The sequence below is a fragment of the Bos indicus x Bos taurus genome, chromosome 6 (genome assembly GCF_003369695.1).
Source record: "Bos indicus x Bos taurus breed Angus x Brahman F1 hybrid chromosome 6, Bos_hybrid_MaternalHap_v2.0, whole genome shotgun sequence".
Taxonomy (NCBI): domain Eukaryota; kingdom Metazoa; phylum Chordata; class Mammalia; order Artiodactyla; family Bovidae; genus Bos; species Bos indicus x Bos taurus.
Window position 1 is genome coordinate 21,545,063 of NC_040081.1, and position 144,179 is coordinate 21,689,241.

Genomic DNA, 144,179 nt, shown 5'->3' on the forward strand with positions numbered 1-144,179 from the left:
TTCTCCAGGCCAGAACACTAGAGTGGGTAGTCTTTCCCTACTCCAGGGGATCTTCCTAACCCAGGTCTCCCACATTGCAGGTGGATTCTTTACCAGCTGAGCTCAAGGGAAGCCCAAGAAAACTGGAGTGGGTAGCCTATCCTTTCTTCTCCAGAATCTTCCTGACCCAGGAATTGAACCAAGGTCTCCTGCATTGCGGGTAGATTCTTTACTAATTGCGCTATCAGGAAAGCTCAACTAACTACTCCCCCTCAAATTCAGCAGTTCTTAAATTTAGAAAAATACGTACTTTAATGGTTTTGAAAGATTAATTTTTTTCTTAATTATGTCACCTGTATCTCTTGAATCAGTACAGGAAATCCCAATATCTGCAGATAATCAACAGATGTCTAACTTACCACCCTATACTTACTTGATAGAACACTTTCTCTCCTTACACAAAAATAAACAAATTCTAATGTTACTACAACTATTTTGTAATTCATTTGTATGAAAATGTTCTTTATTTCTTTGGAAAATTGTCTCCAAATTACTTGAGTTAAAATGCAGGTGGCAAAATTATCATCACTATATAAATCTATGGAATTACATTAAATATGCATTTAATTTCCTAAGACTCCAATAGATATACTTGGAAAATAAAGAATATAAAAGTGGGAATGAGAGGTAGGGAGAAAAGAAAGAAAGGAGAGAAATAATTTGCATTATTTATATAATACACTTCTCATTTCATTCATTTAGCATAATCCCAGGGGAAAGAGGAACGGGAGACATGAATCTTCTGTTCAGTCATTCTCAACTCTCTGTATAAAGGTTTTGGACAAATAAGTGTGATTCTAGTGTTTAAATGTGTATTTTATACTATTGGACTCTAAATACAATCTAATACTTTATCATGTGCTAAACTGAAGAAGCAGCAATATATTCCAGCCTGAAGACCATCTATATCAACCCTTAGCAAATATGGTGTGTGTACATATTATACTATATAAGTGATACAGAGGATTCTCAAGGGTGACTTCAATAACATGACTTTCTCTTCAAACTGTAAGAGCTAATCCTCATGTAACCTGTGATTATGCTGTACATGTGGATGGTTAAAAACATTGGTAATGAGGATATCAATCACTTCTGAGTCATCACTATGGCTCATATCCATATGCTCTCGTCCACGGCCCCAGTCTTTAAATCATAGCTACTCCAAAAATGAGAGTTATGCTTCCAAAGTATTTTCTTATGTTGCAAAGATCTCACTGTTCTTTTTACCTAAGCTATATGGGTCATTGTTTTTTATATAAAAGTAGCAGAAAATGAAGTAACTCTATGCATGATTCATTCATTATGTTCATATTCTGTGGAAATTCACTCCACATAATATGAACATAGAACTGAATCATAATACAAAATGACAAAAATAAACAAAATAAGAAAAATTAAGGTTCTCTTTTATGAAAATAGTACATTTTCAAGGAAAGTTAATTATAATATAAAATTAACATAGTTCTTTGATTCATGTATCATAAACTATTAGTGTCTCTTTTCCACAAGTGATTCATTTGTAGATTCCAGGAAACCAACTGGACTTCCAAACTTAATTTCTTACATTCCCAATCAGTATAGTGGAATTGTACACTTTTTCTTTATTGAGATTTTACAAAACTTTCTCAGTTGACTTAATATGCAAAGCCAAAGTTTTCTCAAACTTATTGCTTGAAATGTAAACTATATATATCTGTATTGCATTTCTTTGCCTGAAATTTGACAGGGTAAATATACAAAAGAATTGATGATGTTAACCAGTAACAGTGATAAATTGAATCAGTCATTTTAGTCACATATTACTTATTTTTATTAATATGCTATTAGAGGATATTTCAGTATTTGATATATAATCAAATGTTTCAATGTTTCTAATGAACTCACTCAGATAGAAGAAAATTCTCATTTTCAATATATTTTATATGAAAAGGGGACAAAAACTAAAATTTTGTGAATATGATATTTTGTTACAAGGAATGAATGTGGTATTTGAATACCCTGTGTGTGTGCATATAAACTGAATGAATTCATAAAACTATGCTATTTGATTAAGCACACATGAATATATATCTTGAGACAATTATGAACTTATTATAAAAATACAATCTAATATGATCTTCTATAAATATAGTAATAATGGCAGACAGTATTAACCTCAAGGTCTCTGGGATAAGGGGAAAAGGCCAGTGTATCATTTCTTATGTAAAATGTCACAGTGTATCTTCCTGAATAAAGCAATTATTTCTTCCTAACATCATTTACTACACAAATTAACTTCTAAAATTGCCATTTTCAATGCAAAATAAATTTCACCTATAAACAACAAACCCAATAAAATAAAACTTTATTTCTGAAAGGTCACATTTTTAGAAGTCAAATGTGCTCTTAAATAATTCAATGTCCAATTTAAGGTTGTTACTTTCATATTATATATAGAAAGAACTGGCCTGTTCAGCATTGTTATTCCATTCACATACACTTGTTATAGGTTCTAAGCTAGCCTGCTGAACAAAGTCCATACTTGGCTCTTGAATGTTTCATAGTTTAGTTGGGAAGACATCCAGGTAAATCAGTAATTACAGGATCCTGTGAAAAAAGGCAAGCTAATGACATAAACAAGGATAATATGGTGGACTGCCTCCATCATAGGAAGCCTCTTCAAAATAATCAAAATGAAATCTAAAGAATAGGGGATAAAGTACAGAAAGGGAAGAAATATTCCAGGGGAGAGACAAGGACTGGGAAAACAAGATGTGTAAAAGAGTAAGATATGTTGGAAGAATTACCAGTACTTTTCGATAGTTAAAGAGAAGAGCCATACAAGGGAGAATTAAAAGGTGAAGTTGAAGAAGCAAACGGGACCCCAATAATAAAGAGTCTTGTTGCTTTCCACTGAAAGATTTTTTAGCAGGGAAATGATTGACCTAATTTATGTTTAGAAAGTGAAAGTGAAGTCACTCAGTCATGTCCGACTCTGCGACTCCATGGACTATAGCCCACCAGGTTCCTCCACCCATGGAATTTTCTAGGCAAGAGTACTGGAGTAGGCTGCCATTTCCTTCTCCAGGGGATCTTCCCAACCCAGGGATCAAACCCCCATCTCCCACATTGCAGGCAGACGCTTTACCGTCTGAGCCACCAGATTTAGAAAGGTCTCTCTAAACCATTGTAAAAAATAGTTGACAGGAAGAGGGTTAACTAAAATCAGCAGTGATCCATTCACTAGAGTTATCCATTATGAGTCTGTCACAGAATCCACAGAAGAAATAATAAGATTGAAAGTAGGAATCCACCAGTGGATACTTTCAGTCTTTCAATCTCTATTATTCCATGGATGTAAGAACTCCTAAGAATGCTGAATCTATTAAACCGAAGTCAGTAAGTGATTGGGAGTGGAATCAGGGGAGAAAGAGAAATGCAAAGAAATCTAGAATAATTTCCCAGTTTGTACTTTGAAAAATTAAATTCAGCCATATTTGTTTCCTCATCAACATGGGAAAAATGGAGCGAATGGGTTTAAGACCTTAAGGGTGAGTTCGATTTGGGTACTGAAGAGTCTGAAGTGATCGTAGAACATCTGAAGGGACATGTCCAGTAGGTAGCTGAGTATGCAAGCGTGGAAAAGTAGGTTTGGTAGACACCATGACTAATGGCAGCAAAGACTTGTATTTGCATAAGGTAGATATCTCAGAGAGTATACAGAGAAACACAAGCAAAGGATCAAGACAGTAATCCTTGAAAACACCAAAAATAAATGGCAGTCAGAGGAAGTAAAGCCTTTACATATTGTTTGGATGTAGGGAGGGAGGAGAAAGCCGCAGATAGTTGTTCCACAGCCTCATAGAGGGAGAGGAAGTTAAGAATGAAGAAATTAATAATGATGCTTTAGGTTACATTGTGAGAAAGTGGGGTGCAGCTGTAAAAAATATTTTAAAATGTGAAATTGGCTTTGAAATTGGGTGATAGAGGCTGGAATAATTTTGAGGGATGTGTGTGTGTGTGTGTGTGTGTGTGTTAGTTGTTCAGTCGTGTCTGCAACTTCATGAACTATAGCCCAGCAGGCTCCTCTGTCCATGGAATTCTCTAAGCAAGAATACTGGAGTGGGTTGCCATTCTCTTCTTCAGGAAATTTTGAGGTATATGGTAGTAAAAACCTCGATTGCTTTGAAGAGACTGTTAGAAATATGGTTGAAGAGACTTCTTGACGGTCCAGTAGTTACCACTTCACCTTCCAATATAGGGGGTATTTCAATCCCTGGTCTGGAAGCTAAGATCCCACATGCCTCTTGGCCAAAAAACATAAACACAAAAATAGGAGCAACATTGTAACAAATTCAGTAAAGACTTCAAAAATGGTAAAAAAAAAAAAAAAAAGGAAAAGAAAAGAAATATGATTGTACAAGGCGATTCTGATGAGATCTCAGAAGAAAATAAGGAATAAGTTCCTGGAAACTGGAAGAAATTTTCCAGTTTGTTATGTTTGTTATAAACTTGGCTGACTGGAGATTTGCTTTTGAGTGGAGAGTATAACTTGTAACCGACAAACTTGGATGTTTATCTGAGGAGATTTCCAAGCAAAGCATGGAAGTTCAGCCTTGGTTTCTACTTGCTACTTGTAATAAAATGCAAGTGTTACCTTGGAGAAAGCCCTGCTAAGTCACAAGGAGCTAGAAAACTTGAGAAAGTTTATAAAATTCTTAGCCTGTCCATATGGTAAAAAATGAGAATACTGTGCTTTGGAGAAAACACCAAGAGTGCGGCTGGACAAACTTTTGGAAAGACTAGGCGTGTGATGGATACAAACAGTCATCTTAGCAGAAACACTGCCATCTTGGACTGAAGCAGAGAGAGACAGGATGACATGAAGAAGGGCATTTGGACTTTTGGAATTCTGTTGGTAGGAAACAAGAAATAAGCTAGTAGAGATACTAGACTGTAAATGTGTGTTGTCTTTCCAAAAAAGGAAAGAAACATTGTTTAACCATCCTGCTGGTTGAGTGGTCAACAAAATGGCACCTCCTCATTTCTAGAGGATAGGGCTACCCCTGTCCTTGGGCCCGCAGGATGGGAAAACCTCAAGCTAAAATGGCAGGACTACCACTAAGAGCCCAAGGCAGGAACAAATAGGGCTTTGGTTGACCCAGAAGCAAGGACTGATGGAATCTGCAGACCCAGAGGACAGAGCATCAAGCAACAGAAAGTAATTTTCATGCCTTATATCTAATGGATTTTGCCTTGCTTGACTCTGAATTTTCTTTAAAACTGTGATTCCTTAATTCCTTCCATTATCTCCCTTTTCGGAGGGGAATGGCTATTTCATGCCTGCCTCACCATTGTGTTTTTTAAATAATTATTAATTTGGGGGTGTATTGGTCTTCACTGCTGCACGAGTCTCTTTTAGTTGTGGTAACCAGGGACTACTCTGTCATTGTGGTGCAGGCTTCTCTCGTTCTCTCTTGTTGCAGAGCACAGGCTCTAGGCACACGGACTTCAGTAGTTGTGGCATATGGGCTCAGTAGTTGTGGTCTTGGGCTCTACAGCACAGACTCAGTTGTGGCACAGTGACAGCTGATTCGTAGCTTGTGGATTCTTCCCAGACCAGAGATCAAACCTATCTCATTGGCAGGCAGACTCTTTACCACTGAGCTACTATGAAAGCCCCCAGCACTGTATCTTAAAAACAGATAACTTGCTTTCTAGTTTCAAAGATCCATAAATGGAGAGGAATTTTGCTGCATGACAGACTATACACAGAATCTTATGCATTTCTGATAATGATAAGATTTGGAGCTTTTTGAGTTAATATTTCATAGGATTTTGGACTTGACCTTGGAATAGGTAAAACTTTGGGGCATGTTGAGTTAAAATGAATATATTTATACAGGTGAAGACATTGTTTGGAAATAGGGGCTTTGCAGATGTAAGCAAGTTAAGATGATGTATGCTGGCTTGGGGTTGCCTTTAAGCCAATAACTAATGTCTTTATAAGAAAAGGATCATTTGGACACAGAACAACATACAGGGATGTGATGTAAAGACACACAAGTTTACCATGTGATGACAGGCAGAGATTGGAGTAATACATCTACAAGCCCAGAAACACTGAAGATTGACAACAACCAACAGATACCAGGAGAGAGTACATGGAACACAGTCTCCCTCAGAGCTTCAGGAAGGAAAAAACGACCTTGTTCATGTACTGATTTCAGATTTCTAACCTCTCAAACTGTGAGAAAATAAGTGCTGTTGTAGGCCATTCTGTTTGTGGTAATGTGTTATGACAACCCTAAGAAATTAATGCAAATGTCAAATGCTAATGCTACAGAGAGATCAAGAAAGTTCAGGATGGAAAGTGAAAAATTGTTTAATATGCAATTTGCTAAGAGTCGGACACACCTGAGTGACTGAACTGAACTGAACTGAACTGAATTGATAGGACTAAACACTGACACAACAGTATTAAGTATTTTCATACCTAAAGATATTGTGAGTGATGAAGTGGAAATATTAAATTTAGACATTTTGTTTAAAAATTTTATCTAGAAACAAAAGAAGAGAGAGAACAGTGGTAACCAAAATGGAATGTAATCAGGAAAAGGGCTATTTCATATAGATTCTTAAATATGCCTCAGTCTTAAAGAAAAGTAAGTGTTTAAGAGAGAGAGAGGATAGGAATTGTTGAAAGAATGCATAGCACAAATGAAAGAAGATAAACCACTTTCACAGAGACAATAAATTCCTAAGAGATGGATGGAATGCACAGAAATGTGAAATTCTTCTGTCAGATACTTTGGAAACAACATAATTTGTTAAACACAAAGAGGAAGATGGAGAAGAAAGAGAACTGAAGAATGGCTGGGAACCGATCATAGACCCATCATAGAAAGGGTGTCTGGTAGACAGCAAATATTGCTGAGTAGCTGTCTGCACAATTAAGTGGAGATGATCTACTATTGATTAATTGGTGGGTTGCCAGCAATACTGAGCCCTCTGATTTTAGGAGCCCAGAACTCAGAGGGTAGAAATGACCTCAGTGTAACTGCCAAGCAGGTACAATGAAATAATAAAGGGAAACCAATAAAGCGAGAGTCAAAGAGTAGACTTACCAGGAAATGATACTGATGAAAAATAATATCTCAACATAATGGGGAATAATGAACATATTGAAACTAAAAGTGCTGGAGAACTGTCAAACAGATTATTGCCAGAGACAGAAATCTAGAAGTTTGACAACCTTTCCTTTCTGAAAATAACTCCTTCACTAGCCAGCAACGGTGCCTGAAATTCTATCCTGAAATGTTTATTTTGGGGAGGCCTGTTAAAAATAAAACTAGAAGCATGAAATATGCCATATTGTTTCCTTGAGTTGTAAGAGAGGAAAAAAATAATACATGGCCAGGATCCATTCTATTAATATAAATTGTTAGCAAATTAATGAGGCACATCACCAGTAACTATTATAAATAAAAATATGGAGAGTAAATAAAATTTGGAAAAATGTAATCTATTATGCACAGTAAAATGGGCAAACATTTCTTGGTTCTTAGGAACAAACTATAAACACTCACATAAACGATCATAATTTGTATTACATTTATTCCATCAAACCAAGATTTACACACTAAATCTAAAACCTATTAATGTCTCCCTCGGTACCATGCTTGGCCTACTTCCCAGGATCCTCAGATATTTCCATAGGCACATACTCAAACATACTTCCCGATTCTAGCTGTGGGAGCATTGGATACCTCTCTAAGTCACCTTCTAGTGTGTTAGAAGGTGCATCTTGGCCTCTTGGCCTCTTTCCTTGGTAGTTCAAGGCTAAGACTTTTGGAGTTCTTAAGAGAAAGAGGATGAGGAAGAATTAGGAAATCAGCAGAGTGGGCTTAGATAAAAGCAGGATTCAGATTCTGGAGCTATGATGGCCAGATTATTCAACAAATTCTCTTAGTTGGAAAACTTCCTCCTTAACCATTATCTCCTAAGCCTTCCTATTTTTCAAGGCATAAGCTTCTGCTAAGTCTATCTTCATTTTAGCACTTCACTTTATCCTCACAAAGAAAAGTTTTAAACAAAGTTAAAGGAATCCAGTGGGTACAGCATCCACTTCCTTGGTGACATAGCTCCACTGCTCTCTGTGCCTTCCCATTCTATTACTCATGATTCTCACCTCAATGTCAAAAATACTACTAGACTGCAGGTTCTGTGAAGACAGGGTTCGTATCTAGTCGTTTCACTGCTATATCCCTAGTATCTGGTATAGCTTCTGGAAAGAAGCAAAGAGAATGCACTGGTCATAACAAACACCCTCTTCCAACAACACAAGAGAAGACTCTACACATGGACATCACCAGATGGTCAACACCAAAATCAGATTGATTTTATTCCTTGCAGCCAAAGATGGAGAAGCTCTACACAGTCAGCAAAAACAAGACCAGGAGCTGACTATGGCTCAGACCATGAACTCCTTATTGCCAAATTCAGACTGTAATTGGAGAAAGTAGGGAAAACCACTAGACCATTCAGGTATGACCTAAATCAAATCCCTTATGATTATACAGTGGAAGTGAGAAATAGATTTAAGGGTCTAGATCTGATACATAGAGTGCCTGATGAACTATGGATGGGGTTCATGACATTGTATAGGAGACAGGGATCAAGACCATCCCCATGGAAAAGAAATGCAAAAAAGCAAAATGGCTATCTGAGGAGGCCTTACAAATAGCTGTGAAAAGAAGAGAAGCGAAAAACAGAGGAGAAAAGGAAAGATACAAGCATCTGAATGCAGAGTTCCAAAGAATACCAAGAAGAAAGCCTTCCTCAGCGATCAATGCAAAGGAATAGAGGAAAACAACAGAATAGGAAAGACTAGAGATCTCTTCAAGAAAAGTAGAGATACCAAGGGAACATTTCATGCAAAGATGGGCTCGATAAAGGACAGACATAGTATGGACCTAACAGAAGCAGAAGATATTAAGAAGAGGTGGCAACAATACACAGAAGAACTGTATAAAAAAGATCTTCACGACCCAGATAATCATGATGGTGTGATCACTGACCTAGAGCCAGACATCCTGGAATGTGAAGTCAAGTGGGCCTTAGAAAGCATCACTATGAACAAAGCTAGTGGAGGTGATGGAATTCCACGTGAGCTATTTCAAATCCTGAAAGATGATGCTGTGAAAGTGCTGCACTCAATATGCCAGCAAATTTGGAAAACTCAGCAGTGACCACAGGACTGGAAAAGGTCAGTTTTCATTCCAATCCCAAAGAAAGGCAATGCCAAAGAATGCTCAAACTACTGCACAATTGCACTCATCTCACACGCTAGTAAAGTAATGCTCAAAATTCTCCAAGCCAGGCTTCAGCAATACGTGAACCGTGAACTTCCACATGTTCAAGCTGGTTCAAGCTGGAAAAGGCAGAGGAACCAGAGATCAAATTGCCAACATCCGCTGGATCATGGAAAAAGCAAGAGAGTTCCAGAAAAACATCTATTTCTGCTTTATTGACTATGCCAAAGCCTTTGACTGTGTGGATCACAAGCAACTGTGGAAAATTCTGAAAGAGATGGGAATCCCAGACCACCTGACCTGCCTCTTGAGAAACCTATATGCAGGTCAGGAAGCAACAGTTAGAACTGGACATGGAACAACAGACTGGTTCCAAATAGGAAAAGGAGTACGTCAAGGCTGTATATTGTCACCCTGCTTATTTAACTTATATGCAGAGTACATCATGAGAAATGCCAGGTTGGAAGAAGCACAAGCTGGAATCAAGATTGCCGGGAGAAATATCAATAACCTCATACCTGCAGATGACACCACCCTTATGGCAGAAAGTGAAGAGGAACTAAAGAGCCTCTTGATGACAGTGAAAGAGGAGAGTGAAAAAGTTGGCTTAAAGCTCAACATTCAGAAAACTAAGATCATGGCATCTGGGCCCATCACTTCATGGGAAATAGATGGGGAAACAGTGGAAACAGTGTCAGACTTTATTTTGGGGGCTCCAAAATCATTGCAGATGGTGACTGCAGCCATGAAATTAAAAGATGCTTACTCCTTGGAAATAAAGTTATGACCAACCTAGATAGCATATTGAAAAGCAGAGATATTACTTTGCCAACAAAGGTCCATCTAGTCAAGGCTATGGTTTTTCCAGAGGTCATGTATGGATGTGAGAGTTGGACTGTGAAGAAAGCTGAGCACTTAAGAATTGATGCTTTTGAACTGTGGTGTTAGAGAAGACTCTTGAGAGTCCTTAGGACTGCAAGGAGATCCAACCAGTCCATTCTAAAGGAAATCGGTCCTGGGTGTTCTTTGGAAGGAATGATGCTAAAGCTGAAACTCCAGTACTTTGGCCACCTCATGTGAAGAGTTGACTCATTGGAAAAGACTCTGATGCTGGGAGAGATTGGAGGCAGGAGGAGAAGGGGACAACAGAGGATGAGATAGCTGGATGGCATCACTGACTCGATGGACTTGAGTCTGAGTGAACTCCGGGAGTTGGTGATGCACAGGGAGGCCTGGCGTGCTGCGATTCATGGGGTCGCAAAGAGTCGGACACTACTGAGCGACTGAACTGAACTAGAAAGAAGTACACTCAATACACATTAAAGGAATGACTGAAGCAATGCATGAACAATAACTACTCTACTAGGACACATGGAAAGTCTTTCCATGTAAGGCAGATCTAAAAGGAAAGCTATGATTGGATCCCTATCTTCTTCTGAAAGAAAACAACTTTTTTTGTTTGTTTTTATTTTATTTTTTTAACTTTACAATATTGTATTGGTTTTGCCATATATCAACTTTTTAAATGCCTGTTATTGTATCTTCTCCTAATTCCATTGTCAATCATTTTCTGTCATATCACTTCTACTTCTGTGTAAGTACAATGAGGACAAAATTACAGACTTATGATGATCTGTATGGACAAGTAACTGTAGAAGGAAATGGTAACCCACTCCAGTATTATTGCCTGGGAAAGCCCATGGACAAAGAAGCCTGGCAGGATACAGTCCATGGGGTTACAAAGAGTTGGACACGACTGAAGCAACTAACACAAAAAAGTAAAACAGTAGTGTAAACTGAATAGATTTTTACACGAATAAGTAACTTTTATCCATATTTTGTGGAGAAGGCAATGGCAGCCCACTCCAGTACTCTTGCCTGGAAAATCCCATGGGTGGCAGAATCTGGTAGGCTGCAGTTCTTGGGGTCGCTAAGAGTCGGACACGGCTGAGTGACTTCACTTTCACTTTTCATTTCATGCATTGGAGAAGGAAATGGCAACCCACTCCAGTGTTCTTGCCTGGAGAATCCCAGGGATGGGGGAGGCTGGTTGGCTTCCATCTATGGTATCACACAGAGTCGGACACGACTGAAGCAACTTAGCAGCAGCAGCAGCATGCATATTTTGATCAAATATTTAAAGTTATAATTACCAAACCACAACGTGGTCCATTTCATAATCTTGATAAATGGTGTGTGTCATATGAAAGAACTTAAAAAAAAATTCTTCCTTCATTTCATTAGGGAAGGAAGACTTTCATTTTAACTTAAGTAATTTCAAGATGGTAAATTGACAGAAGTAATTTGCCTTTCAAAAGAAAACAATTTAATTTAGAATTAATTAGCAGGAAGTGTGGAATCTGTTAACTTATGATTTATCACATGTTTTTCAGGTCTTTCTGGGAAAAAATAGAAAATAATAACCTTTGATAATTATCATTTTCAGCATGCATTTATTTTGAAGCAGTGCTGTGTCCATAGAATTATTATTAGGGTGCCTCAAATTTATTTCTATACACTAACTTTTTGTCATAAAAACTAAAAAAAAGAGAATATTATTCATCACTCTAAGTCCATATATGCAATAATTAGGGTTTTTAAGGAATAGATACTTACACCAAAGAATAGTGTTCACAAATCACAAGCTACGTTCTCTTGAAGCAAATCAAACTTGCTCTCCAATACATCTTACCTGAAAATGTTTTATGTAATGCATATTGTAACAAGAGAGAAGGGCACTAACATTTATTGAGGTCTCTCTCCTGCTTGGTATTGTTGAAAAGCTGTTATCATCCCCCTGTTTACCCTGAAATGTAGATTTAAAAAAATAATCTTCACTTTCAAGTAAAGAAATCGAGGCACAAAGAGTTCAAGTGGGGGAAAAAAGAGCTCAAGTAGGGGGAAAAAGATTTCAAGTGTTTTGGGGAGATTGCTAAAATACGTGTAGCCCTAAATCCCTTCCACAAGAGACTAATATAAAAGAGAGTCTTGGCTCTCCTGATAAATGGCTGGTGAGATCCACCTAAGCACAGACTCCAGCTCACACTCCACAGAACACTCCAGCTCACCTGCTGACAGCCAAAGCTCATTTGTCTCATTCTCATCAGTGTATCCACATGATCAGACCCTAAAAGCCAAGGCTCCAAATGTTCAAAACACTATAGCCCTGTGTACTTATGTAGATTGTTCATAGGATACATTCATTGCTGAGAAATGGTGAAATTTAAGTCTTGTCCTTGTGTTTCAAGAAGACCTACATCTCAATATTTCTGATTTACCCTCAGTATGTTATGGCATTCCAAGCTGAGAGAATCCTCTGGGCCAAAGTCTCTCTCTGTCTGGGGGTTAGGAGAGAGGAGGGGACAAATTTCTGGTGACTGAGATTACAGGAAGAGAGGGAATGGGTGGATTTGGGAAGTGGGAAAAGCAACGGGATCTGAGAAGGGAAAACAGAAACACACAAGCAGAAATTTGAGTGAAATTCCAAAAGCCAGTGAACAAACGAGCGGTTCTCACAGTCCTCAGCTAACTGCACCCACAGGCGATCTTGCCAGAAAATCTTCTGGGACTTTGCCTATGCCTTAGGGGTGAATGGTTTAATTGGTTTAGAAAATAAGAGTCCACAATACAGCTGAAAGCAGGGACTTAAGCAAAATATCTTGAAGTTAAAAGACGAAAAACAATCTTGTCAAGATTTTAATTACATATAAGAAAGTGCAGCCCTTCCTTGAGCCTGTCAACCCGCCAAGCTCCAGCGAGTAGCGAATGAATGAAACCCAGAGGGCGGGGGTGGAGGAAAGGAGCGCAGTCGTCTTCCAAAAAGGGGTTGTCAGCTCCGCGGCCCCCACAACGTCACCGAAGCAGAGCCCTGTAAGAGACTATAAAGATCGCAGCGGCTCCTGAACCTCAGCGCTTCAGCTGGTGCCCCGGGAACTCCAGCAGGAGTGATTCCCGGAGGGTCTCCGCTGGCGCCAGTCCCTAACATCACTTTTTTCAGACTGTCTCATCCTTCTTGCCCGATAGATGCTCAAAGTCGCTTTTGGAGAAAGCGCCTCCTTTCTCCCCATCACCTACAGGGTCAAAGCATCCCTTAACTAGCAAGGGCTGTGGTACCTTCTCCACCTCGATTCGGGGCGGGGCTGAGGTCCGCTCAGCAGCGAAGCGACTGGGAGGCGGAGAAGAACTTCGCGGGAGACGGGCCGGGCTGACGGTGGGTGAGCGAGGGGACTCAGGTTGCACACCCATCGCTATGGCCTCTCTCCCAGTAGCCGCGAACTGGACGAACGGGGGAACGGCCGGCGCGGACATCGGGAACCTGAGTGCGCTCGAGCCTGGGGCAGCCGCGGGAAAGGCTGAGACTGAGTGGCTGCAACTGCTCGTCCAAGCCGGCAATCTTTCCGCTTCCTTCTCCCCGCTGGGTCTGGCTGCGGCCTCCCCTGCGCCTTCGCAGTCCCGGTCTAATATCACCAACCAGTTCGTGCAGCCGTCCTGGCGCATCGCGCTCTGGTCCCTCGCCTACGGCGTGGTGGTGGCCGTGGCCGTCTTCGGGAATCTCATCGTCATCTGGATCATCCTGGCCCACAAGCGCATGAGGACCGTCACCAACTACTTCCTCGTGAACTTGGCTTTCTCCGACGCCTCCATGGCCGCCTTCAACACCTTGGTCAACTTCATCTATGCGCTGCACAGCGAGTGGTACTTCGGCGCCAACTACTGTCGCTTCCAGAACTTCTTTCCTATCACAGCGGTGTTCGCCAGCATCTACTCTATGACAGCCATTTCGGTGGACAGGTGAGGAGAACACTGGGAGGAAGGAGGAGGAGGAGACAGACAGAGAAGCTGGGCAGTGGGATAAGGTTAAAAAGAAATGGATCTGATGAAAGGAAAGGGACTGGGTGAAAGTTCTTAAAGCAGGTCACTAACCTTGGTGGCTCAGAAAATAAACAATCTGCCTGCAATGCAGGAGACCCAGGTTCAATTCTTGGGTTGGGAAGATCCCCAGGAGAAGGAAATGGGAACCCATTTCAATATTCTTGCCTGGAAAATTCCATGGACAGAGGAGCCTGGAGGGCTACAGTCCTTGGGGTCACAGAGTCAGACACGATTGAGTGACTAACACTGATGATGATGAACCCATTTACAAATGGGTCCATCAATGGCTGAACTTGTTCTGTTTCTATGGCCTCCCCACTCCCACCCTAAACCCCTAATCCCCATTGAGGTCATCTAGAGAGAATGAAGAAGGTGAATGAAAGAGATGGGAAAACCTGTCATTCCAAGTAGGACAAACTCAACTAAAAACACTTAACACTGGTACATTTTCTCAAATGGCTTCAAACAATTGCCACAAAAATTATGTGACCTTTAACTTGTACTTTGGAGGCTTCCTCCTCTCCGTTAGTCACTGTTCTGTCAGAAAAATGAATGCTACCTGCCTCCTCTCTCTGGTTTGCTGATTCTTAGTGCCATCCATCCTGTGCCCGATCCTTGCCCCAAGGCCAGCACCGGTTTGGTCTCCCAGTTATGGAGGATCCAACAGAGGCAGTAAGCTCCCTCCAAATGATTGCTAGCAGCCAGCAGTTTCTCCAGTTCTCCAGGTTAGTTTTCACTTCCAGTAATCTGTGGAGACCCTGTGCCTGGAAGATGGTATCTGACTCTTTCAGATGATAGGCAAGAAAAAGCCCAAAGACTAAGTGGTTAGGAAATGAGGCATGCCACTTGATAACTGTTTAAAGATAATCTTTTAGAATGTTCCCCCATCTACTTTGGGAATCCCGAGATTCTTAAGCAATTATAAGAAGCTGGAGAGACATTCAACATTTGTTCTCATAAACCAGTTTATGAAATTTCAGTGTGTGTTTGCTTCCTCATATTGAATATTATGGACAATGCAGACTGTGTTAAGACAATGGTAAATATCTACCTGTTACTAGTGAAAGTGAAAGGCACTTAATCAGGTTGGACTCTTAGAGACCCCATGGACTATACAGGCTATGGAATTCTCTGGGCCAGAATGCTGGAGTGGGTAGCCTTTCCCTTCTCCAGGGGATCTTCCCAACCCAGGGATTGAACCCAGGTCTCCCAAGTTGCAGGCAGATTCTTTACCAGCTGACCCACAAGGGAAGCCCAAGAATACTGGAGTGGGTAGCCTATCCCCTCTCCAGTGGATCTTCCCCACCCAGGAATTGAACCGGGGTCTCCTGCATTGCAAGCAGATTCTTTACCAACTGAGCTATCAGGGAAGCCCTGTTACTGATGGTTACACTTTAATTCAATAGTATGCTAAAAATGAACCACATTAGTGGCTTTTAGTCTCCATTTTGTGATTGGCAGTTTGCATGGGGTTGATGGGGGTAGGGGAGGTGAAGTGACTTTAATTTCAAGTATTAATGTTCTCATCCATGAAAAGGAAAGAATACTTTTTTCTATATTAACAAACTTGTTTGAAAATAAAATGTAGCTTAATATTAATTCTTACTACAGTAATTCACCATTATGAAAAAAAATAAGAAAAAAAAATGACTTTTTTCCATCAGTCCATCCTCTGTCTTTATTGTTTTGAAATTGAAGGTATTGAAGGCATAAAGCTTTAGAAACAATTTTCAAATGCCAGGCCCATGGGGTTAAATTGAAGGAGCAGTGGTTAGTTACCACTGACTAGGATATGTAAGCACAAAACCACATTTTTTTAAAGCCTCTGACACTGCCAGTCTTCTTTTCCCCTCTATGTCTAGTTTTCAAGTATCTCACTCCTTCATTTTTGTAGGCACAAAGGTGAGTACAAAGAAGAAACAAAGTCAGTTCCAAGTTGGAAAACAAGTGAAAGCACCTCTAATCTTGCTCCACTGATCTAGAAAGGAATGTTTTTTTGGTTTGGAATCTGTCTTTAGTTTTGTTATGGTTTGATTTATTCTTTGCTCTAATCTGGAGGAGGTATGCATTAGCATATCAGGTTGTAAGATTCTCACAATGTTCTTAAAATGTTAATGATACATTATGAAATTTGATGAAAATTTAGTGTGTGAAGGCTGTGAGGGAAAAAAAAATTTAGTGTTTCAAGTATGTGAGGGGGAAAAAAGGTCATTTTCCCAGTTACTTTCTGCCAATATTTATGTAAAATCTGAAATAACACTGGAGTTATTCTAATTGATAATGTAATGCTATTTCATCACATTCACTGGTTTGAAATCAATGAATGTTTTACTACTTACACCTTACTATTTCCTTACTAGAAAACATTATTCAATTACCAAAACTACTCAAAATTAAGGATCATACAATTTGCAATAAAGTCTGAGGCATATTCAGTGCAATATGCCTGAAGAAATTTTAGTTTCCAATATAATTAATGCTTTATTGAAATAACCATAAAATTACATAAGCCCTAATTGGGTCTTAATTGGTAAAGGATTACATCATTTAAATTGTGATAGTAACACTTGGCTTATTGAATTGTGAGTGTTTTCTATTCCCATTTTTTTCTTAGATTATATTCCATTATAGGTTATTACAGGATATTGAGTATAATTTCCCATGTGCTTTGTTGTGCTAATTTTCTTCAGTCATGTTCGACTCTTTGGGAACCTATGGACTGTAGCCCACCAGGCTCCTCTGTCCATGGGATTCTCCAGGCAAGAAAACTAGAGTGGGTTGCCATGCTCTCCTCCAGGGGATCTTCCCAACCCAGGGATCAAACCCATGTCTCTTATGTCTCATGCACTGGCAGGTGGGTTCTTTACCACTAGTGCTACCTGGGAAGCCCTTCTATTCCCATTTAACATAAATTGAATTGCATCTTCCCAGCCTAAATGAAAAATGTATTGAACTCACTGTGTCCCTCTCCATGTGTGTGCGCTCAGTTGTGTCTGACTCTTTGTGACCCCATGGACTGTATAGCCTGAAAGCTCCTCTGTCCATGGGATTTTCCAGGCAAGAATACTGGAGTGGGCTTCCAATTCCTACTCCAGGGGATCTTCCCGACCCAGGCATCCAACCTGCATCTCTGTGTCTCCTGCATTGGCAGATGGATTCTTTACCACTAGCGCCACCTGGGAAGCCCTTGTGTCCGTCTGCCTAAAATCAAAAAGATCTTCTGAGGTTTAAAACTACTTCAGCTTTGAGGCAGGCACTTATAGCTTTGCTTCAGCTGTAGCAAAATGCTTACAACCTCCTCTGAGAAATCTTAGACCTGAAAAGGATTGCAGATCCTCCCTAATAAACATTTGTATTTTACACATGGAAAACCTCAAACCAACAGTCCCACATTTTAAATAAAAACACTGTGTTTTCCTTTAAATGTTTTGCACTCATTCTGCACTGGAAGAATTGCTTGACTTCTAACTTCACATTTTTAATGTAATTAATAATTCTACTAAAGATTTGAATGTGAGTTCACAGGTTCTGATCTTATCCTGAAACATCCTATGTATTTGCTTTGTTAGAAATTCTTGCAAATCTTATATATGTTCTATAGACCAAAACATCATCTTTAAGTTCTACACAGTTCCTTCTTGCCTATAAGGCTACCTCACCATCCTTACACACACACACACACACACACACACAGTGGAATTAGTGCCAATGAAGAGTCACTGTTTCTCTCAACTATCCTTCCCAAATTTGGCATTTTGAAATGTAACATTTGAACACAACTTTTATCTGAAAGATGTTTGGCTCTCACAGGATCACGCAGTAGCGCTTCAAACCACTGCAGTCCACTCCAGGACCCCTACTGTTCTTAACCTCTACACTTTCTTATGACTCCTAACTAGTTGTGATAACTATAGGTTAATATTAAAATTTAGCACTTGTCTATGCTATCTATTTCACATGTATATATAAAACATCTCATATATTTACATGTTTTAATTGAGAATGCTAGAATTTTAAGATGTTAGAAAATTATTAATAGAACAGTTATTATCTTTTTAAGTATATGGTATACCACTTGATATATAGGGATATTAGAAAATATTTTCTTCCATTTTCTAAGCACATTTTCAAGTTAAGTTAGAAACTCTAGAAAAGTGTATTAGTATATGTGGTTTAGTCCCTAAGTCGTATCTGACTCTTGTGACCCCATGGACTGTAGCCCACCAGGCTCCTCTGTCCATGGGATTCTGCAGGCAAGAATACTGGAGTGGGTTGCCATTTCCTTCTCCAGGGGATCTTCCTGACCCAGGGATTGAACCTGGGTCTCCTGCTTTGCAGGCAGATTCTTTACCAACTGAGCTATGAGGGAAGCCCTTATTAATATATAGTAAAAGACAACAAAAGTCCGTCTAGTCAAGGCTATGGTTTTTCCAGTGGTCATGTATGGATATGAGAGTTGGACTATGAAGAAAGCTGAGTGCCGAAGAATTGATGCTCTTGAACTGTGGTGTTGGAGAAGACTCCTGAGAGTCCCTTGGACTGCAAGGAGATCCAATCAGTCCATTCTAAAGGAGATCAGCCCTGGTTGTTCTTTGGGAGGAATGATGCTAAAGCTGAAACTCCAGTACTTTGGCCACATCATGTGAAGAGTTGACTCACTGGAAAAGACTCTGATGCTGGGAAGGATTGGGGGCAGGAGGAGAAGGGGACAACAGAGGATGAGATGCCTAGATGGCATCACCGACTCGATGGACATGAGTTTGAATGAACTCCGGGAGTTGGTGATGGACAGGGAGGCTTGGCGTGCTGCGATTCATGGGGTCGCAAAGAGTTGGACATGACTGAGCGACTGAACTGAACTGAAAGGACAATTTCAGAGCATAGAGTCCAGTATCAATTGAAATATTTAAAGACTTTTTTAAGTGACAGTCACTGTTTTTTTACCTGGTAACCTTAAGGATGTAATTTAATGTGTTTTATTTAATAGTCCCAAAGCCTTAACAAACACAGCAAAAAATTCTTTATATTTTTCAAACCCAGGGACACCTGACATAATTATTAAAATAAATATTTAATCTAACTGAAATAATTTCTGTTTTATCCAAATAAATTAAAATTTTACCTTGTATGCTATACTTTTTAAAATTTGCTTTTCATAGAGCTGTTATGCAAAGTATTCATAGAACCTTGATTTCTTTTGAAATTTATTGTGGACAGATAAAAATATATAATCATAAATCATGAGGCCTCAATCTGATAACAAATTATCTAAATGTACTGCAGTAAATTTTACCATTGCTTTAAATATTATGGCTATAAATACTTCAGTAAATTTTTTTAAATGCCTTTATCAGTCTTGTGCCTGACCAACGTCTTCATTCTTCTCTACCTGGTGTCATGCTCAGTAGTTCAGTCGTGTCCGACTCTTCGATCTCATGGATTGTAGCCCTCCAGGCTCCTCTGTCCACAGGATTCTCCAGGCAAGAATGTTGGAGTGGCTTGCCCTTTCCTCCTTCAGGTTATCTTCCCCACCCAGGGACTGAACCCACATCTCCTGCGTCTCCTGCACTGGCAGGTGGGTTCTTTCCCATTCTGTACCACTGAGCCACCGGGCAAGCCCAGGCATATCCCAAAGCAAACTCAGTGAATGAAGCTGTAAAACCTCTATCTGATCACAATTTCCAGATGGTCTGATTTGTTGAATTGAAAAAACTGCCAGAAAGGATAAAATGCATTTCCTCCAAAAGTATCTTTTTACCTGAACTTTGGATATAGCTTAAGAATCAAATAATTCAGAGTTGTAACATATGGTAAAAGCTCTGTAAATCATTCTCATTCCAGTCCCCAATTTCTGATCCTAATCCGTCCTCTATACCAATCTTTTATTTAAATGTATTTTCCCCTGATTAATTATAACGAGTATACAGGCATAGTGAAAAAATTAAACATATATATTAGAAAGTTAAATTTATCCATAATTTTCCTACACCCCAAATATAGCCAATCTATGATCTTGACATTCACATTTTAACTCTCATTTGTCGTGATATATTTATCTCACATGTATGTATTTTATATATATATATATGTGTGTGTGTGTGTGTGTGTATACAACTCTTGAATAGTACATTATCAGTTCAGTTCAGTTCAGTTCAGTTGCTCAGTCGTGTCCGACTCTTTGCAACACCCCTGTCCATCACCAACTCCCGGAGTTCACTCAGACTCACGTCCATCGAGTCAGTGATGCCATCCAGCCATCTCATCCTCTGTCATCCCCTTCTCCTCCTGCCCCCAATCCCTCCCAACATCAGAGTCTTTTCCAGTGAGTCAACTCTTCACATGAGGTGGCCAAAGTACTGGAGTTTCAGCTTTAGCATCATTCCTTCCAAAGAAATCCCAGGGCTGATCTCCTTCAGAATGGACTGGTTGGATCTCCTTGCAGCCCAAGGGACTCTCAAGAGTCTTCTCCAACACCACAGTTCAGAAGCATCAATTCTTTGGTGCTCAGCTTTCTTCACAGTCCAACTCTCACATCCATACATGACCACAGGAAAAACCAAAGCCTTGACTAGACGGACCTTTGTTGACAAAGTACTGTCTCTGCTTTTGAATATGCTATCTAGGTTGGTCATAACTTTTCTTCCAAGAAGTAAGCATCTTTTAATTTCATGGCTGCAGTCACCATCTGCAGTGATTTTGGAGCCCCAAAAAATAAAGTCTGACACTGTTTCCACTGTTTCCCCATCTATTTCCCATGAAGTGATGGGACCGAATGCCATGATCTTCGTTTTCTGAATGTTGAGCTTTAAGCCAATTTTTTCACTCTCCACTTTCACTTTCATCAAGAGGCTTTTGAGTTCCTCTTCACTTTCTGCCATAAGGGTGGTGTCATCTGCATATCTGAGGTTATTGAGATTTCTCCTGGCAATCTTGATTCCAGCTTGTGTTTCTTCCAGCCCAGCGTTTCTCATGATGTACTCTGCATATAAGTTAAATAAGCAGGGTGACAATATACAGCCTTGACGCACTCCTTTTCCTATTTGAAACCAGTCTGTTGTTCCATGTCCAGTTCTAACTGTTGCTTCCTGACCTGCGTACAAATTTTTCAAGAGGCAGGTCAGGTGGTCTGGTATTCCCATCTCTTTCAGAATTTTCCACAGTTTATTGTGATCCACACAGTCAAAGGGTTTGGCATAGTCCATAAAGCAGAAATAGATGTTTTTCTGGAACTCTCTTGCTTTCTCAGTGATCCAACGGATGTTGGCAATTTGATCTCTGGTTCCTCTGCCTTTTCTAAAACCAGCTTGAACATCTGGAAGTTCAAATTGCCAACATCCGCTGGATCATAGTACATTATACATATGCATAAATAAAGATACATTTTTAATTACTAAACTTAACTAAAATAGCATCACATTATTGTGTCATTTTAAATTTACCATTCACAGAGTTATCAAAATATATTTATTCTGTGCTTAGCCCTTACTGTGTCCTTACGTCTGTCATACCAGCTGGCACATGGTAAGCACACAATCCAGACTACTGAATAAAATAATCATAAAAGTAATCAAATAAAAATTAAAGTGATGAGATACAACCTTTTTCCATTAAAATTTACACATATTGCTATATTGTACTAAATATGACATTTTTACACATGCTTTTAGATTGAACCATATGTAACTGCCAATTTTTATAGCTTAAAATGTCATTATTTTATATGATTTAATCTAGTAGTTGGATATGTATTGTCAAATTGCAGGGGTGCAATTTTCCAACAGGTTCAAAAACATTTTTCAAATCAAAATTCATGTTAAAGCATTTAAAAATCAAATTTTACCTAGCAAATTAGAAATTACATTTGAATATAACATCAATTTTATCAAGTCTCTGAAGTGAAGTGAAGTTGCTCAGTCGTGTCCGACTCTTTGCGACCCCATGGACTGTAGCCCACCAGGCTCCTCCATTCATGGAATTTTCTAGGCAAGAGTACTGAAGTAGGTTGCCATTTCCTTCTCCAGGGGATCTTCCCCACCCAGGGATTGAATCCGGGTCTCCTGCATTGTGGGCAGATGCTTTACCATCTGAGCCACCAAGGAATCCCAATCAAGTCTCTAGGCACATATATATAAATGTGCTAACATTAACCTACCCAACATTTTTTAGTCCGTAACCTTTACTTATAAACCATTTCTTGCTAGTTATTTCAAAGACAACTAGTCTCCAGTATTTCAAAGAATCCCTAGAAAGGTCTGATAACAGTTTATCCGTAGTCTTCTTTAGCATTTCCATTCTCCGTACTCCGCTCTGGCCAGAGACAGAGAAAGAGACAAAAAAGGAAAAGCAATGTCAACACTTTGGTACAGAGCATAACAGTGTGTCGGGAATAAGCCATGCCCTTTCCCGGTGGCTGTTTTGGGCATATTGCAGCCAAACCTGCAAAAGTCTTAAGTTACAAACTACCCTCTGCCTGATATTTTTGTGATGTCTATTTGTGTTCCATATAGAATTCAGAGAAATTATCTTGTCCCTAAGCTTCGCTCCATTAACAATTTCTTAATGACCAGTGTTCCTTCATCTACTTGCAACTCTCTCTCCCTGGGGCTCAGCTCTAAAGCATATGTCCAGGATGAGGGATTGTCCTACTTCCCTATGCTTCATTGCTCTGAGAATAAACCATTCTAATTAAGGCTCGCTCACTGGTACATTAAATAAATGCTGCAAAACATACAACTGGGATTTGCAGCCCCACCACTTCAGGTCATACAGTCAGAATCTGAAAGGCATTTTAGACTTAACAGGATCTGAGGAATTGTTAGACAATAAATTTAACAGTCTGATATAATTCTATATGTACAATAAGGTAGATGTAGATTTGATTTGCTCTGAATGGTGAGATTTGGGGTAATTTTATTTTCTTTTATACTTTTCCTTTTCTAATTATCTACAACAAAATGTGCTTCTTTTACATGAAACAAAATACAGTAAAAAATTAAATAATAATTAAAGCCCTGGAGATGTATGTTGCTGATGGTTGCACAACAATGCGAATGTATCATTGAACTGTACACCTAGATATAGTTACCTAGTAAATTTTATGTTTGGTATATTTGACCACAATAAAATTTTTAAAATATTAAATAAGTAAACAATGTTTAAAAACCCAATAATGACTCTGAAAAAGTCAAGCCAAAGAGTTTGGACTCAAGAAGATAGTGACTTGATTAAACTTTGTATAGATATTTTATTGATAAATGTTTTATGGCAACATTTTTAACGTACTTTCTAGGCTAACTTAGAAATCATGAAGACACTCTTGCAAGAGAGTACTGTTAATATTACAATGGATTAATTTGTAAATTGAAATTTTTTTCTCAGGAGTTATGTAAAGATATCACATCTGTGTGGAGTAATTTAGAAGACTACCTAAAGGCACAGGGATAAATTAGCTTAGTATTTCTACTATTCAGTCTGGTATATGACAAAGGTTTTTAAATATTTGCTCAAGTCCTCAATTTTGAGCTCGTATGAATTATCATCTATGAATTTCTTTACCTTCAAATCTGCCCAAGTGTCAAAGATTATTTATATTTTCCATACCTATAAGTAAGGAAAATATGTATCTGATTATATCACTAAGCAACAAAGGGCTCAGTTCTGTTCTGGAGCTGCTTTATTACTTGTTAGAGGGAATCAACTGTGTATATTTCTTCTCAATTCTGCTGTCAGCAATGTTACTTTGGTAGCCTGAAATCATAGTAGGAATATTTGCATCACAGAAATCTGCAAATGCTAGAAATCATGAATTTTGCTTTGTTCTGTTCATTTTTTCTTTAGAGAGCCTGTGGTTAAACATTTACCAGCACACAAATCACTATTCTTGTAGTCATTCACTCAGAAGGTATTTCTTAAGAACCTTGTAAGTATTAACACTGTGTAGAAAGAGGGCACACTGGGATAAACAAGAAGGACATGTCCCCTATTCTAATGAAACTGTGATTAACATCTCCACTTGAACCCCTTGGCTGTATTCCATAGTCCTAAATCCAACAATCTATTGGACTTCATCATTTGAATGTTTAATAATCATCTCAGAAGTCACGTGCTTCAAACTGAGTTCCCTACATTCCTCCAAAACTTACTCACCCTACAGTCTTGAGGTCAGAACTCTTGGAAGTATTCTCAGGTCATCTCTTCTTTCATACTCTGTGTCTAATCAATTAGCAAATCTAACCACTTTTACTTTAAATATATATATGGAATCTAATCACTCCTTAAGATGTCTACTGTTTCCTCCCTGCTGCTGCTGCTGCTGCTAAGTCGCTTCAGTCGTGTCCGACTCTGTGCGACCCCATAGACAGCAGCCAACCAGGCTCGGCCGTTCCTGGGATTCTCCAGGCAAGAACACTGGAGTGGGATGCCATTTCCTTCTCCAATGCATGAAAGTGAAAAGTGAAAGTGAAATCACTCAGTCGTGTCCGACCCCCCTCGACCCATGGACCTCAGCCCACCAGGCTCCCCCCATCCATGGGATTTTCCAGGCAAGAGTACTGGAGTGGGGTGCCATTGTCCAAGTCAATCCTGTTTCTCACCTAAGAGTTTTCTCAGAGGATGAGATGGTTGGATGGCATCGCCAACTTGATGGACATGAGTTTGAGCAAGCTCTGGAAATTGGTGATAAACAGGGAAGCCTGGCCTGCTGCAGTCCACAGGATCGCAAAGAATTGGACACGACTAAGCGACTGAATTGAACTGAACAGTTTTTTCTATCCCTGCTCTTGTTTCCCTTTCTCAATGCAACTATCAAAGTGATCCTGTAATGAGTCAGATCATTTATCCCCTCTGCAAGTCCTCCAGTGGCTCCTCAGTTCTCTCAGGGTAGAAATCAAAGTCTTACAATGGTCTATAAGATTTTATAATAAGCAGTCCTTTGTTTCTCTCTGATCTTATCTCCTACTACTCACCATGTCACAGCTCTGCTCAACCATCTCTAGACTTCTCTGTTACATCAATATGCTAAGCATATTTCCGCCTCAGAATCTTATACTCTGTGTGAAACACTTCCTCCAGACAGCCACATTGTTCATTACCTGTACTACTTTGGACCTTGAGCACTCTTGTTTTAATTGCTTTAAATTTTTCTTTGTCACATGTATCTGTATCACCTCCTAAAATACTATATAATCAGCTCATCTCTATGAAGTAAATGAATAATAGGGTCTATGGTAAGTATGAGAACACATAGCAGGGGAAAGCACTAGAAGGCGATGGCACCCCACTCCAGTACTCTTGCCTGGAGAATCCCATGGACGGAGGAGCCTGGTAGGCTGCAGTCCATGGGGTCGATAGGAGTCGGACACGACTGAGCGACTTCACTTTCACTTTTCACTTTCATGCATTGGAGAAGGAAATGGAAACCCACTCCAGTGTTCTTGCCTGGAGAATTTCAGGGACGGCGGAGCCTGGTGGGCTGCGTCTGGTGGGGTCGCACAGAGTCAGACACGACTGAAGCGACTTAGCAGCAGCAGCAGCAGAGCAGAAAAACACAGAAATGTAGAAGCACTTTTTTTCACATGGTGATCACCTTTATTTGCGAAACACTGATTTTTTTTTTAATTGGGGTATAATTGCTTTACAATGTACAACATAGTGAATTAGCTATATGTATACATATATTGGCTGCTTCTTCTTCCTTCCTTCCACCCCAACCCCATCCTGGCCATCATCAAAAAATCTACAAACAATAAATGCTGGAGAAGGTGTAGAGAAAATGAAACCCTCTTGCACTGTTGGTGGGAATGTAAATTGATACTGTCACTGTGGAGAACAGTATGGAGGTTCCTTAAAAAAATAAAAATAGAACTATCATATGGCCCAGCAATCCCAGTACCGGGAATATATCTAGATACATTTTTAAAGTTATTTTACAAAAGTATAGAAAATTTCTCCTAGTAAATTTGCTATGAGTAGTTACTATTTAAATAAAAATGAAACATTTAAAATAACTATACAGCTTAATATGTAACTATCATATTAAACTGAATTATCTATAAAGAAAAAGATTAGATTTTCAAATGAGCAAAGGGAACAATTCTGAAGAAATTAAAATACAAATGGAGTGTTTATTCTGCATAAGTACTCTTAATCACAATTCAGAATTCTTAGATGAATAAACTTAACTGAATTTAAAAGATGTCACAGTACCATATATCAGAGTACCGTAGTTATTTTTTGTTTTGTTTTGTTTTGTTTTTTTAATTTAATTTTATTTTTAAACTTTACAATATTGTATTAGTTTTGCCAAATACCGAAATGAATCTGCCACAGGTATACCTGCGTTCCCCATCCTGAACCCTCCTCCCTCCTCCCTCCCCTACCCTCCCTCTGGGTCGTCCCAGTGCACCAGCCCCAAGCATCCAGTACCGAGCATCGAACCTGGACTGGCGACTCGTTTCATACATGATATTATACATGTTTCAATGCTATTCTCCCAAATCTCCCCACCCTCTCCATCTCCCACAGAGTCCATAAGACTGATCTATGCATCGGTGTCTCTTTTGCAGTCTCGTACACAGGGTTATTGTTACCATCTTTCTAAATTCCATATATATGCATTAGTATACTGTATTGGTGTTTTTCTTTCTGGCTTACTTCACTCTGTATAATAGGTTCCAGTTTCATCCATCTCATTAGAACTGATTCTAATGTATTCTTTTTAATGGCTGAGTAATACTCCATTGTGTATATGTACCACTGCTTTCTTATCCATTCATCTGCTGATGGGCATCTAGGTTGCTTCCATGTCCTGGCTATTATAAACAGTGCTGCAATGAACATTGGGGTACACGTGTCTCTTTCAATTCTGGTTTCCTCAGTGTGTATGCCCAGCAGTGGGATTGCTGGATCATAAGGCAGTTCTATTTCCAGTTTTTTAAGGAATCTCCACACTGTTCTCCATAGTGGCTGTACTAGTTTGCATTCCCACCAACAGTGTAAGAGAGTTCCTTTTTCTCCACACCCTCTCCAGCGTTTATTGCTTGTAGACTTTTGGATCGCAGCCATTCTGACTGGTGTGAAATGGTACCTCATAGTGGTTTTGATTTGCATTTCTCTGATAATGAGTGATGTTGAGCATCTTTTCATGTGTTTGTTAGCCATCTGTATGTCTTCTTTGGAGAAATGTCTATTTAGTTCTTTGGCCCATTTTTTGATTGGGTCATTTATTTTTCTGGAGTTGAGCTGTAGGAGTTGCTTGTATATTTTTGGGATTAGTTGTTTGTCCGTTGCTTCATTTGCTATTATTTTCTCCCATTCTGAAGACTGCCTTTTCACCTTGCTAATAGTTTCCTTTGTTGTGCAGAAGCTTTTAAGTTTAATTAGGTCCCATTTGTTTATTTTTGCTTTTATTTCCAATATTCTGGGAGGTGGGTCATAGAGGATCCTGCTGTGATGTATGTCGGAGAGTGTTTTGCCTATGTTCTCCTCTAGGAGTTTTATAGTTTCTGGTCTTACGTTGAGATCTTTAATCCATTTTGAGTTTATTTTTGTGTAAGGTGTTAGAAAGTGTTCTAGTTTCATTCTTTTACAAGTGGTTGACCAGTTTTCCCAGCACCACTTGTTAAAGAGATTGTCTTTAATCCATTGTATATTCTTGCCTCCTTTGTCAAAGATAAGGTGTCCATAGGTGCGTGGATTTATCTCTGGGCTTTCTATTTTGTTCCATTGATCAATATTTCTGTCTTTGTGCCAGTACCATACTGTCTTGATAACTGTGGCTTTGTAATAGAGCCTGAAGTCAGGTAGGTTGATTCCTCCAGTTCCATTCTTCTTTCTCAAGATAGCTTTGGCTATTCGAGGTTTTTTTGTATTTCCATACAAATTGTGAAATTATTTGTTCTAGCTCTGTGAAGAATACTGTTGGTAGCTTGATAGGGATTGCATTGAATCTATAAATTGCTTTGGGTAGTATACTCATTTTCACTATATTGATTCTTCCAATCCATGAACATGGTATATTTCTCCATCTATTAGTGTCCTCTTTGATTTCTTTCACCAGTGTTTTATAGTTTTCTATATATAGGTCTTTAGTTTCTTTAGGTAGATATATTCCTAAGTATTTTATTCTTTCTGTTGTAATGGTGAATGGAATTGTTTCCTTAATTTCTCTTTCTGTTTTCTCATTATTAGTGTATAGGAATGCAAGGGATTTCTGTGTGTTGATTTTATATCCTGCAACTTTACTATAATCATTGACTAGTTCTAATAATTTTCTGGTGGAGTCTTTAGGGTTTTCTATGTAAAGGATCATGTCATCTGCAAACAGTGAGAGTTTTACTTCTTCTTTTCCAATTTGGATTCCTTTTATTTCTTTTTCTGCTCTGATTGCTGTGGCCAAAACTTCCAAAACTATGTTGAATAGTAATGGTGAAAGTGGGCACCCTTGTCTTGTTCCTGACTTTAGAGGAAATGCTTCCAGTTTTTCACCATTGAGGATAATGTTTGCTGTGGGTTTGTCATATATAGCTTTTATTATGTTGAGGTATGTTCCTTCTATTCCTGCTTTCTGGAGAGTTCTTATCATAAATGGATGTTGAATTTTGTCAAAGACTTTCTCTGCATCTATTGAGATAATCATATGGTTTTTGTTTTTCAATTTGTTAATGAGTTAATGTGTTAATGTGTTAACAATGTGTAAACACAATGTTAATGTCTATAACATTGATTGATTTGCAGATATTGAAGAATCCTTACATCCCTGGGATAAAGCCCACTTGGTCATGGTGTATGATCTTTTTAATGTGTTGTTGGATTCTGATTGCTAGAATTTTGTTAAGGCTTTTTGCATCTATGTTCATCAGTGATATTGGCCTGTAGTTTTCTTTTTTTGTGGGATCTTTGTCAGGTTTTGGTATTAGGGTGATGGCGGCTTCATAGAATGAGTTTGGAAGTTTACCTTCCTCTGCAATTTTCTGGAAGAGTTTGAGCAGGATAGGTGTTAGCTCTTCTCTAAATTTTTGGTAGAATTCAGCTGTGAAGCCGTCTGGACCTGGGCTTTTGTTTGCTGGAAGATTTTTGATTACAGTTTCAATTTCCATGCTTGTGATGGGTCTGTTAAGATTTTCTATTTCTTCCTGGTCCAGTTTTGGAAAGTTGTACTTTTCTAAGAATTTGTCCATTTCTTCCACGTTGTCCATTTTATTGGCATATAATTGTTGATAGTAGTCTCTTATGATCCTTTGTATTTCTGTGTTGTCTGTTGTGATCTCTCCATTTTCATTTCTAATTTTATTGATTTAATTTTTCTCCCTTTGTTTCTTGATGAGTCTGGCTAATGGTTTGTCAATTTTATTTCTCCTTTCAAAGAACCAGCTTTTGGCTTTGTTGATTTTTGCTATGTTCTCTTTTGTTTCTTTTGCATTTATTTCTGCCCTAATTTTTAAGATTTCTTTCCTTCTACTAACCCTGGGGTTCTTCATTTCTTCCTTTTCTAGTTGCTTTACGTGTAGGGTTAGGTTATTTATTTGACTTTTTTCTTGTTTCTTTAGAAATGCCTGTATTGCTATGTACTTTCCCCTTAGGACTGCTTTTAAAGTGTCCCACAGGTTTTGAGTTGTTGTGTTTTCATTTTCATTAGTTTCTATGCAAATTTTGATTTCTTTTTTGATTTCTTCTGTGATTTGTTGGTTATTCAGCAGCGTGTTGTTCAGCCTCCATATGTTGGAATTTTTAATAGTTTTTCTTCTGTAATTGAGATCTAATCTTACTGCATTGTGGTCAGAAAAGATGCTTGGAATGATTTCTATTTTTTTGAATTTACCAAGGCTAGATTTATGGCCCAGGATGTGATCTATCCTGGAGAAGGTTCCATGTGCGCTTGAGAAAAAGGTGTAATTCATTGTTTTGGGATGAAATGTCCTATAGATATCAATTAGGTCTAACTGGTCTATTGTATCATTTAACGTTTGTGTTTCCTTGTTAATTTTCTGTTTAGTTGATCTATCCATAGGTGTGAGTGGGGTATTAAAGTCTCCCACTATTATTGTGTTATTGTTAATTTCTCCTTTCATACTTGTTAGCATTTGTCTTACATACTGCGGTGCTCCTGTGTTGGGTGCATATATATTTATAATTGTTATATCTTCTTCTTGGATTGATCCTTTGATCATTAGGTAGTGACCATCTTTGTCTCTTTTCACAGCCTTTGTTTTAAAGTCTATTTTATCTGATATAAGTATTGCTACTCCTGCTTTCTTTTGGTCCCTATTTGCATGGAAAATCTTTTTCCAGCCCCTCACTTTCAGTCTGTATGTGTCCCCTGTTTTGAGGTGGGTCTCTTGTAGACAACATATGTAGGGGTCTTGTTTTTGTATCCATTCAGCCAGTCTTTGTCTTTTGGTTGGGGCATTCAACCCATTTACATTTAAGGTAATTACTGATAAGTATGATCCCGTTGCCATTTACTTTATTGTTTTGGGTTCGAGTTTATACACTGTTTTTGTGTTTCCTGTCTAGAGAATATCCTTTAGTATTTGTTGGAGAGCTGGTTTAGTGGTGCTGAATTCTCTCAGCTTTTGCTTGTCTGAGAAGCTTTTGATTTCTCCTTCATATTTGAATGAGATCCTTGCTGGGTACAATAATCTGGGCTGTAGGTTATTTTCTTTCATCACTTTAAGTATGTCTTGCCATTCCCTCCTGGCTTGAAGAGTTTCTATTGAAAGATCAGCTGTTATCCTAATGGGAATTCCCTTGTGTGTTATTTGTTGTTTTTCCCTTGCTGCTTTTAATATTTGTTCTTTGTGTTTGATCTTTGTTAATTTGATTAATATGTGTCTTGGGGTGTTTCGCCTTGGGTTTATCCTGTTTGGGACTCTCTGGGTTTCTTGGACTTGGATGATTATTTCCTTCCCCATTTTAGGGAAGTTTTCAACTATTATCTCCTCAAGTATTTTCTCATGGTCTTTCTTTTTGTCTTCTTCTTCTGGGACCCCTATGATTCGAATGTTGTAGCGTTTAATATTGTCCTGGAGGTCTCTGAGATTGTCCTCATTTCTTTTAATTCGTTTTTCTTTTTTCCTCTCTGATTCATTTATTTCTACCATTCTATCTTCTAATTCACTAATCCTATCTTCTGCCTCTGTTATTCTACTATTTGTTGCCTCCAGAGTGTTTTTAATTTCATTTATTGCATTATTCATTATATATTGACTCTCTTTTATTTCTTCTAGGTCCTTGTTAAACCTTTCTTGCATCTTCTCGATCTTAGTCTCCAAGCTATTTATCTGTGATTCCATTTTGATTTCAAGATTTTAGATCAATTTCACTATCATTATTTGGAATTCTTTATCAGGTAGATTCCCTATCTCTTCCTCTTTAGTTTGGTTTGGTGGGCTTTTATCCTGTTCCTTTATCTGCTGGGTATTCCTCTGTCTCTTCATCTTGTTTAAATTGCTGAGTTTGGGGTGTCCTTTCTGTATTCTGGCAGTTTGTGGAGTTCTCTTTATTGTGGCATTTCCTCGCTCTGTGTGGGTTTGTACAGGTGGCTTGTCAAGGTTTCTTGGTTAGGGAAGCTTGTGTCAGGGTTCTGGTGAGTGGAGCTGTATTTCTTCTCTCTTTTTTTCCCTCTGCTTCGTCTAGTTTCACTTCCTCCTAAGGAACTGCATGTGGAGGCGTTGCGCTGGACACTTCAGACCAGGGTTCCAAGTGGAAATGTCTGCACCCAACTCGGACAGCTCAGTTCAAGATGGTGGCGGACCTGGGCAGAGGCACTGGCCCAGGACCTGGAAGGATCTAAGCAGCACTCCCATAGAGCACTGCCAGTACCGTAGTTTTAAATCTTCAAACTAAAGGGATATATGAAGGCTATTTTCTCCATTAAGTTAACTACATGGTATAAAATAAATTCAAAACTTTTAAACGTCCTTCTTGTTTCATTAGCTTAAAATGTTTTACTCCAAAAATATAAATATTTTCAATATCTCTTCAACAAAAATTAACATAATCTAAATTTCATGTTGAGGGCTCTGATATTTCAGAAACAAAACTGTATAATAATATGTTTAAAATAATAGATTACTAATTTTTTCTACCTAAGAAATTACTGACAATCCCCATTGACTAGTCACAAAACCATTGCAGAGACTATCTTTAATGAAAATGAATGAAACAGGTCTCCTTAGAAACATATAAAAGGATACCATTTTAAAGTTTTAGCAGCTCAAAAATAGGACACATATGCCAAAGAACACACACATATGCAACAAATTCTATGCGTGCACAATTCTATACATGAACTTGCTTTACATGAATTTCAATTAACGAAGATTATTTAGTTATATATCTATACATTTATTTGTAATATAGTAATATAACAGACATAATAGTTTTATATATATATATATATATATATATATATATATATAAAAGAATACCAGTCCCCTCAAGAGCAAGCTCAAGTTTTTGTTACCATGTCATATCAACTGTATTTGCATAAAGTAAAGCTGTTAGCTTTTCAGTCCATGAATTGTTCCACAAATAACATATGCACTTCATAATCAGTGGTCAATCATATTCCTATTTTTCAAAATCTGTTACTGACTGGTCCCTGATTATCTGTTAGTTGCTTCCTGCACACACAGCAAAGCACATAGTTGCATTGCCTCGATGTCCTTCAGTGATAACCTCAAATGACATCTTAGAAAAATGGCTAATCAAAAGAAAGACTTGCCAACAAAGAAGAAGGTGTAGTGAAGAAATAAAAAGTATTAACACCAAAAGTGAAATTCAAGTTCAATATAGGTGAAGATAAAGAAGAATAGCTGCATATGTGAATGTTGACAGTCACTTAACAAGAGACTCAAAGTATGCAGCCAGGGGAAATTAGTAAAGGTGAATTTATCAACATAAATGAGGAAAATGATACTGACAAATGAGGAAGATGTCTGAGAGGAGGAGACACTGGCCAAAATCGTCATGTTAAAAAACAAAACAAAACCTCTCAGAGATATTTCAACGTTTTCCAAGTTCAAGAATAAAATGTTGAAGTCAATTCAAACTCACAAAGGTACAAAAAAAAAATATGCTGGCTCTGTATATGTTATACGAAAGAATAAGTAAACAATATTCAGATTCAGGACTTTTTTTTTCTAAGGGTTTATTTTAGAGAAAGTTTTGTTTAACAGCAAAAATGAAGAGAAGGTACAGAGACTTCCTATATATCTTCTGCCCATCCCCCTTATGCACAGCCTCCCTGTTATCAACATCTCCCACTAGACTGGTACATTTGTTAGCACTGATGAACCTATACGGACTCATCATAATCACCCAAACCCTGTCGTTTACATTAGGCTTTACTTTTGGTATTATACATTCAATGCATTTAGGCAAATGTATAATGACGTGTATCTACCATTATGGTCTCCTCCAGAGTATTTTCAGGACCCTGAAAATTCTCTGTCCTTTACCTATTCAACCCTATTTCCCTGAATCCCTAGCAAATACTGATCTTCTTCTTGTGTCCATAGTTTCATCTTTTCCGTAATCATACAGTTGGAATCAGTGTGTAGCCTCTTTCAGATTGCGTCTTTCACTTACCAATTATGGATTAAATGTTGTTAATGCTTTTTCATGGCTTGATATAGAATTCTTTTTAACAGTGAATGATATTTCATTATCTGATGCACCATAGTTTGTTTATTCATTCATCTAATGAAAGACATCTTCGGTGCTTCCAAGTTTTTGGCAATTATGAATGAAACTGTGATAAACATCCATGTGCAGGGTTTTTTGTGGGGGGTGACACTGCTGTGGGGGGAGCTGTTGTGGGACATAAGTCTTCAACTCCATTTAGTAAATATCATGGAGCACAATTGTTGGATTTTATGGTAAGAGTATGTTTGGCTTTTTAAGAAGCAACCAAACTATCTTCCAAGATGGCTGTACCATTTTGCATTCCCACTAGCAATGTATGAGAGTTTCTGTTGCTTCACATCCTTTCCAGCATCTGGTGGTGTGGGTTTTCGCCATTCTAACTGATGTCTACTGGTATCTCATTGTTGTTCTCATTTGTATTACCTGATGATGTATGATGCGGAGCATATTTTTGTATGCTTATTTGCCATCTGTATATCTTCTTTGCTGAGGTGTCTGTTAAGGTTTTCAGAACCTTATATATAAGTTAGCTCAGAGATTCTTTCTTCAGCCATGCTCAGCCTACTAATTTTGTTTCTTTCTTTCTTAGGATTTCTGTCTCTCCACTTGCATTGCCCAGTAATTCTTACATGCTATCTACTTTATTATTAGAGCCCTTAGGATATTAATCCAATTGTTTTAAATTCCCAGTATGATAATTCCAACATCCCTTCTATGACTGGTTCTGAAGATTGCTTGATCTCTTCAGTTTTTCTGTGTGTCTTTTGGCATGCCTTGTACATTTTTTTTTTTTTTGATAGCTACTGTCCTCACACTATTTATTGAAAAAAATACTATTTATCCCATTAAATTGCCTTGGATGTATATGTGCCAAGAGTCAATTGAACACAAATGTGTTTATTTCTAGACTCTTGATATTTTTGATTTATTGATCTACATGACTATTTTTATGCCAGTACTACACTATCTTGATTACTGTAGCCCTCTAGTAAGTTTTGAAGTACAGAAAGTATAAGTACTTCAACTTTTTATTTTTCAAAATTTTTGACTATTCTAAAAGAACTGTACTTCCAAATTACTTTTAGGGTAAATTTTTAAAATTCTGGAATTAGAGTAAGAATTTTTATAAGGATTGTCTTAAGCCTTTCAATGAATTTGGAAAGCATTATCAGTTCAACAATATTGAGTCTTCCAATCCATGGACATGGACTTCTACTTATGAGGTCTTCTTTAATTCCTTTCAGCAATGATTTACAGTTTTCAATATACAGGTATCAATTATTTTTTTTACATTTCTTCCTATATTTATTAAATTTTACTAAATGTTACTTTTTTGTGCTACTGAATACAATTTTTTGAAGTTCATTTTCAGATTGTTCATAACTAGTATCAGTTCAGTTCAGTCGCTCAGCCGTGTCTGACTCTTTGCGACCCAAAAGACTATACCACACCAGGCTTCCCTGTCCATCACCAACTCCTGGAGCTTGCTCAAACACATGTCGATCAAGTCAGTGATGCCATCCAACCACCTCATCCTCTGTCATCCCCTTCTCCTCCCACCTTCAATCTTTCCCAGCATCAGGATGTTTTCAAATGAGTCAGTTCTTCGCATCAGGTGGCCAAAGTATTGGAGCTTCAGCTTCAGCATCAATCCTTCCAATGAATATTCAGGACTGATTTCCTTTAGGATGGATTGGATAGATCTCCTTGCAGTCCAATGGACTCTCAAGAGTCTTCTCCAACACCACAGTTCAAAAGCATCAATTCTTTGGCATTCAGCTTTCTTTATAGTCCAACTCTAACATTCATTCATGACTATTGGAAAAATCATGGTTTTGACTAGACGGACCTTTGTTGGCAAAGTAACGTCTCTGCTTTTTAATATGCTGTCTAGGTTGGTCATAACTTTTCTTCCAAGGAGCAAGTGTCTTTTAATTTCATGGCTGCAGTCACCATCTGCAGTGATTTTTGGAGCCCAAGAAGATAGTCTGTCACTGTTTCTACTGTTTCCCCATCTTATACCATGAAGAGATGGGACCAGATGCCATGATCTTCGTTTTTTGCATATTGAGTTTTAAGCCAGCTTTTTCACTCTCCTCTTTCACTTTCATCAAAAGGCTCTTTAGTTCCTCTTCAGTTTCTGCCACAAGGGTGGTGTCATCTGCATATCTGAGGTTATTGATATTTCTCCCAGCAATCTTGATTCCAGCCTGTGCTTCATCCAGCCCAGCATTTTGCATGATGTACTCTGCATAGAAGTTGAATAAACAGGGTGACGATATACAGCCCTGACATACTCCTTTCCCAATTTGGAACCAGTCCATTGTTCCATGTCCAGTTCTAACTGTTGCTTCTTGACCTGCATACAGATTTCTCAAGAGGCAAGGAAGGTGGTTTGGTATTCCCATCTCTTGAAGAATTTTCCAGTTTGTTGTGATCCACATAGTCAAAGGCTTTGGCATAGTCAATAAAGCAGAAGTAGATGTTTTTCTGGAACTCTCTTGCTTTTTCAGTGATCCAATGGATGTTGGCGATTTGATCCTTGGTTTTGCTGCCTTTTTTAAATCCAGCTTGAACATCTGAAAGTTCTTGGTTCAAGTACTATTGAAGCCTGGCTTGGAGAATTTTGAGAATTACTTTGCTAGTGTGTGAGATGAGTGCAATTGTACAGTAGTTTGAGCATTCTTTGGCATTGCCTTTCTTTGGGATTGGAATGAAAACTGACCTTTTCCAGTCCTGTGGCCACTGCTGAGTTTTCCAAATTTGCTGGCATATTGAGTGCAGCACTTTCACAGCATCATCTTTTAGGATTTGAAATAGCTCAGCTGGAATTCCATCACCTCCACTAGCTTTGCTCATAGTGATACTTCCTAAGGCCCACTTGACTTCAGACTCCAGGATGTCTGGCTCTAAGTGAGTGATCACACCCTCGTGGTTATCTGGGTCATTACGAATTTTTTTTTTTTTTGTATAGTTCTTCTGTGTATTCTTGCCTCCTCTTCTTAATATCTTCTGCTTCTGTTAGGTCCATACCATTTTTGTCCTTTATTATGCCCATTTTTCCATGAAAGATTCCCTTGATGTCCCTAATTTTCTTGAAGAGAGCTCTAGTTTTTCCCATTCTATTGTTTTCCTCTCTTTCTTTGCATAGATCACCGAGAAAGGCTTTCTTACCTCTCGTTGGTATTCTTTGGAACTCTGCATTCAGATGGGTATGTCTTTCCTTTTCTCCTTTGTCTCTTTTTAGCTTCTCTTCTTTTTTCAGCTATTTGTAAGGCTCCTCAGACAACCATTTTGCCTTTTTGTACTTCTTTTTCTTGGGATGGTCTTGATCACTGCCTCCTGTACAATGTCATGAACCTCTCTCCTAAGTTCTTCAGGCACCTGGTCTATCAAATCTAATCCTTTGAATCTATTTCTCACATCCACTGTATAATTGTAAGGGATTTGATTTAGGTCATACCTGAATGGGCCTGTGGCTTTCACTACTTTCTTCAATTTAAGTCTGCATTTGGCAATAAGGAGTTCATGATCTGAGCCACAGTCAGCTCCTGGTCTTGTTTTTGCTGACTGTATAGAGCTTCTCCATCTTTGGCTGCAAAGAATGTAATCAGTCTGATTTCGGTGTTGACCATCTGGTGATATCCATGTGTAGAGTCGTCTCTTGTGTTGTTGGAAGAGGGTGTTTGCTATGACCAGCGTGTTCTCTTGCAAAACTCTATTAGTCTTTGCCCTGCTTCATTTTGTACTCCAAGGCCAAACTTGCCTGTTACTCCAGGTATCTCTTGACTTCCTACTTTTGCATTCCAGTCCCCTATGATGGAAAGGACATCTTTGGTGCTAGTTCTAGGAAGTTTGTAGGTCATCATAGAACTGTTCAACTTCAGTTTCTTCAGGATTAGTGGTTGGGGAACAGAGTTAGATTACTGTGATACTGAATGGCTTGCCTTGGAAATGAACACATATCATTCTGTCATTTTTGAGATTGCACCCAAGTACTGCATTTAGGACTCTTTTTTTTGACTATGAGGGCTACTCCATTTCTTCTAAGCGATTCTTGCCCATAGTAATAGATGTAATTGTATTTCTATATACTAGTTATGTCTTGCACATATCTACTACTAGTGTGGGCAAGACATAACCAGTATATAGAAATACAGTTGATTTAACCTGTATCCTGTGACCATGCTAAATTTATTTATTAATTTTAATGGGTTTTGAGTTTTGTGGATTCCTTAGGATTTTCAATTGGAGTAGGCAATGGAAATATGGAAGATCATTTCATCTGCTAAGAAAAGCAGTATTACTTCTGCTAGTATTACTCCTGTCAGTAATAAACACAGTATTCCTGTTGAATCTGGATGCCTTTTCTTTCTTTCTTTGTAGCTGTTATTGTTGCTACTGTTTGCTATTATTTTCTTAGCTGATTTTTCTTTTTAATTATATATTCATAATACCTTATTAAGTTAATTTGAGTACAAATTTTTCAATGATAGAAAAACAATTTTTAAAATTACCTCCATTCATTCATTAATTTAGTCATATAATAAATATGTTGTTTAATTGCTAAGTTGTGTTAGAGTCTTGTGACCCAATGGACTGTGGCCCACTAGGCTTATTCTGTCCATGGGATTTCCCAGGCAAGAATATTGGAGTGGGTTTCCATTTCCTGCTCCAGGGATCTTCCCAATACAGGTATCAAATCTACATATTCTCCATTGGCAGGTGAGTGCTTGACCACTGAGCCACCAGGGAACCCCCAATAAATATGTTATGGGTGCCAAATATATGCAGTATTATCCCAGATGTTATGAATATATTTATAATCTAAGTATATATCCAAGAATGGGCTTCTCCAGTGGCTCAGAGGGAAAGAATCTGCCCGCAATGCAGTCAACATAGGAGACTTGGGTTCGACCTCTGGGTAAGGAAGATCCCCTGGAGGAGGGCGTGGGAAGCCACTCCAGTAATCCTGCCTGGAGAATCCTATGGACAGAAGAGCCTGGTGGGCTATAGTCCACAGGGTTGCAAGGAGTCGGACATGACTGAAAGGACTGAGCATGAGCATGATATCCAAGAGTATATTATTATTCTAGTTTCTTCAGTTCAGTTCAGTGGCTCAGTCAAGTCCAACTCTTTGCAACAGTTATCTATACTTCTTTTAAGTAAGCATTTACATCATCACAACTCAAATTACCTGAAGATGTATAAGTCCTTATGCTTGATTGACAACACTGTCTCTCTAATGTTAAAGATAACAGAGTGGAATTGCCACTGCTGCTGCTGCCAAGTCGCTTCAGTCGTGTCCGACTCTGTGAGATCCCATAGATGGCAGCCCATCAGGCTTCCCCGTCCCTGGGATTCTCCAGGCAAGAACACTGGAGTGGGTTGCCATTTCCTTCTCCAATGCATGAAAGTGAAAAGTGAAAGTGAAGTCACTCAGTCCTGTCCAACTCTTCACAAACGCATGGATTGCAGCCTACCAGGCTCCTCCGTCCATGGGATTTTCTAGGCAAAAGTACTGGAGTGGGGTGCCATTGCCTTCTCCGAGAATTGCCACAGGCCACTTCAAAAAGGAGTTTAAGATGGTATAGATGCATATTAAACAAAATTGAGGGAAGGAAATTAATTCCCACTGCACCCAAAGAACTTACAGAGTCTCCAAATATAACATTGAACCTTTCTATTTAATCACTGAACCACTGAGCATTAGTTGCCCTGACTTGAGGGTGCAAAGACCTTACTAGTCTCCATACAGGAAATTGCCTAAGGGAGAGATTTGAAAGAGAAATAACCCATAATGCACTACCCTGGTTAAATATTTTCTGTTGAAGAGCTAGGATAATATCAAAAGAAATTGTTTTAATCCTTAGGTCAGAATTTTGGCATGAACTTATTTTTCTTTCCACTCTATTCACAACTAGCTAAGAACCACATTAGATGTGTTATCTTTGCTTGGTTTTATCTCAAGCTTACCATAGCATCTTGCTTTTTAAGTTTCAAGTGTTAATTTAATTGTATTCAACATAATTTTAGCATGATTTGAGGGTCTACTGTGCCTGATATTATCTAAGTCTCCTTGTATACACTATGTTATTTAATGTCATTTTTACCACATAATTATACTCTACATTGTGTTTATTATTCCCATTTAGCAAAGTTAAGAACCCTAAGCGACTTAATGACTGAACAGCAACAAAGAAAGCTATTCCTTCTTAATTTAGGTTTGTTTTATTTGTTTAATGTTAATCCATGCTATATTTCAGTATGATACAGATTCTGTACCTGTGACTCCAGTCAGATATCCAGCAGTACAAATTAGCTTCACATTACACATATTGAACAAAAGACAGACGTTGAACGAGCAAGGAGTGGAGGGGCAGGGCCCAGGGGGAGAGGTAAAGAAAAGAAACAAAGAATTGAACATGCATGCAGGCTTTTCCATACCACCTTCAATGCTAACCTGCGTCAGAGGGAGAGTAAAAGTAGGCAAGAATGAGCAGCCATGGACTGTTGAACTGTTACCAGCACCATGCTTTTCAGCAACATTTCAGCAGAGTTTGAAACACAGCAAAACTATTACAACAAACTCCGCAAACAACCTTTTACCACCTCAAGTTAACATCCAATTAATTTTAAACACTGGTATAAAATTCAACTTAAACAATTAGAAAAAGGGGAAATGATACCACATAACCTCTATAGTGCAATTAACCTTTCTCTTAGATACGTGCATCAGGTAAAATTCTAATGGCTTTCGAATGAATGTAATTTCCATTCTAATGGTGATCTTGCCACGTCTGGCAGGAGACAACACAGTAATGCTGAAAAAGCCTCTATGCAGTCCTGTTAGTGTTCTTAACCTAAAAGCTGGAACTAGTAAAATCCACAGAAATTCACTCTTGCTTTTAAGAACTTTTGTACCGGGGTCCAGCCCCAGTTGGATCCAGGGATTCCCTCGGGAGGACGGTGTTGGTGATTAAAGGGATATCACAGCAGAGAGATCAGAGGCCTATAATAACTGGTTTACGTGGAAAATCAATAAAACCCGTGACACCAGGTTTGCCCTGAACACAGAGGCTGCAGGCGCCCTCTCGAATAGCGGAAGATGCCCCACCTTAGGCACCTTCTCCAGTGGGTCTTAGAAGCCCAGGCAAGTAAGTGGTCTCAGAGGACCCCCACGCTCCAATTATTTTGGCCTGAAAGAAGAACAGAAAAGAAAAGGAGAGAAAAGGAAGCAAGAACGACACAGGGAGACCAAGCCTGTTGAGCAAGGTCCACAACTTTATTTTCAAAAGGAGCTTTTATACCCTAAGTTATACATAGAAGATAATAGGGGATGCAGAGTCATGCAAGGTCAGCAGACCTTGAGCATTATTGAAACCAGGCTTTCTTTCTACAAACTTATCATAAACAAAGGCTTTAGGTGATTTACATCATCTTCTGGTCAGGAGACCTGCTAACATTCTTCTTCTGATAAGGGTTAATTAACCAGAAAAACTTATTTTCTCCTCAGGTGATTTTTCATAGAGTTTAGCGCCACTCCCTGAGCACACTAGATAGAGTTGCATTCCTATAGGGCAAAAGGTGCAGTGGGGGATAATCAAGGAAAGAACTTATTAGCTCAAAGGTCTAAGGTTATTAACATTAAAGTTACTACTTATATTTCTATATGCTAACTATATTAATCAATACACTCCCAGGGGTACAGTGAGTGGGTAGGAGATATGGAAACTTGGCAGCAGGCATTGGTTCAACAAAGAAATCCTCTATTAGTTCTATTATAACCGTTTCTAACTCCCCAAGAGGCTCTGCATTGTTAGGATATCTTGAACTTCCTGTGCTTCTCATGGTTGGGAGGCTGCGAACAATCACATGCGTAGCTGTAAGAGTCCGGAAACCTGTTCAGGCAGGTTAGAAAGTTTTCTAAGGGATTTGAATTGGAACACACCCATTATACCCTGGAGACTTATTAACTAGAGCTCTAAGTTGATTTTCTTACAGAGAAAGGTGGTCGGGGATAGCCCCCGTAAATGTCAGAGGAGTTGGTGAAGGTCATGAAATAATAAAACAGACAGATTCTGGTTTTGGGGTAGACACTCAGGCAGGTCCAGGGGGGCGGGGGCCTCGAACTCTGACTCGCCTTGCCCATCAGAGCTCTCCCACATGACCTTGTCATGGGTGGGGACTCCCATGCTGGCTCCCGGCACTTTTGAAAACTGTTAAAAAAAAAAAAAAAAAGAAAGAAAGAAAGAAAGAAAACCAACAGGGCAGGAACCTAAATTCTAAGACCAAATGTAAAAGTCAGATTTGGTGGTTCTCAGTGACAATGGGGGAATTCCAAGAGGGGTAGGATGGGAAGGTCTAGGGTGGTCAGAGATGGTTTCTCTTGTTGACTTTTATGTCTCACAGATTTTCATCTTCCACATCCTGCAGTGCTTCCTTATTCTGAAGTACATAGTGTCAGATTATCACGTAGTAACTGCATGATAAATGTAGAGTCCTTATAGCTTTCTTCACTCAGCATGTCCAGTTCTGCAATTACATCATCAAAAGCTGCTTTTGCCAACCTGCAGGCACAGTCAGGGGAATTAAGAATATCATAGTAGAATACAGAAAAATTGAGAGCAAGACCTAAGCAAATGGGATGTTTTGGTGGAAGTTCTGTCATTGCAATATCACTAGCAGCTTTATAAGCCACTAGGCTGTTCTCTGCAGCCTCCTTCCTGTCATTTCCTGTGGCAAATTCAGCCTGACACCTGTGGTAGTCCCCTTTCATTTTATAATAGAAAACCTTGGACTCACCAGTGTTAGCTGCTGGAATGAGGTGTCCAGTACATCCAGATTGTCACAACAGATTAACTTTAGCTCAGTCTCAACCATTTGTTGATATTCCCGAATCATTTTTAGTTTGTCTTCTCCTCCCTTGTTTTCTTCTTTCTTCCTTTTTAAAATTGTGTACACTCTGAAGTTTTCATTTATAAACAATTATTCACTTATCTATCTGTCCAAATATTCAACAACTATTTGCAGTCACTATTCAACAATCAAGCTGACTACTATGGATAATTTGTTAGGTGCTAGAGAACACTGAAGAATAAATCACATCTCTGATGAGCTAAAATCAAAGTATGAGCATAATTCTGTTGCAGCACTGTAGACATAAAAATAAGCTCTGGATAGAGAGAGGAAAAGAGTCTGCAGTGTCGTTCTGTAATCAGAGTGGAAATTAAAGGATGGATAGAAGTTTTCCAGCCGTAGAACTTTAGAATAATGTATGAGCAAGAGAAAATCACTTCAGCAAGGAAACCAGCATGTGAAAAAACCTGAAATTACTATCTGAGCTGGATAATTTCCATTTTTCAATTCAGATCTACTCACTGTCTATTCCACTCTTTTTTCTGACCCTGCCTACCAGGCTGACTACTTCTATAGACTGACTATATCAATAGCATCCCTTGTTCTTTGGCCTCTTCTTGGCTTTACCTAATGTAGACCCCTGGCGGGCATGGCAGGAAGAACATAACTTCTGAGATATATGTACCACTCTTGCCTTTCAGTTTTGCTACAAATTGGCTAAGTCTCCAGCTGTACACATATTTCTTACCAAGTACTTCTTCCTAAGGCTTCATCTCTTCACTTCAGATTAGAGGGTCCTGAATTTACATACCAAAACAGTGTCTACTCTGGCCAGAAGCAAAGTGGAAAATAGTAAAATCTGTATTATTTCAGGTAAATAATACTTAATATAAGCAAGCAAACATTTGAAGGTTGTACTGTCTTTATACCCAAAAGTTTAAGTGTGTATAAGCATATAAAGATCCAGAAACAGAGCTTATAAAAAGGTTAACAAAAGGAAGAATTATACCATATACCAAGAACAATTACAAAATGGAAAGGCTTACTTACTGAAAGTAAGCAGTTATGTCAAATAATTCTATTTTGCAAAAGACATCTTTCTGATGAAAAAGACCCCTTGAATCATATCAGAAAAAGAAGTAAATGATAAAGGAAAGTGATCTAGTATTGCAGTGAAAAAGAAAACTAATAAAAGATGGCATTAAATGTGAGCTTCTGATGGATATAGGGACTTCCCTAGTGGTCCAATGATTAAGACCTTACCTTCCAACACAGGGGGTGCGGGTTCAATCCCTGGTCAGGGAGCTAAGTTACAAGCCTTGCAGCCAAAACAAAAAAAAAACAAAAAAAACAAAGCATAAAACAGAAGCAATATTGTAACAAATTCAAAAAATACTTTAAAAGTCATCCACATCAAAAAAAAAAAAATCTTTTAAAAAAAGTGACTTTAAAACTTCCTTAGGTGATATGCTAAGCAGAAGAGTGAAGAATCCAATCATAGCTATTTTTTGGAAAACAAGTCATACTAAGGGGGCTCTAATATACTGAGAATCTGTTTGGTGAGGGAAGAATGGTAGTGAGCTCAAACAAACACCTAGAAAAGTCAAATGTGATCATATCAAAGATATATATTTATTAAAGGAATAATAAAGTACTGACAATCATTTGAGTAAAATTATATCCTGGATTTGATCATTTCTCCTTAAGGTCCAAAGTGTCTTTATTTGCAGACCCTAAGGATCCATTTTCTTCATGTCACTGTTGAATGAATTATTATTTCTAGAGAGAGTTGCAGAATAGGAAATATCGATGCCACAGTGAATTCCTAATCACCAATTTCTTCAGCAGTACCTATTAGGTACTGCTGAATAGGCAGTTCCACCTATTTTTTTGGCCAACTGGCTCTCCCTTTCTACAATATTTCAACATTTCTTTATCTTCCTCAGGCATTAATGTAATTCAGTCTCCAGTGGTAATACTCTGCCCCAAGCAGCAATCATCTCTCTCCCAAACAAAAACAGTAACGAGGTAACTTACTTCCCTGCTTCCATTCTTTCCCTCTTTCAATCCATTCTCCAGGCTAAAATCTGATTACTCTCCCTTCCTGATTGAATCACTTCAATTACTTTCGAGAGGACAAAATTCCATGACCTATACTACAACTTCATCTCAAATCACTTTCCCCCTTCACTTTCAGCATTTCAATTACTTTAGCCTGCAGTTCCTCAAGTGCACATGGTTCTCCCACCCTTACCTATCAAATTGTAACAAACCAGAGCAAACTGGGTGACTTACCAGAGATTTATTTCTCACATTTCTGGAAGCTAGAAGTCTGAAATCAAGGGGTTGGCAAGGGTCATGCTCCTCTGAGGCCTATGAGGAAATTCTGCCTGACCTTCCTAGCTTCTGGTGGATTGCTGGTGTCTTTGGCATTCCTTGGCTTGTAGACACATCACTCAATCCTCCATCTTCATCTGGCATTCTTTCTGTTTTTCTGTTTCCAGAATTCTCCTTTATACCTTATATTGAATTAGGGCCCATCCTGATGACCTTATTTTAATTTGATTACCTATATAAAACTATCTCCTCACAAGGTCACCTCCTATGATACTGGGTATTAGGACTTGAATGTATCTTTTATTAGGGGGACATAATTCAACCCATAAAATCACTCCAGATGGTGACTGCAGCCATGAAATTAAAAGATGCTTACTCCTTGGAAGGAAAGTTATGACCAACCTAAACAGCATATTACAAAGCAGAGACATTACCTTGCCAACAAATGTCCGTCTAGTCAAGGCTATGGTTTTTCCAGTAGTCATGTATGGATGTGAGAGTTGAAAAAGAAAAGAAAGAAAGCTGAGCACTGACGAACTGATGCTTTTGAAGTGTGGTGTTGGAAAAGACTCGTGAGAGTCCCTTGGACAGCAAGGAGATCCAACCAGTCCATCCTAAAGGAGATCAGTCCTGAGTGTTCATTGGAAGGACTGATGCTGAAGCTGAAACTCCAATACTTTGGCCACCTGATGCAAAGAGCTGACTCATTGGAAAAGACCCTGATGCTGGGAAAGATTGAAGGTGGGAGAAAGGGATGACAGAGGATGAGACGGTTGGATGGCATCACCGACTCAATGGACATGAGTTTGGGTAAACTCCGGGAGTTGGTGATGGACAGGGAGGCCTTGCGTGCTGCGGTCCGTGGGATCACAAAGAGTAGGACATGACTGAGCAATTGAACTGAACAGAACTGAAAAACCCACCATTTGCACAGGAATTTTCCACGTGTTGTTTGTTCTCCCAGAAATCTTTTTTACAACTCTCACCCTTCTGCTACCTTGCCTAGTCACCTTTTCAGATTTCAACCCAGAACTCTTTTCTCAGGGAGAACTGATTGATCATCTAAATGCTTTTTCCAGTAAATGCACTAAAACAGCCATAAACATTGCCTTTGTAACACTTATTATATTTGTAATTTTTAACTTATTCTTGAGATTATTTGATTAGTATCTGCCTACTTCACTCGACTGTGAGTTCTGCAAAGATCATTTTTTCTCACTGTTGTATTACTACAGTGTCTGGAATGTTACAGCAGGCATCCAATAAATATTTGGTTGAATGAATGAATAATAGATCAAACCAAAAGTGACAAAAATGTCAGCTTGAAGTTTCAAAATTTCTACTTTCACTTAAGTGTTGGTGAGAACATAAATTGATTGCTTGCTTTCATACAGTTTAAGTGAAACAGTATTCTACCTATAGGAAATAATTTCTCTAACACTAAACTAATAGATTAAAAAAAAAAGATCAGTGAGAACTTTGCAGTTTATTTTGAATTATCCATGCTGAAGTGGCTGTACAGGACTTTAAACCTACTCATGTCACTCAACTTCTCATTTTAGTTTCAACATAGCAACTGTCTAAACATTCGAACTGGATTCATAAATTTCCAGTACAAGCAAAAAAAAAGCAAAGATTACAATAGGATTGAAGAATATTCAGTTCAGTACAACATTTACTGATAAGTTCTGTGTCTGACTCTGTAAATACCATAAAGCAACACTTCAATATAATAAGAGAAATGGCGTGGTGAGCTACAGTCCACGGCAGGCAGAACAGAAATAACCAACCAAAATTATTGCCTTGATATATTTGACTTTTGTCTTTAATGTTACACATAAATGTTTGAATTTATAAACAAAATGTGACTTCTGATTCTTTGGAAGACATCTACCTTACATATTTCTCTTTCTCTTCCTTATGTGAATAGTTAAATTCAAAGCCATAATCTGTACCTATATAGACTTCAAGGATTGGCAGAGCTGGCTTAGAATTCCAATTCTTACCATCTAGGACATTTTTAAACAATGTACTTAAACTTTAAGCCTCAAGTTTTCTTTTCCGTAAAATAGAGATAGTATTATTTGATTTATTGAACTTTTCTGGATGTTAAATATATATATGTATGTGTATATATATATATATATATATATATATACAGTGTGTGTGTGTGTGTGTGTGTGTGTGTGTGTGTAATAAGTTGCCTGGTTATGCTTAGCAATCAATACACATTGCTAGAATTAATTTTTACCAACATAAGCATGAGAGGTGAATTTTAAACAGTTTTCAGATTCAAACATATGCGTTTTATTTTCTTTTTGTCGGCAGTGTATTTGCTTAAACCAAGGTACTGTTTACGGTTACTTTTGTCATATCTAACATTCACTTTTGCCTATTAGCTGTCAATGGATAAGGAAATGGCAACCCACTCCAGTATTCCTGCCTGGAGAATCCCATGGAGAGAGGAGCCTGGCGGGCTACAGTCCATAGGATCGTAAAGAATCGGACACATTAGCTGTCATATATAATAAATTAAGAGTATTTCCTCTAAGTAAATTACAACTAAAGCTAATATTATGAATAGTATATAAGTACCAATATATCACTGAAGATCTAGTTCTACCTAATAGTTGCAAAAGCAAAGAGCAATAAGCAAATTAACGAACTACTCTTATTTTGAAATACTTATTCATAAGAGTAAATTTTTTTGGTTTAAGTAATATTCATTCTTTGATAAAACTGTTACCTTTGAGAAATACAAAATGGTCAATAGTAAAAGTAGTATGATTAAATAATATGCTTTATTGAGAGAAATGCCAAGATACAATTGATTTAGCATACATTATTTTCTACCCTGACTATTGGCCATAAGTTGGCAATGAGCCATATTATCCAATTTAAAACTAGAATTTGATTCTCCCAGACATAGTGTTACTATTTTACCAAGTGAATGAAGCTTGACTTTTGTTACCATATTCAAAGAGTTTCTAATTTCCCAAAAAGTTGCACTGTAAAAATAATACGTGCTTATGTTTCAGAGAAGGCAATGGCACCTCACTCCAGTACTCTTGCCTGGAAAATCCCATGGATGGAGGAGCCTGGTGGGCTGCAGTCCATGGGGTTGCTAAGAGTCAGACATGACTGAGCGACTTCACTTTCACTTTTCACTTTCATGCATTGGAGAAGGAAATGGCAACCCACTCCAGTGTTCTTGCCTGGAGAATCCCAGGGATGGGGAAGCCTGGTGGGCTGCCGTCTATGGGGTCGCACAGAGTCGGATACGACTGAAGCGACTTAGCAGCAGCAGCAGCATGTTTCTTAGAGCCTTAAATATATTTTCCAATGACAATTATGTTATATATAGTTACATAGACACTATGAAGATTTATATGATGTAGTATGAACTCAGTTTTGGAGGTAACAGCATAACCTTAGTCAAACTTGATTTACTCATCCTCCTCTAAATCCTGAATGATGTCTCTGGATGCTTTTCAATGGATATGTTGACAATATCTTTTCTAGGGATTCCTCATCTTTGTCAATCATGTAGACATTATCCATATTAGTTCTTTAGAATTTTCTTTTTATAAAGTTAAACATACACAAGAAAAATGGGAGTCTTGGAGTACAGAACTCATATATTTAAGTGCTTAATGCATATGTTTCCCATTCCATTCAGCAGAGTTCTGATAATGTGCTAGGCACAACACCAAATAATCGATACCTTTCACTTGTATTATTTCTATTGATCTTGACTTCACCACTAGGAGGGGGTGTTCTTATTTCTATGTTAAAAATAATAAAGTTGAAGCTCAAAAGTTAAATAAGTGACAGGATAGGATTTGAACCTTGATCTGTCTGATTGATAAGACTATGCCATAATTACTCTATGCAAGTGAAATTTTTATCAATTTGTTTACTAGAAAAGAGATAACCATGGCCCTTGAAACTCCTCTGAAACTCACTTTAAATTCCACTAACAAGAGACCCAACAAAATGGTTTTGTTTGTTTTTATACAGGTATATGGCCATTATTGACCCCTTGAAGCCCAGACTGTCTGCCACCGCAACCAAGATTGTCATTGGAGGCATTTGGATTCTAGCATTTCTACTTGCACTCCCTCAGTGTCTTTATTCCAAAACCAAAGTCATGCCGGGCCGTACTCTTTGCTACGTGCAATGGCCAGAAGGCCCCAAACAACATTTCACGTAAGTTAATTATCTATTATAATCTTCAACTAAATGCATTGAACACTTAAGGAACTATAGGTTGGGAACAACAGTTAAGTAGATAAGACATAGTTCCCTCAAGGGCTCAAACATTACTTGGGAAAAAAGACACATAAAAATACTATACTATCTATATATAGTACAGTATGATATGATCAATTAGTTTGTATAAGTTACAATGATTTCTAACTGGAAAAATGTGATGACCTTTATATGGGGTAGCTCTGGAGAGTTTCCGGAGAAGATGATAAGATAACTGGAGATGAAAGCATTGTTCTGGATTAAGGAATGAGTGAGAAGGGTGGAACTGAAACCCAAAGGTGTGGATTGCTCTTGTAAGAAGCCCGGCTGAAAGGAAAGGGAGTCTTGGTATGTTCCTGGTTGTGTTCCTTTGTTTTAGCATTAAAAACTTAAACACTTAGGTCGGAAAGGAGATAGGAATGCTACATGTTAGAATTTGGTATTTCATATTTTGGACACACCTTTAAAAAAGCAAATTAGCAAAATAATTGTTTCCATTTTGTTTTTTATTCTGACCATTTAAATTTTATTTCAAATAAAATTCTTATTTAGTGATCTATTTTTTTCCTTTACAAACTAACACATAATGCAAATACAATGATCATCTTTTAAAGCAGATATTTTATCAAACTCTGCTCTACTCAGAGTCCAGATTTTTAAAGGAAAAGATTGAGGAGTGTTTATTAAAGGAAAAGCAGGCAGCAGTTATTAAACTGAGGACTGCATTCTTTCCATTATGTAATACTAATATATCTTATTTGTATGATAGCAAAACAAAATTATTCATAATAATAAAATTAAATTATTTGTTGACTGAATCAATTCGCCACTGACTTTAACACTTAATAAGCTATCAGGAAGACAGCTTTACCAAATAAACACAGATATTGAGATTAGTATACCAAAATCTTTAATTACTTTAAAGCCTTCCTAAGACAGTGGAAGTCACTCAAAAGTTTATACAAATTCTAATTTGGCTATTATATTATTGGCTGCCATCTTAGTCCACCATAGTAATATTTTTATAATTTTTATTGAAAGCTATGAAATCCCAAAATTTAGTTTGATAATTTATAGTATAATGACTTTGACATGACTAATACCTCCATATGGAGAAGGAAATGGCAACCCACTCCAGTATTCTTGCCTGGAGAATCCCAGGGACAGAGGAGCCTAGTGGGCTGCTGTCTATGGGGTCGCACAGAGTCGGACACGACTGAAGCAACTTAGCAGCAGCAGCAGCAATACCTCCATATGTTATTTACCAAATTTAATGATGCAATCAAAATGTGCCAAGACTTTGAAAAAACTCTAATATGACTCAGAACATCTAGTTACATTTTTTCCCTTTGGATGAAAAATGATTTATTTCAAATATGACTGATGTTGCAAGATGTATGTAATAGATTTACACAGAAGAAAATGTATCAGTTGATCAGTTTACTCTGTGCCATCTCTTTTCCTCTGATTATCTGTTTAATCAGGTTAGCCTAGTGATTACCAAGCAAAGGAAAAGTACTCATCTTGAAGCCTCTAGGCAAGGGGAAATGTGCAGTTTAAACGAGCTCTGTAAGAATGCTATAGTTTTCATATGTGAAGTAAAAATTGACAAAGTTAAACTGGTAGTATATGGATGATTGTAGATGACAATAGCTAGGCCTTCCCTTGGTGGCTCAGTGGTAAAGAATCCACCTGCAATGTGGGAGACGCAGAAGCCATGAGTTCAATCCCTGAGTCGGGAAGATCCCTGGAGGAGGGCATGGCAACCCACTCCAGTATTCTCGCCTGGAGAATCCCACGGACAGAGAAGCCTGGTGGGCTACTTTGCACGGGGTTGCAAAGAGTTGGACACGGCTGAAGCGACTGAGCACAGCACACAGCACAGGTGACAATAGCTAGGTGTTTTGGTGAAATTGTGAGATGAGGACTTAGAAGAGAAAATGTGGGCTGAGCATTGGCATTTTCAATTATGACTTAAAATGGAATGAATTCAAAGTCTCTTTATTTTACTCCAATATGCTCTTCAGCATGTATTTTTCTTATTTCTTGCAGTTACCATATTATTGTTATTATACTGGTGTACTGTTTCCCATTGCTTGTCATGGGTATCACATACACCATCGTTGGAATCACCCTCTGGGGAGGAGAGATCCCGGGGGACACCTGTGACAAGTATCATGAGCAGCTAAAGGCTAAAAGAAAGGTACTGTTCTGTATAACTTTCCCAGCATTTTGCGTAAATTGTGGTGCATCAGAGAAGGGAAAAAAAATCTAGTTATGGCATTTTAATATATAACTTGATGCTTTACTCCTACTTTTATTTTTCTCCTTTTCTTTTTTTTTAAATTTTGCTTTCTTTTTATCTTCTATAACCCACTGCTGCTGCTGCTGCTAAGTTGCTTCAGTCGTGTCCGACTCTGTGTGACCCCATAGACGGCAGCCCGCCAGGCTCCGCTGTCCTTGGGATTCTCCAGGCAAGAACACTGGAGTGGGTTGCCATTTCCATCTCCAATACATGCAAGTGAAAAGTGAAAGTGAAGTCGCTCAGTCGTGTCTGACTCTTAGCGACCCCATGGACTGCAGCCCATCAGGCTCCTCCATCCATGGGATTTTCCAGGCAAGAGTACTGGAGTGGAGTGCCATTGCTTTCTCCGTCTATAACCCACTAGTCATGTACAATAGTAGTTTATGACAAGAGTAGTCACTTCCCTACAGAAAGACTATTACCTTTTGCAAAATAGTCTTAATTATACCACCAGAAACTTCTGAAATTTCACTGTAGGAGTCACAGTTGGTTGTATTTCTGCAGCTCTAGTTATCTTAGTCTTTTATTAAATAAAATGCCTCTGATGTACTATATAATCTTTCAGAAGTTTTATTTATCCCAGGAAAGGCATCTCTCTTAGTATGTGCTATAATTCTGTAATATCCATTTATGTATCCCATTCTTCTCTTCCCCACATCTCCCCACATTCCACCCCTATCCTTTATCTGGTTTCTACACAGCCATCTGATTAACAAATGAAGTTACATTAATACTGTTGTACAACTTACTGGGTGACATGATAAAACTTATTTCTGAACAATTGACATTAAGCAAGAAAACCTATAAAAATTATCATAGTGATATTTTAGCAGGATTATTTTTTCATTGTTTCCTTTTCTGACTACTATTATGTGACTCAGTGAGTGAGATTTTTTATAATAAATTTGCATAGTTAAAAGGAATCTTAGAATCTGTATTCCATCTTTCTCTCTCCAAGTGATGATGTCAATTATTATTATTCCATTTATGATTCATTTATTTACATGGAACTATTACTTACCTATACTCACTTAACAACAATCAATCAGGTTTTAAAAATCTAGTATAGAAAATAGATTTTATTTTAACATTAATAGGTTTTTCTCTATTGACAAACAGATAAGACTTTATGTTTGGTTAGCATTTTATCATTAGGTTGAGTATTTGAAAGCAAACATTTTTTCACATCAATTTAGTTATTTCAGCCTATAATATATATAATTTCATTTTATTTCTCTTTGGGAAAAAACCTTAAAAATGAAGTACACGATTCCACTGCTGGGCATATATATCAGAGAAAACTATAATTCAAAAAGAAACATGCATCCTATTGTTCCCTGCAACACTATTTACAATAGCCAAGACAAGAGACCACTTAATTTTCCATTTACAGACAAATGGATAAGGAGGATGTGGGACATGTATATAATGGAATACTACTAAGTCATAAAGAGAAAGTAATAATGCCATTTGCAGTAATATGGATGGACCTAGAAATGATCATACTAAGTGAAGTAAGAGAGAGAAAGACAAATACCATATGACATCATTTATAGGTAGACTCTAAAATATGACACGAATGAACTTATCTAAGGAGGGCACGGCAGCCCACTCCAGTATTTCTTCCCGGAGAATCTTGTGGACAGAGGAGCCTGCTGGGCTACAGTCCACAGGGTTGCATAGAGTCAGACATGACTGAAGTGACTTAGAATGCACGCAACCACACACAAAACAGAAATGGACTCACAGACATAAAGAACAGATTGTGGTTCCCAAGGGAAAGTGGGGGAGGGAGAGAGGATTGCTTGGAAGTTTGGGGTTAGTAGATGCAAACTATTCCATTTAGAATGGATAAACAACAAGATGCTACTCTATAGACAGAGAACTATATTCAATAGCCTGTGATAAAAACCTAATGGAAAAGAATGTATATATGTATAACTGAATCAATTTGTTGTAGAAATTAACAAAACTTGTAAATCAACTGTACTTCGATAAAATTTAAAAATGAAGTGCACAAACAAGCAAACTATGTCTTTACCACATTTAAAAAAAAAAAGAATCGTAGAACTAGCAGAACTTCAGTAACATGATCATCTTAAGTGAACAGTTTCTCCTCCTTTATTTTGATTCTCACTTTCTAACATCTTGATCATGCTGCAAGATCCTCTTGGCAGGGGGCATATTCTCTAACATGTTTTAGGCATAATCACATTAAATAACTGATGTGATAGTCTACATAGTTGGCTGTTGTTCAGTTGCTAAGTCCTGTCTGACTCTTTTCTACCCCAGGGACTATAGCCCACCAGGCTCCTCTGTCCATGGGATTTCCCAGGCAAGAATACTGGAGTGGGCTGCCATTTTCTTCTCCAAAGGATCTTCCTGACCCAGGGATCGAACCCATGGCTCCTACATCTCCTGCATTGGCAGGAGAATTCTTTACCACTGAGCCACCAGGGGAGCCCAATATTCTACGTGCTATATTTCAGAATCACTTGTCTTTGTACTTCCTGCTTACTTTCTTGTCTTTTATTTCTTTCCTACTAGTTTAAGCATTTTTAAAATACTTTTCCCCTGTTCAACTCTACACAACTTAAAATAAGTTCAGTAATTATAGATTATAGCTCCTTTTCCTTAATATTGATGTAATATTTTTCTAGGAAGAGATAAAAATTTAATCTGAGTGTTCCTTTTTATTTTTGAGTTGAATCCCAGAGGGAACAAAAGAAAGAGGGAATATTTTTGCATTTGCCCCTCTATAGCAGATGAGAATATGGCATACATATTTCATTTTTACTGCTGCTACTGCTGCTAAGTCGCTTCAGTCGTGTCCGACTCTGTGCAACCCCATAGACGGCAGCCCACCAGGCTCCCCCTATCCCTGGGATTCTCCAGGCAAGAACATTGGAGTGGGTTGCCATTTCCTTCTCAAAGTATAAATATCAATTCAAACTGAGAGATTGACTCTTCTAGCATATTTCAAAAATTAAGATATATAAAAGTTCTAATCCATATTTCTATTTCTCAGGTTGTGATCTTGGCTGAAATAGTATAAAATGACATCTATGACATGGGCTTCTCATAATAAATCACCTGTCCTTAGGTTTCTTTCACAGTCACTTACCGATATGACCATTAGTATTGTGAAAGTAACCCTCATTTTGCCCCAAAATTTAAAATTTCAAAATAAAAATAGCTCTTCTCTTAATTTTTTTATTTAAAATTTGAATATTGTCTAGTATAGTTTGGAATACAGTTATTTCTAGTAATTATGCTCTTTTCTTATATCAGTATGACTGTTTAGGTGAAAGATATGAATTTTACCCTGGATGGGAGATTACATCTTTGATATTACAGATTGGACTTGAGAAACAAGACAGTATTGGTTACAAGAGAGCAAATTCATCATGACTGCTGGGAAAAAATAACTCCATAAACAACTCTGAGTCAATGTACTATTAATAAAAAAACTGCAGTTACTGATTGAGCTCCCCAGACATGTGAATAAGAATTAAAAAAAGTTTAAGAAATTTTAGTCAGGACACTGAAAAGATCTTTGCAACGACTAAGAAGCATTGCTTCCATTTCTCTTTTTTCTTAAGGTCTTCAGGAACTGTATTCAGTTTTGAGTCCTGTAGATTAAATTCTATGAAGAACAGCCAGTGGAAATAAATTCCATGTCTAAGCTATATAGAACCTAATACGTCTAAAAGTTAAACTAACATGAAGCTGTCAGAAAAATGAGGATTAACCACCCCCACTCAACATTTACATTTGTCCTGCCTAACAATATGCATACTTTGAAAATAATACCAGTGGCACTTCAAAAATTTCCTGGCACATAGAACTGTTCTCAGTAAATTGTACCTGTTACTTAAGGCACTTTGTATATATATGCACTTTATTAAATAGGCACTTTACTTTGAATATATAAAGCACTTTATTATGAAGATCAGAAAGCATCATGTGGTAGAAAAGTAAAGAGGTATAAAACGGGTCATTTATCTATTTAAACATAATATTGACCTACATTTTAACATGAGTCACAGTTTGTAAATAACTTTCACATGAATATTATTGAATTCTCACATTATCTATGTGATTTTTTCTTGTTTTACAGAAAAATGAAATTGAGCCCCAAATTCACAAAATTAACAAGTGGCAGAACTTGGACTTGAATCCTAAACAAAGTTTTTAGAGTTCTTTCAGAGAGCTATCTCAAAGGAATAGGTTTCAGAATGATATTTTAAATCCAAGTATTACTTATATTATATGAAGTGCATTCTCATACATAGACTGTACTAACATCACAGTAGTCCCAAGAGGTATGTCTAAGTAAGTAAGTAAATAACTTCAGTCACTCAATCATGTCCGACTCTTTGTGACGTCATGGACTGCAGCACACCAGGCTTCCCTGTCCATCACCAGCTCCTGGAGCTTGCTCAAATTCATGTCCATTAAGTCAGTGATGCCATCCAACCATCTCATCCCCTGTCACTCTCTTCTCTTCCTGCCTTCTTCAGTCTTTCCCAGCATCAAGGGTCTTTCCAAATGAGTCAGTTCTTCACATGAGGTGGCCAAAGTATTGGAGCTTCAGCTTTAGCATCAGTCCTTCCAGTGAATATTCAGGACTGATTTCCTTTAGAATGGACTGGTTGGATCTCCTTGCAGTCCAAGGGACTCCCAAGAGTCTTCTCCAGCACCACACTTCAAAAGCATCAATTCTTTGGTGCTCAGCTTTCTTTATGGTCCAACTCTCACATCCATACATGACTACTGGAAAAACCATAGCTTTGACTAGACGGACCTATGTCAGCGAATGTCTCTGCTTTCTAATATGCTGTCTAGATTGGTCATAGCTTTTCTTCCAAGGAGCAAGCATCTTTTAATTTCATGGCTGCAGTCACCATCTGCAGTAATTTTGGAGCCCAAGAAAATAAAGTCTGTCACTGTTTCCATATCTATTTTCCATGAAGTGATGGGACCAAATGCCATGATCTTCATCTTTTGAATGTTGAGTTTTAAGCCAGCTTTTTCACTCTCCTCTTTCACTTTTATCAAGAGGCTTTTTAGTTCCTCTTCACTTTTTGCCAAAAGGGTGGTGTCATCTGCATGAGGCTATTGATATTTCTCCTGGCAATCTTGATTCCAGCTTGTGCTTCATCCAGCCCGGCATTTCACATGATGTACTGTACATATAAGTTAAATAAACAGGGTGACAATATACAGCCCTGACATACTCCTTTCCAGATTTGGAACCAGTCTGTTGTTCCATGTCCAGTTCTAACCATTGCTTCTTGACCTGCATACAGATTTCTCAGGAGGCAGGGAAGGTGGTCTGGTATTCCCATATCTTGAAGAATTTTCCACAGTTTGTTGTGATCCACACAAAGGCTTTGGCATAGTCAATAAAGCAGAAGTAGATATTTTTTTGGAACTCTCTTGCTTTTTATACAATCCAACGGATCAATAGGAGGTAGGCATAGTGAAAATTATTTTCTTCCATTTTTAACAAATCAGGAAACTGAAGGTCTGGGAAGGTGAATGGGACCCAAATTCATACAGCCTGTAATAGCATAAATAAGCCCTTTCAGTCCTGTGGAATACATTCTTTCCATTACACTGAACTGCAAAGAGTTGGCAGCTACCTTGAGCCAGTCTCCTGTCCATTTTCTCATTCACAGTATATGAACTTATTTTCCCTTTTCTTGAAAGTTTTTTGATGAGGGCTAATCAAGATAATGTATGTATTAATGTGTCTGGTACTTAATGTCATAAACATGCAATTCCAATCCGCATGTATCTTCATCTATTTATGAGACAAAAATAAACCTAATCATTATCATTAATATAAAGAACAATGCTTGTGATAACTCTATATAAGCAACAAGCATTTACTGTGCGTGTTATGTGCCAGACACTTGATTTAGGTGCTTTAAATAGTTTAGCCAATTGAATTCTGACAACCACATAAGGGAGGCATTATTGTTATTTTCAGTTGACAGATGAAGAAACAGTTATTAGCTGGGTTAAGTAACTGCCTAGTCTGTTGAATGACAGAGTCAGGATATAAACCCAGAAAGTCTAATTCTAGAGAAGGTGATCATAATTTCTATATTTTAATGATCATTTCTGTACTTTGCTGGGTGGTGGTGATAATAAGATAAAGTAATTATTTTCCATCTTTCTAGTTGTTTAATTACCAGGAGTACAATTGAATAAATTATTGTATTATTTATTGATACATTCTGAGTTTAAAAGCTCTTGTAGATTAAACTGACCAAAATACATAATGTTGTTTTTAAGAAAAAATTATCTTCCAGTACCACCAGTCAACTTAACACTTATTTCTAGTACCAGCAATCAACTTTAAAATTACATCTTAAAAAACAGTTTATCTGTACACTAGAACTGCATGCAATTACCAAAGTGAGGAGGCATCTATTTTACCTGTAAAAGTATACACTAAAACCTGGTTTTGATTGTTAAAAATTATAAATCAGCTCAACTGAGTACTTTTTTTATTTTTAGTTCAAATGAGTTTTTAAAACACTTTAAAGCTCCTCTAACATATGCTGAATAAAAACATACACAACCTCCTTTAACAAATTCTCCTCAATTAATATAACACCCTAAAACATAATGACATTAATGGTTTTGCTGCAACTAAAAATATTCCATAATAATTACATTGCCACTGCCAAATATCAATAGACAGATATAAGTGTAATTGTTCCTCATATCTGGAGAAAATTCAGATTTGTGAAGCCAAATGAGCACAATGTCTTGTGTGTGCTTGAGAGAGAGACGTAATAGGAAAGAGAGTGATAGATATGATACAAAACAAAAGAGATATAAGAGATACTACTGTGGAAGAACTGGGACTCTGGACAGTTGAGTTCCAAACATGATATTTTATTTCAGATTTACTTTGTTTGAATCATCACTTTTCTCTGGGCTCATTGTCATATTTGTAAAATGAGAAGATTGAAGCAGATCACTTCCAAGTTCTCTTTCAGCTATACATATCCATGATTGAGATCATCAAATATTTATTTAACATATAATGTGGACCAGGCATTGTGCACAAATGATTTTATTTAAACTTTATAAAATCCTATAAAAGAGGATATATTTCAGGTCATAAATATTAGTGAGCAAAGCTTACAGAAAATTTTCTAATGGGTTCTGTATAGTTGATTTAACTTGGAGGCAAAATTTTCCTTCACACCTTTGACCCAGCATAAGTTTAAGAAACCTGTATGCAGGTCAGGAAGCAACAGTTAGAACTGGACATGGAACAACAGACTGGTTCCAAATAGGAAAAGGAGTACATCAAGGCTGTATATTGTCACCCTGCTTATTTAACTCATATGCAGAGTACATCATGAGAAACGCTGGACTGGAAGAAGCACAAGCTGGAATCAAGATTGCCGGGAGAAATATCAATCACCTCAGGTATGCAGATGACACCACTCTTATGGCAGAAAGTGAAGAAGAACTGAACAGCCTCTTGATGAAAGTGAAAGATGAGAGTGAAAAAGTTGGCTTAAAGCTCAACATTCAGAAAACGAAGATCATGGCATCTGGTCCCATCACTTCATGGGAAATAGATGGGGAAACAGTGGAAACTGGCTGACTTTATTTTTCTGGGCTCCAAAATCACTGCAGATGGTGATTGCAGCCATGAAATTAAAAGATGCTTGCTCCTTGGAAGGAAAGTTATGACCAACCTAGATAGCATACTGAAAAGCAGAGACATTACTTTGCCAACAAATGTTCATTTAGTCAAGCCTATGGTTTTTCCAGTGGTCATGTATGGATGTGAGAGTTGGACTATAAAGAAAGCTGAATGCCAAAGAATGGATGCTTTTAAAGTGTGGTGCTGGAGAAGACTCTTGAGAGTCCCTTGGACTGCAAGGAGATCCAACCAGTCCATCCTAAAAGAGATCGTCCTGGGTGTTCATTGGAAGGACTGATGCTGAAGCTGAAACCCCATACTTTGGTCACCTGGTGCGAACAGCTGACTCTTGAAAAGATCCTGATGCTGGCAAAGATTGAGGGCAGGAGGAGAAGGGAATGACAGAGGATGAGATTTTTGGATGGCATTACCGACTCAATGGATATGGGTTTGGGTGGACTCTGGGAGTTGGTGATGGACAGGGAGGCCTGGCATGCTGTGGTTCATGGGGTTGCAGAGTCGGACATGACTGAGAGACCAAACTGAACTGACTGAAGTAACCAGTCACTCATTATACTGTTGTTTGCAAGGATACTGTGCAGAGATTGGGATGGGAAGATCAATGCTTAAGGTCAGTTTAGCATGAAGCACCCCCCACTCAAAAATAAAATTTGTTCTTCTACTTTGTTGGACTTCAGTTCCTACACTTTTTCTCTCCAGTCTCAGCCACCCCTCCACATCCTTCTTATCCTACCTCTAGCCCTATCTAGTTTGAGGAAAGAAAAAAATACATGCTTTGACCTATGTTTAGGTAGGTGTTTCATAGGCACACTAGTGGGACAGAAACAGGAAGTAAAATCACAGGAAATATTAATATGTAGAGCATCAATTTATAGTGCAATATCATGTTGTTTACATACAGTAGTTCTATATCCATTACTTTTATAAATGTGTATATATGAATACATGTAAAATCCACATAATAAATATATGTGCCCTAGATGAAAAAGCAAGAGAGCAATCATGGAGTCCAAAACTAGCTCAGAATCTGTGAGGAAAATTTTTTCCATTTTTTTTTCTTTTTTTTGCCAACTCTATTTTTATAGAATACAATCTATACACATTTTTTTATTTTACCTCATAATAATATTTTGGAATAGATGGAAAATGTTTTATTTTAAAGACAGATAAGCAGAAATGTTGAAGCTAGAGAAGCTCATGGCAAAATAGAAGGGATCAGTCTGGAAAACCCTGAATATTCATTGGAAGGACTGACACTGAAGCTGAATCTCCAATACTTCGGCCACCTGATGTGAAGAGCCCACTCACTGGAAGACGCTGCTGCTGGGAAAGACTGAAAGCAAAAGGGGAAGGAGGTGGCAGAGGATGACATGGTTGGAGAGCATCACCAACTCAGTGGACATGAATCTGAGCAAACTCCGGGAAATAACGAAGGACGGGGAAGCCTGGCGTGCTGCAGTCCATGGGGTGTCAAAGAGTAGGACACAACTTAGCAACTGAAGAACTCTGTGAAAAAAAAAAACTTTTAAAATAATCATCAGTTTGATCAGAAGACTGAGGGAGAGGAAATTGACAAATTCTATTTAAAGACTCAATCACTGAGAAAATTAGGACATTATTGACAAGAATTATGAAGCCTGTGAGAAAATACAGCGGTTTTGGATGAAGAAGATAAATTTACTTGAGGAGAATCTAGCAAGGTGGAAAGAGGCAGAGTCTTTACCACTAGCACCACCCAGGAAGCCCAGTTGTTAGATTTGTACTTAAGGCTAAAACGCTCTTCTGCCTTTCCAATGGAACCTCTTATATGGGAATAGATTGGTCTTTGTACTCTAATGTGTGGTTTTCTTTGTTCATGTTCTTTCAACGAGCTTTTAGTGCAGGTTTTCGGTTGACAAGATTCTTAACTTAGGTCACATATCTTATGCTGATCACCGATCTCTCGTTGCCCACTGCTGCAATCTGTACATTGCCCAGATATAGGATGGCCGCCAAGACCTTAAAAACGTCCATCTGAAAATCTTCCTTGAAACCCAGCAGTGTGAAGGTCTTCTGAGTCTCTTCTTGACAAAATGCATTTCAATGTTTTCCACTTCTAATCTGATAAAAGTAAATCTCCTCGAACATGCTGTCTTTTCCCTGCTCTTAAAACTAATGCCCATTGCTAAGTGTTAATCATATTCTCCTATTTTGCCTTGCTTGAGTAGTTCTTAAAGTAAATTTAAATAGTTTTAACTAGATTATGTGTGAATGATTGAAATTTCACTATGTCAACAATAATGTATCATCTAATAACCATCGACACTTCTTCAGTTTATAATTAAACCTCATTTTCAAGTAAGTTCAAGTACTGTTACAGTATACAAAAAATAGAGGAGGAAAGAATAAGGTACTTTAAAATTAGTTTAAATTAAAATGATGCTTGGTAATACCCCTAAGAAATGTGGGGCATTTTATCACAGGTAAATTCTCAGATCTGTTGTAGACTACTGATCAAGAGATGTGCTGTACTCACCTTGGTTTCCTTGGTGCCTAGCATAATGCTTTCTGGATGGATGGATGGATGGTGAATTAATAAATGATTGAAAGAATGAAGTTTTGTGAATCAGCTACTTTCTCATTTTCTACATGAGAAAATGTAGGCATGTAATATGATTTGCTAAAGGTCAAAAATTATTAGGAGGAGAACTAAGTCTCCTGAGTTCTAACCTGATGCTCTACCCCTAGACCCAGCACACAGAGGAAAGATTTTGGTCTAAATCTTCAGGACAAAATGCATGTCTTCCGGATTATATTAATACCCTCAGAACTAAAAATGAGGTTTACTCATCTATTGCTGAATAAATTAAACTGTTCTTGAAAGTTTTCTATATTTCATTAAATAAAAACATTTCTTAGGCCTGCCACAAGTAAAACAATATATAGGATCTCCCCCATTGTACACAATTTTTGATATAGTATTCCAGTAACCTGAAAATTTAAGTTAGTAAAAAGAATTTATACCATGCATATACTTGTCACTGTAAAATTCCAAATTCCCTTAACATCAAACTACATTGGGGGAAAAAAAATTGCCTCTTTCTTTCTTAGAGGGGAAAAAACACTTCAGAATTCTGCAAGACTAACTTTATCAACATCATATATACCCCTCGTCCAAGGTAAGGAGCAATGGCTGCGCTTTGCTGGAGCAGCCGTGAAGAGATACTCCACGCCCAAGGTAAGAGAAACCCAAGTAAGACAGTAGGTGTTGCAAGAGGGCAAAAACACTGAAACCATACTCACAGAAAACTAGTCAATCTAATCACACTAGGACCACAGTCTTGTCTAACTCAATGAAACTAAGCCATGCCCATGGGGAAACCCAAGATGGGCGGGTCATGGTGGAGAGATCTGACAGAATGTGGTCCACTGGAGAAGGGAATGGCAAACTACTTCAGTATTCTTGCCTTGAGAACCCCATGAACAGTATGAAAAGGCAAAATGATAGGATACTGAAAGAGGAACTCCCCAGGTCGGTAAGTGCCCAATATGCTACTGGAGATCAGTGGAGAAATAACTCCAGAAAGAATGAAGGGATGGAGCCAAAGCAAAAACAATACCCAGCTGTGGATGTGACTGGTGATAGAAGCAAGGTCTGATGCTGTAAAGAGCAATATTGCATAGGAACCTGGAATGTTAGGTCCATGAATCAAGGCAAATTGGAAGTGGTCAAACAGGAGATGGCAAGAGTGAACATCGACATTCCAGGAGTCAGCGAACTAAAATGGACTGGAATGGGTGTATTTAGCTCAGATGACCATTATATCTACTACTGCGGGCAGGAATCCCTCAGAAGAAATGGAGTAGCCATCATGGTCAACAAAAGAGTCCGAAATGCAGTACTTGGATGCAATCTCAAAAACGACAGAATGATCTCTGTTCGTTTCCAAGGCAAACCATTCAATATCACAGTAATCCAAGTCTATGCCCCAACCAGTAACACTGAAGAAGCTGAAGTTGAACGGTTCTATGAAGACCTACAAGACCTTTTAGAACTAACACCCAAAAAAGATGTCCTTTTCATTATAGGGGACTGGAATGCAAAAGTAGGAAGTCAAAAAACGCCTGGAGGTGGTTTGCCATTCCCTTCTCCAGTGGACCATCTTCTGTCAGATCTCTCCACCATGACCCGCCCATCTTGGGTTGCCCCACAGGCATGGCTTAGTTTCATTGAGTTAGACAAGGCTGTGGTCCTAGTATGATTACATTGACTAGTTTTCTGTGAGTATGGTTTCAGTGTGTTTGCCCTCCGATGCCCTCTTGTTTCCTTTTACCTGGAGTAACAGGAAAATTTGGCCTTGGAATACAGAATGAAGCAGGGCAAAGACTAATAGAGTTTTGCCAATAAAATGCACTGGTCATAACAAACACCCTCTTCCAACAACACAAGAGAAGACTCTATACATGGACATCACCAGATGGTCAACACCAAAATCAGATTGATTATATTATTTGCAGCCAAAGATGGAGAAGCTCTATACAGTCAACAAAAACAAGACCAGGAGCTGACTATGGCTCAGACCATGAACTCCTTATTGCCAAATTTAGACTGTAATTGAAGAAAGTAGGGAAAACCACTAGACCATTCAGGTATGACCTAAATCAAATCCCTTATGATTATACAGTGGAAATGAGAAATAGATTTAAGGGCCTAGATCCGATGGATAGAGTGCCTGATGAACTATGGATGGAGGTTCGTGACATTGTACAGGAGACAGGGATCAAGACCATCCCCATGGAAAAGAAATGCAAAAATGCAAAATGGCTGTCTGGGGGGGGAGGCCTTACAAATAGCTGTGAAAAGAAGAGAAGCAAAAAGCAAAGGAAAAAAGGAAAGATATAAACATCTGAATGCAGAGTTCCAAAGAATAGCAAGAAGAGATAAGAAAGCCTTCTTCAGCAATCAGTGCAAAGAAATAGAGGAAAACAACAGAATGGGAAAGACTAGAGATCTCTTCAAGAAAATCAGAGATACCAAAGGAACATTTCATGCAAAGATAGGCTCGATAAAGGACAGAAATGGCATGGACCTAACAGAAGCAGAAGATATTAAGAAGAGGTGGCAAGAATACACAGAAGAACTGTACAAAAAAGATTTTCACGACACAGATAATCACGATGGTATGATCACTGACCTAGAGCCAGACATCCTGGAATGTGAAGTCAAGTGGGCCTTAGAAAGCATCACTAGGAACAAAGCTAGTGGAGGTAATGGAATTCCAGTTGAGCTATTCCAAATCCTGAAAGATGATGCTGTGAAAGTGCTGCACTCAATATGCCAGCAAATTGGGAAAACTCAGCAGTGGCCACAGGACCTGAAAAGGTCAGTTTTCATTCCAATCCCAAAGAAAGGCAATGCCGAAGAATGCTCAAACTACCGCACAATTGCACTCATCTCACACGCTAGTAAAGTAATGCTCAAAATTCTCCAAGCCAGGCTTCAGCAATATGTGAACCGTGAACTTCCAGATGTTCAAGCTGGTTTTAGAAAAGGCAGAGGAACCAGAGATCAAATTGCCAACATCCACTGGATCATGGAAAAAGCAAGAGAGTTCCAGAAAAAACATCTATTTCTGTTTTATTGACTATGCCAAAGCCTTTGACTGTGTGAATCACAATAAACTGTGGAAAATTCTGAAAGAGATGGGAATACCAGACCACCTGACCTGCCTCTTGAGAAACCTATATGCAGGTCAGGAAGCAACAGTTAGAACTGGACATGGAACAACAGACTGGTTCCAAATAGGAAAAGGAGTACATCAAAGCTGTATATTGTCACCCTGCTTATTTAACTTCTATGCAGAGTACATCATGAGAAACACCGGGCTGGAAGAAGCACAAGCTGGAATTAAGATTGCCGGGAGAAATATCAATCACCTCAGATATGCAGATGACACCACCCTTATGGCAGAAAGTGAAGAGGAACTAAAGAGCTTCTTGATGAAAGTAAAAGTGGAGAGTGAAAAAGTTGGCTTAAAGCTCAACATTCAGAAAACGAAGATCATGGCATCTGGTCCCACCACTTCATGGGCAATAGATGGGGAAACAGTGGAAACAGTGTCAGACTTTATTTTTCTGGGCTCCAAAATCACTGCAGATGGTGACTGCAGCCATGAAATTAAAAGACACTTACTCCTTGGAAGGAAAATTATGACCAACCTAGATAGCATATTCAAAAGCAGAGACATTACTTTGCCAACTAAGGTTTGTCTAGTCAAGGCTATGGTTTTTCCTGTGGTCATGTATGGATGTGAGAGTTGGACTGTGAAGAAGGCTGAATGCTGAAGAATTGATGCTTTTGAACTGTGATGTTGGAGAAGACTCTTGAGAGTCCCTTGGACTGCAAGGAGATCCAACCAGTCCATTCTGAAGGAGATCAGCCCTGGGATTTCTTTGGAAGGAATGATGCTGAAGCTGAAACTCCAGTACTTTGGCCACCTCATGTGAAGAGTTGACTCATTGGAAAAGACTCTGATGCTGGGAGGGATTAGGGGCAAGAGGAGAAGGGGACGACAGAGGATGAGATGGCTGGATGGCATCCCTGACTCAATGGACGTGAGTCTGAGTGAACTCCGGGAGTTGGTGATGGACAGGGAGGCCTGGCGTGCTGGGATTCATGGGGTCACAAAGAGTCGGACACGACTGAGCGACTGATCTGATCTGAGTTGAGAAAATAATTGAGAGGTTCAGTTAACAGATTCATGGATCGCAGGGGTTATACATTTGGGCTTAAGTGTTGAGTATCCCCAAAACAGTTTTAGTAGCCTAGCAAATATTTCCACGAGCCTCCCATTCTACTCCAGCCCCTCAGCTGGTAACATCAGGTGTAAATAATTTTCCTGAAAACAAAACTCCTTTCTAAACGTAAAGAATACATGAGTACATTTCTTTCTTAGTGTCCCCCTGGTTGACCGCGAGGACACAGGGTTTGATAGAGTCAAGGGCTTCTGGCCACCAAGGAGGACTTCTGCTCTGCGACAAAGGTACATGATCCTTGGCCTGCGCAAGCACTCTTTAACAAGAGACCAGTATCACTCCTCTCCACTTCATTCTAACAGCATATCCTTGAGCAGAAAGAAAATGACGGAACTGCTTTTCTGTTTGTTTGACTTGAACGTTTTACTTCTTTATCTCATTCCCAGTGGGCAATTTACTTTTGAGAGCTGTTCTATTTCCCCTTTCTCCTTGACCCCTCTTTCTTCATTCCTGCCTTAAAGGAGACAGTTCTTTTTGAAATTATTCTGCCTTTCCATCTTTCCTTATTTTTTGCATCAGGGGACAGTGCAGTCTTTAGAAGAGCCTAGACTCACACCTGTCTGCCTCCACATAGTGCTGTATGTGAGTCTTACCCTTAATTTTGTAGGATAGCTAGTTCCCAATAACCTATTTTCACTTACCTTTATTTATATGACCCAAATTTTAACTAACTTTATGTCTATCACTTTTTTTTTTTCATTTTCACGTAACCTGAATGAGAGATGTAAATTTCACTGAGGATTTTGTATGTTAGTCCAAAGAATTTGCCTCTCAGAACACAAAACTCCTCTGGCATTTCTTCTCTAGTCAGCTCCTGGGTGACTGTATTAATATGTATGTCTCTCTTTCCCCCTTCTTCTCCTTCCCACTTTCCTTCTCCCTCTTTACACTTCCTTCTTGTAGTCTCTCCTTGATCTATTTCTCTGCCTCAGAAAGACCATTCACCCATAATTTTCCAAACAAATCCAGCACAGTTCCTACAATTCAAACAGTAGCACAGATCCTGTGATTCAAAGGATTCCAAACTTACAATCTCCATCTATATCCACTACCCTTCTCAGCAAACAAGATAATCTTCATAGACCCACTTTCACTCTCCTTGAAGTCAGGAGAGGACTATGAATAGAAAACTAATGCTGGCGTCGCTGTTGTTACTGTTTCTGTCATACCAGGTAGCACGTGAACCCTTTATGGATGTAATTCTAACTACTTGCTCCAAGTCTTTCCATAGGTTTTTCTTCTACTGTTTTCATTTTCATTTCACTTATGAAAAGATTTCATAGAGACCCTCTTCTACTACTTTGCTTAAGCAGTAGATCCCCAAAGGACTATGATTCTCTGTTCTTCTATATGCTTCACTCAGTATATTTCCAAACTTACAGATTTTCAAATTTGTACATTTGTACTTCTCCCAAACATTTCTTTAATCTGTTTCTATTTGGAAATATTTATCTTTTTAATTTAATTTAATTTTATTTTTTAACTTTACAATATTGTATTGGTTTTGCCATGTATCAAAATGAATCCGCCACAGGTATACATGTGTTCCCCATCCTGAACCCACCTCCCACCTCCCTCCCAATACCATCCCTCTGGGTCGTCCCAGTACACCAGCCCCAAGAATCCTGTATCATGCATCGAACCTGGACTGGCGACTCGTTTCATATATGATATTATACATGTCTCAGTGCCATTCTCCCAAATCATCCCACCCTCTCCCTCTCCCACAGAGTCCAAAAGACTGTTCTATACATCAGTGTCTCTTTTGCTGTCTCATATACAGGGTTATTGTTACCATCTTTCTAAATTCCATATATATGCGTTAGTATACTGTATTGGTGTTTTTCTTTCTGGCTTACTTCACTCTGTATAATAGGCTCCAGTTTCATCCACCTCATTAGAACTGACTCAAATGTATTCTTTTTAATGGCTGAGTAATACTCCATTGTGTATATGTACCACTGCTTTCTTATCCATTCATCTGCTGATGGGCATCTAGGTTGTTTCCATGTCCTGGCTATTATAAACAGTGCTGCGATGAACATTGGGGTACACGTGTCTCTTTCCCTTCCGGTTTCCTCAGTGTGTATGCCCAGCAGTGGGACTGCTGGATCATAAGGCAGTTCTATTTCCAGTTTTTTAAGGAATCTCCACACTGTTCTCCATAGTGGCTGTACTAGTTTGCATTCCCACCAACAGTGTAAGAGGGTTCCCTTTTCTCCACACCCTCTCCAGCATTTATTGCTTGTAGACTTTTGGATCACAGCCACTCTGACTGGCGTGAAATGGTACCTCATAGTGGTTTTGATTTGCATTTCTCTGATAATGACTGATGTAAAAGCAAAAATAAACAAATGGGACCTGATTAAACTTAAAAGCTTCTGCACAACAAAAGAAACTATAAGCAAGGTGAAAAGACAGACTTCAGAATGGGAGAAAATAATAGCAAATGAAGCAACTGACAAACAACTAATCTCAAAAATATACAAGCAACTCCTACAGCTCAATTCCAGAAAAATAAATGGCCCAATCAAAAAAATGGGCCAAAGAACTAAATAGACATTTCTCCAAAGAAGACATACAGATGGCTAAAAAACACATGAAAAGATGCTCAACATCACTCATTATCAGAGAAATGGAAATATTTAGAACTGGTAAAGTAATATATCATGGATACTTCTTAACTTTGGATTCTCAGGTATTACCCTCATTATTTCATCATCCTCCAACATGCTCTGAAATATAGATCATACAAATTACATAAGCCTCTGAAATAGGGATTTCTAAAGCCTTTTTGCCACAGCCATCTAAGCCCAGATGAAAACAAGGATTTTCACTGATACCTTAAAGGAATATGTTTCACATATTAAATTTGTAAAGGAAAACAGCATCCTAAAAGAACTGAAAACAATGGACAGAATAGTAGATGCATACCAAAGGGAATAGGAACCCCAGTATTCATTAGAATAAACATCCTTCAAATGCCACCCATGCTGATTAAAAAGCAGAAAATCAAGTGATAATAATTCCCTACATACACAGTGCATCATTTGGAAATTGAAAACCAATGATCGGTGACCATAAATTTGTATACCACAGTTAATCCAGCTTGAACAAGGGAGAGTATTTTGTTTTAGACAAGGCTTTATGGAGAACTAGAAGGTCCTTAACTTGATTGAAAATACAAACCAGATCTCCATCATTACAATACCTGGAACATCACAGTCTATCTTCTAGACATAAGATTTCATGAGGCATCTCCTGGAACATCTCATTACCAGACCACATATTTTCACTAGGAAGTATTCAGTACAATGAGCAAAAACTCTGGTGCTTTGAGTTAATAAATAAATAAAAGAGACACATTTGCTTAAGTATCACCTATAATACAATGAATGAGAGACACTATACCTTACAATGCCATTTCTTTTGCTTTCTTATCTGTTTCCTATATCTGAGAATTTAGGCAGTTTCGAGCAAATGATTCAAAGGGAAAGGTGTTTACCTATACCTTCTTCAAGTCTCATTGGAGAAGGCAATGGCACCCCACTCCAGTACTCTCACCTGGAAAATCCCATGGACAGAGGAGCCTGGTGGGCTGCAGTCCATGGGGTCGCTAAGAGTTGGACACAACTGAGCGACTTCACTTTCACTTTCCACTTTCATGCATTGGAGAAGGAAATAGCAAACCACTCCACTGTTCTTGCCTGGAGAATCCCAGGGACGGGGGAGCCTGGTGGGCTGCCGTCTAGGGGGTCACACAGAGTCGGACACGACTGAAGCAACTTAGCAGCAGCAGCAGCAAGTCTCATAGCCTGAGATGAGAAGCATAGTTTAGGAGAGTTTTGCTACATGATTTCATTTCTGAATACATAAAAGGTATAGCAATGGCTGCTCTATTATATTCTGTGATAATAAAACAAAAAAAATATCATACACAAAAGGAACTATTTTCCACACATGAATTTGTTAATAGCATTTTAAAGTTTTAGAGGAAAGTCACAGAGTCTGTGTCTTTGGGTGACTTAACAGCACTTATCAGATTCTCACTTCTCTGAAATGGATTGCTTCACACACAATCATTTTTTTCATCCAAACTAAAGTACCAGGTTATACTAGTTGAGTGGGGAAAAGCTTATATTGCTAGCTTTATTTATATTAGCTTTAAGTATTAGGAAAAATAATTAATCTATTCAGTTTGAATCCTTTATCCTGAGATTGTAGGTATTTGTTTCAGAGCAGGTAGATATAGCAAATTGGAGAAGGTGATGGCACCCCACTCCAGTACTCTCGCCTGGAAAATCCCATGGACGGAGGAGCCTGGTAGGCTGCAGCCCATGGGGTCACGAAGAGTCCTACACGAATGAGTGACTTCCCTTTAACTTTTCACTTTCATGCATTGGAGAAGGAAATGGCAACCCACTCCAGTGTTCTTGCCTGGAGAATCCAGGGACGGGGGAGCCTGGTGGGCTGCCGTCTAGGGGGTCACACAGAGTCGGACACGACTGAAGCAACTTAGCAGCAGCAGCAGCAACAGATATAGCAAATGAATTCACAACATGCCCATTGATCATTTTTCCTTACCATTCATTTTGGTTAAAACTATGTGCTTCATTTTATTTTTGGAAGTGTGATTCCTTAAAGCTAATGAATACCCTTATCCGGTCACCTTGACACTGGTCTCTTCTGGGTCTGATCGCTCCTTGCAACTAAGCTCCACATCTTCATGACAACACAGCTCTTCTGCAGTATTATATTTGGATTCCCTTCAGCATGGGGATGGGGGTTCAAGTGGTCATGGACTGCTGACGAGGCTCACTGTCCACACACCTCGTCAAGTGGCTGCCTTCTTCCTCTGTCACTGTCTTCTTATGTTCTTCATCCATTACCTTCACGCATTACCTATGTTCCAGATCCTTAGCACCTTCTTCTCAAGAGCAGTCATCCCTCAATTAAGCCATTTCTCTTCTGAACCATGACCTCTTTCATTTCACTGTACTTCCCTTTCAAAATGTAAGCACAGCTCTTCCAGCTTGTTTTGCTCACATTTGCTCTCTCCTGTTTACCAATCTTTGACTCCTCTGGTTAATGCCTGGTGACTTCCAACATACCATTCTGCTGAGACCAGTCTTGCCAAAGTTACCTTTGCCTTCTTTGTTGCTAATCTCACTGGATATATTCAGTCCTTGACCAGACTGGCACAATAGAAACCTTCTCATCACTCTCCACTTCAGAAGTCTCTCCTCCCGTGTTATTTACCTCCTTTCTCTCCTCAGGCCACTCCTCTTTAGTATCCTTTACTCACTTTCCTTCCTCTACCACATAAATGCTGTTCTTTACCACAGAAGCCAATTCTCCACATTTTTATAGCTTTCAAATACAGCCTTATTTGGATAAATTCATCCACTCCCAGGACATTAACACCTTTGGAAAATTACTTCCAAATTGACATTAGCATTCTGTTCCTATCTAGACTTCTAAGATTCAGGCTCTGAGCTCCAGATTTAAGTCCTATTAACCGTCTCTCACACCAGGGCTATGTCTAACAGACACTTCAAAATAAGCTTGTCAACAGCAGTATCCTCTATGACCCACCTCCCAAAATATTGGAAATAAAAGCAAAAATAAACAAATGGGATCTAATTAAAATTAAAAGCCTCTGCACAACAAAAGAAACTATAAGCAAGGTGAAAAGACAGCCTTCAGAATGGGAGAAAATAATAGCAAATGAAGCAACAGACAAACAACTAATCTCAAAAATATACAAGCAACTCCTGCAGCTCAATACCAGAAAAATAAATGGCCCAATCAAAAAATGGGCCAAAGAACTAAATAGACATTTCTCCAAATAAGACATACAGATAGCTAACAAACACGTTAAAAGATGCTCAACATCACTCATATCAGAGAAATGCAAATCAAAACCACAATGAGATACCATTTCACACCAGTAAGAATGGCTGTGATCCAAAAGTCTACAAGCAATAAATGCTGGAGAGGGTGTGGAGAAAAGGGAACCCTCTTACACTGTTGGTGGGAATGCAAACTAGTACAGCCACTATGGAGAACAGTGTGGAGATTCCTTAAAAAACTGGAAATAGAACTACCTTATGACCCAGCAACCCCACTGCTGGGCATACACACCAAGGAAACCAGAATTGAAAGAGACACGTGTACCCCCAATATTCATCGCAGCACTGTTTATAATAGCCAGGACATGGAAACAACCTAGATGTCCATCAGCAGATGAATGGATAAGAAAGCAGTGGTACATATACACAATGGAGTATTACTCAGCCATTAAAAAGAATACATTTGAATCAGTTCTAATGAGGTGGATGAAACTGGAGCCTATTATACAGAGTGAAGTAAGCCAGAAAGAAAAACACCAATACAGTATACTAATGCATATATATGGAATTTAGAAAGATGGTAACAACAACCCTGCATGAGAGACAGCAAAAGAGACACAGATGTATAGAATAGTCTTTTGGACTCTGTGGGAGAGGGAGGGTGGGATGATTTGGGAGAATGGCATTAAAACATGTATAATATCATATAAGAAATGAATCGCCAGTCCAGGTTGGAGGCAGGATACAGGAAGCTTGGGGCTGGTGCACTGGATGACCCATAGGTATGGTATGGGGAGGGAGGTGAGAGGGGGGTTCAGGATTGGGAACATGTGTACACCCATGGCGAATGCATGTTGATGTATGGCAAAACCAATACAATATTGTAAAGTAAAAAGTAATAATAATAATAAAATTTTTAAAAAATTCTTTGAAACTCTTCGCATTTCACAGAATATTACTGTGAGTAATATTACTGTGAGTAATACTCCATAGAGTAGCCAAAGACAAAAGAAACTGGAAATGATCTATAACATCTCTCTTTCCTCAGCTGAAATCCAGTTAATTACAAAGTCCTTTAAATTAACTCTAAAAGCACTCAAATATATATATTTTTCTTTCCTAAGCTCCTGCTTCACTTATGTTTAGACCTACATAGTTTCTTGCCTAGTAAAGTGACCTTCCCAAGTGGCGCTAGTGGTAAAGAATCTGCCTGTTAATGGAAGAGACACAAGTGATATGGGTTCAATTCCTAGATCAGGAAGATCCCTTGGAGTAGGAAATGATAACCCAATCCAATATTCTTGCCTGAAAAATTCCATAGGCAGAGGAGCCTGGTAGGCTACAGTCCATAGGGTTGCAAAGCGTCAGACACAACTTGCACACCCCCACAGTTTCTTGCCTAGATTAATATGCTTTTCAACTAAAGATCTTCCTGCATCCATTAAATCTGATCAAATAAAATTGATACTACACTGTCTTCAATGTAATCTTTCTGAAATCTGAATTTATTAATATGCGTGTGTGTTTAGTTGCTCAGTCGTGTCTCTTTGCGACCCCATGAATTGTAGAATACCAGGCTCCTCTGTCCATTGGATTCTCCAAGCAAGAATACTGGAGTGGGTTGCCATTCCCTTCTCCAGGGAATCTCCTCGACCCAGGGATTGAACCAGGATCTCCTTCATTGCAGGTAGATTCTTTACCATCTGAGCTACGAGGAAGCCCCAAATTTATTAATACTCTCCTTAAAAGTCCTTTAGTAACTTCTCTAGCCCTCCCTGGTCTAACTTCTATCTCTCTCACTTTCTCCATCAGCATATCTCATAATAATATTACGCACTAAATCACCGTCAAACTTTGTAGTACTTAGGGAGGCCTGAGCTTTGCATATTTTATTTCGGTGACTAGGGCACTCTTCTCCCCTTTCTCCCACTCCTTTTCTGGTTCTCTCACCTGGCTATTTCCTATTTGTCTTTAAAACTGTATCACAGGCACTTCTTCCTTTAGAAAGCCTCTTTCAAACTTCCACCCCCAATCTGCATTCAGTGTTTGTCTATGTGCTTCTATTATATCACATGGCAAACTCTAGCATGCAACTTACAACATTATACAGGAAACATCAATTTGCTTAACTAGCTCTTCCAACAAATTTTACAAAGCCTAAGGGCTCAAGTGAATCATTACTTTAAAAAGAATTATTATTGCATGTGAAAGGTCACACTTATGAAGGATGGAATATTTCAAAATGAATGAAAGTTTTCTAAGTTTCTTTGTTTGCTTGTCTTAAACCACAACTCAAATGATTCATGATCTTCTAACATCTATGACTCAAAATATTAAAAGATCATGACTCATTTTGGCTCTCCAAATCTGGTTTTCATTTTTGTTGTTGTTATTGTTCAGTCGCCAAGTCGTGTCCAGCTCTTTACAACCCCATGGGCTGCAGCACGCCAGGCTTCCCTGTCCTTCACCAGGCTTCCCTTCACCTTCACCCTGTCCTTCCAAATTCTCCCAGAGTTTCCCCAAGTTCATGTCTGTTGAATCAGTGATGCCATCCAAACATCATCCCTTTCTCCTCCTGCCTTCAATCTCTCCCAGCATCAGGGTCTTTTCCAATGAGTCTGCTCTTTGTATCAGGTGGTCAAAGTATTGGAGCTATTGACTGGTTTGATCTACCTGCAGTCCAGGGGACTCTCAAGAATCTTCTCCAGCACCATAGTTCAAAGGCATCAATTCTTTGGCACTCTGCCTTAGTGTCCAAGGCCATGAGATGAACCTGCAGGCACGATTCTACCGCAGCCACGATCACCTGAGTTTTGTTCCCACCCAACTGGGCAGTCACTCTGCACTTCAAATGGCAGCAATCCAACTGCAGGCACTGGAAATACCAATGCCTCCACTATACAGACCTTTCTTGGCAAAGTGATGTCTTTGCTTTTTATACCCTGTCTAGGTTTACCAGTTTACCTGTCTAGCTTTCCTGAGAAGAAGCAGTTATTTTTGATTAATGTATCGAGTTTTGTGACTTGCTAGCAAGAATAGACGCTGGCCAGAAAAAGAATCAATTAATGTGAACTTAGCACTTCAGTGATCCTAAAAAAGTGTTTTTCTCTTCTAGTAGTAGTGGAAACAAAAGAAATGTCTTTTTCTGGGAGTACAATCTTGGAAAGTGATAAGAGATACTGACAAAATGAATCAAGCATTATCTAGTATGTATTATCCAATATTTACACAGTCAGAATTGAAATGAAACATCTAGGACTTTATTAGATGACTTCAGATATTGTTCTAATATTTCCACATGAATTTTTTAGTTTTCCAATTTTCACTTATCTCCTGAAATTCTCCACCTTTTAATTCACTATAACCATCTGTTTCTGTAAATGCTTCACTTAACATATTTAGCATAGTTATTTAAAGGCTTTACCTATTAATTGCAAAACCTACTGACTCATTTTTTCTTGATTATGGTCACATTTTTAATTCCTTTGCATATATGCCCATCTGAGGTGGTATACTGAATACTATGAGACATGATAAGACACAGACTGCTGTTCATCTGAAAAATGCAGTGCTTTCTCTTAGCAGGCATTTAAATTGCCAGTTCATCATTCAAATCTGCAGAGGTTTGGTACTTTTTTAGGATGAATCAATTTTACTTTTGCCCTTGGTATTAAGGTTAATCTCTTAATCCTTGGCACAGTATTTATTCCTAAGGCCCAGAACTTCTAGGAAAACTCAAGTTGTTTCCTGAGACTCTAGTCTGATGAGACTCAAACTCTAAATACTATCTCCCTTATGAGGGGTAGCTGCTAAAATATCTCCACTCTTCAAAGGTTTCAACTGTTTTTCACCTAATTAACTGCTCATAGTTTTGTCCTGCATATTGCAGGAGCAGTCAAGGATTAAGAAGCTAATTTTCTGGAACATCCCCAATTTTCCTGTCATATCCCGTGGACCTAAATTTGATGTTTTAAAATATATTTCTGGAATTGTTAGAATATAGGACATTTCTCTGTCCAGAAATTATTCATGTATCTAAAAGAATAAATATATAGACAGATTAATTTTTATTTTTGTTTGATAAATTTGCAAACAAATTGAAATCTTAAATACCAATAAAAAGATACTGAGATTATATGCCTTGGATTAATTTTATGCTGTAAATATTATAGATAATAAATAAATGGCCAGGTAAATCTAAGTATTTTTAACTTTTAAAAATATTCATGGTTAATTTATGGTTAATCTTTTTGTTGTTAAATTAATATTTTATTAAATAAATTTTAATTTGCTAATTATCTAGTATAAAACTAAAATATATATCAAGAAAAGAATATTTATTTTTCCTTTTTCCCCCTCTTATAAAAATCTTAATCATTTTTCTTATAGAAATGCTTTTCAAGGAATATCAGTTATCTTGCTCTTTTATAGAAATATGCTGTATTGAAGAAGTGATAAAGCCATTGTAACTATAAAATGACTGGGCTTAAAACATGGATTTGATGCCATCTCTATATATCTCTACTTTTGGTCACAATCATATAAACACAGAGAGCAGGAATTATGATTCTTAAAAGAGCTGTTTTTAAAACTCCTATTGTCTGTATACCTTCTATCACAAAATTTAAGAGAAAACCTGAGTTCTTCGATACCCAGTCTTCACTTTACCTCTTGTCCCCCAGCCCACCACCAGAGCCCTCCTTTGCCTTTACAAAATTCATAATCAGTTTAGGCCATAGTACCAATAACTTTAAAATATGCTTATAAGTTAGTCAGTTCCTGGGAATGAAGTAAAAATGAATACCTCAGCATGCCCTGAGTATTTTATGAGCCTGGCAGTCTCATTTCCACTTAATCCTCACAATCCCCTGTGTGATGAGTGTTCTTATCTCTTCTTTACTAACAAGATTATTGACGTTCAGAAAGATTTAAGTCATTTACCCAATTTTACATAGCTATTTACAATCAGGGCCTAGACTTAAATCAAAGTATTTGAGTCCAGTGCTCTTGACACTGCTGTATACCACTGTGCAATGCAGACTTCAAAGTTTGCTTCAAATTGAAGCGAAAGTTCACGCTTTCAGTAAAATCCAATTTGCTGGTTATTGCATTTGTCCAGGAGAAAGATAATGATTTTTGTCAGAGGTTATTGTAATAGAGCTAAGACAAAAGGCTGAGATATTTGGTGACATGGCCTACAGGATTTTCCTAGGTATTGAGAGGGGCAGTGAAAATGAGCTGATGCAAAGAAACAAGCATGACTTCTAAGTGTCTAGATGGGTGGTGGTGCCATTTACTAAGATAGGGAAGTTCACGGAAAGAACAGCTTTGGAGGTGGGGTGGAAGGGGACAGGAGAATCAAGGGAGCTTTTTTAATACATAAAACTTTGATGTCTTTAATACATAAAACTTTGATGTCTTTGGGGAAGACGGTGGCCTGAATTCTACCTTCTCATCTGCCACTTGCCAGATCTCCTGAGTGAAACAGCAACTGTGATGGGACAGTGGGCAGAGCTCAGAGGAGCATGTAAAGCCAAGTGGGTGCTGCAATCAAGGGGAGAAAAGTAGAGGGTTTTATACAACAACCTCATTATTCCTGAGACTGTGACAGGGCTGATGCACCCACTAGGGACACATGTGGAGACGGAAATGGCAACCCACTCCAGTGTTCTTGCCTGGAGAATCCCAGGGACGGGACAGCCTGGTGGGCTGCCGTCTGTGGGGTCGCACAGAGTCAGACACGACTGAAGTGACTTAGCAGCAGCAGGAACAGATGGGGCAGATTGCTCCGTCTTCTGAGGACACATAGCTGTCCAGCAGGAGAGAAGCCTGTGCTCCTTCTATGATGTCCAGATTTAAGAATACTTTCAGTTTATCTTTACAGGCAAAGAGTGATAGAGCCTGGACTTACAAAAAGGAAATAAAAACAAGCCTTGAGGAATCTACTGCTAGAAACAAGACAAAGAACCAGAGTACCTAGATTAAGTTTACTTCATGGACTAAAACAGAAAAGATAAGATCTCTTAATTATGGCATGAAAATAAGGAGATTACATGTATCATTTTCAAATTTAAAATTCCAGTTGTTGAAAGATGTTACCATGGAAAAGTGAAGAAATACTTCAAAACACAAACAGATTTGCAAAGTATCTAAGGATCACAAGGCAAAAAATAACAGGTTAGAAGAGAGGTCTAGCTTAGCAATGTGGAGTCACTCACTTGAATAGAATTTCATGTACAGAAAAATGCTCTATTTACCTTTACTGCCAGAATCAGCCTCTGCAACTCCTTGACAACACTCTCTATTAGAAAATAAATTTGTACCTACTAGACATTTCAATTTAATTAAAACATGGCTAGCTAGGCACTGCTAATATATACCAGTAGCATTAATTAAAATGAGCATATAATGCATACAATGCAAGCAGAGCATCTTGCACATAAAAGGGCCTCAACAAGTTTTAGTTTCCCTTCTGCTTCAGGAAGCAAGTGTTTGTCCCTTACTTTTACTTTTTGAGGTTTTATTTATCATTTATTTATTTATCTATCTGTTATCCTCTTTCTTAAATAGTCTTATAACAATAAATGTACCTACATAGTGTTATTCTTTTCTGAGTTACTCCTTTCAATAAAAAGCAAGGTCTAGTTTTTTGAGGAATTTCCATAATCTTCTCTGTAATGGCTGTATCAGTTTACATTCCCACCAACCGTGCAGCAGGATTCCCTTTTCTCCACATCCTCTCCAGCATCTACTGTTTGTAGATTTTTTGATGATGGCCATTCTGACTGCTGTGAGCTGATACCTCACTGTAGTTTTGATTTGCAATCAGAAACCAACACAGCATTGCAAAAATTAAAAAATAAAAAAGCAAGTTCTTTCTTTTTTACCATTGCTTCTATTAAGAGAAGAAAGTACAAGCTTCTAGAATATGTATTTTTGACTTATATTTACCCTAGGGTATAAATAAATCTTCACTGACACAATCACACATGTTATAAAAGTAAGTTTGTGTATGGAAGTATTTTCTCTGGCCACCATTGAAATAGAATGCAATGAGCAATGCAGACAAATATCTATCTTACGGCCACAGAACTGGAAAAGATCAGTTTTCATTCCAATCCCAAATAAAGATAATGGCAAAGAATGTTCAAACTACCACACAATTGCACTCATCTCACACTCTAGCAAAGTAATGCTCAAAATTCTACAAGCCAGGATTCAACAGTACATGAAGTATGACCTTCTAGATATTCAAGCTGGATTTAGAAAAGGCAGAGGAACCAGAGATCAAATTGCCAACATCCGATGGATCATCGAAAAAGCAAGAGTTCCAGAAAAATATCTACTTCTGCTTTATTGACTACGCCAAAGCCTTTGACTGTGTGAATCAAAACAAACTATGGAAAATCCTTAAAAAGATGGGAATACCAGACCACCTGACCTGCCTCCTGAGAAATCTGTATGCAGGTCAAGGAGCAACAGTCAGAACTGGACATGGAACAACAGACTGGTTCCAAATAGGAAAAGGAGTACGTCAAGGCTGTATATTGTCACCCTGCTTATTTAATGTATATGCAGAGTACATCATACGAAATGCCAGGCTGGATGAAGCACAAGATGGAATCAAGATTGCCAGGAGAAATATCAGTAACCTCAGTTATGCAGATGACACCACTCTTATGACAGAAGGTGAAGAAGAACCAAAGAGCCTCTTGATAAAAAGTGAAGGAGGAGACTGAAAAAGTTGGCTTAAAGCTCAACATTCAGAAAACTAAGATCATGGCATCCAGTCCCATCATTTCATAGCAAATGGATGGAGAAACAGTGGAAATAGTGGCAGACTTTATTTTTTTGGGGGGGGCCCTCCAAAATCACTGCAGATGGTGACTGCACCCATGAAATTAAAAGACGCTTGCTCCTTGGAAGAAAAGCTATGACCAACCTAGACAGCATATTAAAAAGCAGAGACATTCCTTTGACAACAAAGGTCTGTCTAGTCAAAGCTATGGTTTTTCCAGTAGTCATGGTTGGATGTGAGAGTTGGACTATAAAGAAAGCTGAGCACCAAAGAATTGATGCTTTTGAACTGTGGTATTGGAGAAGACTCTTGAGAGTCCCTTGGACTGCAGTCCATCGTAAAGGAAATCAGTCCTGAATATTCACTGGAAGGACTGATGCTGAAGCTGAAGCTCCAATACTTTGGCCACCTGACGTGAAGAACTGACTCATTGTAAAAGACCCTGATGCTTGGAAATATCGAAGTTGGGAGGAGAAGGTGACGACAGAGGATGAGATGGTTGCATGGCATCACTGATGTGATGAACATGAGTTTGAGTAAACTCTGGGAGTTGGTAATGGACAGGAAAGCCTGGTATGCTGCAGTCCATGGGGTCAGAAAAAGTCAGACAAGACTGACAGCCTAAACTGAACTGATCAGTAATATACTAAAATTCAATTCAATGGCATAAAGGAACCCTATGCTATTGCAATGGTTAATTTTATGTGTCAGTTTGACTGGGACACTGGGTACCCAGAGAGTTGGTTAAATATTATTTCTAGGTGTGTCTGTAAGGATATTTCCAGAAGAGATTAACATTTGAATTGGTAGACTAAGTAAAGCAGATGGTCCTTCCCAGTGTAGGTGGACATCATATTGAGCCTGAATACAACTAAAAAGCAGAAGAAGGTTGAATTTGCTCTCTCTCTGACTACTTGAGTTGCTATATCAATTTTCCCCACCAGCCTTCTTGGGTCTCCACCTTGCAGATGGCAAATTGTGGAAATTCTCAGGCTTCCTAATTGTTTGAGGCAATACTATATATATATATATATATATATATATATATATATATATATATATATAATGCTCAATAAACATTTGCAGAATCAATGGATTAACAAAGTATGAAGCAATGCTATAAAGGCAGTAACTAAATGGCATTAGCTACTGATGAGCAATAGAATAGATGATCAGAAAAATATATATTCTCCCCTAGATCAAATATATTTTTATATTAAAATGAAAGTGCCCAGAAATTGGACTACTTCTAGAATGGCGAAACATATAGAGTATATAATAGGGAACTGTGAAGTATATTATAGCTATATTAGAGTTCTCCATAGAAAGAGAACCAATTATATAAAATATATTCATTATTCTATTTTTATATTCATTCCTATACTCATTCATTTCCATGACATTAAATATCATCTGTAGATCACTGACTCTGATGTGTCTATTCCAAGTCAGTTCTTCCTCCATTAGCTCTAAGTTTATACAATAATCAGCTGCGTAATTGATGTCCTTGCTTTTGTTATTTCTGAGCTATTTTTAAATTATAGTATACAAAACTGATCTTTGAGTTTGTCTTCATATCTGGCATAAAGGAGAGTCTTCCTCCAGTCATCCAAATATTAGTACTTGTTACTTCCATTTACCCAGATGTTAAATTCTGCAAAGAGTCATCCTTGAAACTTCCCTATCCCTCTCACTGCCACCTAATGCATCACTAAATCCTATTGATTCTCCTCCCTAAAAATATCTCCCATCTCTGTACTTCTCTCTACTTCCACTGAAACTCTCCAAGATACTATCACTACAACAGCCACTAGGTCCACTAGAGCAGCCTTTCCAACATTTCCCCAGATCTCCACCTGTTCTCTTCAGATTTATTCTCTATTCAGCATCCAAGAATTTTTATTGAGATGTAATTTATAATATAACATTATATTAGTTTCAGGTGTACAACATAAAATTCAATATTTGTATATATCACTATATGATACCACAATAAGTCCATTGGTACATATAATTTTTTCTTTTTATGGGAATCTCAAAGATCCTACTCTCCTAGCAGTTTTTAAATATTCAATACAGTATTATTAACAGTAGTCATCATGCTGTGAAAAATGATGTTTTAAAATTCTAAATCAACTCTTGCAATCTGCTTAGCTTTATAGTGGTTCCCCAATATATTTAAGAAAAATAGATTTAAAAAATTGGGAACTCCAAAAACAATTTATGGGGTCCTGCAGAATCTTGCAAATCTTACTATTTATTCTCATTCTAATCCTATGCAGCTGCATTATTCCCATAGTATGTTCCAATGATGCTTGCTTTCAGCTGCCCTTTCCTTCATTCACACTGTTATCAGGACATAGATACTTGATACTTCTCTCTGCACATCTTCTGGATTCCAGATGAAATATTACTTCTTCAAATAGAGTTTCCATTGTATTCTATAACCTAGACATTCTTTTTCTCTATAGAATTCATCATAATTTGTAGTTTTATACATATATGTCTATTTATTATTCAATAACTACCTCTTTAGTATAGTGTGCAATTGTGCAGTAGTTTGAGCATTCTTTGGCATTGCCTTTCTTTGGGATTGGAATGAAAACTGACCTTTTCCAGTCCTGTGGTCACTGCTGAGTTTTCCAAATTTGCTGGCATATTGAGTGCAGCACTTTCACAATACCATCTTTCAGGATTTGGAATAGTTCAACTGGAATTCTATCACCTCCACTAGCTTTGTTCATAGTGATGCTTTCTAAGGCCCACTTGACTTCACATTCCAGGATGTCTGGCTCTAGGTCAATGATCACACCATCGTGATTATCTGGGTTGTGAAGATCTTTTTTGTACAGTTCTTCTGTATATTCTTGCCACCTCTTCCTAATATCTTCAGCTCATGGGAAATAGATGGGGAAACAGTGGAAACAGTGTCAGACTTTATTTTTGGGGGCTCCAAAATCACTACAGATGGTGACTGCAGCCATGAAATTAAAAGACGCTTACTCCTTGGAAGGAAAGTTATGACCAACCTAGATAGCATGTTCAAAAGCAGAGACATTACTTTGCCAACAAAGGCTCGTCTAGTCAAGGCTATGGTTTTTCCTGTGGTCATGTATGGATGTGAGAGTTGGACTGTGAAGAAGGCTGAGTGCCAAAGAATTGATGCTTTTGAACTGTGGTGTTGGAGAAGACTCTTGACAGTCCCTTGGACTGCAAGGAGATCCAACCAGTCCTTTCTGAAGGAGATTAGCCCTGGGATTTCTTTGGAAGGAATGATGCTAAAGCTGAAACTCCAGTACTTTGGCCACCTCATGCGAAGAGTTGACTCATTGGAAAAGACTCTGATGCTGGGAGGGATTGGGGGCAGGAGGAGAAGGGGACGACAGAGGATGAGATGGCTCGATGGCATCACTGACTCGACGGACGTGAGTCTGAGTGAACTCCGGGAGTTGGTGATGGACAGGGAGGCCTGGCCCGCTGCGATTCATGGGGTCGCAAAGAGTTGGACACAACTGAGCGACTGATCTGATCTGATCTGATCCGTTAGGTCCATACCATTTCTGTCCTTTATCGAGCCCATCTTTGCATGAAATGTTCCCTTGGTATCTCTGATTTTCTTGAAGAGGTCTCTAGTCTTTCCCATTCTATTGTTTTCCTCTGTTTATTTGCATTGATCACTGAGGAAGGTTTTCTTATCTCTCCTTGCTATTCTTTGGAACTCTGCATTCAGATGGGTATATCTTTCCTTTTCTCCTTTGCTTTTTGCTTCTCTTCTTTTCATAGCTATCTGTAAGACCTCCCCAGACAGCCATTTTGCTTTTTTGCATTTCTCTTTCTTGGGGAGGGTCTTGATCCCTGTCTCCTGTACAATGTCGTGAACCTCCATCCATAGTTCATCAGGCACTCTATCAGATCTAGTCCCTTAAATCTATTTACCACTTCCCCTGTATAATCATAAGGCATTTGATTTAGGTCATACCTGAATGATCTAGTGGTTTTCCCTACTTTCTTCAATTTAAGTCTGAATTTGGCAATAAGGAGTTCATGGTCTGAGCCACAGTCAACTCCTGGTCTTGTTTTTGCTGACTGTATAGAGCTTCTCCATCTTTGGCTGCAAAGAATATACTCAATCTGATTTTGGTGTTGACCATCTGGCGATGTCCATGTGTAGAGTCTTCTCTTGTGTTGTTGGAAGAGGGTGTTTGCTATGACTGGTGCGTTCTCTTGGCAAAACTCTATTAGGCTTTGCCCTGCTTCATTCTGTACTCCACGGCCAGATTTGCCTGTTACTCCAGGTGTTTCTCGAATTCCTATTTTTGCATTCCAGGCCCCTATAATGAAAAAGACATCTTTTTTGCATATTAGTTCTAAAAGGTCTTGTAGGACTTCATAGAACCGTTCAACTTCAGCTTCTTCAGCGTTACTGGTTGGGGCATAGACTTGGATTACTGTGATATTGAATGGTTTGCCTTGGAAATGAACAGAGATCATTCTGTCATTTTTGAGATTGCATCCAAGTACTGCATTTTGGACTCTTTTGTTGACCATGATGGCTACTCCATTTCTTCTAAGGTATTCCTGCCCACAGTAGTAGATATAATGGTCATCTGAGTTAAATTCACCCATTCCAGTCCATTTTAGTTTGCTGATTCCTAGAATGTCGATGTTCACTCTTGCCATCTCCTTTTCGACCACTTCCAATTTGCCTTGATTCATGGACCTAACATTCCAGGTTCCTATGCAATATTGCTCTTTACAGCATTGGCCCTTGCTTCTAACACCATTCACATCCACAGCTGGGTATTGTTTTTGCTTTGGCTCCATCCCTTCATTCTTTCTGGAGTTATTTCTCCACTGATCTCCAGGAGCATATTGGGCACTTACCGACCTGGGGAGTTCCTCTTTCAGTATCCTATCATTTTGCCTTTTCATACTGTTCATGGGGTTCTCAAGGCAAGAATACTGAAGTGGTTTGCCATTCCCTTCTCCAGTGGACCATATTCTGTCAGACCTCTCCACCATGACCCGTTCGTCTTGGGTAGCCCCACATGGCTTGGCTTAGTTTCACTGAGTTAGACAAGGCTGTGGTCCATATGATCAGATTGGCTAGTTTTCTGTGATTATGGTTTCAGTGTGTCTGCCCTCTGATGCCCTCTTGCAACACCTACCATCTTACTTGGATTTCTCTTACCTTGGACGTGTATCTCTTCATGGCTGCTCCAGCAAAGCGCAGCTGCTGCTCCTTACCTTGGAGGAGTCACCACCCCTCCTGACCTAAATGTGAAGTAGCTCCTCTCAGCCCTCCTGCACCATAACAGCCACCACTCCTGGGGCATGGGGTAGCTCCTCTCAGCCACCCCTGCGCCTTCCCAGCCTGGCAGTCTGGGTCACCACCCCTGATTCTGGGCATGGGGTAGGTCCTCTCGGCCATGCTTCCTACATGCTCCGCCATTCCAATCTCAAAGAAAGGCAATGCCAAAGAATGCTCAAACTACCGCACAATTGCACTCATTTCACATGCTCGTAAAGTAATGCTCAAAATTCTCCAAGCCAGGCTTCAGCAATATGTGAACCGTGAACTTCCAGATGTTCAATCTGGTTTTAGAAAAGGCAGAGGAACCAGAGATCAAATTGCCAACATCCTCTGGATCATGGAAAAAGCAAGAGAGTTCCAGAAAAACACCTATTTCTGCTTTATTGACTATGCCAAAGCCTTTGACTGTGTGGATCACAATAAACTGTGGAAAATTCTGAAAGAGATGGGAATACCAGACCACCTGACCTGCCTCTTGAGAAACCTATATGCAGGTCAGGAAGCAACAGTTAGAACTGGACATGGAAGTCTAACATGATATTTAGCAATACTTGTATCCCAGACATACAACATTAAAAGGTACACTAAATTCTGAAGGTAGCTATGCTGCAAAATAGTTTAAAATTAAACGATTGTACAATAGTCATTTATGCTTGAAACTCCAGTCCTAGACCAAGCTTGTGGCCACCAGCATTGACGTTCTTGCCATCCAGCAGAGCCGACAGTGTCAGTTTGTCAGAGCCGACAGTGTTAGACTTCCAGGTTAAAGATGATTCAGCTTTAGGGTGTTACCCTCTCAGAGGTACAGAAGAAACCCAATTTAAAAAAAGGTCCTTTCAGTTGTAGACTTGGTGGGGAGCTTGCTGGCCCCATTAGAGATGTCAGGTTTCTTTTTTACCTAGAAATGGCTGCAAGTGGAAGCTGATAATTTGCAGGCACTTTGTAAATTCCTATTGAGTAACTGAATGAAATTGTAACTTCCTGAGAATTGAACCTTGGTTTCCTCCCCTAATTGATTGAGGAGAGGCTCTTTGTTTGATGGTGTGTACAAACTTATCTGAAAGGGACTTTTTTAGGCAGGGACTTTTTCCACCTCCATCCATCACCTCTTTTACACAAAAAGTAGTCTGCAGGATGTGGTAGCTGTTTCTTTTGTGCCATTTTGGGGTGGAGAAGTTGTGATGAAGCCAATAATTCAGGACTTAATTCCCTCTCACGTTGTGGTTTTTTTGCCCTTGCACCAGAGTATGAAATAGCTTCTAAGAGCCCCAGCTGCAAGCTGGGAAGAGTCTCTGTGACTGTAATCACATGGTGACAACACTCAGAATCTAAATTGGACTTCTGTTGTATTCTCGCCACTAAAGTTTATTTTTTAGCAGTTTAATGGGTACATTTTAGAGTTCCATTTTGTGTGGAATTAGATTCTCCCCTTCAAATGCTGTAATTAACATCACTTAAAATAAAACTTGAATAAAATATTGAAACCTTAAAAAAAAAAAAAGAACTGGACATGGAACAACAGACTGGTTCCAAATAGGAAAAGGAGTACGTCAAGGCTGTATATTGTCACCCTGGTTGTTTAACTTATATGCAGAGTACATCTTGAGAAACACTGGGCTGGAGGAAGCATAAGATGGAATTAAGATTGCCAGGAGAAATATTAATAACGTCAGATATGCAGATGATACCACCCTTATGGAAGAAAGTGAAGAGGAACTAAAAAGCTTCTTGATGAAAGTGAAAATGAAGAGTGAAAAAGTTGGCTTAAAGCTCAACATTCAGAAAACGAAGATCATGGCATCTGGTCCCATCACTTCATGGGAAATAGATGTGGAAACAATGGAAACAGTGTCAGACTTTATTTTGGGGGGTTCCAAAATCACTGCAGGTGGTGATTGCAGCCATGAAATTGACGTTTACTCCTTGGAAGGAAAGTTATGACCAACCTAGATATCATATTCAAAAGCAGAGACATTACTTTGACAACAAAGGTCCATCTAGTCAAGGCTATGGTTTTTCCAGTGGTCATGTATGGATGTGAGAGTTGGACTGTGAAGAAAGCTGAGAACTGAAGAATTGATGCTTTTGAACTGTGGTGTTGGAGAAGACTCTTGAGAGTCCCTTGGACTGCAAGAAGATCCAACCAGTCCATCCTAAAGGAGATCAGTCCTGGGTGTTCATTGGAAGGACTGATGCTGAAGCTGAAACTCCAGTACTTTGGCCACCTCATGCGAAGAGTTGACTCATTGGAAAAGACTCTGATGCTGGGAGGGATTGGGGGCAGGAGGAGAAGGGGACGACAGAGGATGAGATGGCTGGATGGCATCGCCAACTTGATGGACATGAGTTTGGGTAAACTCCGGGAGTTGGTGATGGAAGGGAGGCCTGGCGTGCTGAGATTCATGGGGTCACAAAGAGTCGGACACGACTGAGCAACTGAACTGAACTTAGTATAATGTAAGTGTTCTGAAAATAGAAAATATATTTTCTTTTTAATTTAGCACTGTATCTCTAGAGCATAGGGCCTAGGTTTCTGTAGAAAAAATGGCATTATTGTAGAACAATTGTAATTTAAGGATATAATTGATTAAGTAAACAAAGATAACTGAACTTCTTTCTTAAGGTTCTACCTTTACATGGTTCATATAACTGTTCTTTCCAAACGTCCAGCTAAATATCAAGACCAAGGGCAATAACAATTATTTTAATTAGGTTTAAAACATTTGAAATAATTTTTGCTTTTAAGTTTACTTTAATACTATATTTGAATTCTTATTGTGTGCATGATAGGGCAAAACACTGGTAAGAAAAAGATAAATGATATTTCTTGCAATCAAAATTTTCATAACATGGATGATAAAGTTAAGATATCCTCAATCAAAAGGTATTTATTGAATGTCAAGAACTATGTTAAGTTTTGGAGACACAAAGATTAATAATGTACGTGCCCATATCCAGAGAGAAGGAAATAGAAACAGGCTTGACTATAATATGTATCTGTGTTATAAGATATAATATGCTAGGATTAACTGCATGTATGTGTGCTAAGTCGCTTCAGTTGTGTTCAACTCTTTGCAACCCTATGGACTGTAGCCCACCAGGCTCCTCTGTCCATGGGATTCTCCAGATAAGAATATTGGAGTGGGCTGCCATGTCCTCTCAAGGGATCTTCCTGACCCAGGGATCAAACCTGCCTCTCTTACACCTCCTGCATTGGCAGACAGGTTCTTTACCACTAGTGCCACCTGGGAAGCTCACTAGGTCTAATTAGGAAGTATCTAAACCCTACCTGCATGAAGAAATATGAGGGAAGCTACTCCAAGAGTGAGCTTGAGGTACTACTCTCCCAAAGTTTCGGTAGAAATTTTTACAGGGAAAGAAACTGGATTGGGACTTTCCAGGGGTAAGCATGTACAAATCATGCAGATTTATTTCAAGGTAACTACAAATAAGGATAGCATCATTTACAAATCATATTTTTAGTGTGTCATATACTGTAGAGAAAAAATTAATTTTCAGTGACTGATCATATTTTCTACAGAAATACAGAAAAGAGTAATCTCAAATATTCCAGATTTATGCCATTTCACAAAAACAAAGTATGCACACCTTCAAGATAAAAAGTCAACTGCAAAAGACACTGGCTGGCTCAACATTTTGGACCACAATATATTAATAATAACATATTAATAATATATTTTAAAGGACAAGCTATGTCAACACATAACAAGACATGAAATCTGTTTTGGTTTTTTTTTTTTTTTTGCAAATGATATCAGCCTAGTCCTTTTTCTGACCAGGCCCATTCGCAAGAAAACAGATCTCTCCTTGCAACTTCTAGAACACAGAAAAATGAGGTGACCTGGCAGTTGATTTCAGTTCTTTCCTCTCTTAAACCCTCTTCCATAGAAGGGTAATTGAGGCAGAAATTTTCTTGAGTCTCTCCCCTTCTGTTTGTCAAAAGATCCTAAACCTTTACTGGAGCAGGAAATGGCAACCCACTGCAGTATTCTTGGGAAATTCAATGGACAGAGAAGCACTGCAGTCTACAGTCCATGGGGCCTCAAAGAATTGGACAGACCGAGCACACACACACTTTTAATTTCATTACATTTTTGTGTTATTTGCTGGATGTATGCCTTTAAAGTAAACCACATTTTAAACCATATTTTAACATTCTTCCCTGTTCTACCATAAAAGAAGCCTCAAAAACATGACTTGGCCCCAATATTCATAATAGGTGACAATTTGTTTTTTGTTAATCCCTGTTGAAATTGATCTTGCTTAATTGAATAGCTGAAATATTGGCAAATAGATCTACTTCTATTGTTTTATGAGCCATAGAATTTTTTATGGCTATTTTATATTTTGATTATTTTCCTCTAAATACTAACAAGCCAGATCTGCTCCTTCAGAAGAGAATATCTAAGTGTATAACAAAGAAGCCTTTTGCCTTAAACAAAGGAACCACTCTTCAGTCTAAGCTCAAGTGACAGATTCAATTGGATTTTTGATTTGTATAACAACCACTAAAAACCTATCACCTTGCCCAGCAAGTAAGCTTTCTGTGTGCTTGTCATTTCTGTTGCAAAGGAATTATCATGGAAAACAGCGCTTGTGAGGAAGGCCATATATAACCTAAGAGAGGCTCAACTGATGGAAATAAAGATCCTGATCTGTCCTTTACTTCCCTGAAAGCAATTCTCAGGCAATCAGAATCTCTCTGGAAATCTCTATTTTCACTGGGAAAATGTATAGTATTTTGCCTCCTACTTTGCTGGAATGAAGCCATACATATTAAACTGTCCTCAGCATTTCAAACATAATATTAATCTGCTCAGGTTGCCATAACAAAATAACATAGACTGCTATTTAAACAACAGAAATATTTTCTCACAATTCAGGGGCTAGAAGTATAAGTTCAAGTGTCATCAAGAGTGGTTTTTCTAAGACCTGTCAGCCATGTTTGAAGATGGCTGCAAACCTCTGTCTTTACATGGTCTTCATTCTGTGTGTCTGTGTTCTAATTGTCTTTTCCTTTTAGAACACCAGTTATATCGGTTTAAGTCCCGCCCTAATGACCTTATTTTAACTTAATTATCTCTTTAAAGAAGACCTGTCTCCACATACAGTCACACGCTGAGGTACTGAGGATTAGGACTTCAACATATGAATTTGGGGGAGTGACATCCGAAAGATGGCCAAATAAGATGTCCCTCATCATACCCCCCTCAACAACAACAATTGGAAATCTATGCATAAACAATAGTGCCTTTCTGGTAGCTGGGGGATCCAGGTAGGAGACTAAAACCACAGTGCGGTACAAGAATGAGCAGAATCACTTTGAGAAGTTAGACCTACACCCTGGAGGATGGCTTACCTACCATGGTCCCAGCTATAGACCCAGAAACAACTCCACACCTCAGAGGACTTAGCCACATCCCCATCTGGCTTTGGTTCTGTCACCAGCACCAAACCTGGGAAGAGTCTTGCCCACTGGGAGTCAGATAATAAACATACAGACCTCGCACCCTGTTCACTCCATGAACCCTGGAGTGGCCCTTAGCTGTGAACCAGGAGTCCCTTGAAAAAACTGACTTAGATGGTCACCCATGGATCAGAGAACCTTTGTGGAAGTCCGGGATTCCAATAGAGAAGTTGCAGTACAAAAAAAAAAAAAAAAATCTGAGATTGGATGTCCTGGAAAGAGTAAGAGGAACAAACTGACTTTGTACACATCACATCCTTCCCATGGCAAGGCAACTTGGTACCAAGAGGGTCTTCTGAGCTGTGATTTCTCCCTGAGGGAGGGGGTGGTGGTGATAAGAGGATGTCAGGGATGAGTTCTCAGCTTCCTCAGATGTGCAGAGCCCTGCCAAAGAGCCCATCTCTGTCTCCCTCTATCCAGAGGACTGTGGAGATCTGCACAACTAGGGGATGGAGAGAGCTGGGAGAGAAGTAGGCAGGGCTCCAAACCAAACATGTCAAAGCCATTCAGATCCTACTAACCCATCATGGATCCCATCAGGAAGCCAGTTCACAAGCCACTGGGGATGCCTCATAGATGTTACACCAGAGTAGATATTAAATGTTCTCAACAAGCACACGCACACACACATACACACATATACACACAAGTAACTGTGTGAGGTGACACAATATGTACATGCATCAAATCATCATGCTGTACAATTTAACTTGCATAGTGTTATGAGCTAATTATATCTCAATAAATCTAGAAAAAATTTAATAAATTAAAGGATAAGTAAACTTTAAAAATGTGGGGGTGGGGACATAATTCAGTCCCTAGTAAGCCTCTATAAGTTCTATCTCTAGCCATGATCCCATAACATCAGTCTTTATCCCTCTTGCCTTAATTTACTTTATTCTCTAATGTCTTCTTGCCTTCCTTTATGTGACATTCCTTTTTGTTTTGGCTTCAGAACATCATTAACCTGAAATTAATAATACTTTAAAAGGCTGTTTCCATTGGAAAACTAAAATTATATTAAAAGTGAAACAACCAATGAAATGTAAAGAAGTGGAATCTAAACACAATACCACACATACACACAAACATACACACACACAGAGAAGCATTTTACACATTTGCATGCATATACATATATGGTTTTTTGTTTGGCCTCAACATAATTCCATACAATCATTGCTCTAAGCTAATGTTAACTGGATAGTCACGTAGCTGGATTTGGCAACAGTGTCAAATTTCTTGGATGACACTAACACAATATTCTCATTTAATTCTGAAATTATTGAGAAAATTCAACTCATCTTCTGGACTACCCTCAACTTTTTTCACAAGTGTTACTACTTAGTTTTATTTTCTCACTTGGGATTGACATTTTAAAATGTGTTTCTATCACAAAAAAGCCCACCTAAATAATCCAAGATGCAGTACTTTATATTTTGATGTTTGTCATTAATTTTTTCCATATATTATTCTTGAGAATATTATAATTTGCTAATATGAAGCTAGAATAAGCAAGCATGTAATTTTGACCTAAAGAGATACATTTGTAATTTAAGAACATTTGTGCAGACAAAAGTTACAGAGAAGTAGTAGGGTATAGTCATGGGGTGGTTCTTTAAAACATGCTCTGAGATTTTAATCAAAACAGGATGTTTCTTCTCACTACAGGTTGACCATTTCCAATCTAGACATTTACAAAGAATAAATTCTGCCTTGAAGAGTATAATTCCCAGATTTTTTTTAACATTGGCAATATTTCACTTAATCTCCTAGCCTGATCCATTTTTCTTTTACAACTAAAAACCTCAAAATCATCCATCCTGCATTAATTTAATATGATAGATAAGAACAGCTGCAGGCATTCCAGTCTAACCTGCACAAGATATGAAAATCAAAGAATATTTTTCCCTTAGATACATGAATAAAAGGTGCCCAAAGCTTATTCTCACTAACTTTTGATATGCATTCAATCCTGCCTATGTGAGTCAAGTGGATTCTAAACTATTAAAGAGGGGCAGTGTTGTTACAAGAGCTACTTGTCCCACCTCCCTTTTTCTTCTGCTAGTAAGTGCTAGTAAGGACAGGGTGGCCACAAGTGTCCATGTTGCCATGGAAAATAAATCCCATTGCCTCAGAAGCTGGATATGTCTTTCAGCTTCAAGAAATACCCACACCAACCCATCTTTGTATCAAGTCACAATAAAATTTGTTAAGACATGGTGAGAGATTTGAGTAATCTCCATCCCAGTCTCTTATCTTGCCTAAAACATATTAAGTCTACCAACTTTCCTGAAGAGCATTTAGAGCCTATCTGAGCTAGTGCCACTCTCTAGCCATGAGACATGGGGGGAACTGAGCAGTTACACATCTATCATTGCTCAAGGTTTGTGCTTCCAAGTGCTCTTTCCCTTGCCTTTTTATGAGGGAGATGATTACAGTTTCATGATTTCAGTATTTCATAAAGCAAAAAAATTCTGTCCACCTGAGAGACTACTTTTGCATTTACATCAAACCTGGAGGACTGAGAGTTTGATATCTGAAATCATTTCACAAAATTTTATGAGCAGAGACCCACAGTAATGATTGAAACATTGTATAGCAATAAATAAAATATAGCAGTTGTTTCACTGTAAAAGATCCATTCTCTTAGATTCTTTTAGATTTTTCCTAAAAAATCTTCAAATAAGCTTCTAAATGTCTTGCAACAGAATCCTTAAGGCCATGTGTATGTGAATTATAAGTTATCTGATACTGTTTCTACACATGCAGTTTAATTTTCCTTCTTTTTGGACTTCTGCATTGATGGTTGGCAGTTACATTAAAAGATTCTGATAGCCTTTGCAGCTCTTCAGCTATTGTTGGAAAACAATTTCATGCAAAGAGAGTTTTCGGTTAATCTGTATAAAAGCAATTTTATGTATATTTGCTGATACTGTATTTAACATAGTAGCTTGAACCATGTTCACACTGTCATAAATAGTTTTTCTTGCTCTTAACATTTATTCAGAATGAAATGCAATGCATTCATGCATCAAAAATAATATATTGATAATATTACTTTTGCACTCATATACATTACTTGAATTCGTTTGCCTGGAAAGGGAAATAACTCATTGTATATTACATATGATCATCTAAAGTTGGAGGACAAATGATACGAGTAATTCATGATGGAGTAAAATCATGAGCATCACCTAATCAACTACATGTCTTTTAGTTTCTTTCTTTTTTTATTCAGTTTAATTAACTTATTTTTCAAAACTCTGAACACCAGTTTTGTGTGAAATCTAGTCTACATGACTGAAATATGTAAGTAAATAAGACAAGCAGAAAATACTTGCTTTTTTTTTTTTTAGTATTCTAGCATAAGGAGACACAAAGTAAAGAATACACATGACACATAAACTGAAAATAAAGAACAGGCTAAGGGGGTTAGGGAGTGTTGGAAGGACAGATTGCAATTTTGAATAGGCTGATCATAGAAAAAGTGATAATTGTGCAAAAGTTTCTGGGAGAAGAGGTTGTTAGTCAATGAGAATAACTGGGGCAAGAGGGAAGGGAGGAGCTAGGGAGAGTGGGGAAAACTAGGAAGAGGGAGGAGCTAAGGAGAATAATCTTGGACAGGACTTCTGTGCACCATGTTGGAAGAACAGTATGACGTTCACATACTCAAGGATAAAAAAAAATCAACCAAACCCATGTCATTCAACCTAATCTCCCCTAATCTACAGGTAACATGCATTGAGTCATTCCTGCTTATAATAAACGATTAAATGGGCTTCCCTGATAGCTCAGTTGGTAAAGAATCTGCCTGCAATGCAGGCGACCCCAGTTGAATTCCTGAGTCAGGAAGATCTGCTGGAGAAGCGATAGACTACCCACACCAGTATTCTTGGGCTTCCCTTGTGGCTTCTGCCTGCAATATGGGAGACCTGGGTTCAATCCCTGGATTGAATATTCCCTGGAGAAGAGAAAGGCTACCTACTCCAGTATTCTGGCCTGAAGAATTCCATGGACTGTATAGTCCATGGGGTCGCAAAGAGTCCGACAAGACTGAGCGACTTTCACTTTCAAGGTCTCATAAATATTATTTTTTACTTTATTTACACATGTTTATATTCAGATTTCTATGTACTTTAATTTATATTTCAATATTTTTCATTATATCATAATCTTTTTCAGGATAAGGAATTGGTTCTCCACCCATTATCTTTCTCTATTATGTTTTTTTAGACCCAGTAGACATTCAGTAAGTGTTATTAATTGCAAGCAGAAAAAACAGACTTAAGAGTCTGGGTTTTAAAAAATATAACTTAGATTTCATGAATCACAGTGGTCAAGTCCTTTGGCCTTTGCCTTAGCTTCCCAAAGTCCAATTGAAAACCAGTCAGTAAGTTGTTAGATGTGTGAAGCATTGTATAAATGTAAATTATATTTAAATATGCCCCTTACTTGTATTCTACAAATATATAAATTAAAATGAGAGAGATAAAATGCAGAATTCTGAACACAGTTATTCAGAAAAAAAAATGCAATTGAAAAAACATGGGAAAAAATAAAAACATTTTATGTGATGTAGCTAATGATGACATTTAGTGAGCTACTGATCTGGAAAAGCAAAATGGCTGTCTGAGGAGGCCTTACAAATCGGTGTGAAAGAAGGGAAGCAAAAAGCAAAGGAGAAAAGGAAAGATATACCCATTTGAATGCAGAGTTCCAAAGACTAGCAAGGAGAGATAAGAAAGCCTTCCTCAGCAATCAATGCAAAGAAATAGAGGAAAACAACAGAATGGGAAAGACCAGAGATCTCTTCAAGAAAATTAGACATACCAAGGGAACATTTCATGCAAAGATGGACTTGATAAAGGACAAAAATGGTATGTACCTAACGGAAGCTGAAGATATTAGGAAGAGGTGGCAAAAATACACAGAAGAACTGTACAAAAAAGATCTTCACAACCCAGATAATCACGATGGTGTGATCACTCACCTAGAGCCTGACATCTTGGAATGTGAAGTCAAGTGGGCCTTAGGAACCATCACTATGAACAAAGCTAGTGGAGGTGATAGAATTCCAGTTGAGCTATTTCAAATCCTGAAAGATGATGCTGTGAAAGTGCTGCACTCAATATGCCAGCAAATTTGGAAAACTCAGCATTGGCCACAGGACTGGAAAAGGTCAGTTTTCATTCCAATCCCAAAGAAAGGCAATGCCAAAGAATGCTCAAACTACCACACAATTGCACTCATCTCACACGCTAATAAAGTAATGCTTAAAATTTTCTAAGCCAGGCTTCAGCAATACGTGAACTGCCCATTTCCAGATGTTCAAGCTGGCTTTAGAAAAGGCAGAGGAACCAGAGATCAAATTGCCAACATCCGCTGGATCATCGACAAAGCAAGAGAGTTCCAGAAAAACATCTATTTCTGCTTTATTGACTATGCCAAAGCCTTTGACTGTGTGGATCACAATAAACTGTGGAAAATTCTGAAAGAGATGGGAATACCAGACCACCTGACCTGCCTCTTGAGAAACCTGTATGCAGGTCAGGAAGCAACAGTTAGAACTGGACATGGAACAACAGACTGGTTCCAAATAGGAAAAGGAGTACGTCAAGGCTGTATATTGTCACCCTGCTTATTTAACTTATATGCAGAGTACATCATGAGAAACACTGGGCTGGAGGAAGCACAAGCTGGAATCAAGATTGCCGGGAGAAATATCAGTAACCTCAGATATGCAGATGACACCACTCTTATGGCAGAAAGTGAAGAAGAACTGATGAGCCTCTTGATGAAAGTGAAAGAGGAGAGTGAAAAATTTGGCTTAAAGCTCAACATTCAGAAAACTAAGATCATGGCATCTGGTCCCATCACTTCATGGCAAATAGATGAGGAAACAGTGGAAACAGTATCAGACTTTATTTTAGGGGGCTCCAAAATCACTGCAGATGGTGATTGCAGCCATGAAATTAAAAGATGCTTGCTCCTTGGAAGGAAAATTATTACCAACCTAGACAGCATATTATAAAGCAGAGACATCACTTTACCAACAAAGGTTCATCTAGTCAAGGCTATGGTTTTTCCAGTGGTCATGTATGGATGTGAGAGTTGGACTATAAAGAAAGCTGCGCACTAAAGAATGGATGCTTTTGAACTGTGGTGTTTGAGAAGACTCTTGGTAGTCCCTTGGACTTCAAGGAGATCTATCCAGTCCATCATAAAGGAGATCAGTCCTAGGTGTTCATTGGAAGGACTAATGTTGAAGCTGAAACTCCAATACTTTGGCCACCTGATGTGAAGAGCTGACTCATTGGAAAAGACCCTGACGTTGGGAAAGATTGAGGGCAGAAGGAGGAGGTGACGACAGAGGATGAGATGGCTGGGTGGCATTACCGACTCGATGGACATGGGTTTGGGTGGACTCCGGGAGTTGGTGATGGACAGGGAGGCCTGGCATGCTGCGGTTCATGGGGTCGCAATGAGTTGGACATGACTGAGCAGCTGAACTGACTGAACTGATCTGGATTTTTAGCTCTGATGGCCAATTTTTATCACCTAATACTAGATACCTAGATGTTACCATGATTAGACCCTTGGGAAAGCTTTGCCTTCCACCCTGACCCATTTCATGCTTTGTCTATTTCTAGAATCCTGTCTCTCATGATTTTTAACCTTGTCAACTTTCATCTGAACCCCACTTGCAATCAAATGATGAACCCAGTACTTAAATAATGTATTTTCATAGTTTCAAGATGCTACATAGGTCATTTACATCAGGACTTTCTCTGATTTGTGTTCTAAATAAACCTGGATAAACCTCAAAATTATTTTGTTTAATATGTATTATTTTAAACTTTTTACAAATTCCCAAAAGAAGTATGAACAAATTTACTCAACAAATTGGTTGAGTAAGTGAGAAATATTAAATGAGGTTATTCTAGAACGTTGTTACTAATTTTTCCCTTTCACTGAGAAAGCCAAGCCAAGCCACTTGGCTTTCTATGCACTTAATCACTGTATTGATCACTGTGATCACAGTAATCACTGTGTTGATTACTTTGAGTCTAGCAAATTTTATCCTATTTTATCCGATTTGGAGACATACAAAACATCCTCCCACTCAACTTCCTGTTACAAATTCCTGTATAGTCATTCCTTATTCATTCATCTTATATCTAATTATCTATCTCTAGCAATATACTAGACACTGTGCTAGATGCTAGGGATATTAAGATAATTAAGAATTCTCTATGCCTTTTAGGAATTTAAAGACTAGCGGAGGAGAGATTGCATTCTACTTTGACAGGAGCTTTCAAACATATTGTAGTTCAAAAGTGTGGAAAGAGGAAATAATCCATGCTTTCCAAAATCACAGAAATCGATATATAGACCAGGTGTATAAGCCAACTGCCTACTTACAAATTTAAAGTTAGTGATATTTTCTCAGACTAACGTGAATATCCTTTATCACTATCGAGAGAAACCTCTCCCAATATCCAATTACAAAAGAAACCAAATTAACATTCTGAAGGTTTCCCAGTGAGCATGGCATTAAAGTAAAGAAATCTGAATAGTCATGAGCTATACTCAGGCAATAATAAATACGGAGGAACTTGCTCAACCCCTACAGTCTGATACACCCCAACTGTCACTCAACAGTCTGTTTCTCTAGATAGAATGTCTTCACTCTTTTATAGTGTGGGCTAGCACAGCCAAATCCTAGTTCTTTCTCCTTTCTGCTCCCAGACTCTTTGTTGTTTTATAAACACTTATTTTCTTCAAGCCAATTAAAATATATTTATATTTGAGTGAGTGCCACCCATTCACAAGGTGACACAAGAATGCTTTCTTGAAACTTAGGTAACTCTCCCGATATTACCTTGCCATTTTTTAACTTATTGACTATTTCTTAGGCAAGCCATATATTTAACTGTATCGGTAGCAAAATATGATTTGCAGTAAGCTATCAGAACTAATATAATGACTTCCATATTTGCCAAAAATGACCTCTTTCTTTCTTTCCAGGTTGTAAAAATGATGATTATTGTTGTGGTGACATTTGCCATCTGCTGGCTGCCTTATCATATTTATTTCATCCTCACTGCAATCTATCAACAACTAAACAGGTGGAAATACATTCAGCAGGTCTATCTGGCTAGCTTTTGGCTGGCAATGAGCTCAACCATGTACAACCCCATCATCTACTGCTGTCTGAATAAGAGGTAAAAACAAGATTACCAAATGCAAGTTCCGTGTCACTTTTGGCTTCACTGAAAGCATATAATATTGTTTAAGCTTCTTGGTAACCAGTTAAAATTCAAAAGGAATGGAAAATTGAAAAATTCACTGAGAGGAGCACAGAGCTAGGTATTTTTCTAGTGAAAAAGTGAAAGTGGAAGTCACTCAGTCATATCTGACTCTTTGCAACCCCGTGGACTACACAGTCCATGGAATTCTCCAGGCCAGAATACTGGAGTGGGTAGCCATGCCCTTTTCCAGGGGATCTTTCCAACCCAGGAATCGAACCCAGGTCTCCTGCATTGCTGGCAGATTCTTTACCAGCTGAGACACCAGGGAAGCCCAACTCCTCCCTATTTAATGAACTATCTCACCTTAACAATTCCCCCCTCAAAACAATGCTCTTGGGGGTTCTAAACGGCTGATTTCTATATAGGCCAAATTCTCTCTTCAAATCCTTCAGAATTTTACTTGTCAAAGAAAAAGAAATGTCCTGTTATTAAAGGAGGTGAGGTGAAGGTGTGCTCAAGTCCTCAAAGAAATGAAGACACTTTGTAAAAATGCACAGATGGAGAGATGATGGCATATGTGAGTGGACTCTATTAAGAAGGGTGTTTTGTAAATAGACTTCAAAATAGAAAGTGTCATAAGAGTAACAGAAGCAACACTAAAGAGAAGAATCCCAAACCTCCCTCCAGTATGATGAAGTCAGTGAGTAAGACAGGGTGCAACCTCTGGAAGAGGGGAAGCTAGTTTTTAAGTGAAGTTGGAAAGAAAAGGAGAAATATTCACAATTAAATTTAAGACTGGGAAAAAAAAGGTAAACTTTGGTTTCCAGATTAAAAACACCTTAGTTGTAAGGTTAGCACATGGAGGGGGTAGTGTTAAATTTCATAAGGTGAATAATTTCCTTAATAAACCAATATGGTACACAAGTAGAAACAGGACTTCGTGTAAGTAACTACTCAACCTAAATTCTCAGCTCTATTTTAAGTTAGACCTCTACCACACCATTCCTTAAGTTTCTTAAAAATATTATTTAATTCTTACTTTTTTTCACTAATTGCACAAGCCATATATCAATTCAAATAACCCCAAAAGCAGAGCATATGTTTTTAATCAACTTCATTTAATGGCTTACAAAGCCAAGGATTTTTCACTTTCATATGCAATTAGATAAAAACATCCAGCTGAGCAATTAATTTTAATATTAAATGAGACTAATTTATAAATGTGTAATTATTACCATAAGAATCTATTTCAAACTATGTCATTTTTCAGGGCGGTACCCAGAAAGCTTAATTCACTTATGCAAATGTATAAAGTTATTGAAGAAACCTACACTGCTTCTTTGGCATATTGATTACTGATACTGCACTTTTACTCTTTGACAACTTGCTTTTGATCAATGAGAAATTAAGATTCAATTCAAACAAAAAGGACTTAGAAAACTAGTACCAATACTGTGGCATAAATTCTAAAAGTTAGACTAGAAAATTAAATATAAAAAATGAGTTGGCTTAATTGCATTAAGCAGAGCTTTCTGTAGAAGTTGAAGGAAATGTCCACTTGAAAATATGACTTTTTCTTCTTGTGGCCTGCTTCTCCTCAGATTTCGAGCAGGCTTCAAGAGAGCATTCCGCTGGTGTCCTTTCATTGAAGTTTCTAGCTATGATGAGCTGGAGCTCAAGACTACCAGGTTTCACCCGACTCGGCAAAGCAGCCTGTACACTGTGACCAGGATGGAGTCCATGACGGTGGTGTTTGACCCCAGTGATGCAGATAACACCAGATCCAGTCGGAAGAAGAGAGTGCCTCCAAGAGACCCAAGCTTCAATGGTTGCTCCCGCCAGAATTCCAAATCTGGCTCCACCACTTCAAGTTTCATAAGCTCACCCTATACTTCTGTGGATGAATATTCTTAAATTCATTTCTTGAGCAGAAAGAGTAGAGTGAGGCCATCAAGGCGTCACCATAGTGTCCACACTCTCCTGATTGTCAGCCCTGTCCTACATAGTCTCTGTAAAAAAGAGGGCAATTTTTAGGCAACTGTGTTTCAACTGAGAAAGGTAGCATTTGAGTTTAGCAAAGACACTATTAAGGTATTTGCCCCCTCAAAAATAAAATGGGCTTTAAATTTATTCTTTGAAAAATTTAGTAATTGTATGTAACAGAAAAATATTTCTGACAAGTATTTGTAAAGAGTTTCATTTTTCTCATTGAAAAATTGCAATATATATTTATGACATTAAGGTGACATATGATTTCCCCAAAAGATTAAAGAACCATAAAAATACAATGATGTGAGTGAATAAAAATAAAATCTATATAAAATGAAAATTTTCATCTATAGCTATTAAAGAAAAAAGTTATATGACTTATTTTACAACTAAAATGATGGGAAATTAACCTCTTAGAGTAAAAATTGATGAAAATCTTTGCTAAAGAGAATTAACTCTGTAGGATAAAAGTTTTTTGAGATTTAAAGATATTCGCCATGAAATATAATTGAAAAAGAAACCTGATCAAATTATTAGGTAGCTGCACACATTATTCTCTTTATTTTTCTGGGAAAGTGTTTTCAAAAGAAAAACATAATCATTTAGTTTTTGACTATTACATATTTTAAAGAGCCAAACTAAGAAATAGTCAAAGATAGAACTTTAAAATGACAAAGCAAATCCCTCAGTTCAGTTCAGTTCAGTCACTCAGTCATGTCCGACTCTTTGCAACCCCATGAACCGCAACACGCCAGGCCTCCCTGTCCATCACCATCTCCCGGAGTTCACTCAAATTCACGTCCATCGAGTTGGTGATGCCATCCAGCCATCTCATCCTCTGTTGTCCCCTTCTCCTCCTGCCCCCAATCCCTCCCAGCATCAGAGTCTTTTCCAATGAGTCAACTCTTCGCATGAGGTGGCCAAAGTGCCTCCTTATTTTATTTTTCACAAATATTTGTAGGTTTAAGAAAAAAATAGATTACATAATAGTAAAGAGGCTTTCTAATGAAGAAGGGAAGAATCTCATTTATCTCTGAAACTGACTACCAATTTTTAGGCAAGAATTAAAGATACTAATTTATAGCTATGACAGCAGACAAGAGCATCTATTAGGTCCAAAGGAAAATGTATTTTTCCTTCATAACCCAAGGGAAAAGTTTAAGGTGAGTATTAACAACTGTACAGTGCCCTTATTCTCTCCCCTTCCCCCACTGGAAAAAAAAAAAAAAAAAGAGTAAGGACTAGGAGAAGGTACCAGAAAATACACTTAAATGCAAAGCCTTAGGACAAAAGTCTATGTACTACTTATAAGTACTTGTTTGAGTGTATGCTAAGTTGTTTCAGTCATGTCCAACTCTTTGTGATCCTAAGGACTGTAGCCTGCCATGCCCTCTGTCCATGGGATTCTCCAGGCAAGAATACTGGAGTGGGTTGCCATGCCCTCCTCCACAGGACATACTAGTATACATCTAGGTAAATCAAGTAAGATGTAGAAAACGGAATCAACTGTTAGAATAAAAAGCTGGACAAAATGTGGATACATGTGAACTAATACCGGGCAAACAGGAGTATAATATACCTATTTATACAGAAAGAGCCTTCCTTTATCTGCTTAGATAATTCAGAAATTCCCCCAGAAAGAAATGAGCTAATAGTCCTAAAGAAGAATCTGTTTTACTATAAGAAAAAAATATACGGACACATTTCTGAGAGCTATAACAAATCAAGGCACACCATTAAGTGTGGAATTTATCTTCCAGACTCAGTGCTCAAAAGCCATCTTTTCTTGAATTAGAGATATCATCAATCCGGCTCAAGAAAGCAGTAACCTTCTGGGAATGTGGATGTGTAGGACAAACTTCTCATTCAAAACATTCAGTTAGATTTTTAAAGGTATCCAACTACAATTACCTGCGACACTGTACTGGATTGTTATGCCTCCATCAATATAGAACCATTTTTCTTAAGAACAAGATAAAAAACAATTATTTCAAGAGAATATATGGTGTTTGCCGCCAGAACATTAAATTTTCCAATCTTCCTCCCCTGTTTTGGATCCAGCATCAGAAGTATCTAATTGTTACAAAGTTTTAAATGTCTAAACACCCCTATCATAAGTGTTTAAGCTAAATTTATTTTAATTACACTAATAAACAAACAGATACACATATATACATAAACATGCAAGTGTGCAGACACATACAATTGGTTTAATGCATGCAAAAAAAAACCTCAAGGAATTAAATTCAAAATTGAATGCTGAAATAGTAAGTGGCCATTACAGAGTTACCACAAACAGCTCAATAAAGTCTGTGAAGCTTGTATGCATGCTTTAGATAAGCAAATGTATTATTATTTAGTCCCTAATCATTGAATATAGTGTTTAAGTGTTCATTCCAAAACATGTAAATGCTTATCACTAACATTTTAAAGCAAACATTTCTTCTTCTTAAACTTATGAATGATTGTGAGACCAGCATTAATGAATGTTCTCATGCATGGGACCATATTCAGCTGTAGATTAGAATGTGAAATCTCGCCCTCAAATTCAATGTAATCAGCCATTACCAAAGCACATTAATACATCTGAAAAACATAGCTCCTGCCTTCACACATTACAGAAACTCAACATAATTTCGTAGGACATCTAAGGGAAAATATTGCTCCAATCAGCTGTTTTGTATGTTTTCTTGTTGTTGTTGCTTTGCTTGCCAAGGATCATCCTTCTGGCATGATGGAAGTACCTGAGGTCCAGACAGTATCCTTAATACTTTTTACAGAAAACTGACATCATTAACTCAATGCTCATGACTCTTAAACCAAGACCTTATAAAGCAGAATATTTTAAGTTCAAAAATTTGAAAAGTAATAATAATAAAACAAATGAGTACAATATGAAAGAATGAAAGAGATAAGATTTTAGTCCTTTTGTCTGAATCTTCACACTGAGAACTGTAGAATACCACATGGAAACCAGCTTTAGTAGATGTCATTTTAAATAAAGCTGTGCCAGTGTTTTCATATTTGTCAGGGTTTGGAAGAATTGGCCTCCAAAGTTCACTCTACTCTCTGATGTTCAAGTTCACTGTGAATCTTTTTCATTGTTTGTAGGCAAACACTGACTGGAAATACCAGCAGATGGTCAAAACATTCTAGATTTTTTTGTACCTAGATCAGCAGCAGAAAAATACAAACTATTTTGAGAGCACTCTAAAAGTTCTCAAGAAAAGATTCAATTAAAATATTCTTCTTAAAGACAAAAAATAACTAACATTGTATTTTCATTATTTTGCATCTGGACAAAATGTTTTTTAAATTACCTGCATGGGAAAAAAATTAAAGCAAATGTGATTACTACAGAATACAAGCTAACAGCTTTCATTTTTTTAGCAAGCTCAGTATGCTGCTGTATTATTCTGTCTTCCAAATTCATGATGATGACATTTCTGACCCAGCAGCCAAATTCATATTCTTTTCCAGATCTGCCCAATCTCATAAACAGAGATCCTAGGTACTTCACAGTGAGCTCCATCCTTACAAAGCACACAGAAGAATGCCAAGAAGCTTAGTATCAAACCTCAGAAGCACAAAATAAATGTGAAAAATCAATGCTAGCTAGCTCAGAATCTGAATTTGATATTTGTCAATGCAGAATTCCATCAGAAAACTTCTGATTAGTGTCTGGCAAATTATTCCATCAACTATAAAGGCAGGAGAATTATAGCGATTTCTCACACTTTTAAAAGTAACAATCTGAGATACCACTTATTGTTGACAGTGTGCCAAAAGTTAAGAAAATTCAAGCATGACATCGGCCAGGTTGTGAGATTTTCCTTCGGGCCAAGCATCAGTGGAGAATAATGTCCAATAGTAACTGTGTGTTGTAAATAGCTTGGCAAAAATTCTGTGTACATAAGAAATAAATGTATATACGGTTTGTAGCTAGTGAATAAAGTATTTTCAAGTTGCGATAATTATACTGAGCATTAATAGATTTAATACGTTCATTACCCTTTGTATGTGTGGTATGTGTAACAGATTTGATTTATTTTTATTTTCCTTTAAAATCATTAAAAATAATATTAAAAATAAAAGCAGTCAATATTTTCCTACTGGTTAGCAAAACATATGTTATGGAAAGTTCTATCTTCTCTAAACATACGTAACCATCCCTCAATGCTATTTTGTGCTTCCTCCCTTATTTTTCCTCATAAAATGTCTAGTGCTACTGCTAAGCTGCTTCACTCGTGTCCAATTCTGTGTGAGCAACATGGACTGTAGCCTGCCAGGCTCCTTTGTCCATGGAATTTTTTAGGCAAGAATACTGGAGTGGGTTGCCATTTCCTCCTTCAGGGGATCTTCCCAACCCAGGGACTGAACCCATGTCTCCTGTGTCTCCTGCATTGGCAGGCAAGTTCTTTACTACTAATGCCAGCTAGGAAAGCCCATAAAGGTCTAGTTTTCCTAAATTACTTTGGTTCAGAAAAAGCATCTATGGGGAGCAAAGATATTAAACTGTAGAATAATATTCTGAGTAGAAAGCAGGAGCAGATTAACTGGAACATAAACTCAAAAGTGCCTATAGCTGGAGGGCAAGAATAGAGCCACAGACATGGACAGTGGACTTGTAGACACAGTGGGGAAAGAGAGGTGGCATGACCCGAGAGAGTAGCACTGACGTAGACACACTACCATGAGCAAAACAGAGAGCTGGTGGGAAGCTGTTATACAGGGAGCTCAGCTTGGTGCTCTGTGACGACCTACGGGGGTGCGATGCAAGGGTGTGGGGAGGACAGCTCAAGAGGGAGGGGATATATGTGTACATACGGGTGATTCATGATGCTGTACAGCAGAAACTAACCCAACATTGTAAAGCAATTCAACTCCAATAAAACAAGTGCATGCAGCTGAGTATGGAGCAGAGCATCTTAGAGCCATGGCATCAGAGCTGTAACAAGTGACAGACTCGAGTTTATACCTAAGCCTCACCATCTGCTAGCTAGGGGACCTGGGGCAAGTGATTGTCTGTTCTGAGCATCACTTAATTCATCAGTGAAAAAAGAAAACAGTAATTTCTTCAAAGTGCTAATGTGAGGGTTGAATGAGCTAGTATGTGAATAAGGCAGAGTCAAACATTAAATAAAGGTTCGAAAACATCATTGGTGTCATTGTGTTTATGGGGGGATTAAAGAAACCCTTGTTGCCTGTATCATTCTGCCTTCATCCAAAGATCCTGAGGGACATAAGTAGCTTATAACCTCCTATCTCTGAGCTCTGGGCTGTTTCCAGAGTCTGCATAAAATTTCAGAGATTACCTGAGTGTTCTGGAAATTAGCCATCTGGCTGTAGGTCCTGAGTATGGAAAGCTATACAGGTGAAGGGTTAGAAATGGCCAATTAATAGAAGGAGTAGCTTCAGACACACAGAACTAAACTCAGTTCTTAGGAATGGTGCAACCCTTTTAGGTTGAATAATGAAAATGTTAAACTTCAGGAGATAAGAGATGAGGGAGGAAAAGCAGAAATTTTTCCTTTCCAGTTTCCTTGGCAGCATCACTGACTGCTCCAAGGAAGAGTGCTTTGGGACAATTTCAGGTCAGGGGACAGCAGTGACCCACACTGATTCTATTTCCACCAGCTGCAAGAACAGCTTTTTTGATTTAGTCTCTCAACCTCATTTAGATACAAGCAATTGCTACCTATCCCAACAATTTATCATGAAGAAGGAAGGAGAGAAAAAAGCAAGATATCTTCACCAGCCACCACATATCCAAAGCATCAAGAAATCTTCTAAGCTCTTAAAAGATATCCAATGTTCTATAGAGTCACATTACATCAACCACTACTAACCTGATCTATGTCGCCATTACCTCCTGCCTGGATTATCGCAATAATCTCCATCCCATGCCCTCCTTAAAGCTTATTCTCAAGAAAGCGACCAGAGTGATTCTTTTAAAACTGCATCACATCATCTCACATCTCTGCTTAAAATCCTCTCATGTCTTCCCATTCCACTCAGAATAAAAGCCAAAATCCTCACAATGGCCTGCAAGGCCCTTCATGATATGACCCTTCTTAGTTTTTCTGCTTTTCTCTCCCATATCCCACGGGATCCACAGGGCCATCTACATCAACTTCTTTCCTGGAATGTGTCAAGCATGCTACAACCTCAGGACTCTGGAACTGGCTTTTGAGTCTATGGTCCAGTTAATCTGCTCCTGCTTTCTACTCAAAATATTCCTTTGTCCAGTATGTTTTCCACCAAGACAACCACGTGACAAACTCCATCGTTTTTTTTAAATCTTTGCCCAGTGAGGTTAATCCTGATCAGCTCATTTAAAACAACAAATCTTCACCCCTACTCCGTTTCCTCCCAATTATCCACCTTGCTCTTTATTTTTTCACAGAAGTAAAGAGAAACTCGCTCAGTCGTGTCTGACTCTTTGCAATCTCATTGACTATACAGTCCATGGAATTCTCCAGGCCAGAATATTGGAGTGAGTAGCCGTTCCCTTCTCCAGGGAATCTTCCCAACTCAGGGATCGAACCCAGGTCTCCCACATTGCAGGCAGATTCTTTACCAGCTGAGCCACAAGGGAAGCCCTAGAATACTGGAGTGGGTAGTCTATCCCTTCTCCAGCACATCTTCCCGACCCAGGAATTAAACCGGAGTCTCCTGCATTGCAGGTAGGTTCTTTACCAGCTGACCTAACATTAGCCTGCATTAATCATTGTTTAGAATACCATATAATTTACTTATTCATTATATTTATAACCTACCCCCAAATAGATCAATATAAACTCTACTAGGGAATGGACTCACTAAATAATTGTTAAATTAATGAGTGAATATAAAAGCTTTGATACAAAGTATAGTGGAGATTGAAGCCATCATTTCTTCATATAGCCACCATTTCTCAAATAAGAGTATGTCAGATGACATTTTCCAGCTGTCTCTCACCACCAAGCCCCCTCTTCTGTATGCTGTTCACTGTGAAACCAAGACTAATTCTTGGTAAAAGTATACATTGTCTTATTGCCTGAATTTGTTAGGGTCTGTAATGGGAGTCAGTAGAAGGAACTCAGAACATAGAAGGCGAAAGATTCTGGGCAGCAGCGTTCTAGCAGCAGCAAACAGTTGACACCTACCACTACCATCTTTCAACAACTCCAGCACAAGCTTTCCATGCAGCCACCAAGATAACAGTAAAAACCATGCTACACCCCTTTAACAATCAGATATCAACCATACCACATTCCCTCATCTGAAGACACAGTTTACAATTTTTCTTTTTCCTGTGTTAATCATATTTTCCTTAATAAGCATATGCTGCACAAGTAATAAAAATCTTAAGAGTATTATTCTGAGGAGAAGAGTAAAACTATTTAAGTGGAATTCACAGGAAATCTCTCCATTTTTTCAAGGTTACCATACCTTGCAAACTTGAAAAACAATTGCTACAGGTTTTTACAGGTCAGAATATTTGGCTATTGATAGGCAGATGATATCACGATTAGGGGAAATTAACATAACTACTCTCTAAATATAATGTCACATTCCTAAAGAAATGGTATAAATTAGAAAGGAACTCCCGTGACTCTGACAAGCCAAACAAGCAGTGATGAATGGCCCAATCTCCTCCTGAAGAATTTGAACTTCTGCCTGGTCTGAGATTTCAGGAGGATGAGATGAAGACCTCTTTTAATTAACTTTACATTGTTTTAGCAATGAAATATTCTTTTCAGTTTATAACAAGATGCCCACAGCCCATTCTAAAATGCATTGGAAAGGATGTAGAAAAGGATTCTAGTGTATGAATCAAAAAGGCATCACACAGAGTGAAGTAAGTCAGAAAGAGGAAAACAAATTATTGTATATTAACCCATGTATGTGGAATCTAGAAAAATGCTACAGATGAACTTATTTGCAGGGCAGGAATAGACATATAGATATAGAGAACAGATGTATGGATACATGGGGCAGGGGGAAGGAAGAGTGGGATGAATTGGGAGACTGGGATTGACTATCATGTGCAAAATAGACAGCCAGTGGGAGCCTGCTGTACAGCACAGGGAGTCCAGCTCCGTGCCCTTTGATGACCTAGAGGGGTGGGATGGATGTGGGAGGGGTGAGAGCGAAGTCCAAGAAGAAAGGGATATATGAATACAAATAGCTGAATGACTTCATTTTACAGCAGAAACTAGCATAACCTTGTAAAGCAACTAACTCCAATTTGGGGAACATGTGTACACCCATGGCGGATTCATGTTGATGTATGGCAAAACCAATACAATATTGTAAAGGAATTAGCCTCCAATTAAAATAAATAAATTTATATTTAAAAAAATAAAATAAAACAAAACATTTTGAAAAAAATAAAATAAAAGGTATCAGAAATTTGTCCTACATTCTAAATCAGAATCATTATCTATACCAGAGGTTTCAATTGTTAGATTCCATCTTCCTCCAACCTCCAAATACTCTGAGTCGATCTGGGTGGGAAGTCCTAGTTAGCCTGAGAGGATAAATGAATTTTAAATGAATTTAACCGTTGAGCATATGTTTATGCACTAGACTAAAGAAGCACTAAAATATGTAAAGCCTCAGCTTTGTGTTCCTAAAATTTAGGCAGAGCTTCAAAGTACAAGACTCTTCATTTGGCAGAGCACCATTAATAAAATACGCAAGTGTAGGGCATAGAGATAGTTTGCAAGATGCACGGATGAATGAACTGATTAATATGCACTGATGTTAGCAACAAATTCTTAGCACTCAAGAAGCCACCAAGAACCTAAATTAGGCAAGTTGGAACTAAGTGCAACAGATTAAGGGGGAGTCCAGTGGGGACCTTGGATCAATGAGAGCTGTATGAGGGTTTTAAGTAAGAGAAACAGGCTCAAAAATGTTGGGTATTAGGGAAAGAATGGGCTTCCTTGGTGGCTCAGATGGTAAAGAATCTGCCTGGAATGTAGGAGATGCAGGTTTGATCCCTGGGTCAGGAAGATCCCATGAAGAAGTGATTGGCAACCTACTTCAGTATTATTGCTTAGAGAATCCTATGGACAGAGGAGCCTGGCAGGCTGCAGTCCATGGGGTCACAAAGAGTCAAACATGACTGAGTGACTAACACCACAAAGGTAAGGCATACAGGCATCTCAAAAACAATGTTGCATGCTTAAAAATAGTTTATATATTCAAAGAATTAATGCTAAAATGCAAATCTTGACAAATATGTCTAATTACTAAAGAATGAGGGATCTGACTGAAATTAAACTTTTTCTGCATACACAATAAAGGTATGAAAAGAAGAACATATATTCTTGGCCAATATTCTTTACCTTTTTCATTCCAAAGCCTTGCAAGTATGGGTACAGAATAACAGTTTATTTACTAAAGAATAGTCATCCAGGCTAATATGCTCAAAAAACTTGTGCAATTTACCTCCCAACTCACCAAAGTAGACCCTGCTGCTACACAAGAATTCCATTTCATCTCACCTTATCCTTTTATGTTGCATCTCCTCAACCCAGTTATCCTGTACCACCGCTGGGCAAGTCAGTGCTCTGCTTTTATCCTACCTTTACATTATCCCAAGGTTGGGTTTGCAATACCAATAGTGGAAATGGCAAAGAGATAGCTGTCTGCAAACTCAAAAACTTTAGAAAGACTGTTAGTCCTCTAAAATGTAAAGAACAAGGTGATATTATGGAAAACACAGACCTGTGATGCATTAAAGCTAATAGCTTAACTACTTCAAATTAAAAATGAACAATAGTTTCAGAAATCAGATGTTCATTCCTTGAGAAACAAAAACTAAAAATAGTCCTCACAAACATAGCCAATTTAAAGTCACGAAATAGTGTATTTGAAGAATTTGACTTCTAAATATCAAACACATATTGGCATTAGTACAAGTAATGATCAATTAAGTGCATGAAACAAAAAAATGTATATTATAAAATAATCATTAAATATATTTAACAGTTTATTTTTCACACAAAGTTCAAAGATGGAATTTCTGTCTTTGAGAAGGAAGATGTGGTTCTCCTCCAAGCTGAGTGAATGAACCGAGCTCTTTTCCTCTGCAGCATCAGTATTTTCAAAACCCAGCTTCCAAAGTGAGTTCATTATCTTGAATCAAAGCATGAGGGAAATGAGTTTAGGTATGTCTGATTCCTAATCTACATGGCACCATCTAAATGCAAGGAAGCCAAAGAAATATCAACCTTGGCTAGGCAGCCACTCCTCAGCAACAACTTTGCACTATGGGAGGATAGCCTAACTCTTTCACGGAAATTTAGCCCCTGCCACAGATGATCCATCTGACCACTAAATGTCTATAAGCACCATTTGTGCTCAAAATGGAATAGACTCCCCACACACCCCATTGTAGACATCAGAAAGTGATACCCAGTTACTTCATCCAGTACAAAGATTAGGATATCCTGGTGGTGTGCAGCCCTCTCCATCTACCTGATTGGAGTTACTCCTGGCACAGCAATCTACAATCTAAAAGACAAGCATCTGTCCCACCCCACATCCAATGTACAGTGGTGGGAAAAGAACAGAACAAATATAACTACAAACTTAAATTCAAAAAAGGGAAAAAATAGAAGTAAGCAGCAGGCACTGGTTTTAGCAATGATAAAATTCTAGAGGAAAAGTATTGTGTCTACCTGGCAGTGGAGTATTTTAGTAGCTGATTTTAATGACTGTCATATCTAAAAATACATGCTTCACAAATACGTGTATAGAATCAAATGTAAAAACAAGATGTTATCAGCTCCCTTTACTATTGACTATGGTCTTTAAGACACAAGATAAGTAAAAATACCTCTTAAGATTATAAGCATACAAAATAAATAATTATACTTATTTTCTGCTTGGCAATTTAATTGCTTATGTTAACATACTGAAAGGTACTGTATCTTCTTAGGTTAACATATATTTTAACATTCTGCCTAAGTGTTGAAAATAAAACTTTTAATTTAGAAGATTTAAATATTTCAGAAAATTATGTTTTTAGGTTTTATAAGTATGAATATAAGAAGGAATTTTTTAGGCAGTTTTCCTTTTTGTTCTTGGATTATTGGAAACCTTCTTTCAGACTTGGAGCTCCAAGTTCATAGTAAACCAAAATTAAGCAACTGTTTGGAAAGTTCTTTTGAGCCTGATATGACAATTATAGTACTCGTGCTAGCTAGCTGCTCTCCTCAAGCTGAAAAACCTATCACCCCAACTACCTCAAGTTCAAAGAGATGAGTGCCTCCTCCCCATGGCTTAACTTCTCTTGGATTTCACCTCCTAATTTCTCTCGGTAATCAAAGGACCTCCAGCAAACATGAGTCAATCATTTCCCTTTTTTCCCATCAGAGTCCACGAAGATCAGGTCAAGTTTAAAATGTAGTCTATTTATCTCACATAATAACAGAAGAGCAGACTATTAAGGATAGCCATGTATGGATAAAGGTGAAAGCAGCTAAAAATTATCTAAACATTATATAATTGCTTTGGTACTAATACTTCTCAATGATCATACAAACTTTCATTGTTCAGTACAGGGTTGAGACAACCATAATTTTTAAATTTATTGTTATGCTCATCCTCAGAAACTGTGAGTATATACAGACTGTGAGGGTACAGAACTTTCACAATAATCCATAATCTTATGCCAAAGAATAAGGATTTCCTTGCCATGTAGACATAGAGATTGCTCAGTTTATTTTGTCTGTTTCCAACAAAAAAACACTTATGTGAAGGCAAGAGAAAATCATGCCCAATTTACTAAAATATTTTTAAAGTTCACATATTTATTTCAACAAATAAAATTCATCTTCGATCAGCTTCACCCTCTTTATTACCAAATGAAGCACTTAGACTCTATTTTTAAATCATGCATAGCTCATTAATTTTTATACAGCTTTATAAGGTGAAATATTATACGTGTATTTATTTACTAATTTAGTAAATAAATGAAAACACAAATATTTTAAGCATCTTGCCCAAATTATGCAGCTTGTTTTTGGTGAAAATAAAGCTCTGAATCCAGAGTATTTGACTCCAGAAGCTATCTATACCTTTGACTAGTAATGTGTGAGATCCAGCTACATAAAATGAAATAAAGGTTATGTATGTCTGTCTCTGACTCTGCTAATAATCTTAGGAAGCAAAGAATCCTGACACATTCTGATATTGTAATCTTTAAAGAATGGATAGTATATATTGCATTTGGTGGTTTTGAAGTAGATGAACTACTACCATCAAACATTTCAAAACATGTAGAATTTTCAAAGACGATCCTGACCAGTTAGATGCTGAAACATCTTATGAGGTCTGGTTACCTCAATAAACAAATGTCAGTCCTGGTTCTTAGTCTAAGCTTGCAGCATCCCAGAGTTAACTCCAAATTCAGTAGTTGAGTAATATTAGCAAATCTCACAAGCAACTGGAGAAGATATCAGAATACTAGTTAACTAGCATATTAGCTTCCTACATGGAAAAACAATTATTCAGGAAATTTATTGAGAATGGAATCAGAACAAGAGTTATAGTCATTTTCTTTTATTAGTTTTCTCTGTATGTTTCTCCTTGGACAATTCTTTAACTATGACTAAGACACTGTTGACGAACATAACATCTGTTCTTTTGAATCTCTCTTGTTGAATCCTCAAAATGCTATGTCCCAGTTTCATTTGCCAACAAATAATTTCACTACAATATAGCAAAGGATTAAAGAATATATTTATAAGGTGCCTTGGAAAGAGCACCTCTGTCTGTGTGGGAAAATTGGGAAGAAAAAAAGGAGATGTATAGAGAAAAAAATTTTCACAGGAGAGGTGATGCTTGAGCTGAATCCTCAAGGATAAATCTCTTCTCCAAGGAGAAGAAGAAGTGAAGCACAGAAAGCAGAGTGTACAGGGCCAAGGAGGCCTAAATAATCTACATTTTCCCCACTAGCTTTTAAATTATTTTTAAAGTTAAACATAAAGGAAGCTAACAGTACATCATTAGGCAACCCTAAAATTATTTTGAGGCTTGACTATGCCAAATAATAAATCACTTCCACTAGGCAGAGCCAGTTACCTTTTTTAACATCAATTTAGATTCACACAAAGTGCCCTCTCACATTCTCCTTAGGTTCTTCCAACCATGCATCAACATCATAAGAACGGATGCTAATCTGATTACAAATGATCAAGGCCTTTCTCCTCTGTAACATTTCAGATCAAATTCAGAGTCCAGTGTGTTTCCTAGGTCAGTAAAGGCAATTAAAAAAAAATTTTTTTAGAGATTCTTTTACTTGAAAAATACAAACAAAAAAATTATACATTGGGAATTGAACTACTATATTTTTTCTTTCACCCATGTTTTCTGGCCAGTAACATTCTATCAAACATTGTAATAAGACAATGTACTGAATCTAAGCAGATGACCAGTAAAGCTGTTTGCTATCTCCTACTCATGCTAAGCTAGACCATGGAACACTATCTTGGTGGGATTATTTTGACAGCCAAGAAGGAAATGCAGAGCCCCTACCCCAAACCTAAGGAGCTGATTTACATAGAAAGGGTATTAAGCAAACCTGCATAAACACAAACATGATCTAAGAAAAGGATATCTTTTAGACTACTTCCAGCATACATTCATTGGCACCCAGTAAAATGGACCACCAAGGTAGAAAGCATTTTAGCTTTCACAACACTAACAGCTAAAAAGCACATAGCATATAATACTTTGATCTTGAAATGAGTAATCACAGAAGTTCTAAGACTGTATCCACTAGGTTAGCCTGAGTATTCACCTACGAAAATATTTTTTAAAAAACACGTAAACAAGGGTTATAGAAACAATGGGACAACATCTGGACCTGTAGAAGACAGTGATACAAAGACTGCACATGTAAGACTAGGAATTCATTTTCACATTAGCTTTTAGGTAAAGGAAATCTCTGCAAGTTGATTCCTACTAGCTGTGATGGTAGGATTTTCAGAAATCTTGAGATGGGCAGCTAACTTGAGTTAACCCCTAGGTAATTACCCCCAGTCAAAACGCCCACTGAGGCTGCAGGACTATGATCCATATTAAGAGCTATGAGTGCACGAAAAGCCTGATGGGATATGTAAGGCCAGCTCAGCCAAGAGAGTTGGTGATGGTGGATTTTCCCAACACAGACACCCCGACATGAATGCTGGGGATGGGAATCCCAGGTGGAATGCTGGACTTGGGTTTGCTGCAGGAGCCAGACTCAGAAGTCTGAGAGAAGGGTCTACTCAGGAAGGAGTACTAGGGTTACCAAAAACAAGAACATCTTGTCCCAGGAAGGTCAAGTAATTTTCTTCTGACCCATCAATACTTAACATTAATGAGTTGCAGAACAGAGTTAGTATGTATTCTTCTGACGTCATTAGCCAAAGCCTCTCCCACTCTATTGAGTTGGTGACCTCCAGGAAGAGCCCACAGCCTAGAGGTGGGGCCTAGGACCACAGATTGTTCTGGGAGGCTGGCACAGAAGATGATTTGCACAGTGAAGTCACCATTAAACCGCTGTTCAAGTCCAGTGCCCGGCCCTCTTTTTCTGCTCAGTAATCCAGAAACATTTCTTTAAAAGCCAGTAAATCCGTAAATGTGAGCAGCATGTTGAAAATGTCACCAGCCACTTCATTTTTATGGTGCTGTAAAGTTTAGTGTATTGAAAACCGGAGACATTACTTTGCCAACAAAGGTCCATCTGGTCAAGGCTATGGTTTTTCCAGTGGTCATGTATGGATGTGAGAGTTGAGAAAGAAAAGAAAGCTGAGCCCTGAAGAATTGATGCTTTTGATCTGTGGTGTTGGAGAAGACTCTTGAGAGTCCCTGGACTGCAAAGAGATCCAACCAGTCCATTCTGGAAGAGATCAGCCCTGGGTGTTCTTTGGAAGGAATGATGCTAAAGCTGAAACTCCAGTACTTTGGCCACCTCATGCGAAGAGTTGACTCATTGGAAAAGACTCTGATGCTGGGAGGGATTGGGGCCAGGAGGAGAAGGGGACAACATAGGATGAGATGGCTGGATGGCATCACTGACTCGATGGACGTGAGTCTGAGTGAACTCCAGGAGTTGATGATGGACAGGGAGGCCTGGTGTGCTGCGATTCATGGGGTCACAAAGAGTCGGACACGAGTGAGCGACTGAACTGAACTGAAAGTTGTAGTGAAAGCTGCCATGTTAAATCCAGGAATCCACTCCAACAGCTGTTCTTCTACATACTTTTCTACCAAAGAAATATATTTATTTTAAAAAGGCTTGTAAACTCCTGGTAGTACTTGTCCATGAAATTCCTCTGTAATAACTGGAACTCATCATCCATGATAATGCCCTCTAAATATCCAACCATAGCATCAAATTCTGCATCAGAGGCACAAGAGGAAGACAGAGCAAAGCTGTCTTCCTCTAGGACATCCATCGCTGCTGCCGCATCTGCATCCACTGTGCATGGGAGAGCCGACCCGCTGGCCTTCTATCCCTGCCTGTAACCGGGGCACAGCCTCTGTTTTGCGCTGCAGAGCTCCAACTGGCATCCTGGAGGCCTCACTGCCAATGCTGCAGCCAGCTCACAGCCCAGCCGGGTAGCGCCTTAGGGCAATCCCCCAGCTTCAGTGTCCCTGGCTGCGGCCACACGCGGGCTGGGCCTCCCTGCCCTGCAAGGCCTCATTAAGCTCCAAAAAAAATTTTTAAATTATTTTACACTATTTGTACAAACTATCGGAGCTACTGGATACATAACATTTTATTTTAACCCAGCAACATTAATAAAATCATTTTTGCTTCAGGAAGACTTTAATGTAAAACAGATGAACTTACTGCATGGCTGAGACTAATTTCTTAAGATTAGGGATGAAATGAAGGAAGACATGAGAGTCAGGTATGAGTAAAGAGATCAAGGACTTAAGGTGGAGGGGGGAATAAAGATACAGAGATTAAGAATGTAATGACATCAAGTTCAGAATGAGATGAAGATCAGCATGAAGTAAAGGTAATGAATCCATGTCAGAGTGCCCTTCCTCAGAACCTTTTCTACTGCTCCTGAGTAGATTACTAACACTTATGTCCATGAGATAACAAAAAAAAAATAATTCCAAGGCACTATTCCAATACCAACAAAATTTTCCCATATTTGTCATTTACTAATATTTAACAGATATATGCAATATAAAAATAGCTACAAAGATAGATAAAATAACTTATAATAATAATAAAATATATTAACTAGGGTAGTCTTCCTTGGAATTATTATTTTTTAATTCAATATTACAGTTAAAACTTTGAATAGATTTTTAAAGGATGAAGTTCAGCATGGAAATTCCACACCACATACTAATATTTTCAATAAAATTATTCCAATAAGCTATCCTAAAATTAGAAGTTTGGAATTAACATATACACACTACTATATATAAAAAAGATAAACAACAAGGACCTTCTGTATGGCACAGAGAACTATATTCAATATCTTGTAATAACTAGAAGAGAATCTGAAAAGAACAGATATATATGTATAACTGAATTGCTTTGCTGTATACTTGAAACTAGCACAACACTGTAAACTAACTATACTTCAATTTTCTAAAAAGCTATCCTAGACATAAGATAAAAAATTAAAAAAATAAAAGAATGGGTTCTGTCCTTATCCTTCCTATTGAATGAAGCTCTTCCATTTTTACTTATGACTGGGAAGACAATAATCGAAATATTTATTGTTCATTCTCATACCAGCACTTGTGTCAAGCACATGAAATACCATTAAGAACAAAATAGAGTCTGAGACATCATAGAACCTATAGTCAAGTGAAGGAGACAATACTGAAATAATTACATGGATATGCATTTAATGATTACCATGGAAGAGTTGTGAAGGAAGAATTCACAGTGAGAATGCAATTGGAGAAACATAACCTCATTTGAAAGCACATGGAGGATTCCTGAAAAAAGAGACATTTAAACAGAAACCTAAGTTGATCCTGATTTAGATTATCCTTAAGAAAATAGGAGTTTCTTTTTTCAGGCAGAGAAAAAAAGTATATACAAATTCTCTGGAGCAGAAACTTGTCCTGCTTGTGAAACTAAAAGAAGGTATCAAGGCTCCAAAGGTAAATACTGAGGGAGTATGACATGAGAGGAAGGCAGCACTGTGAGCTGGCTGCTCTACCTGTTTTTTGTGACTTCTCAGGTGTTAAGTACTTACGTAAAACCCAACTCACAAATTCTTACATCGGTCTCTGAAAGAGAGATGAACTCTAAATGAGGATCAACAAAGAATCTCCAATATCCTCTCCATTTTCCACAACTCCACAGAGACTCTTGTTGTGGTTATCATGTTTTAATTCTAATGACTACATATCTTACAAGACAACTCAGGAGCATTTGTCATATATGATCCCTTCCTTCTTGGAATGCTTCTTTTGGATCAAGAAACTTCAGCCATTTGGTTTTCATCCAATCTCACCATCTACACTTCCTAGTCTGCTTGACACTCTTTCTCTCAGGGTACATTTGGATACCTTTGAAAATGTATCCAAAGCTAAGTCCTAGGCCCCTTTCTCTTCCCTATCAATATATTCTCCCATCCAGATTCATCATTTTAAATATTTCTATCTCCTAAATCATTGCTTCCAGCTTTGACCTCTCATAGTTCTAGATGTGTATATACAGTTTGACAGCTCTACTTGAATAGAATCTTCACACAAGCATCTAAAACATAATATGACCAAAGAGAACTTTATTTTCCTGCTGTATTATAAGATCTGATATCTTAAGTGCTGCCATGACATCTCCGAGCTTCACAGGGTCCCAAAGTTCTAGCTGTGAGTTCCATGCTCTTGCCAGAAATGCTCCTACCCAATAGAAAATGTTTCCCATCTTACTAGTTCCCTTTCAGCTGAACCAGTTGCCTCCACCTGGTTCTCAAGCTAACAAAATCACCTGCCTATCAACTTATGAAATTATTTAAGCAAGCTAATCATATCCTACTGCAGGAACCAGAGGGCAAGAACCATGGGCAACTCACCCTCTTGTTACTATACGACCTACTTCCACAGCCCCTTCTGGTTCACTGTGGCCCAGAGTGCAACACCTGTTAGACCTGGCATGGCACGTGGTATCCTCTTCCGCTGAGCTGTGAGAATACATGACTGATAAGTTGTCAATCGCATCTATCTAGTGTCAGTATTGTTATTTTACCATCTTCTATGATTTGGGACATAGGAGCTCTCCTTCAGCCATGGAATGAATAGGACATGGTCATAACATCTACAAAATGAATTCCTTCTGATCCACATTTTAATATATAGTGCACCATCCAACAAGTTGCTTAAGTCAATAAGCTAACTTCTACAGTTTTATTTCCCTCTTACATTTAATCTGTTTGCAAGTCTTATCAACTTTGCCTCAGAAATGTAACCCAAAACTATCTGTTACTTTCCACCTGCATTGCCTCTCATATTTAGCTAGCATTATCTCTCACCTAGGGCTTCCCTGGTGGCTCAAATGGTAAAGAATCCACCTGCAATGAAGAAGACCTGGGTTCAATCCCTGAGTTAGGAAGATCCCCTACAGGAGGGCATGGCAATCCACTCCAGTATTCTTAGTGGGAGAATCCCTGTGGATAGAGGAGCCTGGCGGGCTACAGTCCATGGAGTTACAAAGAGCCAGACACGACAGAGAGACTAAGCACAGCACAGCACAGCATCTCTCACCTATATCAACACAGTGATCCCCTATCTGGACTCTTAGCCTTAACTCTTACTATGAAAAATTCATGATTCACGCAATAGCCAGTTTAAAAATTCTAGTAGTTTGCCATCATACGTAAAACAAAATATAAATTCTTCTCCTGACTTACAAAGTCTTACATGATTTCATTCCGCTTGCCTCCTTGATTCATCTGGCCTTATGCTTCACATCATCCACTCTGTTTCAACAACAGAACTAAATTCTTCTTCTCTCCCTAGAATTCTTGCCTTTGGGCTTTTAAGTTAGTTTCTTTCTGCCAAGCAATACCTTCCTTCTGATCTTGTCATGGCTGGTTAATTATCGTCCATCAGATCTCAGTTAAAATATTTCTTCTTAGATATATTTCCTGATTTCTCAGTTTCCACCTTATCAACTCATACATTTTTTGATCTGATACCTTTCTTGTTTATTTATTTACTCATTTACTTGATAACTGTCTCCCATATCAGACTGGCTTATGTACCAAGGGAATCTCAGTATCCAGGGCCATGTCTGACATATAAGGAAAATTAATATAAAACGGTTAAACGAACAAATGAAGGAAGCAAAGGAACACAGCTGTTAAAGCATAAAATTTGGATTAATACAGGCCATCGTTCCAATCCCGCTAGCTTTGTGATCTTTCTGAATCTTAATTTTCTTCTGTAGAATGGGGAAAATAACTGTTTCACAGGTGTTTCCTGTGAAACTCATATCACAAGTTTCATGTTTCTAAACAATTCCTAAAATGCAGTACCTACATAATAATAAAAACCAGTATTAAACAGACATGGTCAACTGCAGTCAGCCTCTAATAACTTCTGAGACAGCACATAGAAGGAAGTAAAATTGGAATTATGAAATTCTAATTTACTCAGATTTCTCAACTGTTAGACAGTTTTAAACGGGATTGAATAGAACTCATATAACTTCCTTGTGAGCATCTAGTCAAAATCCATTCTTAAAATTATAGCAAAACAAATAAGCTGTAAATAAGCATGTAAGAGAGACAGTTTGCCCTTTATACTTGATTAGACTGAGCTCTAGTCTTGTTTATTTTTAAGTCATGTCTCCCAAACTCTGTTTAAGCCTCAGTACAATTGTATAGAAATATACAAAAGTTATAATGCTATGCTGTGCTAAGTCGCTTCAGTCGTGTCCGACTCTGTGCGACCCCATAGACGGCAGCCCACCAGGCTCCCCCGTCCCTGGGATTCTCCAGGCAAGAACACTGGAGTGGGTTGCCATTTCCTTCTTCAATGCATGAAAGTGAAAACTCCAACATATAACATATAATATACCATTTGATGATAGGAAGTTCTATTTTAGGTTATATGACTATGTCAAGTCCAATAGGTCACCACCAAAAATAAAATCCAACAGTGAACTAAAGATTTAAGTAACATTTGAAAGCAACTACTGACCTTCTTTAGCTGCATGGGGTTTGAAATTTGTTAATTCTGTACAGTACTCCCTTGTTCTATGTTTAAACACTGGATATTTTCAGTGTTGGGACATTACAAACAGTGATGCTATGAAATATTCTTATATTTGTTTCTAGGTGCCTTAGTCATAAGTTTTAGGGCATATGCAAGTTCAGTTTTAGTAGGTACTGTCAAAAGTGGTTGCAGTAATTGATACTCTCTTGGGCAGTCTACAAATATTCCATTTATTGCATGTCCTCAACCACTTTGAGACTGTTTTTCACATTAGCTGTCCTATCCTTTATTGTTTTAATTTGTGTTTCATTGATGACCAGTGAAGCTGAGTACCCTTTTAAAAATATATTGGTTGTATAGATCTATTATTCTTGTAAGTGCTGGCTTGAGTCTTTTGCTCAAAACCTATAGAGGAAAACACAGGCAGGACACACATAAATCACAGCATTTTTTTTTTTTTTTTTGCATCTGTCTCCTAAGACAGAGGGACTTCCCTCGTAGCTCAGTCAGTAAAGAATCCAACTGCAATGCAGGAGATCCAGGTTCGATCCCTGGGTTTGAAAGATCCCCTGGAGAAGTAAATGGCAACCATCTCCAGTATTCCTGCCTGGGAAATCCCATAGACAGAGGAGTCTGTCAGGTTACAGTTCATGGGGTTGCAAGAGCTGGACAGAACTTAGCGACCAAAACACCACCACCTAAGACAGATCTTGGTCCCATTACTTCATGACAAATAGAAGGGGAGAAAGTGGAAGCAGTGACACATTTTATTTTCTTGGGCTCCAAAATTACTGCAGATGGTGATTGCAGCTATGAAATTAAAAGATGCTTGCTCCTTCGAAGAAAAGTTATGACAAACCTAGACAGTGTATTAAAAAGCAGAGCCATCACTGCTGACAAAGGTCCATATAGTCAAAGCTATGGTTTTTCCAGTAGTCATGTACAGATGTTAGAGGTGAACAACAAAGAAGTCTGAGAGCCGAATAATTGATGCTTTCACATTGTGGTGCTGGAAAAGACACCTGAGAGTCCACTGGACAGTAAGAAGATCAAAGCAGTCAACCTAAAGGAAATCAACCCTGAATATTCACTGAAAGGACTGAGACTGAAGCTGCAGCTCCAATACTTTGGCCACCTGATGCAAAGAGCTGACTCATTGGAAAAGACCCTGATGCTGAGAAAGATTGAAGGCAGGAGGAGAAGGGGACGACAGAGGATGAGATGGTTGGATGGCATCACTGACTCAATGGACATGAATTTGAGCAAATTCCAGGAGATAGTTGAGGACAGGAAAGCCTGGCATGTTGCAGTCCAGGGGGTCGCAAAGAGTCGGACATGACTTGTAGGTGAACAACAATAACAACTTAAGACAAAGGAAATGAAAGCAAAACTAAACAAGTGAAACTTCATTAAACTTTAAAGTTTGCATAGCAAAGGAAACCATGGACAATATGGAAAAAAAAAAAAAGAATGGGAGAAAATCTCACAAATAATATGACTGATAAGGAGTTAATATCCAAAATATGTAAAAGACTCATACACCTCATTATCAAAAAACAAATAATTTTAAAAATTGTCAGAAGACCTGAACAGACATTTTTTGAAGAAGACTTACAGATGGCCAACAGGCACATGAAAAGATGCTCAACATCACTGATTACCAGAGAAATGCAAATCAACATCACAGTGAGATTGTGATTACCTGTTAGAATGGCTATCACCAAGAAAAACACAAATAACAAATGTCAGCAAAGATGTAGAGAAAAGGGAACCCTCCTACACTGTAGGTGCAGATATAAAGTGGTACAGCTGTTACAGAAAATAGTATGAAGACTCTTCAAAAACTAATAATAGAACTACATATGATCCAGTAATTCTACTGCTGGAAATATATCCAAAGAAAAAGAAAATACTTATTCAGAAAGATATATGTGCCCAAATATTCACAGCAGCGCTATTTACAGTACCTAAGACACTGAAGCAACATAAATGCCTATCAGCAGATAAATATATAAAGAAGATGTGGTATATATGCATACAATGAATTATTAGTCATTAAAAAAGAATGAAATTCTGCTTTTTGCAACAAGGTAGGAAAAATGATAATATCAATCTCAGTTTCAGTGCAGAGGAACCACTTATTGGAGAAAATAATTTTCAAAGGTTATAAACATATCAATTAATTTATCCTCCAGAAAAACATCTAAAATAAAAGAGTAAGTAGCTTCAGAGAAAATAGATATTTCAAAAATCACAAAATTATAAGCATGTAAAATTCAAAGCATTAAATTCCAGAGCTCCTATCTCCAATGAACTGATACTCATTAAACAAAGTCATCTAACTGAGGATGCCCCCAAACTGAATTAAGCCTTTATAGTCTTTATAGGCTAATTTATTGCATTTCTCTCTGACCAGTATTATACTAAAGCTATACTAAAGCAATTTCTAGCAAAAATAATTATATGACAGCCTTTTAAGCAGATCTGGTCAATAATAGTTTCACTACATGGAGATTAACATTTCAAAATTAAAATTTTAGTAACTGCAGAAACAACTATTTCTTTGCATTTAACCAACTTATCTCAATACTTAATTTCTTCACAGAAATTTAAAAGTTGTACTTTAATTTAGGAAATTAAAACTTTTAGTAAAGTTACTAATAAGCTTACATACTGATCTGAGCTGATACACATTACAATTGCTTCCTTAGATAATTTCATTCTGCAAAAGATGTAATTTGAGATAAGAAGATAATTGCTAGGGAAAAGAGTATTTTGTCATTTTTAATATAGTGTAAATAAAGAGACTGAAGGAAAGATGTAGTTTACGAACAGCCTTTAAGAGAGATGAAAGCCAGGCAGCCAAGGTACCCATGGTAAACCTGAATTTGGAATAAAGATTTAAATACTATCTCATTCCTAGTCAGCAGCTTTTCCAGACTAACCATAGATATTCATGGATACAATAAAGGTATTTACGAAATATAATGAGTCAAATTATAGAAAGCTGTTAAAATTAAATACCCATATCCTTCATCAGTGCTTGAAAGTAGGAATGACACAGATCCTACCGCCCAGCCTTTTCTTTTGTTGTTGTTTTGTTTTCCTACAACTTGAAGTTGCTGCTATTCAGCAAAGGAGGAAGGGCTGGAGACTGTCTTGGGGGTGATATTTTTTCGTGAATTCTACATACAGATAATGGCTGGCTCAATACTACATGGAATCTTAATCTCACCAAGTGGAAATCAAAGTTAGAGCACAATATGAATCAGCATATGGTCAATCTGCAGAGGAGTTACGGCTTCACCATGAACCTTAGCTTGGGTTCTGCCTTCAAATAAGGAATTAGCCAGAGAGAACAGGGGAAGGCAGCACCGCAGCAAAAATAAGATGATTTGAAAACTCAAATGAAAATGGAGAATTTGAAGAAAATTGCAATTGTTTTCTTTGAGTAAAGGGTTTAAGCATGGGAACGGCTTGATTTTGTGCCTTAGTCCCTAATCTGATGTCTTAAATGGATGACCTTGGTTGAATCTAACGGAAATCAGCAATCGTCCTTTTCCCATTAAAGGTCAAAGAAATGAGAGCACAACGTGAACAAATGATGCTTTAGTTCTCATTTGTCAGGGCCTCCTTTTGGACCTCCTTAGATCCTGCAGCTAAAGACTTCCAAGCAGAAGCTACCTTGAGCCAAAATTTTACTTTTCTTATGAGAGATAATAACAAAATGAGTGTTTTGAGGGGTAAAACTGTTAAGCATTATATAAATGTTCATTAAATCAAGATAAAGGAGCTCCATGCAATGGAACTCTAGTATAGATGAAGCATACTTATATAACTACACATTTTGAGTACTTTGAGTTAATAAGTCCCAAGACAAACCCTCACTATGGCTAAATGTATATTGCAGGATCTTGAACCAGACCTCAAGACATTAAATTAAAAAATAAAATAGTCTTCCACAGCAAAAAATTAAATGTACATAACTTTATAATTCTTGTACTACTTATTATTATGAAAGAAAATTTAGCGGAGTCCTTTTGAATGCCAAAATCAGGACCTGGGTTCATGCTTGAAGTCTGAACTAATCTGAAAATCAGGAGCATATATTTTCCATTGCTATACTATTTCCACCTCTAGAAAGCTGTTTTCCCTTCTAATTCTATCCTACAGATAGCATAGTTCCCATTGTCATAATTCTTTTATTCTTGTGAAAGTGAAAGTCGCTCAGTTGGGTCTGACTCTTTGCAACTCCATGGACTATACAGTCTATGGAATTCTCCAGGCCAGAATAATGGAGTGGGTATCCTTCCCTTCTCCAAAGGATCTTCCCAACCCAGAGATTGAACCCAGGTCTCCCACATTGCAGGTGGATCCTTTACCAGCTGAGCCACAAAGGAGGTCCTTGTTATCAGCGTACCGTTGGTATAGAGAAAAAAAATCCAAGTAAAGGAGAACATGCATGAGGCATAGTCACTCTGGAAAACAGTTGGCAGGTTCTCATAAAGTTAAAACACACTTACTGTATGGCTCAAAAATCCCACTTTTGACTATTTATGCAAGAGAAATAAACACGTTTATACACACACACATACACACACACATCAAAATCTCATTCTAAGCAGCAATCGGTTTCAAGAAGTCCTAACTTGGGTCCATTGCCCAATGTAATCTAGCTCATAGAACACTGGAAACACTAGAATAGAAATGTCATAAATTCATTGCAGTTAAAGAAAATAAATGTGGCTTTTCTAGTTGCTTCTTAGGAGACTCAAAAAGCAGCTAATGTCCCCAGATAGGTTTTAAATCATATTTGCCTCAGAAATTGACCTAGTGAAGTGTTTCCCTGCAAAACAAACTCTCGGTTAGGACAGAATAGCCCATTAGTTTTCTCCAATGATTTCCTGGGGAGATGACACCCAGAAGTTGATTTTTTTTAGCCTCTCTGAGTACATTAATCTCTCTGATTTGTAGGAGAATTCTATGAAACTCAACCCTTATGAAATAAAGATAGAAAGGATTTAAAGATAATTAAAATAATACCTGAATGCCTTTTGGAGATTATATAACCTAATCCTTGATTCTTAGACATTTATCCAGTTCTATGACATTTTATTCAAGCAGAGCAGTAGACTTAGTTTTAAATTTGTTTTTGTTTTGTTTTAATGTGTTTGACTTCTAATCACTCTTTTATCTTTTCTGATTTTTCCCTTTGTGAGTTACTTACACTGAAATGAAAATTAAGCATGTTTGTACATTCAGAAGATAAGGAGGAACAAATTTATAATCAAATTTGCTATTGAGAAAAGAGAATAGAACTTTTTCTGTTGTCTCAAAATTTTACCTAATACTTCAAAGCTGGAGAAAATGGGTGATACATTATGATAAACACATTGAACTTAATAAGAGCTATCAAAATGAATCCTTTGACAAATTCAAACTAGATAAAAATGAAGGAAATCCATATAGAGACATTGTGATGGTTCCTCTCCTGAGGGAGAGTGGAAGGGGTGTTTATCCTTCTCCCTCAAGCTGAGCTGGAAAAGGGAAAAGAAACTCAGAATTTACAACCACCATGGAATCCACCTGCAATGCAGGGGATACAGGAGACACAGGTTTGGTCCCTGGGTTGGGAAGATCCCCCAGAGGAGGAAATGGCAACCCACTACAGTATTCTTGCCTGAAAAATCCTATGGACAGAGGATCCTGGCGGGCTACAGTCCAAAGGGTCACAAAGAGTTGGACATGACTGAGTGACTGAGCATGCATGCATATTATGTACATAATTTAAATATCTGGTTGTTGTACAAATTAAATAATGCGTGCAAAACTCTTAGCAAAAGATTAGTGCTGTTTAGTCGCTCAGTCGTGTCCGACTCTTTGCCACAGATAATGCATAATTATTTTTCTATAAGTATTATTGCTGTTGTTGCTGTTATTGTTTCTTTAAGGAAGGTTCATGTAAGTATAATAGTATCCACTCACATGTTCACAGATATTTGATTCTTATATTATTTTTTCAAACTAACACCCAGTACATATGTATATTCTCTCAATAGAAGAAAAAATATTTGGAAAGGGAATTAATATCTATTGATAAAGATTGTATTAGTAGCAGTTATTGGAGAAGGAAATGGCAACCCACTCCAGTGTTCTTGCTTGGAGAATCCCAGGGACGGGGGAGCCTGGTGGGCTACCATCTATTGGGTCGCACAGAGTCGGACACGACTGAAGCGACTTAGCAGCAGCAGCAGCAGCAGTTATGGTCTAAAATATCTAAATCACACCTTTAAGCATGTATTCCAAGACAAGAATTTCAAGGAGATGCTTCCTAATCACCACCTCAAGTCTCACTGAGCATACTATTAATAAGTTTTCTAATATACGGTACCCCAACACCTGCTTTTATAAACAGGGTAAAGACTGTCACAATCAAGCACTGGCTAAGCACCTGATTTGTCATTTATTGTTGCTGTTGTTCAGTCACTAAGTCATGTGACTCTTTACGACTTCATGGACCCTATGGACTGCGGCACACGAGTGTGCCATTGATGACTAAGCATAAATGAGAGGGTGATTCGTGGAGGAAATAATGTGTGGTCAGTGGTGCCTTTTGGAAAATACAACTGAAGTTCTCAGAGACCCACTTGGCAGAAGGTTTAATCATCCCATTGCAAGACTCATTGAAAGCCCAGATTAGATAGAGGTCAATACTAGTAATGCAAAGGCAAACTTCTATTCCTCTTAACTTTGAAAATATTCTGTGTCATTCTTCTATCCCAGGGAAAGAAGAATACTTTAATATATACTTCTCGAGGTTTTCTGTGAAAATTGTCTCCAGAAATTTCAGCAGGCTTGGGAACTTTTTGTGAATGATCAAATCTCCTAAGCTATTTCAAGTTGTTATTTCCCTGCCCTTGGTTAGCAAACAGTCTACTTTTGAAAAGTCTGTCTTTAAGAAAATGACAGAAAATACTCTCAAACTACTGTCAAAGCAAAAGCTGGAGCAAAGTTAAACAGTGTAAGTCTTCACTCAAGTCTACTGCAATAGGAAAGAGCGACCAGAAGTCGGCTATGCTCAACTCGCAGCAACACAGGGTCAGACCGTTTTCATCACTGGGGTGAGAGGAGAACATCAGCCATTTGTGTTTGCTAATTGACCTCACCCAGAGAAAAAGCAAACTTTCTCCTATGTTTATGACAGGAGATAGTTCTTCAACTTGGGGCAACTGAAATTAGGCTCTTGCCCTCCCAGAGAAACAGGGAGGTGGGAGCACTATCTTTTATGATGATTATATTTCAAAGACATAGCTTCCAGGTCCTTGAAAAAGATAGTACTGGAAACTGTCAAAACTGCCAAGAGGGATTTTTAAAGATTTACATCTCAATAGAGCAGAAAAAGAATGTACAATTACATGTGTTCTAAATTAAATGCTCTAGAGAAAGGAAGGGGGGGGACCTCGGGGGTGAGGTCATGTGGATTCCCTAAAAGGGAGGGATGAGAGAGAGGGAGCTTATAGGCAGGAAGTGAAGTGAAACTCGCTCAGTCGTGTCCGACTCTTTGTGACCCTCCAAAGAGAGTCTCCAGGTCAGAATACTGGAGTGGGTAGCCTTTCCCTTCATCCAGGGGATCTTCCCAACACAGGGATCGAACCCAGGTCTCCCGCATTGTGGCTGGATTCTTTACCAGCTGAGCCACAGGGAAGCGCAAGAATAATTGAGTGGGTAGCCTATCCCTTCTCCAGGAGATCTTCCCAACCCAGGAATCAAACCGGGGTCTCCTGCCATTGCAGGCGGATTCTTTACCACTGAGCCACATACATAGGCAGAAAGAAATTGTCTAAAACTTGGTCAAGCTGAGGAGAACACTCAGACCACCTCGTCCACTAAAAAGTAAATGAGCAACACAAAAGATAAATTTTTAAAATAAAGAAATTGTGTTATTTTTCTTGTTTTTCCCTCAAATCACCACACCCTTTTAAAATGTATTCCACCTAGATAAACTTTATTCTCTATTTTTATCCTAGCTTCTTCTCAATCTAGTAGCCCTTAATATTATTTTGCAATTCACCTCTTGTTCTTTAGCTCCCCCAGAAAGCTTGGATCTGAAATTACAGTGGCAACAAAACAACTTACCATCAAAGCCCCAGCTGGAACCCTGAGGCTAGTTAGTTACTTTCAAGTATATCCCATCTTCCTCTGTATTCCTTGCCTTTCTAGTGCCCTTGATCTATAATCCACATTGCAAAGCCCTCCATCTAATTTATCTCTTCTCCCTCCCAGAGCTATCATTATCTTGCTGATTCTACTTCTACCTCTTTTTACTGGAACCACATTGAATCCCATTCTGTTTCAAAGAACTTCTCTATAATGCACAATATCCTAACAATTCCCTTCACCTCTTGGCCCTAACTATACCCCAGCTCTCTTCTAATGATATAAAGGTCCTGCACAGAAGTTGTTAATTCTCCTTGTACAATATTTTATAGTGAGAAGATACATTCCTCTTTCTCCTGTTTATCCACTGTAATTTCATTCTCATTATATTTGCTGTTCACCCCAAAATCCCTCCTTATTTGAGCCCCTAAAGATTCAACTGTACTCTGTGCTTCTCATTTTCATCACAGCCATTAACTGTCCTCCATTTTCTTATGCCACCTTTAGTATCCTGATCATAGTCTTTTATTCCACCAACTCCTGTTATTAATCTGAAAGACAATGCCCGTGTGGACAGCCATTTAACAATCTTCACTCCCATTCCCCTCTGACAAAACATTATTAAGGTCTATATTTCCAGTCTTGTCATTTTCCCAAATTCATCTTCTGATCTAAAATGTGAAAATATAATGCTCATACCTACGTTTACCACTACCTGTTCCCACTAAGCATCCATGAGGACTTATATCTTCTTAACTCAAACTGACCCTAGGAACCAGCACTTCCAGGGCGTCCTCACAGCACCGTTACTGCTTTCCTGTGACAGTCACTCCTCTGCCAGCCTGCTTTGTAAATCTCTGTCCTGGAGGTATGGCAGATGTGAGTGCAATCAAAAAGCTTCTCTAATAGATAATTACATGTGCTTAGGCCTTAAATTTCCTAATCCTAAGTGTCCTCATCTATAAATAAGGAAAATGTTGAAAAGATTAGATGAATCATTACATATAAAGTGCTAAACTCATTCCTGTATAAATAAATTGTAGCCATTATTAAGTATTATCAATGTCAAAAATGCCTTGTCTCTGAAACTATACAATACTGGTAAAATTTCACCAAGGAGCCAGTGCTTCCCTATTACACGTTGTGCAGTTGCTCAGTCATGTCTGACTCTGCAACCACGCGGACTGCAGCACGCCAGGATTCCCTGTCCTCCACAATCTCCCAGAGCTTGCTCAAACTCATGTCCACTGAATCAGTGATACCATTCAACCATCTCATCTCTGTCACCCCTTCTCCTCTTGCCTTCAACCTTTCCCGGCAACAGGGTCTTTTCCAATGAGTCAGCACTTCCCGTCAGGTGACCAAAGTATTGGAGCTTCAGCCTCAGCATCACCCCCTTCAATGCATATTCAGGAATGATTTCCATACAGTTCAGCTCAGTTCAGTCACTCAGTCATGTCTGACTCTTTGCGACCCCATGGACTGCAACATGCCAGGCCTCCCTGTCCATCATCAACTCCCGGAGTTTACTCAATCTCAAGTCCATTGAGTCAGTGATGCCATCCAACCATGTCATCCTCCGTCATCCCCTTCTCCTCCTACCTTCAATCTTTCCCAGCATCAGGGTCTTTTCCAAGGAGGCAGTTCTTTGCATCAGGTGGCCAAAGTATTGGAGTTTAAGCTTCAGCATCAGTCCTTCCAATGAACACCCAGGACTGATTTCCTTTAGGATGACTGGTTGGATCTCCTTGCAATCGTAAGAGTCCTCTCTAACACCACAGGTAAAAAGCATCAATTCTTTGGTGCTCAGCTTTCTTTATCGTCCAAATCTCACCTCCCTACATGACTACTGGAAAAACCATAGCTTTGGCTAGACGGACCTTTGTTGGCAAAGTAATGTCTCTGCTTTTTAATATGCTGTCTAGGTTTGTCATAACTTTTCTTCCAAGGAGCAATCTTCTTTTAATTTCATGGCTGTAGTCACCATCTGCAGTGATTTTGGAGCCCCCAAAAATAAAGTCTGTCACTGTTTCCACTGTCTCCCCATCTATTTCCCATGAAGTGATGGGACCAGATGCCATGATCTTAGTTTTCTGAATGTTGAGTTTTTTAAGTCAACTTTTTCACTCTCCTCTTTCACTTTCATCAAGAGGCTTTTTAGTTCTTCTTCACTTTCTGCCATAAGGGTGGTGTCATCTGCATATCTGAGGTTATTGATATTTGTCCCAGAAATCTTCATTCCAGCTTCTGATTAATCCACCTTGGCATTTTGCACGATGTACTCTGCATATAAGTTAAATAAACAGGTGACAATACACAGCCTTGACATACTCCTTTCCCAATTTAGAACCAGTCCATTGTTCCGTGTTGTTTCTTAACCTGCATACAAGTTTTGCAGGAGGCAGGTAAGCATGCTATCACATACTAAGCACAAAAATAGGGCTTGAATGGGAGTCCTATTGCATACTTCATATAAGCAACAATATTTCACCATTACTATGGTGAAGTTTTGGCCACAGCAATCAGAGCAGAAAAAGAAATAAAAGGAATCCAAATTGGAAAAGAAGAAGTAAAACTCTCACTATTTGCAGATGACATGATCCTCTACATAGAAAACCCTAAAGATTCCACCAGAAAATTACTAGAAATAATCAATGACTATAGTAAAGTTGCAGGATATAAAATCAACACACAGAAATCCCTTGCATTCCTATACACTAATAATGAGAAAACAGAAAGAGAAATTAAGGAAACAATTCCATTCACCATTGAATGGAAAGAATAAAATACTTAGGAATATATCTACCTAAAGAAACTAAAGACCTATATATAGAAAACTATAAAACACTGGTGAAAGAAATCAAAGAGGACACTAATAGATGGAGAAATATACCATGTTCATGGATTGGAAAAATCAATATAGTGAAAATGAGTATACTACCCAAAGCAATTTATAGATTCAATGCAATCCCTATCAAGCTACCAACAGTATTCTTCACAGAGCTAGAACAAATAATTTCACAATTTGTATGGAAATACAAAAAACCTCGAATAGCCAAAGCGATCTTGAGAAAGAAGAATGGAACTGGAGGAATCAACCTACCTGACTTCAGGCTCTACTACAAAGCCACAGTTATCAAGACAGTATGGTACTGGCACAAAGACAGAAATATAGATCAATGGAATAAAATAGAAAGCCCAGAGATAAATCCACGCACATATGGACACCTTATCTTTGACAAAGGAGGCAAGAATATACAATGGATTAAAGACAATCTCTTTAACAAGTGGTGCTGGGAAAACTGGTCAACCACTTGTAAAAGAATGAAACTAGACCACTTTCTAACACCATACACAAAAATAAACTCAAAATGGATTAAAGACCTAAATGTAAGACCAGAAACTATAAAACTCCTAGAGGAGAACATAGGCAAAACACTCTCCGACATACATCACAGCAGGATCCTCTATGACCCATCTCCCAGAATATTGGAAATAAAAGCAAAAATAAACAAATGGGACCTAATTAACCTTAAAAGCTCCTGCACATCAAAGGAAACTATTAGCAAGGGAAAAGACAGCCTTCAGAATGGGAGAAAATAATAGCAAATGAAGCAACTGACAAACAAATAATCTCAAAAATATACAAGCAACTCCTACAGCTCAACTCCAGAAAAATAAACGACCCAATCAAAAAATGGGCCAAAGAACTAAATAGACATTTCTCCAAAGAAGACATACAGATGGCTAACAAACACATGAAAAGATGCTCAACATCACTCATTATCAGAGAAATGCAAATCAAAACCACTATGAGGTACCATTTCACGCCAGTCAGAATGGCTGCGATCCAAAAGTCTACAAATAATGAATGCTGGAGAGGGTGTGGAGAAAAGGGAACCCTCTTACACTGTTGGTGGGAATGTAAACTAGTACAGCCACTATGGAGAACAGTGTGGAGATTCCTTAAAAAACTGGAAATAGAACTGCCTTATGATCCAGCAATCCCACTGCTGGGCATACACACTGAGGAAACCAGAAGGGAAAGAGACATGTGTACCCCAATGTTCATCGTAGCACTGTTTATAATAGCCAGGACATGGAAGCAACCTAGATGTCCATCAGCAGATGAATGGATAAGAAAGCAGTGGTACATATACACAATGGAGTATTACTCAGCCATTAAAAAGAATACATTTGAATCAGTTCTAATGAGGTGGATGAAACTGGAGCCTATTATACAGAGTGAAGTAAGCCAGAAAGAAAAACATAAATACAGTATACTAACGCATATATATGGAATTTAGGAAGATGGTAACAATAACCCGGTGTACGAGACAGCAAAAGAGACACAGATGTATAGAACAGTCTTATGGACTCTGTGGGAGAGGGAGAGGGTGGGAAGATTTGGGAGAATGACATTGAAACATGTAAAATATCATGTAAGAAACGAGTTGCCAGTCCAGGTTCGATACACGATACTGGATGCTTGGGGCTAGTGCACTGGGACGACCAAGAGGGATGGTATGGGGAGGGAGGAGGGAGGAGGGTTCAGGATGGGGAACACATGTATACCTGTGGTGGATTCATTTTGATATTTGGCAAAAAAAAAAAAAAAAAGGATTTAAATGTTCAATGCATGATTATAAAATTTCTAGAAGAAAACATTGAAGAAAATCTGCATGACCCTGAGTTTGGTGATAAGTTTTGCAACTACCAAAAATATAATCCATGAAAGAAGAAACTGACATTAGATTTTATCAAGTTTAAAAGTCTGGGGACTTTCCTGGCAGTCCGGTGGTTAAGAATTCATCTTCCAATGCAGGGGATGCAGGTTTGATCCTTGGTCGAGGAACTAAGATCTCACACGCTACAGGACAACTAAACCCACCGGCTTCAACTAGAGAAGCCCACACACCACCACTAGAGAGCCTGTGCCCTGCCATGAAGAGCTTGTTCACCACAATTAAGACATAGCGCAGCCAATTATTTATTTACTTTTATTGAATAAATAAATAAAAGTCTGCCCTGCAAAGACACTATAAAAGAATGAGAATATAAGCCACAGGCTGAGAGGAAATATTGCAAAACACATATCTAATAAGGGATTTATACCCAAAGTCGAAAAGAACTCTTGTACCCAAAATTAAAAAATAAAATCTTAAAACTCAACAATACAGAAACAACCAAATTTAAAAATAGGCAAAAGATCTGAGCAGACACCTCACCAAAGAAGATACATGCACAGCAAACAGACATATGAAAAGATGCTCATTACGGCAAACGAAAACAGAACTCCAGCAGCAGATATTTCAAAATATTTATTCTTCTAAGTGGTTTCTATAATAAGTCATGAATACACTGAAACAGTCCCTTTTTTTATTTTTCATATTTATGCTCTTACAGTTCAGAAAAAAACAAGAATTGAATTTTATTGAGAAGTTTTTAATTGTCCTTCTGCCTTTTGCTTTATACAACTGAATTCAATATAGATGGTTTTTTGCTCTGAAACTGAATTTTTTGAGAATTTCAGTTTTTCTTATGTATCCCTCAGATATTTTTCCTTGCTTTACTGTTAAAAAAACTGTTTTTGAAAAGTAAAATTATTAGCTTTATCTTAATATCTTTCTTTTTCCATGTTATGTTCTTATTGTGGTCCATATGCATTCATACTTTAAATAGTGGGAAAATGTCATGTTATAAATTATCCACCTCTGTTCTTATTGCCTATTTGTTTCAGCTAGTATTTGGGTATACTTTTAAGTCCAGTACAATGCCCCATATTCCAGTAGTTTCCTAGCTTTAAGAAAGAACATGGAGACTGTTTGAGTCTATACTCCCTGGAGTTTTCATGGCTCTCAGTCTTGCATGATGAGAAAATTTGAATGGCTAGGAGCACAGGGCATGTCCGTCCCACTTATAAGAAAGAAAGCGGAGTTGTTAGTAATTTCCAACTTTTCTTTTTATGTTATCTCCCCTTGCAGAGTTTTCCCCTTGTGAATTCATGGTATTATTGGCTATTCTTATTTCCAGTGAAAGAAGTCAGCAAAGTTTAGAGTTCTATTCTCTCCCTGGAGAGAGCAAGACTTCAAAAGAAGAAACCACATGATAGTGAAATTCTAGGCATTATATGATCTGGGTGGTAGAGATATTTTGGAGATGTCCTTCTGGCACCCTTCTGTTGCCTGCCAAAGTATGCAAAGCCTGCTGCAAGCACATATACAGCAGTGAATTGTCTGTAATTACAGAAATAGTAGTTCAATTAATTCTCTCTTTTTATCATTAATTGCTCCTAAGTGGATCATAAATTGGGAACTGCCACTTATTTACATATTTGTTGGCTTGATAATTAATACATGTGACCCAATAGACACTCCTATAGATCAAGAAACTTTCTTCTTTGTTCACCAAGCTCTTTCTCCTTAAATTTTGCTAAATACATTGACAGAAAATGTTTTCCTACTCTGCTTTTTACATCCTCTGCTCTGCAGTTTAGTACATATTGGGGCTTAGTTTTAATAAGAATTGCAAACTTCCCAAATTGCATTCTCTTCTCCCAAGCGTGTGAAAAAAAGACTGCTTCTTAGTATTGGCCTCGTCTGAAGTTATTTACTTTCTGCAGTGGATGCTTTGAGTGGGCTAATCGTACCTCTCACAAACCCAGAGAAAATGTTTCTCAAATTATAAAAAAGGGCATAATTATGAAAATATAATAGAGATTATAACTTTAATATATTGCAATTTTCAAAGTCCCAAACCTAATAATATCCTCTGCAACAAACATTCTCTTATATAGAGAAGAGGCTTGAACTTCCAGGGCTTGGTAGAGGAACATGAAAAATGCTTAACTTCCACAAATCAAAACAGATACTCTAGAATTTAGCCAGGCTTGATCAGTTTTCAAAGGATACCCTTCTAGGATAATAATCTGCTGTGGATAACAACCTGCAGAAAGAAGCAGCATAGCTGATGCCACCCCAACAGCTGCTGAGCTAGAGCAATGAGAAGCTGGTAGAGGGCAATGCATAAGAAAGTAGAGTATGAGGGGTCCAAGCTGGGTGGGTAGAGTTCTCCAAGAACCCACAAAAGCTAACTTTAATGCATCTGGCAGACAGAAGGCCTAAAGACAAATAACAACGTATCATTTCCTCTTCAGCCCCTCCCTGTCCCAATGCTGGAGGTGAGAGCAGCGGTGATGAGGGAATAGAACAGGTGCAAAGGGGGAAAGGACAGATCACACCCTCTTTCTCTGCTGGACTACACAGTCTGGCCTGAGCTGAATTGGGGGCACAGTGGGGGTTTGAAATGGGAGACTGAGGTTTCGATTTAGATAGGACTTGTCTTTTTAATATACAAAAATGGACTATAAGTATAGATGAGAACAAGTAGCAAAAACTGTTCCCTACCCTAAAGTGTAATTTTAATACTCAAACACTGTTAATGAGATCTGCTTATAGTATTATCACTTTTTAAAAACTAGACAACAAAATCATTACCTTTAAATTTCAATGTCCCTTCTGCTTATGTTCCTTCATTTTACTTTCTCTTTGGCTTTTATAGATTCTATGGGAGTGCTTTTCTGTTTATTTTTCATCTTTTTTTTTCTTTGAATAGGGCCTGTTCCATCTAGACATGTTTGGCTATTTCTACAAATGTGGGATTAGGCAGGAGGGGTGAATTGTTGCCTGGAAACAGTGCAGCTACATTTCTCTTCTGTAGTTCTGAAGTCAGGAATGGCCTAGTACTACCATACTTCTTTCATCTTCTTCCTGGGAATAGAACTTACCTTGATTTTCAGAATTTAGGAGGTCAACTTCAGGGAAGTTCCTCACATCACATTCTGCTCATGTTCAATGTAGTGACGCTGCTTATCTTCCTTCAGTGCAGGCTATGTTAAAGATAACAGCAATGGTGTGCTGGGGACATGGTCCCTCCCCTTTACATCCCCAGCAACGTTGTTGTGGTTTCTGTGGTGTAGAGCTAAGTCTCTTTAGAGACATTACCAGGTTTCCACAGCCCTTTTTATGCTTTAGATCTTGTTGATCCAAACTAGGAAAAGAAGTATTAATCTTTTAGAACTGAAGAACTTCCTCTTAGAGACATCACCATACTTAGGATCTAAGAAGTTATGAATCATCTTTTAGGATCTCCTTTCATATATATCCATATTCACTAATCCTAAAAATGAGTGCATGTTTAATGAATGTTGGCATATTCTATCTATAACATCTTAATTATTTTCACAGTGTTCAGCAGATCATCAATGGTGTGGAGTTGAGACAATCTTTGTTGTTACTATTAAGTCTTTGAATGATAAGGACAAATCCCATTTCATAAACAATGAGTATTGTTGTGTGTTGCTTATTTTATTGGGAAGCCCAAAATAATACACAGCCTCATCTTCTGACACTAAGCCAAATGAACATTTTGTTCTTGTCATACTTAGCATTTCCTAATTACTTGAGCAGACACAGTTCATGCTCAGGCCTTTGACCACGCTGCTCCTTCTACATGTGTTCCTTCCTAGACCTCTCTTCCTTCATGACATTTCAAGAGTTACCTCTTTGAGACAGCTTCTCTGATTTCGCTAGGAAGAGCAAATCAGCCAGCCCCTCCTATATGTTCCTACAGCACTTCCTTCATGCTTTGCTCTAATATCTGACCTTTGGCTGGGAAGGCTCTCTTTCCTGGCCCTGGAGATTCCAAGCTTTGGAACTTCTAGCACCTAAATACTACCTTGTACACAACAGGCACTCAATAAATTTGGGGGAATAAAATTCAAACTAGTAAATATCAAATAACAAGAAAATATCTAGCATAATATATTCAATAACTTGTATTTTATACAACATGGAAAGCTAGACAAAATTACATAATAATTCCTCACAAAATTATGAGCATAAAAATTAATATTTAAAGGGGATATAATTAATTTACACGAAAAACAATTAAGTGGAATATGAATATTGGAAAAATTAAGTATCATTACAAAATATTCACTCATATATTTCATTTTTCATAGTTTTAATAGAATTCCCAAAGCATGTTCAAGATATATTTCTACTAAAACTTTATACATCACTTTTCAGTGGAATAAATTCTATTAATATATTTCTAAAACAATTGCTTTAGTATATCTATTAATAACCGTTTGTGCAGTTAACCAAAAAAATTCTTTGAAATGAACTGGAAAAGATATAGGATAATGAATGAAAACTGAAAATTATGAATTTGCTGTCTTCCATAATTATAGCAAATGTACACTACCAATTTTTTTTCTAAGAATTCAGATTTAAAGATCTTCCTTTAGTGGATTAAGCCGTCTTTGTAGATATGTCTACCAAAAAAAAAAAAATCTTTATTTGTTATTAAATATATATGTGCTTACTTAATGAATTTTAGCTTTATTTATCTATGACATTTTAATTTATTCTATCATCTAGTCATAGCAATTTCAATAAACATCTATTATTTGAAAGGTATGATGTCACATGTTGGAATACAAATAAAGAAGTGTGGTCATTGCTTTTAAGAAGCCACTTTTTAAGTGGTCACTATTCATTTTATTTTATATTTTTATTTTTTAATTGGATAGTTGTTTTACAGCGTTGTGCTGGTTTCTGCCGTACAACAACATGTTGCTGCTGCAGCTGCTGCTGCTGCTGCGTCGCTTTAGTCGTGTCCGACTCTGTGCGACCCCATAGACCGAAGCCCACCAGGCTTCCCGTCCCTGGGATTCTCCAGGCAAGAACACTGGAGTGGGTTGCCATTTCCTTCTCCAACGCATGAAAGTGAAAAGTGAAAGTGAAGTTGCTCAGTCGTGTCCGACTCTAGCGACCCCATGGACTGCAGACCACCAGGCTACTCCATCCATGGGATTTTCCAGGCAAGAGTACTGGAGTGGGCTGCCATTGCCTTCTCCAACAACAACATGAATCAGCCATAATTCTATACATAAGGCCTCCCTGTTGAGCCTCCCTTCTCCCATCCCACCCTTCTAGGTTGTAACAGAGCACCAGGCTGGGCTCTCTGTGGTGTAGAGCAGCTTCCCACTAGCTATCATTTTAAACATCATATATAAGTCAACACTACTTTCTCAATTCATCTTACCATCTACCTCCCCCATGCAGCTCGCTGTTAACTGAAGATACAGTTACTTCAGCAGAAAAATCACTTTATGTGCCATTAAGAGATCTAAATATTGTCCCAAAAGAACCTAAAGGACATGAGCCTGTTTTTAATGCTCCTGGGATAGTCAGAAAATACTAATATGAATGGAGATATTTGAACTGAGTTTTAATAGGTAAGAAGCAGTTTGACCTAAAAGGAAGAAGGAATTTTCCTTCTTCTCTGACATTTTCCAAATCCAGTTCATCAACAGGTCTTGATTTTTACCTCCTAAATACAGCTAGAGTATTCCACTTCTCACCATCTCCAGTCTGACCACACTCCCAGGTTACCATACTCTCTCACCTAAACCAGTGCAACAGCACACCACTGTTTCTCATTGCATTCATTCACTCCTCTGCCTTCAATCTGTTTACAAAACAGCCAGATCCGATTACATCACACAGACTGCTGGGATGGTTAATCCCTTCAGTGATTTTCACTGATATTAGAATGAAGCCCAAAAAACTCACCCTAGACACCTGCACCCTGTATAACCTGTTCCACACCTGCCAGTCCAAGTTCAGCACCAATGATTTGCTCCCTTTCTCTCTGTGTTCCTACCACACAACTCTTCTCTCAGTTTCTCAAACAGATCATGTTCATTCCCATTACACAAGGTCTTTGATCACACTATTCTCTTTATCAGGAATGTCCAATTACAAAGGCAAACTCTGGGATTCTGTGTAAGGCCAACTTCTCCACTTGGGCACTGGATCCCACCTCCTTTCACCTACTCAAAGAACTTGCTTCTATGATTATACCTTCTCTCTCATCATCACTTTTTTCATACTCTCTATAGCTAGTTTTAGAAAAGGCAGAGGAACCAGAGATCAAATTGCCAACATCTGCTGGATCATCGTAAAAGCAAGAGAGTTCCAGAAAAACATCTATTTTTGCTTTATTGACTATGCCAAAGCCTTTGACTGTGTGGATCACAATAAACTGTGGAAAATTCTGAAAGAGATGGGAATACCAGACCACCTGACCTGCCTCTTGAGAAACCTATATGCAGGTCAGGAAGCAACAGTTAGAACTGGACATGGAACAACAGACTGGTTCCAAATAGGAAAAGGAGTACATTAAGGCTGTATATTGTCACCCTGCTTATTTAACTCATGTGCAGAGTACATCATGAGAAACGCTGGGCTGGAGGAAGCACAAGCTGGGATCAAGACTGCCGGGAGAAATATCAATAACCTCAGATATGCAGATGACACCACCCTTATGGCAGAAAGCAAAGAGGAACTAAAAAGCCTCTTGATGAAAGTGAAAGAGGAGAGTGAAAAAGTTGGCTTAAAGCTCAACATTCAGAAAATGAAGATCATGGCATCTGGTCCCATCACTTCATGGGAAATAGATGGGGAAACAGTGGAAACAGTGTCAGACTTTATTTTGGGGGGCTCCAAAATCACTGCAGATGGTGATTGCAGCCATAAAATTAAAAGACGCTTACTCCTTGGAAGGAAAGTTATGACCAACCTAGATAGCATATTCAAAAGCAGACATAACTTTGCCAACAATGGTCCATTTAGTCAAGGCTATGGTTTTTCCTGTGGTCATGTATGGATGTGAGAGTTGGACTGTGAAGAAAGCTGAACGCTGAAGAATTGATGCTTTTGAACTGTGAAGACTCTTGAGAGTCCCTTGGACTGCAAGGAGATCCAATCAGTCCATCCTAAAGGAGATCAGTCCTGGGTATTCATTGAAAGGACTGATGCTGAAGCTGAAACTCCAATACTTTGGCCACCTCACGCAAAGAGTTGACTCACTGGAAAAGACCCTGATGCTGGGAGGGATTGGGGGCAGCAGGAGAAGGTGACGACAGAGGATGAGATGGCTGGATGGCATCACTGACTCGATGGACATGAGTTTGGGTAAACTCCAGGAATTGGTGATGGACAGGGAGGCTGGCGTGCTGCAGGTGGGAGAAGGGGACGACAGAGGATATGATTGGATAGCATCACTGATTTGATGGACATGAATTTGAGCAAGCTCCAGGAGTTGGTGATGGACAAGGAAGCCTGGCATGCTGCAGTCCATGGGGTTGCAGAGTCAGACACGACTGAGCAACTGAACTGAACTGAACTGAATTGACTTATTACAATTATCACACAAATATGCTATAATGTTTCCCATTAAAAAACATCCTTCCTGAATTCTCTGCTGCTGCTGCTGCTAAGTCGCTTCAGTCGTGTCTGACTCTGTACGACCCCATGGACTGCAGCCCACCAGGCTTCTCCATCCATGGGATTTTCCAGGCAACAGTACTGGAGTGGGTTGCCATTGCCTTCTCCAATGCATGAAAGTGGAAAGTGAAAGTGAAGTTGCTCAATCGTGTCTGACTCTTAGCGACCCCATGGACTGCAGCCTACCAGGCTCCTCCATCCATGGGATTTTCCGGTCAACAGTACTGGAGTGGGGTGCCATTGCCTTCTCCCTCCTGAATTCTCTACGTTGTTCTAACTGCCATTCTGTTTTCAATCCCCTTTCTAACACTATTCCTTCAGTGTTGCCCAAATTCTAAACTACTTCACCACTTTGCATATCCTCTCAAACCTGGCCCCTGTAAAGACATCCACATTGCCAAATCTAATGATCAATTCCTTCTTACCCAACTATCCCACAGTATATGACATAGTTAATCACTTCATTTTACTCAAAAGTCTTCACTTGACATTGAGGATGCCACAAACCTCTGAGTTATTTCCTACTCAACTCATCACCCTGTTAGCCTCCTTTGCTGCATCTTCTGTTTGTTGCTGTTTAGAGGCTAAGTCATGTCCAACTCTTCTGTCACCCCATGGACTGTAGCCCGCCACGCTCTTCTGTCAATGGGAAATCCCAGGCATTTCTTTCTCCAGGAATCTTTCCGATCCAGGGATCGAACCCACGTCTCCTACATTGGCAGGTGGATTCTTTACTACTGAACTACCAGGGAAGCACATTTTCTATTTACATTCTAAGTTTTGCTGTCCCTGAGGACTCAGTCTTTGGACTATTTTCTAGCCATGTTTAATCCCCTCACCTGCCATTTACATAGAAATATCTCAAATTTTTACCATCACCCCACATCTCCCACCCTACACTCCTTACTTTTTATCCAATTCTGCACCTCTACCTGAATTTATAATAAGCATCTCATAGTTAATAAGTTCATATCAGAATTCTTGATCCCACTCACCTGTAGCTGGTGACCATGGATTTAAAATGAGATCAGTCAGAATAATGTTTTTTTGTTTTTCTCCAAATTTCAGCTCAAATAATTCAGTCTTAGAGTAGACAGACATTTTTATTTAATTAGAATGTGATGTTTCCAAACAATTGCAAAGAAACAAAAGAGAGACCAGACAGTTAAAAGTGCATGTGTCTGTGTGATCCTGACCTGCAAAGTGTTTGATCAACTGACTCCTGGCTGCCTCTCTGACCTAATTTCCTCCCACTTTCTCCCTGCCCATTCCCTTCCAGACATCCAGTTTCCTTGTATATTCCAATTTCTTAAGTCTTTGGACTTGCTGAGCCTTCTTCCCTGAACACTCTCACCCTAAATATTCATCTACACCTCTACTCAAAAGGAACCTCTCTGGGGAAATAGTCCCTTATTAATTTACCTGGAATAGCAACCACATCACTCACTATCCCATCACTCCATTCTATTTTCTTTTATTTTATGTCTTGCTACCTATAATATTATGTACTTATTTATTTTCTGTCTTACTTAAATAATTCTTAACTCCTTATCAGTCATATTACTTGTGAGAAGTTTCGTCTCTCTTATTACCTAGAATTTAAATAGGATATCCTATATAGCTAACATTCAATAAACGTTTGTTGAAAAAATAAATTCTGACTCAAAATATCTATTTTATCTGTTTCATGATAATATTCTTACAGAAATAAGTATGGAAGCTTCTGCTAATAACAACTGAAATTCCAAGCGAGAAAATCTACGTAGACTATTTAAAACAGCATCTGACAAGTAATGATCATTTAACACATACTAATTGTCATAATTATTGAATAATAGAAATAACACTTTAAAACTCAAAAGCACTCAAGACATATTTTTGGTTTTATGTGCCCTAATATTTTTGATTAATAACAAAAAAAAGGAAACTTTAAAATAATCATTTTCTGGTTTTCTTTTAGTTTATTCTAGCTTGTTTTTGAAGTTATTTTATAAGTATTATGCAGAGCTTCAAAAGAAGGACAATGATGTCTGCAATGCCTTTTGTATCATAAAGTGTAAGTACATCACGCCACCAGCTCCATCCAATCTTGTATGTTGTTCTCAAATCATTGCCTTGCATTCTCCCCTTTATCTCTAATGGAGCTGTGAAATGATGAAGAATTGTATGCTTTCCAATAGATATAGAGCAATCAAAACTCCTCTGAAAGTCAAAACTGCAATTATTTTTTGAGACATATACCGAGAGAAAGAAAATCAACCTAGAATTGACAATTTAATTATGATCTTCCATAGTTTGAGGATGTGGTGTTATATAGCATTCACTCTGGGCTGCTTCAAGTCTGAATCATGAGACCACTAAATTGCCTGGTTTGTCATTACCGTGTTGCTCAAAAACCTTACATTTAGTATGTATTGGCTGAAGTAACAACACATGTTTTGAAATAAATATGGCATTTTTATTATGAGAAACCAAAAGAAAAATAATAAAAATCTTATGTCTTGTGTAATTTCATTGAATGAAATGCATTTTCTATAGTGCCAAAGAAAATTTAAGGAGTGAAGTCGAAACTCCAATTCAGAATCCCATCAAAATTAGAAATGAAAATGCCTACTGTACTTCTTAGTGTTTAAAATATTGATTTCCATTGCAGCTCTTAGAACAATTAGAACTGTTCAGTAGC

The 144,179-nt window shown here is 38.3% G+C and overlaps 1 protein-coding gene and 2 pseudogenes across 1 annotated transcript; 1 reads left to right on the forward strand and 2 right to left on the reverse strand.

Annotated features, from left to right (window-relative positions):
- Positions 1–11,642: 11,642 nt before the first annotated feature.
- Positions 11,643–101,304, forward strand: TACR3 (tachykinin receptor 3). Its single transcript, XM_027543926.1, has 5 exons — positions 11,643–14,123; positions 49,068–49,256; positions 51,351–51,501; positions 98,584–98,780; positions 100,409–101,304. Exons 1-5 carry the CDS (start codon positions 13,582–13,584, stop codon positions 100,719–100,721), a joined length of 1,392 nt encoding a protein of 463 aa, XP_027399727.1. The 5' UTR covers positions 11,643–13,581; the 3' UTR covers positions 100,722–101,304.
- LOC113894756 lies at positions 42,134–45,191 on the reverse strand (annotated as a pseudogene).
- Positions 101,305–115,270: 13,966 nt separating the features above from the next.
- Positions 115,271–116,239, reverse strand: LOC113894795 (annotated as a pseudogene).
- Between the last annotated feature and the right edge of the window lie 27,940 nt (positions 116,240–144,179).

Excerpts from the sequence above, each read along its gene's own strand:
- TACR3 (XM_027543926.1), top strand. The coding sequence starts at position 13,582 with ATGGCCTCTCTCCCAGTAGCCGCGAACTGGACGAACGGGGGAACGGCC. Across the intron at positions 49,257-51,350 it reads GGCCCCAAACAACATTTCAC|TTACCATATTATTGTTATTA; the intron begins GTAAGTTAATTA and ends TATTTCTTGCAG. Across the intron at positions 98,781-100,408 it reads TACTGCTGTCTGAATAAGAG|ATTTCGAGCAGGCTTCAAGA; the intron begins GTAAAAACAAGA and ends GCTTCTCCTCAG.